Source organism: Salvelinus alpinus, chromosome 9 (genome assembly GCF_045679555.1).
Source record: "Salvelinus alpinus chromosome 9, SLU_Salpinus.1, whole genome shotgun sequence".
NCBI classification, from domain to species: Eukaryota; Metazoa; Chordata; class Actinopteri; order Salmoniformes; family Salmonidae; genus Salvelinus; species Salvelinus alpinus.
In genome coordinates, this window is record NC_092094.1 from 54,506,144 (window position 1) to 54,643,604 (window position 137,461).

Consider the following 137,461-nt stretch of genomic DNA (forward strand, 5'->3'; position numbering starts at 1 on the left):
TCTGGTTAGACTGTAAACTTTCCTTCCAGACTCACATCAAACATCTCCAATCCAAAATTAAATCTAGAATTGGCTTCCTATTTCGCAACAAAGCATCCTTCACTCATGCTGCCAAACATACCCTTGTAAAACTGACCATCCTACCGATCCTCGACTTCGGCGATGTCATTTACAAAATAGCCTCCAATACCCTAATCAATAAATTGGATGCAGTCTATCACAGTGCCATCCGTTTTGTCACCAAAGCCCCATATACTACCCACCACAGCGACCTGTACGCTCTCGTTGGCTGGCCCTCGCTTCATACTCGTCGCCAAACCCACTGGCTCCAGGTCATCTACAAGACCCTGCTAGGTAAAGTCCCCCCTTATCTCAGTGTAACAGTATAACTTTAGACCGTCCCCTCGCCCCGACCCGGGCGCGAACCAGGGACCCTCTGCACACATCAACAACAGTCACCCACGAAGCATCGTTACCCATCGCTCCACAAAAGCCGCGGCCCTTGCAGACCAAGGGGAACCACTACTTCAAGTCTCAGAGCAAGTGACGTCACCGACTGAAAGGCTGCTAACGCGCACCACCGCTACCTAGCTAGCCATTTCACATCGGTTACATCAGCTCGCTGGTCCCCATAGCAGCACCCACCTGTAGCACGCGCTCCAGCAGGTATATCTCTCTAGTCACCCCCAAAATCAGTTCTTCCTTTGGCCACCTCTCCTTCCAGTTCTCTGCTGCCAATGACTGGAATGAACTACAAAAATCTCTGAAACTGGAAACACTTATCTCCCTCACTAGCTTTAAGCACCAGCTGACAGAGCAGCTCACAGATTACTGCACCTGTACATAGCCCATCTATAATTTAGCCCAAACAACTACCTCTCCCCCTACTGTATTTATTTATTTTGCTCCTTTGCACCCCATTATTTCTATCTCTACTTTGCACATTCTTCCACTGCAAATCTACCATTCCAGTGTTTTACTTGCTATATTGTATTTACTTCGCCACCATGGCCTTTTTTCCTTTACCTCCCTTATCTCACCTCATTTGCTCACATTGTATATAGACTTATTTTTCTACTGTATAATTGACTGTATGTTTGTTTTACTCCATGTGTAATTCTGTGTTGTTGTATGTGTCGAACTGCTTTGCTTTATCTTGGCCAGGTCGTAATTGTAAAGGAGAACTTGTTCTCAACTTGCCTACCTGGTTAAATAAAGGTTAAATATTTTTTTATTTTTAAATAACGTTACTGTAAGACAAAAACACTACCGCATTCAATCGTGAATAATAATTCTTGAAGTTTTACCAGTGAAAAGTCCATGCAGCATCTGCATATCAACCATTTGATCTCAATCAGTTAGAAGGGGTTTCCGCTAGCTTCTTTATCCACTAAATCAGATTCCACAGTCACAAAGTCAGATTCCACAGTCACAAAGTCAGATTCCATAGTAACAAAGTCAGATTCCACAGTAACAAAGTCAGATTCCACAGTCACAAAGTCAGATTCCACAGTCACAAAGTCAAGATTGCCTACACAATTTAATTGTAGGTCAGGAAGAAGGTTTGTAAAAAGGTGTGTTTTAGGTTAGTAAAAAGGTTAGGATTAGGTTTTAAATCAAATTTGAAGAAGATACCTTTTAGAAATTGGTGGGGTTTATGACTTTCTGGGTATATACGCTAGTGACGACCGTTTCATGGGGATATGCATTTAGATTTTCTTGAGTTATACAGTGTTGTTTCGAAGTAGCCTACAGCGTTGTTTTGAATGATGTACAGTGAACTCTTTTTTTTGAGAAGATTGTGTTAACAAATTGTAGCATAGCCTCTGTGTATTTTTCCTGGTGACCTCCTGCGCTGTTGAATTTTGACCACATGAGAGAAAAATATGCTATTACATTCGGTTCTGTTATGTCGAACACTGTGATCATTATGTAACTCTAATAAACTAGCAACTTGACCATTCACCTGAGTAGTCTGTTGTCTACCCATAGAGAATATACACATGAGCTTGTTGGTCTTAATTTAGGTTAGGCATAATTTTGTCAGCGTGGTTAAGGTGAGATGACACAGTCCCCATCCAAAACTAAATATATTTCATTTGTAGAGACCCAACTAAGTATTTCCCATCCCACTTTAGCTGAGACAGGAAGTAAGGTTTTTTCTCTACAGTCCAATGTCTATTTCATATACTGTACAGTAAATTGCATTTGCGCTATGGAGGGAGCTGAGTAAAAAAACCATTGTTTGTGTATGACACAGTCCCCTTTCAAAACAAACTATATTTGGTTAGTAGAGACCCTACTGAGTATTTTCCACCCCAGTTTATTTGAGACGGGTAGTAAAGTTTTTTTCTCTACAGTCCAATATGTAATCCATGTGCACAAGGCTACTACTTTTGCCTTCTTGCAATGCAATACTTCAACAACTAAAAACATTTGGGCTATGGGGGGGTGGAGTAAAAAGCCAACAACACTTCCTATGGCCTAGATTTTTGTTCAAACATATCTGTTTTGTATTCCAGGGAGTCTTGAGTACACTGTACCCAAGTTTTATGGACACACATTCAATAGTTTATCCTGTATAGTGAAATATGTGTATGTGCTGTATACAGAAATGTGTTATTCTTTATTTGACCATAGAACATGTTTTAAAACCCAAATGTAATGCAAATGTTGATTAAATATTTTTCCTTTATTTAACTAGGCAAGTCAGTTTAGAATAAATTATTATTTACAATGACAGCCTAGGAACAGTGGGTTGACTGCCTTGTTCAGGGGCAGAAGGACAGATTTTTATCTTGTCAGCTCAGGGATTTGAACTAGCAACCTTGCGGTTACTGGTCCAACGCTCTAACCACTAGGCTACCTGCCGCCCCTAAATTTGAACACATATGAATTGTTGTATCATTATTAGTGTTTGGACAATAATTTTTCATATTAACAATAAATACAGGTTATAGACACTTATTTATTTATATTCTAATAATGTGGGGGACATTTATTTTTTAAATCCTTAACCCAGATCCTACTGAGTACTCCCTACCCCACTTGTACATCGGCACAAATTATTGTTTTTCCTGTACAGTGCTCTAATTGTACAATATAATGTCCAGGGAACTCATTTATAAATGTTGCATATGCACAAAATATGCCCCAAAACATATGTGTGCAAGTTTTCACGCAATAGTTGCCATTTATAAATGAGAATGTGCTTATCCTCCTGCAAACTTTAGACCATGCATATGCACAGTTTCTAGTTGTTGAAGTATTGCATTGCAAGAAGGCAAAAGTAGTAGCCTTGTGCAAATGGTGAATATACGGTATGTCACGATTATTCATAACAAAGAAAACATGTAGCCTAGCTAAATAACAACAATATGCAAACATTTTCCATTAGTGATGACCGACATTTTTTTTCTTCTTATCTTTGCATTCTAAAATAAAACATTCCTAATCTTTTCAGACTGTGATGTTTGCATAGGCTACTCGTGTTGCGAAATAGCCTATAGGCCTACAACAAGTTTGTATAGGGTACCATTTGTCCCATCTCTCATTTAATGAGAAGTATTTTGTTCTATCCAATCCGATCCAAAGCACAGATTCACGTAGAACAGACGGTTCACCTTTTCCATTGACGTTTGTAGGCTACACCTAATACTGTAATGTCCAATTTCTCGGGTAGACAATATTTCATTTCTAAACATAATACATATATCATAACCATTACTGCATCACACCCTGTTCTGTTTCACCTGTCTTTGTGCTTGTCTTCAGCCACCTCCAGATGTCGCCCATCTTCCCCATTTAAATTTTATTTAACGTTTATTTAACTAGGCAAGTCAGTTAAGAACAAATTCTTATTTACAGTGACGGCCTACTCCGGCCAAACCCAGACAACGTTGGGCCAATTGTGCGCCGCCCTATGGGACTCCCAATCACGGCCTGATGTGATACAGCCTGGATTCAAACCAGGTACTATACTGACGCCTCTTGCACTGGGATGCAGTGCCTTAGACCGCTGCACCACTTGGTAGCCCATTATCCCCTGTGCATTTATACCTGTGTTCTCTGTTTGTCTGTTGCTAGTTCGTCTTGTCTCGTCAAGTCTACTAGCGTGTTTTCGTACTCCTGTTTTCTTGAGCCCCTGTTTTCTAGTTATCCCGGTTTTGATCATTCTGCCTGCCCTGACCCTGAGCCTGCCTACCGCTCTGTACATTTTGCCACTGCCCTGGATTACTGACCTCTGCCTACCCTGAGCCTGCCTGCCATTCGGTACCTTACGGACTCTGCTCTGGACTACCGACCTATGCCTGCCCTTGATCTGTCGTTTGCCTGCCCCCTGTTTTATAATAAACTTCTGTTATTCAAACTGTCTGCATCTGGGTCTTATCCTGAGTCGTGATAAACAGAATAAATTCTTCACCTTTTCTAGCCATGTTGAGACAGTTTAGTTCATATTCCTGAAGTAACCATACAAAACAAAAAACCATGTGCATCTCTCATTTAATTGGGCCTATGAGATAGACTATTATAATTTAAAGTTCTTGCTCTATGTATCTGACAGGAAGCACGGTTTTCTAACATACAGTAGAATTTAACAGGTGAACAGACAGTTGCTCTTTTGTATTGAATTGTGTAGGCTACCACTCTAAGTAGGCCTACTTGTAGTTTTCTTATTTTTATTAGTAGACAATGTTTCAGATTTCAGCATATTTAGGTTTGGGGAAAAGTGAATGCAAGACTATTGCATTCAAAAGATCCACAACAATTAGCAATTGTTTTTCTATTTCAGAAATGGACAGATATAGCAAATGTCACTGCAAAAGAAAACATTCTGAGAACACAAAGACATTTGATCAAGTTCGCAATGCATTGTTATTTCCTTTAGATGCTGTCTTGTCTAATTCCAGTACTTTCAAAGTATACAGCAAATAAGGGCGTTATAGTCACCATAAAAGGTGAATGATGGGCGTTTTTCAGGTGGAGTTATATAATGTTCGAACACACACGCATAGTTTTACGGCAGATCTGATTTATAATTTATAAGGGGAAACATTTGTATGTATGCCATGTGCCAAGTTTATAAATCTCAACATTTTGGTGGGTGCGCAGTCTTTTCAGAAATGGTGTAGACATCTATTTAGTGTTACATTTACCCAACGGTTATAAATGAGGCCCCAGGCACCCCATTTTAAGCGGTTTTGCCACAGTAAAAGGCCAGCAACACTCCATATTATTCAGAGCCCCATGAAATGACACCATATAGGCTATATATTCTACAGACCCTACTGAGTACTCCCCACCCCACCTTTACATCGCCCTTAAACTATATTTTTCCTTATAAGCCAATGTATTGTGTGATTTGCATTAGGAATTTATATGACATTGTAACATGTTTTAAAAACCGAATGAAATAGAAATGTTACTTAAATATGTACAAATATGAATCACTGTTAAAGTTTAGACAATTATTTCTCATTCATCATGAATAAATACTGGTTATTTTCACTTGTCTTCTATTACGTGGGGACTTTTATTTAGAACGTTTCCGAAATTCCGTGACCCGGAAGTACTTCTTTTTTTAGTGTTGCTGACGAGACGTTGATAGCCTTGCTCTGTTATCAAAACATTTACATTTGTTGGATAATATAGCCGACTACATTCTTCTTTGACCTTGCCTGCTTTAACGTGTTTAAAGAGGAGTACTGTAATTCAAGAGAAGCGAGATTTAACAGCACGAAGTTCTGATACTTGCACGGTTTTGAATGTGAGCTTGCTAGCTATCTTCAGATGATGCATTAGCTAGCAAGCTCGGTGCCACCGAAATTGGGGACAACAAAGTTGATAATCGAATCCAGAAGTTAGCCCAAACAAACAACACGAATTAGTTTGGATGCAGCTTGTTTTGTGCTTTGAAATAATGGGTTTCAGTCAAACGAATTACTGTATCAACCAAGCTCGATTGAGTTTTTCATGTGAGCACTGAATAACCTTGTTTCGGTATTTTAATGGGAGGCGGGCTGCGTTGGAGTAGTACATCTAGTGGGCGACACTTGCGAAGAAGGCGAAGGTGCCGGCGACGTGCTGGGCTTGGATGGACTCGCTTGCCGGGTACGTATACAAAGCGGCTGCTGAGGGCCGAGTCCTGACGTTGGCCGCCCTGCTCCTCAACCACTCCGAGGCCGAGACACGATATTTACTGAGTTACGTGACCCACCTCGCTGGCCAACGGTCAACTCCTCTCATCATTGCATCTCGAAACGGACACGACAAAGTTGTGAGGCTGCTGCTGGATCACTACAGGGTGGATACTGAACAGACTGGCACAGTCAGATTTGACGGGTTAGTATTCATTAATGTAATCATTGGTCATTCAATTGTGTGTGATTGCACTTTATTTCTGCTGGCAATGGTGGGAAAATTAAGCACCGTAATTGACTTTTATGTCAAATGCATTATTTGCTGGAATTATTTGCTGGTTAATTCATTTTACCCACCTCTTCTCCCTTCTTCTTCAGGTATGTCATTGATGGGGCCACCGCCTTGTGGTGTTCGGCTGGCGCAGGACACTTTGAGGTGGTCCGCCAGTTGGTGTGCCACCAGGCGAATGTCAACCACACCACTGTCACCAACTCCACCCCCCTGAGAGCGGCCTGCTTTGACGGTCGCCTGGACATTGTGAAATACCTGGTGGAACACCAGGCCAACATCGGCATCGCCAACAAGTATGACAACACCTGTCTGATGATCGCCGCCTACAAGGGCCACACGGACGTGGTGGGCTTTCTGCTGGAGCATGGCGCTGACCCCAATGCCAAGGCCCACTGCGGGGCCACCGCCCTGCACTTTGCTGCTGAGGCAGGCCACCTGGACATTGTGAAGGAGCTGGTGCGTTGCCAGGCAGCCATGGTGGTGAACGGCCATGGCATGACGCCGCTCAAAGTGGCGGCGGAGAGCTGCAAGGCGGACGTGGTGGAGCTGCTGCTGTTGCACGCCGAGTGTGACCCACACAGCCGCATCGAGGCTCTGGAGCTGCTGGGTGCCTCGTTCGCCAACGACCGGGAGAACTATGACATCCTCAAGACTTACCACTACCTCTACCTGGCCATGCTGGAGCGCCACCGCGATCTCGGCGCGCTCATCGCCAAGGAGCTGCTGCCACCCATCGAGGCCTATGGCGGTAGGGGCGAGTGCCGCACCCCGCAGGAGCTGGAGGCCATCCGGGCGGATCGCAATGCGCTGCACATGGAGGGCCTGATGGTGCGCGAGCGCATCCTGGGCTCGGACAACATCGACGTGTCACACCCCATCATCTACCGGGGTGCCGTGTATGCCGACAACATGGAGTTCGATCAGTGCATCAAGCTGTGGCTGCACGCGCTGCTCCTGCGCCAGAAGGGCAACCGCAACACTCACAAGGACCTGCTGCGCTTTGCCCAGGTTTTCTCCCAGATGGTGCACCTGAAGGAGCCGGTGGGGGCGGAGCCAGTGAAGCAGGTGCTGCACTGCAGCGTGCTGGAGATCCAGAGGAGCATGGCCAGGGTGGAAGCAGCGCCTGAGGCCGAGCTTCACACGGCCATGGACAACTACGAATCTAACGTGTTCACCTTCCTTTACCTGGTGTGCATCAGCACCAAGACAGTGTGTGGTGAGGAGGAGCGCGCCCGCATCAACAAGCAGATCTACAACCTGATCCAGCTGGACCCGCGCTCGCGGGAGGGCTCGTCCCTCTTGCACCTGGCCATCAGCTCCAGCACTCCAGTGGATGACTTCCACACCAACGATGTGTGCACCTTTCCCAACGCGCAGGTAACCAAGCTGCTGCTGGACTGCGGCGCGCAAGTGAACGCGGTGGACCACGAGGGCAACAGTCCGTTGCACATCATTGTGCAGTACAACCGGCCCATCAGCGACTTCCTGACGCTGCACGCCATCATCATCAGCCTGGTGGAAGCGGGCGCCCACACTGACATGACCAACAAGCAAAAGAAGACGCCACTGGACAAGAGCACCACGGGAGTGTCGGAGATCCTGCTCAAGACCCAGATGAAGATGAGCCTCAAGTGCCTGGCGTCGCGGGCCGTGCGCCAGCACCAAATCACATACCGCAACCAGATCCCTAAGACTCTGGAGGAGTTTGTGGAGTTCCACTGATCCACCTGGCCATGGAGACCTTTTAAACAATTAGAATCTCTTGTTCTTTTTTTGTTTTGTTATAATCTTCTAACAAATCAGAACGGTGCTGTCTGGGGATGATTATGAACAGTTTGACACATTGTGGTTTTTAAACAATGGTTCCTTTTTTTCTATTATAAGTATGAATTGCGAGTACCAGCAGCGGCGCCCATGTTCTCATTCTCCAGATCTCTTACTGAAGTGTGTTACTGTCTGTGGCTGTCATTCTGACTACTGGGTGTCACTAGCAGAATGAGGAAATTGACAGCCTGCTTTTGTGCTTTCACTTTCCCAGAGTGTTCCAAAGAGAATACTTGGCACAGCCAAGCATCCACACAATGGTGACAACAGCAGGACCATTTGACAGCTTGTACTGCATGGATCCAATTGTCCCAGACTTCCAGCTGGGTTCGCAACCATGAAAAGTAACATTACACTCTTGATACTTTTTGCCTTATCATGTTGCCTGTTGCAGGGATGTTGTGTGCTATGTTGCATTGATTATGGAGGTCAGTGGTTTGTTAGTGTGTGTTTGAGGGAGCGAATGCGTGTCAGTCAGAGAAAGGCTGGGAGGTGAGACGGTAGTAGTTAGTCTTGGCAATAGAGAATAAGCAGGAAAAGCACTGATTTGCCAAGCAGCCAGTCAAACTTGTGTGTTAGACAGTGACGCAAAGTCTTGTGGGACTTTCTTTTATTTCAGTCACCCATTGCTCTTTAAAGTTGTCACAGTTCCACTGATGTCTATAGTTTGACATTGTTTTGCCTTCTGATTCTCATTTCTAGTTGGATTGTCTGCCTATTTTTGGTTCCAAACTCATGACTGGTGATTGAGTATTGCATTATAATAACAGATAGTTTCAGATTTCTCTGTAGAAGAACAGCGAGCCAACCCACACAGTAGAGAGAGAGAGAGAACTGCTGGACAGCACTTTATACTTATAATAGGAGTATTTTATTTTTATTTCATAACTGATATTTTTAAAAGAAATTAAAAAAGTTTTATTTAAGAGGGTATGTTTGAAGATATATTTTTATGGAAAAAAACATCTGTGGAAGTAGATGTAAAAGGAGCTTTCTTTTACACAAACACTGACTGGTAAAGATGTGCCTGTGATTCTATTTAGATTTTCTCTATCGGAGTAAGTAGGCCTAGATGTCCCCTTTTAACCAAGTCACCAACGCATGTGCGTTGTTGGCCATCCTGATGAGCTTTGCTACAGTGTGAGGGAACGAGCTTGGCGGCTGTCTGTGGAGACTCCATGGCTTTATTACCACACACTGGCCTTTAAATGGATGCTGCTGGTATTGATGTTTGAGCATGTCTTCCATTCTACGTCTCTTGGATTTGTGTGTGGGTGCGCATGCTGAGATCGAGGGAAGGACTGTGGAATGTTCCTGGCGGGGTTGAATGTAGGCCTATAGTCTTTTCCCTCATGCTTGCAACATGTCGTTTGTCCATATAATAACCAACGATTGTACAGTCCGTCCTTGTTCTGTTTCCTAATCGGATGGTCAGAGATTAAAGCTGAGAATGAAAGGTTATTTCTGCCGATTTGTCTTTGATTGTCATCTAAGCGATACTGTGACCATAGCGTGCCGTTAATTGTGCTTTTTACTTTAAAAGGGCGTGCGTGTTAAGACTTTAAATGCTCTCGCTATTGATTTGATCTGATTTGGCTTTTACTGTATGACACTGTTTAAAAGAAATTCTGGAGTGGAAAATGTATGTACATTACCAGTCAAAGGTTTGGACACACCTACTCATTCAAGGGTTTTTCTTTATTTTTACATTTTTCTACATCGTAGAATAATAGTGAAAACAAACTATGAAATAACACATGGAATTATGTAGTAACCCAAGAAAGTGTATTGCTATTTTATTTTACCTTTAACTAGGCAAGTCAGTTAAGAACAAATTCTTATTTACAATGACGGCCTACCCCGGGCAAACCCTAACCTGGACGACACTGGGCCAATTGTGTGCCGCCCTATGGGACTCCCAATCACGGCCGGTTGTGATACAGCCTGGAATTGAACCAGGGTCTGTAGTGATGCCTCTCGCACTGAGATACACTGCTGCGCCACTCTGGAGCCCTAAACAAATCCAAATATATTTGAGGTTCTTCAAAGTAGCCACCCTTTGACTTGATAACAGCTTTGCACACTCTTGGCATTCTCTCAACCAGCTTCACCTGGAATGCTTTTCCAACAGTCTTGAAGGAGTTCCCACATATGCTGAGCACTTCTTGGCTGCTTTCTCCCTTCACTGAGTTGCGGTCCAACTCATCCCAAACCATCTCAGTTTGGTTGAGTTCGGGTGATTGTGGAGGCCAGGTCATCTGATGCAGCACTCTATCACTCTCCTTGGTGAAATAGCCCGTACACAGCCTGGAGGTGTGTTGGGTCATTGTCCTGTTAAAAAAATAACTGATTGTTCCACTAAGCGCAAATCAGATGGGATGGTGTATCGCTGCAGAATGCTGTGGTAGCCATGCTGGTTAAGTGTGCCTTGAATTCTAAATATATCACTGACAGTGTCACTAGCAAAGCACCCCCACACCATCACCACCTTCATGCTTCACGGTGGGAACCACACATGCGGAGATCATCTGTTCGCCTACTCTGCATCTCACAAAGACACGGCGGTTGGAACCAAAAATCTCAAATTTGGACTGGTTAGACCAAAGGACAGATTTCCACCTGTCTAATGTCCATTGCTCATGGTTCTTGCCCCAAGCAAGTCTCTTCTTATTGGTGTCCTTTATTAGTGGTTTCTTTGCAGCAATTTGACCATGAAGGCCTGATTTCACGTAGTCTCCTCTGAACAGTTGATGTTGAGATGTGCCTGTTACTTGAACTATTTCTGAGAAGGGTAACTCTAATGAACTTATACTCTGCAGCAGAGGTAACTGGGTTTTCCTTTCCTGTGGTGGTCCTCATGAGAGCCAGTTTAATCATAACGCTTGATGGTTTTTGCGACTACACTTGAAACTTTCAGAGTTCTTGACATTTTCCAGATTGACTCACCTTCATGTCTTAAAGTAATGATGGACTGTCATTTCTCTGCTTATTCGAGCTGTTCTTGCCATAATATGGACTTGGTCTTTTACCAGATAGGGCTATCTTCTGTATACACCCCCCCCCACCTTGTCACAACACAACTGATTGGCTCAAATGCATTAAGAAGGAAATAAATTCACTTTGAACAAGGCACACCTGTTAATTGAAATGCATTCCAGATGTCTACCTCATGAAGCATGGTTGAGAGAATGCCAAGAGTGCAAAGCTGTCATCAAGGCAAAGGGTGGCTACTTTATAAAATATATTTTGATTTCTATAGCACTTTACTACATGATTCAATATGTTATTTCATAGTTTTGTTGTCTTCACTATTATTCTACAGTGTAGAAAATAGTAAAAATAAAGAAAACCCATGAATGAGTTGGGTTGTGTCCAAACTTTTGACTGGTACTGTATATCAGGTATTTCTATTTTAATATTTTGTATTTGGGGTGAGTATTGGACTAATGGATGCAAATGAACCCAAATACAGTTTAACCCAGTGTTTTTTTTTTCCCTCAGCAGTTGACATGTTTTTTGGAAAGACTAATGCGTTGGAAGACACGAAAGATATTGCATATGTACAAAGCTGGTGTCATATTAAAGCTCAGTGTTTCCCATTAGCTCATTGGTTTTGTCATTCCCCTTTCAAGCTAATGCAATTTATTTAATCAAAGAAAGCTATCAAAGTTGAAGTGAAACTATTTCTGTCAGAAGTTGTGGGACTATAGAACGATTTCTACATCACTCAATGTGTAAAGTGATACGTTTTTTGCCTTGATATTAATATTTCTTATACTTTCCTACTTGCAATGAATATTTCTTCAGGTATACTTATCAAAGGTGTAGTATCTCCCTTTTAATATGACACCAAAACTGCTTAGAAGTGAGTACACAACCAAATGTATTGACATTGGACCTCCAGTCTCCATAGGGAAAATTTAATGTGGCAATTTTGTCTGAAATCCAAGAGGATAGTGCCAAAATTTGTCCAATGTCACATGCAATGACCCGCGTACCAGATGGCCTCTGGATTGAGTCAGAGCAACTGTGGGCTTAAATCTTCTCTTAAAACAGATGATTCCACCGATATACCACACATGTTTCATTGCATGTGGAAGCTGACCAATTCACTCTGTGGTTACAGATATTGCTCTATCGTTAGGGTTTTAAAATTTCACGTGAAAATGATTTTGTGATATCACTGGTAAATATATTTTCTAATGGATGTCAAGGTGCCCTTTTCTGTGTCTTTTTAGTTGCTCTGGTATTGACCAGGGAGGGTAGATGACAGAAATATAATGACATTTAATTACACATAGAAAACTCATGAACTTATAAACCACTTGGCATGCTTTAATGATTTCAACATGGCCATCATTGCATCTTCCTTGAGATCCTGTCTAGCACCCCAGGTCATCTGTGTTCATATATAAATCCACAGGTTGTACGCCACGGTGCAAAGCAGCCTCATATTGGTGTACATACATCTGACAACGTTGTTGCACAATAGCCTTAAGTTAATATTATGTAGTTATATAGTAATGCCACTTTAACAGTCATGAAGGCACAGTTGGATATGTACACAATTCAAGTTTATCGTTATACGACAAAAGTGCATCAGCTATAGAATATGGCATTTGCAAATACAATATACAATATAATATTTAAGTTGCGTCATGTTCTCTTCCAAAATAAATGAGTAGGTCGTTGCTGTTGCATATTTGAGAAACGCCATAGCAAAAGCCAAAAAATCATCAGACATTATAGGTAATCTTGTGTTCTGAACAGGCTGCCTGGTTTTCTTTGGCCTTGTGCTGTGTATTAATGATGGGCTTATTCCATTCACTCTATTATATTCAGACACTTTCTTAGAAAAATATTCTGTGGTCATTGGTCTGGTGAAAGATTGTCATTTGGCTTTGTGGTGATGATGATGATGATAGGTCATAAAGGCTGACTGATAACCAGGACCTCTGTCAGTCTTGTCCAGATGGTGTCAGTCTGCTGAAGTTTCTCAGTCATAAGAGAGACACAGGTGGGCTGGGAGCTTCTGTCGGGTTCTAAGACAGCGAGTAAGAAGGCTCGGCAGTGCAAGACGGGTGCTGTTCAGCCAAGGGGAATACGGACACCGAGGTCACGCCCACAGTCTTGTCTGGGGTGTGCTGGGGGTCCCTGAGTGATGGGGCTGATGCGGGTCTGCACTGTTGCCGTGGTTACCGCTCCTCTGGCATCTTCCCGTTGGCTACTTGCTCCTCCTCTTCCTCCCTCTGTTTCTGCCTGTTGAAGAAGCCCAGCTGGGAAGGCAGATACAGAGAGGGGAAAGAGTGAAACCAAAACCCTTCACCGGGTGTCTACAGGGACCAACATACAGGTAGAAAGGCTGAGTTATCATTGATTATACACCAGGTCATTGATTATAAACCATGTAGTTTGGCACCTGGATGCTGATTGGCTGAAAGCCATGGTATGTCAGATCGTATACCACGGGTATGACCCCACAAATATTTTTACTGTTCTACGTTGGTTACCAGTTTATAATAGCAATAAGGCACCCCAGGGGTTTGTGGTATATGGCCACTATACCACTGTTAAGGGCTGTATCCAGGCACTCTGTGTTATGTTGTGCATAAGAACAGCCCTTAGCCGGTTTATTGGTCATATACCACACCCCCTCGTGACTTATTGCTTTATTATAATGAAGATTTATGCAGGATGACATTGATTCATTCCTACCTTCCATAGAGCCAGGATGAGCAAGGCTAGCAGCAGCAGACCGCCCAGCGTGCTCCCTACTATAATCCAGATGGGAATTTTGTAATCTTCCTCCCTTCTCATCTCCAGGATTATCTAGAGGGGAAATTACACTGGACTCAGGCATGTATGGGGGATCTGGTTTGGCTGGACTTTGCGGCGAGTAAACGGTCAACAAACTTACATTTAATACTGTCTGAAATGTTTTTCATTCTCTATGACTGGTGGTCTAAAATGTGGATTTACATGTACATATAATGTGTTTAGGTCATACCAGCACACTCCATCACCAATCTCCCTGACCAGCTCCCTCGGGTCAATTCCTAAACTTTTTGAACATCTCATGACCGTCGCGCCATCATTTGGAGGATGCACTCAAAGAATTGGCCTAGCTAGGCTACTCAGTACTCATGATATATTGCTTGTTCGTTTCTTGTTTTTTAAGCACTTTTAGGTTAAGGCCACGATTCAACCAGTCACATTGTGCTGTCGGCCATTACCTTTAAATGGCGCATAGCCGACAAAGCGCAATTGGATCGAATCTGGGCCTTATTTCTGTTATTCAAAGCGCTGTAGAAGTTTAATAAATGTATTATTATTTGGTGTGTTTAGCATCTAATAAAAATAACAAATTGACCAGAAACCGAGTGATTGAAATAAACCTTGGAAATGACTGTGCCTGTGAACTACCTGTTCAAGTTATCAAGTTGAACCTGTGGTTTGAAGTGTAGTGAAACTGTAACATAACAAATGAAAGGCATCTACAACAGCAAAGTAATCAGTATTACTTTCTGCCAGAAGGTGGAACCATAACCACATATATCTGAGCAACTATCACCACATTCTCCTGGTCCTCCTAGGCCTAACTGCACTGGCAAGCCAACAGCGGGACTAAGTACACTTCATTAAGCACACTCAAACTAGCCCATTCCTTCAGGCTGTTATGAAGTGTTACGAAGTGTTATGAAGCATATGAAGTGTGAGTTGGACGCTGCTGGGGTCTTACGTGTCGTGTTGGCCTCTCCTCATGCAGAAACACGGGACCGGACGGACTCAGTTCTATGGAGGCTGCTGTCACCAACTCCAGAGTTTTAAACTTCACCTATCAGGAAAGGGTTTAACAAGAAAATAACTATAATTGCAATGAACAAATAACTTAGTCATCAACAAGGGACATTAAAGAACAATAAGGAATTGAAAGTTCTTTACATTAAAGGGGCTATTCAAAACTTTTTCCTCGGGACCAGATCAGGACTTAAAATGGTCCACACACACACACACACACAGTTGTGAAGAAGGCGAAACACCCGAACGCTAAGCGGTACTGGAGCAACAAGTCTGACACCTAAATTGCTCCTGAACAGCTTCTATCCCCAAGCCATAAGACTGCTAAATAGCTAACAAAATGGCTACACGGACTATCTGAGTTGACCCTTGTATTTATAATTTTTTTTGTACTGTCTATGCACACTCACAGGACTCTACACACTCACGCACACTGACACTCCTACACACACATAACATGCATGCCCATTTATACTGACTATACACAAGCACACACACAATCTTAATTTACACTGTTGCTACTCTGTTTATCATACATCCTGGTGCCTAGTCACCTTACCCCTATACATACAGTTGAAGTCGGAAGTTTACATACACCTTAGCCAAATACATTTAAACTAAATTTTTCACAATTCCTGACATTTAATCCAAGTAAAAATTCCCTGTCTTAGGTCAGTTAGGATCACCACTTTATTTTTAGAATGAGAAATGTCAGAATAATAGTAGAGAGAATGATTTATTTAAGTTTTATTTTCTTTCATCACATTCCCAGTCGGTCAGAAGTTTACATACACTCAATTAGTATTTGGTAGCATTGCCTTTAAATTGTTTAACTTGAGTCAAAGGTTTCGGGAAGCCTTCCACAAGCTTCCCATAATAAATTGGGTGAATTTTGGCCCATTCCTCCTGACAGAGCTGACACCAACCTGAGTCAGGTTTGTAGGCCTCCTTGCTCGCACATGCTTTTTCAGTTCTGCCAACAAATTTTCTATAGGATTGAAGTCAGGGCTTTGTGATGGCCACTCCAATACCTTGACTTTGTTGTCCTTAAGCCATTTTGCCACGACTTTGGAAGCATGCTTGGGGTCAGTGTACATTTGGAAGACCCATTTGCGACCAAGCTTTAACTTCCTGACTGATGTCTTGAGATATTGCTTCAATATATCCACATACTTTTCCTGCCTCATGATGCCATCTATTTTGTGAAGTGCACCAGTCCCTCCTGCAGCAAAGCACCCCCACAACATGATGCTGCCACCCCCGTGCTTCACGGTTGGGATGGTGTTCTTCGACTTGCAAGCCACCCCCTTTTTCCTCCAAACATAACAATGGTCATTTTTGTTTCATCAGACCAGAGGACATTTCTCCAAAAAGTACAATCTTTGTCACCATGTGCAGTTGCAAACCGTAGTGTGGCTTTTTTTATGGCGGTTATGGAGCAGTGGCTTCTTCCTTGCTGAGCGGCCTTTCAGGTTATGTCGATATAGGACTCGTTTTACTCTGGATATAGAAACTTTTGTACCGGTTTCCTCCAGCATCTTCACAAGCTCCTTTGCTGTTGTTCTGGGATTGATTTGCACTTTTCGCACCAAAGTACGTTCATCTCTAGGAGACAGAACGGGTCTCCTTCCTGAGCGGTATGACGACTGTGTGGTCCCATTGTGTTTATACTTGCATACTGTTGTTTGTACAGATGAAGGTGGTACCTTCAGGCATTTGGAAATTGCTCCCAAGGATGAACCAGACTTTCTGAGGTCTTGGCTGACTTATTTTGATTTCCCCATGATGTCAAGCAAAGAGGCACTGAGTTTGAAGGTAGCCCTTGAAATACATTCACAGGTACACCTCCAATTGACTCAAATGATGTCAATTAGCCTATCAGAAGCTTCTAAAGCCATGACATAATTTTCTGGAATTTTCCAAGCTGTTTAAAGGCACAGTTAACTTAGTGTATGTAAACTTCTGACACACTGGAATTGTGATACAGAGAATTAATTATATGTGAAATAACTGTAAACAATTGTTGGGAAAATTACTTGTGTCATGCACAAAGTAGATGTCCTAACCGACTTGCCAAACTATAGTTTGTTAACAAGAAATTTGTGGAGTGGTAGAAAAACGAGTTTTAATGACTCCAACCTAAGTGCATGTAAACATCCAACTTCAACTGTATCTGCCTCTGTCACGTCTTGACCATAGAGAGCATTTATTTTCTATGGTAGAGTACGTCAGGGCGTGACTAGGGGTTGTTCTAGTTTATATTTTCTATGTGGGGTTCTAGGTTTATTTTCTATGTTGGTGATTTGTATGATTCCCAATTAGAGGCAGCTGGTAATCGTTGTCTCTAATTGAGGATCATATTGAAGTAGCATTTTTTCCACCTGTGGGTTATGGGATATTGTTCATGTTACTGTGTTTGGAGTTAGTGCACGTAGCATATTGTTAGTCACGGTTCGTTGTTTCTTTATTTGTCTTGTTCTGTATTGTTTTTGGTGAGTTTCATTTATTAAACACGTGGAACTCTACGCACGCTGCTCCTTGGTCCGACCATTATTACAACGAACGTGACAGCCTCTATCACTCCAGTATCTCTGCACAATGTAAATATGCTAATGGAATTGACCCTGTAAATAGATTCTTACTTCTCGTGTTCTTCTTAGTTGTGTGTTTCTTGTGTTATTTTTATTTCTGGTTTTTGTTCTGCCTCATGTTATTTTTATTACTATATTGATGATTACATTGTACATTAGAATGTGCAAAAAAGGCATTTCACTGTACTTGTGCACGTGACATTAAAACTTGGAGCTTGGATGCTATTGAGCCAACAAACATCCTGTAAATGGTCAAAGTTTGAAAGAGTTATCGAGAATGAGTGGAATAGGGGTACTGAATGTCAGCGGAGTGCAGAAGTAATGTCAAACTCACAGCAAAGAGAGCTTGGAGGTGCAGCCGCCCCCTGACTGTCACTCTGACCTCCCTGTACGCAGGCAGGTTGAGTCTGCACTGCATTGGCAACGTCATGCTGTTGGAGTGATTCTGCACAACACATAACAAGGATTCTCATCAACATGATACTGTCCTAATAGCCCATATGTTGCATACTCCATAACCAGTTGCAAAACTGGTTGAAATGACATCATAGTAATGTTATTCCAACCAGTTTCTGGTCGAAATGATATCATAGTAATGTTATTCCAACCAGTTTCTGGTTGAAATGACGGCACCAGTTTTGCCATCTGGGTAGTACTTCAGTACATACACAACCACACTAGACACATAACGAATACTTACCAGCTGTGGGACGTGTGAGAGATCTTCAGGGAAAACATGGCTTGGAGTCATGTGATGTGGGAGGACACAGTTAGAGCTAATCGTCTGGTGAGGGGAGAGCGAGAGAGAGTTTTAATCTGTCATCCTGTAGCTACACACAGACACAGGGAGTAATACATCCGGTATAGTCAGAAGAGGACTGGCCACCCCTCAGAGCCTGATTCCTCTAGGGTTCTTCCTAGGTTCCTGCTTTCTATGGAGTTTTGGCAACACTATATTTGGATAGTCCCAAGTAGATGGTTTGTGGATGTTCAATAACGGTCAACAACATTTAAACTAACTATCCCCTAACCTTAGCCCTGACATTAACTCTTATCCTAACCCTAAACTTAAACCAAGCCCTAATCTTAACCCTTACCCTAATTCTAAACCTAACCCTAACCTTAGCAAGCGGTTGCTTATCAACATATATACAAAAGTATGTGGACACCCCTTCAAATGAGTGGATTCGGCTATTTCAGCCACACCCGTTGCTGACAGGTGTAGAAAGTCGAGCCCACATCCATGCAATCTCCATAGACAAACATTAGCAGTAGAATGGCCTTACTGAAAAGCTCAGTGACTTTCAATGTGGCACTGTCATAGGATGCCACCTTTTCAACAAGTCAGTTCATAACATTTCTACCCTGCTACAGCTGCTCCGGTCAATTGTAAGTGCTGTTATTGTGAAGTGGAAACATCTAGGAGCAACAACGGCTCAGCTGCGAAGTGGTAGGCCACACAAGCTCACAGAACGGGATAGCCGAGTGCTAAAGCGCGTAAAAGTTGTCTGTCCTCTGTTGCAACACTCACTCCCGAGTTCTAAACTGCCTTTGGAAGCCGCACACCAGCCTAATATCACTATGCGCAATGCCAAGCGTCAGCTAGAGTGGTGTAAAGCTTGCCGCCATTGAACTCTGGAGCAGTGAAAACGTGTTCTCTGGAGTGGTGACTCAAGCTTCACCATCTGCCAGTCTGACGGACGGATCTGGGTTTGGTAGATGCCAGGAGGACGCTACCTGCTCCAATGCATAGTGACAACTGTAAAGTTTGGTGGAGGAGGAATAATGGTCTGGGGCTGTTTTTTATGGTGAAATACAGCCCCAGTGAAGGGTAATCTTAACACTACAGCATACAATGACATTCTAGATAATTCTGTGCTTCCAACTTTGTGGCAACAGTTTGGGGAAGGCCCTTTCCTGTTCAGCATGACAATGGCCCTGTGCACAAAGCGAGGTCCATACAGAAATAGTTTGTCGAGATCGGTGTGGAAGAACTTTGCGATGAATTGGAATTGCCAAACATAGCGCTGCTAAAACACTCGACCACTGCTACTCCAACTTCCGGGATGCGTACAAGGCCCTCCGCCGCCCTCCTGTCTAAAAAATCTGACCACGACTCCATTTTGGAGTCCGCCCTCTTTTCTAAAAAATCTGACCACGACTCCATTTTTCTCCTCCCTTCGTACAGGCACAAACTAAATATACATATTTTTAATTTAACTAGGCAAGTCACTTCAATTTCCTATTTACAATGACGGCCTACCAGGGAACAGTGAGTTAACTGTCTTGTTCAGGGGCAGAACGACAGATTGCAGTGTATGGGAATTCGATCCAGCAACCTTTCGTTACTAGCCCAACGCACTGACCACTAGGCTACCTGCCACCCCAAAAGGAAGTACCCATGCTAGGGACTATTCAACACTGGTCTGACCAATTGGAATCCCCGCTTCAAGATTGTTTTGATCACGTGGACTGGGATTTGTTCTGGGTAGCTTCAGAGAATAACATTGACGTATATACTGATACGGTGAGTGAGTTTATCAGGAAGTGTATAGGAGATGTTGTACCTACTGTGACTATTAAAACCTACCCTAACCAGAAACCGTTGATAGATGGCAGCATTCATGCAAACTGAAAGCGCGAACCACCACATTTAACCATGGCAAGGTGACTGGGAATGTGGCAGAATACAAAGAGTGTAGTTTTTTCCTCTGCAAGGCAATCAAACAGGCAAAACGTCAGTATAGAGACAAAATGGAGTCACAATTCAAAGTGGAGTCACAATTCAATGGCTCAGACACGAGACGTATGTGGCACGGTCTACAGACAATCACGGACTACAAAAGGAAAACCAGTCACCTACGTCTTGCTTCTGGACAAGCTAAACAACTTCTTTGCCCGCTTTGAGGATAACAGTGCCACTGACGCGGCCCACTACCAATGACTGTGGGCTCTCTTTCTCCATGGCCGATGTGAATAAGACATTTAAGTGTGTTAACCCTCGCAAAGCTGCCTGCCCAAACGGTATCCCTAGCCGCGTCCTCAGAGTATGCACAGACCAGCTGGCTGGTGTGTTTACGGACATATTCAATCTCTCCCTATCCCAGTCTGCTGCCCCCACATGCTTCAAGATGACCACCATTGTTCCTGTACCCAAGAATCCAAAGGTAACTGAACTAAATGACTATCGCCCCGTAGCACTCACTTCTGTCATCATGAAGTGCTTTAAGAGAATAGTCAAGGATCATATCACCTCTACCTTACCTGTCACCCTAGACCCACTTCAATTTGCTTACCGCCCCAACAGATCCACAGACGATGCAATCGCCATCACACTGCACACTTCCCTATCACATCTGGACATTAGGAATACCTATGTAAGAATGCTGTTCATTGACTATAGCTCAGCATTCAACACCATAGTACCCTCCAAGCTCATCATGAAGCTTGAGGCCCTGCAACTGGGTCCTGGACTTCTTGACGGGCCGCCCCCAGGTGGTGAAGGTAGAAAACAACACCTCCACTCCGCTGATTCTCAACACTGGGGCCCCACAAGGGTGCGTGCTCAGCCCCCTCCTGTACTCCCTGTTAACCCATGACTGCGTGGCAAAGCATGCCTCCAACTCAATCATCAAGTTTGCAGACGACACAACAGTAGTGGGCTTGATTACCAACATTGACGAGACAGCCTACAGGGAGTAGGTGAGGGCTCTGGGAGTGTGGTGCCGGAAAATAACCTCTCACTCAACATCAACAAAACAAAGGAGATGATCGTGGACTTCAGGAAACAACAGAGGGAGCACCCCCTATACACATCGATGGGACCGCAGTGGAGAAGGTAGAAAGCTTAAAGTTCCTCGGCATACACATCGCTGACAAACTGAAATGATCCACCCACACAGATAGTGTGGTGATGGAGGTGCAATCATGCCTATTCAACCTCAGGAGGCTGAAGGAATTTGGCTTGGCACCTAAAACCCTCACAAACTTTAAACAGATGCACAATTGAGAGCACCCTGTCGGGCTGTATCACTGCCTGGTATGGCAACTGCATGCCCGCAACCATAGGGCTCTCCAGAGGGTGGTGCGGTCTGCCCAATGCATCACCGGGCGCAAACTACCTGCCCTCCAGGACACCTACTGCCCCCGATGTCACAGGAAGGATAGATCATCAAGGACAACAACCATCCAAGCCACTGCCTGTGTATGCTGGCAGTGGATGCTGTTCTAGCACTAAAGGAGGGACCAACTCCATATTAATGCCCATGATTTTGGAATGTGATGTTCGACGAGCAGGTGTCCACATACCTTTGGTCATGTCGTTTAGTTTGTTGATAGTATGACCATCTGTAGATAATCTATTTTGGATTATCCAAATAGTGTGACTAGAGTTTTTCCTAGCCACTGTGATTCTGCCTCTGCATTCCTTCGGGTTTTAGGCTGGGTAAAGCACTGTGTGACCACTGCTGATGTAAAACGTTTTTTTAAATTGTATTTATTGATTTAAATTTGAGTAGTCAAACAGTCCAGTGTTTTTTCTAGAACCATTCCAGGGTGCTATTTTTTATGTGTGTCTGTGGTTATTTTCTTGAATGCTTAATTTGGTCATTGGTAAACATAGGAAGACCCCACTATTTTAGGAAACACAAGAAGCCCTGAATAAACTTCTCATGAACCCACATAAATAAGCCTACATCCTGGTGAAAATGTCCTGTGGACCAATGAAACAAAATGAGAGCCCTTTGGCAATACAAATCAGCTCTGTGTTTCCTGACGACCAAATGAAGATCACAATGAAAATAGCACCCTCCTTACAATCAAAGATAAAGGTTTGATAATGCTGTGCGGTTGCTTTGCTGCCTCTGGTACTGAGGGCCTTCAAAGTGTGGAAGGAGTCCAATGTTCAACCCAGTGTCCAAAAACTGGGTCTCCATTGAAGGTTGCGCATCTTCCAGTAGGTCAACGACCCCAAACACACATCAAAAAGCACACCGGAATGGTTCACGAAGAGCTGCTGGACTGTTCTGGAGTGGCCAGCGAAGAGTCCAGATCTGAATCCCATCCAAACCCTATGGCGAGAGCTGAAAACAGCAGTTGGCTCGAGGGCACCCATCAAAGATTGAAGAATTCGAGCAGTTTGCTGCTAAAAAGTGGGCCAAATAGCCAGTAGAAAGGTGTAGCAAACTCATTGATGGCTACAAGAAGCGTTTGTCTGCAGGTATCTTGGCCAAAGGCTGTGCAACCAAGTGGTGACCACAATTTTGTTTGAAATGTCAACTTATTTGAGAAGAAATAGGGAATATCTACGAAAGGTGCAAGGGTGCCAATATATTTGGCTGCAACTGTATACAGTAGATTAATGTATATTGACAATGCAACATTATAACATTGAATAATAACTGATCCTCTCACCTGGTCAATGTCGATATTGGCAATCTGGAAGAGATGGTTACCACTCTTTGTAACAGCAAACATGTCAACAGCGAACTGCAAGTCTGTCACTGGGAAGAAGCCCAGATTCTGGATCTGTACATTGAGAAGAGAATAAATATAAAGATACTGAAGAGAATTATAGTCAGTATTTAGTATTTATACTATAATGTGGATTGGCCATATGTATAACTTGGACAAAAGGTTGCAGGTCGGGTCTTGTTAAGGTAGGATTGAGAGAAACTCACGTGATAAGTAAGGTTAAACATTGGACCACTGCTGCTGGGTTTGTTCCGGTAGTGGTCTGAGTTGATCTCAAAACGAGGTGGCTTGGAGTCCCTGAGGTGGAGAGAAAAGGGATGGGTGATACAAAATATCCCCCCCCCACACACTTTAAATTACTCCTTATGTGTGGAATCATCTGAATTCAGCAGCTCATAGAAACCCACCTTGTGAACAGGAGGTCTGCCTCGTACTTCAGAGGATGAAATATGTTGTTGATGTTGTCCTCTGGGCTCATCTCCTCCCCATCGCTGTAGAGCACAAATCAACATGAAATAATTGACCTGCACCCTGTTTGTGTTTGACACCAGGGTTAGGGTCAAGTTAATTTATTTCAGTTTACTTCCTGAATTGACTGGATTGAAATGGAATTGACCTCAACCCTGTTGGGTACTGTACATACATGAATTGTTTAGGAGGAGGTGATTGTGGAAACATAGCAGATCCGGTTCCATTAGTCCGTAACGGATGGTTACCTGGTGGTAATAGCTACCCAATGGGCAAAAAATGGCTGAATCAACGTTGTTTCCACGACATTCAAAAAATGTCTATGTGATGACATTGAATCAACGTGGGAAATTGATTGGATTTGAAAAAATCATCAACGTAAGGGAATTTCATCATTTATTCATCCAACTTTTAAGCTAAATCAAATAACATGGTGACAATTTTTGTTGATTTCACGTTGAATTCACAACTCAACCAAATGTACATCAAAACTAGATGTTGAAATGATGTCTCTGCCTAGTGGGTAGGGGCTGAAATGGTATGTGGTGATTGGCAGGACAAGTTGAAAATTGTGGTATCTGAGCATACAAGGCCCTCACCAATGGTTAATATGAACATATACAGGTGACTGCCAACATGAAGGAAACACTTGCGTAAATGAGAGATACAAAGTATATTGAAAGCAGGTGCTTCCACACAGGTGTGGTTCCTGAGTTAATTAAGCAATTAACATCCCATCATGCTTAGTGTCATATAAAAATGCAGTTGCCATTATTTTGGCTACCATGGCTTGAAGAAGACTTTGAAAGAGGGGTCTCAAAGCAAAGGAGCATAGGGGAGTTTAACGTGTGTGTGTGTCACCAGATCTCAACCCAATTGAACACTTATGGGAGATTCTGGAGTGGCGTCTGAGACAGCGTTTTCCACCACCATCAACAAAACACCAAATTATGGAATTTCTCATGGAAGAATGGTGTCGTATCCCTCCAATAGAGTTCCAGACACTTGTATAATCTATGCCAAGGTGCATTGATGCTGTTCTGGCAGCTTGTGGTGGCCCAACGCCCTACTAAGACTCTTTATGTTGGTGTTTCCTTTATTTTGGCAGTTACCTGTATGTCTATGAATATATTCATATATGCACTGTATGTCTATCACCTGGCAGCCTGCAGGACAACCCTCACATGGTCCAGGAAGACAGAGTGACTCAACTCAAACTCCAGCCGGAAAGACACCTGGGACATGGGCAGAAAAGACATATACTATGAGTTACATACCATCCACATGCAAAAGATTTTATGTTGGAAACTTAGGAACTGAGAGACTTACAGAGGCTCATATAGGCTAAGAAATGTTAAGGTATCTGGCAACAAGCTGTGTTTTACATTTAGTTTTTACTTCCAGTCAAATTATACCTGATATGGTACGGAGGTTTTCCAAAGGAGAGCCAGTAGAAATCTGCACCATTGTATTTCAGACATCCGTCTCTGAAGCGGTGCCTCAAGGTCAGGGCCTATACTGGGGCCACCACAGTCTCTACTGCTTTACTGTGGGGTTTAATATATAATCTTATTAAGAGTTTAGAAAAATGTTTTTTCCTAGTCCAATGTAATCTAATCTAAATAAATGAACTGAAAATGAACAAAAACAAGATTTATTTAAGACACTGCAGGACCTGCCCACCTATTAGTATAATAAGGTTTTGGGTATGTTACTATCAAAAATATTCCTTTGCAAAAGAGCTATAACGATCAATATTACACCATAAACACTAAGTCTGTTATCACCTGAAGCATCTGCCCTGTGATAGACAACATCTGTCAATTCATTGTCCTTCTACAAAAACATTTCTTCCTTCATTACTCATAACTTCTGCACGCTATTTTTTTTCCCGTCCTGATTCATCTGACCACCTCAGTTACGACTGACAACATATTCCGTTTAGCCCTGGTGCAGTAGGACATTCTGAGGTCTTGAGCCAAGGAGATGAGCAGAGCATTAAGGGTTTCTATTAAGGGAAGGAAAACCCTGCAGTACATAGGGAGTGTGGTTTCTGCTCACAGCCAGAACACATAATGGACCTGTAACTCACTGACTGACCATGGTATATCAGGACAATACAACCAGGGACAGACAGAGGAATCTCCAAAATGGCGCTCGGTGGTCTTTAAGGCACCGGGTGACTGCATTTCTCTGACTACAAAACTATATGACCACGTGTTGAGTGGAGAATGCAAGCTTTCGTACAGCTTCTTTTTGCAGGTTTAGGTTTCGGTTTATTACCCTCACCTGGTAAGCTGTACATACTGAATTTATGTCTTTGGTCATGTTAAAGGGACAGTTCACGCAAATTACAAAATTGCATATTGGTTTCCATACACTGCAAGCAGTTTTTGGACAAGATATGACAGCAATCCATGCTTTGGTTTAGTTTCCCTGGCACTGTTTCCAAATGCTAACGTTTTAGCATTTGTGGCACAAATCCCATATTCTGACAACTCACACTAAATTCTTCCGCTGCTGTTGTTCGCTGCATACTTTAGTCTGAGACTGCCATCATTGAAATCGTTTGTGGTGACGAGGGAGCATCAATCAGAGCATCAAAGCCAATTACAGATTTTCAAACAGCCGATTTACCCACGTGTGTTCTGGATCTGGCCCAACCCATCGGTTTCTGGACCAATCAGACAGATGAATGTGTTCACATTCGATGAAGGGTCGGGGAGGTACTCAGATCCAGACTCATTGCGGAGAAGAAACTGATGTCTGTGGGCGTGACATAGCGTTTGGCCGGAGCATGGAGTCTGGGTTGCCAGGCAACAAATCCCATTCAAGTCAAGGGACCGATATTAGCCTTTTTCACACATAATGTTCAAATCTTTCAAAAGTATCTAAAACGGATTGTGAAGTTCAACAAAGGCACTTATAGATGATTTGAACATGTTGTGCGAAAAATGCTAATATCGGTCCCATGACTTGAATGGGCTTCGTGCCACAAATGCTCAAAACGTTAGCATTTGGAAACAGTGCCAGTCACTGCCAGGGAAACTCAATCAAAGCATGGATTGCTGTTACACCTTGTACATAGACTGCTTACAGAGTAAGCAAACTAATGTGTAATTTTGTAATTTGGGTGAACTATCCCTTTAAGGGCCAGGAGTTCTTCCAAACCTTGTGGCCTGACAAGGCAAAAATCTAGTAAGTCCCTCAGTTTTTCCTGGTCAGATGCTTTGGTAAGCAAAAATGCTGGCCCTAGTAATGTTAACTAAATGTGTCCAATTGAAAATCTGTAGTATTGGCAAGGTGATGTAGTGAGGGAGATGTAGTGAGGGTGATGATCTGACGAGGCAGGAGCCAGCAACAGCGCTGATCAGATAGAGTACCTGGGTCAGTGACCTCATAAAGGGTGAGCTGACATTGCAGGTCCTATCGTTCCTCTCCCTGTCCTCAGCACGACATTCAATCTGGATGTCTGAGTGGTCCTGCAGGGTGACAGAGATACACTGAGTCAAGTGCTGAATAAGACCTAATGTATTAATTTGATCACAAACAGTCATAGGTTATTTATGCTGTAATCTTAACATAGTAAGAGATGTCATGATGTGGTCTATCTAACTCATGTCTGAGAAACATTTAAGGGTTAGTCTATGACCTCTCCCCTCACTGATATGATGTGAACTTACTATGCAGCGACAGTTTACACAACCATACCATGGTTATCCTCCGTTTTCTCCTACCTTGACTATGAGACTGGAGAAGAGCAGGTTGTGGGAGTGGGAGATGTTGAGCGTGGTGCCATAGGCGTTCTCTCCTTGGTTCTCCAGACGAGCTTCTACCACCAGCCTCCTGCGTGACGCCTCCACCACTCGCTCCAAGCCCACCGAGGCCCCCTGGTGGTGACACAGCGCCCATGCGGCCCGCTCCCTTGGCCTACAGAACTGCCTTTGGCCATAGACAGACATGAACATTAGCGTCACGTTTTTACCCCTTTTTCTCCCCAATTTCGTGGTATCAAATTGGTAGTTACAGTCTCTGGAGAGGCGTACGGACTCAGGAGAGGCGAAGGTCGAGAGCCGCGCGTCCTCCAAAACACAACCCAGTCAAGCCGCACTGCTTCTTGACACAATGCCCGCTTAACCCGGAAGCCAGCTACACCAATGTGTCGGAGGAAACACCGTACACCTGGCGACCGTGTCATTGTGCATAGCGCCCGGCCTGCCACAGGAGTCGCTAATGCGCGATGGGACAAGAACATCCCTGCCGGCCAAACCCTCCCCTAACCCAGACGACGCTAGGCCAATTGTGTGCCGCCCCATTGGTCTCCCAGTTGCGGCCGGCTGCAATAGAGCCTGGACTTTAACCAGGATCTCTAGTGGCATGGCTAGCACTACGCCAACCCTTTTTAAGGTGAATTCAATGATTCAATGATTGGTGGGTTCCCAGAGGAACTTTTTCTATTTCCAGATGGGTGGAAACAGTATAGGGGAAACTCCACCTTGTCTATTAGAGTGAATTGTAAAGGGGAGTTGCTAAAGGGATGACTTGGGATTGGACATACAGACACCATCTCAGAAAAGTGTGCGTGTATTGTGTGTGTTTCTGAGGGCTAAAAAGTCACCTGCGGTCTAGAAGGTCTGTGTGACTGTGCAGGATGAGGTCAGGGACACAGCTGTCATCCCCCTCGCAGCCATTCCAGAAGGGGATCTACAGAGAGATATCAAATCAAAAAATCAAATCAAAATGTTTTGGGCACATGCTAATAAACAACTGGTGTGGACTAACAGTGAAATGCTTACTTATGGTCCCTTCCCAACAATGCAGAGAGAAACAAAATAGAGAATTAATAGAAAAGTAAAACATGTAATAATAAAAGTAAAAATTGATACACAATGAGTAACAATAACTTGGCTATATTACAAGGGTACCAGTACTGAGTCGATGTGCAGGGGTACGAGGTAATTGAGGTAGATATGTACATATAACTAAACTCAGCAACAACAAAAAAAAATCCCTTTTTCAGGACCCTGTCTTTCAAAGATAATTCATAAAAATCCAAATCACTTTACAGATCTTCATTGTAAAGGGTTTAAAAACTTCTTAGGGATAGAGTCTAGTTTCCTGAATTTCTGTCTGACTGACGTGCCCATTATTTTGATACGGCAGGCGAAAATCCGAAGAAAAACCAACCAAAATGTTTCTTTATGAGGTCCCAGGCTCTTATAATGGAAACCTATTGTTCCTATGTAATTCTGTCTCCCAGATTGCAATTCATATGGCTTCCACTAGATGTTAACAGTCTTTATTCAAGGTTTCAGGCTTGTTTTTTGAAAAACAAGCAAGAATTTTGAGTTTTGGTAAGGAGAGCACCGGAACAATATCCGTCTTTCGGCAAACGAGGGAGAGGGCGCGGGCATACTAATTTTGCTTTCCTATTGAACATACTACTTTCCGTATGAAATATTATAGTTTATTTACATTTTAGAGTACCTGGAGATTAAATAGAAACGTTGTTTGACTTGTTTGGATGAAGTTTAGCGGTAACTTTTTAGACTCCTTAGTCTGCATGTTGAACGAGTGGATTACTGAAATCAATGGTGCCAGCTAAACAGACTTTTTGGGATATATGTAACGGAATTCGTCCTCCTCATCTGACGAGGAGTAAGAAAGGTCGGACCAATGCGCAGCGTGGTAAGTGTCCATTATATTTAATAATACTGAACACGACAACAGTTCCGTGTGGAACACACAAACACAGAAGACAACCACACACAAAACACAACAGAAAACAGACTACCTAAATATGGTTCCCAATCAGAGACAATGACTAACACCTGCCTCTGATTGAGAACCATATCAGGCCAAACGAAAAACACAACATAGAAACACAAAACATAGATAACCCACCCAACTCACGCCCTGACCATACTAAAACAAAGAAAATACAAAATAATTAAGGTCAGAACGTGACAATATAAAGAAGGATTTTATCTAACAAAACAACCATTCATGTTGTAGCTGGGACCCTTGGGATTGCAAACAGAGGAAGATATTCAAAAGTAAGTGATTTACTTAATCGCTATTTGTGATTTTATGAAGCCTGTGCTGGTTGAAAAATATATTGATTGGGGGCGCCGTCCTCAGATCGGATGGTATGCTTTCCCCGTAAAGCCTATTGTAAATCGGACAACGCAGTTAGATTAACAATAATTTAAGCTTTTAAATGATATAAGATACTTGTATGTTCATGAATGTTTAATATTACAATTATTTATTTGAATTGCGCGCCCTCCAATTTCACCGGATGTTGCCGGCTGGTGTCCCGCGAGCAGGAAGCTTATCCCTAAGAAGTTTCCCATGCTTGTTCAATGAACCATAAACAATTAATGAACATGCACATATGGAACGGTCGTTAAGACACTAACAGCTTACAGACGGTAGGCAATTAAGGTCACAGTTATGAAAACTTAGGACACTAAAGAGGCCTTTCTACTGACTCTGAAAAACACCAAAAGAAAGATTCCCAGGGTCCCTGCTCATCTGCGTGAACGTGCCTTAGGCATGCTGCAAGGAGGCATGAGGACTGCAGATGTGACCAGGGCAATAAATTGCAATGTCCGTACTTTGAGATGCCTAAGACAGTGCTACAGGGATACAGGACGGACAGCTGATTGTCCTCGCAGTGGCAGACCACGTGTAACAACACTTGCACAGGATCTGTACATCCGAACATCACAACTGCAGGACAGGTACAGGATGGCAACAACAACTGCCCGAGTTACACCAGGAACGCACAATCCCTCCATCAGTGTTCAGACTGTCCACAATAGGCTGAGAGAGGCTGAACTGAGGGCTTGTAGGCCTGTTGTAAGGCAGGTCCTCATGAGACATCACCTGCAACATTGCAATGGGCACAAACCCACCGTCGCTGGACCAGACAGGACTGGCAAAAAGTGCTCTTCACTGACAAGTCGCGGTTTTGTCTCACCAGGGGTGATGGTCAGATTTGTGTTTATCATCGAAGGAATGAGCGTTACACTGAGGCCTGTACTCTGGAGCGGGATCGATTTGGAGGTGGAAGGTCCGTCATGGTCTGGGGCAGTGTGTCACAGCATCATCGGACTCGGCTTGTTGTCATTGCAGACAATCTCAACGCTGTGCGTTACAGGGAAGACATCCTCCTCCCTTATGTGTTACCCTTCCTGCAGGCTCATCCTGACATGACCCTCCAGCATGACAATGCCACCAGCCATACTGCTCATTCTGTGCGTGATTTCCTGCAAGACAGGAATTTCAGTGTTCTGCCATGGCCAGCGAAGAGCCCGGATCTCAATCCCATTGAGCATGTCTGGGACCTGTTGGATCGGAGGGTGAGGGCTGGTGGAAGGTGCAGTCCATCTGGTGCAGTCCATGAGGAGGAGATGCACTGCAGTACTTAATGCAGCTGGTGGCCACACCAGATACTGACTGTTACTTTTAATTTTGATCCCCCCTTTGTTCAGGGACACATTATTCACATGTCTGTGGAACTTGTTCAGTTTATGTCTCAGTTGTTGAATCTTGTTATGTTCATACAAATATGTACACATGTTAAGTTTGCTGAAAATAAACGTAGTTGACAGTGAGAGGATGTTTCTTTTTTTGCTGAGTTTAGGAATAAAGTGACAGATGGTTAACAGTAGCAGCAGCATAAGTGATGAGTCAAAAGGTTTGTGCAAAAAGGGTCAAGCGTCAATAGCCCGAGTAGCTATTTGGTTAAATATTTAACTAACTATTTAGCAGTCTTATGGCTTGGGTGTAGAAGCTGTTCAGGGTCCTGCATAGATAGTAGGAAATATAGTGTAATAAATTGGTGTAAAGCCAGGTCCCCTCTTCAGCAAAAGTATGTATCAGAACCAGTACACAGGTACAAAGGTTACAACGGTGCCGACAGAGAGGGCTGCATTGCTTCTAGTCCTTAGGAAACTTTGCAGTATTTTCTTTTCACAATCAAATGCCGATCGTATTGTCTCCCAAGAGAAATCTCTTCGGTTATTGTCACAGCCATGTATATCCCCCCTCAAGCCTATACCACGACGGCCCTTCACTGAACTTCACTGGACTTTATGTAAACTGAAAACCATGTATCCTGAGGCATTATTTATTGTAGCTGGGGATTTTAACAAAGCACATTTGAGAAAAAGACTACCTAAATTCTATCAGCATATCGACTGTAGCACTCGCGCTGGAAAAACACTGGACCATTGTTACTCTAACCTCCATGATGCATACACGGCCCTCCCCCGCCCTCCTTTCGGCAAATCTGACCACGACTCCATTTTGCTATAGGCAGAAACTCAATCAGGAAGTACCTGTGCTGAGGACTATTCAACGCTGGTCTGACCAATCGGAATCCACGCTTCAAGATTGTCTTGATCACATGGACTGGGATATGTTCCGGGTAGCCTCAGAGAATAATATTGACGTATACGCCGATTCGGTGAGTGAGTTTATAAGGAAGTGTATAGGAGACCCACTGGGACTATTAAAACCTACGTATGTGGCAGGGTCTACAGACAATCACGGACTACAAAAGGAAAACCAGCCACGTCGCGGACACCAACGTCTTGCTTCCAGACAAACTAAACACTTTCTTTGCCCACTTCGAGGATAATACAGTGCCACCGATGCGGCCCGCTACCAAGGACTGTGGGCTCTCCTTCTCCGTGGCCGACGTGAGTAAGACATTTAAACATGTTAACCCTTGCAAGGCTGCCGGCCCAGACGGCATACCTAGCCGCGTCTTCAGAGCATGCGCAGACCAGCTGGCTGGTGTGTTTACGGACATATTCAATCTTTCCCTATCCCAGTCTGCTGTCCCAGCATGCTTCAAGATGGCCATGATTGTTCCTGTACCCAAGAATGCAAAGGTAACTAAACTAAATTACTCACCTCAGTCCTATAGGTAGTGGGCCAGCCGTGGTCCAGCACCGGGCCTTGGTCTGGACTCTGCAGACCTGTCTTCACCACAAACACTATGGGATGGCCGTAGTCTGCAGTTTCCTGTTGGAGCAAGGTGGAAAGTCAACTATAGAAATGTAATTACCCATTGCCTTAGTTTGAGGGTTCTTTTTCCATTCTAGAATTTCTATTTCTAGAATGGAAAAAGTCTACTCCCTGCCACAACTAGTTTCAATACAGAACATGTATGTACAATAAAATGTATACAGTAATAATGAAGATTATGCAGAATTAAAACATGAACTGCTTTTACTTGCAGGTGCTTAGCCTGAGACTGTGCTCACTCACCTGAACATAGAAATGGACATGTTCACAGGACTCCTCCCCGTTTTGTAGTGTCAGATTTCTTGACAGCTGCTGTCTGTCATTGTCGTCCAGCGATGCTCTGGGAGGGTGCCTCCTCTCGTCTATCAGCACCCTGTACCACACACCTAACCACACGCAGAGAGAGAGAGCGAGAGCGAGAGCGAGAGCGAGAGCGAGAGCGAGAGATAAAGAGTGTGTGTGAGTGTAACAGTGGTGTAACAGTGGTGGTTCTGTCACTTCGATGACCACACTCACGTGTAGAGAAACCTTGTCTGAGACGTCAACAGTTTTATTGGCTCCTCAGCCTGAGCCAATGCTTTGGCTTAGCGGGCTAATATGATGTTCTGCACACAGAAGACCCAGGTTCAAATGCCGTCAGTCACACGAGAAGACAACTGTCTAATGTTCATGTCCACTAAACTGTGTTGACAGGCATTAAATGTTGGCACCTGCTGCTTTTAGATGACTTTAGGCTTGAATTATATGTCAGTGAGGGCTAGCTGTATGTAGCAGGCAATAAATATTTCCTCTCCATCTGTCCAACTGTGGGCATGAACGAGATGAGGACACAGACTAGACTTTTTCATATTTTTCATTCCGGCTTCTCCTCTCGCCATGGGCGGTCGTGGTAACAGGAGAATGCTGAGTGGGAAAAGTGGAAGCACAGTATGTTGTGTCTGTCAGGTTCTGCTTTCATCTTAAAGTGGGTTTGAAAGTAGGCAACTCTATAACCCTGAGGTGAATCAGGAGATACGCTGCTCCACTTCTATGCGTGTAGAGATAGTGTGTGTCTGTGTGTGTGTGTGTGTGTGTGTATGCCTGCGTGCATCCACACTTCTGTCTGATATAAACCAGACTAGGGGAAGGAGGGGAAAGGGAGGGAGGACTGAAAGGGAAGACAGAGACCGACACACTTTAAGCCCCTCTCCGTGGCTCTGAGTGACGCACTTTAAAGAGTTCCCCCGAGCCCCTGGGCTTAGGACATTAGGAAAAAAGTTTTCATGATAAAACGGACTGACCCCAGCCACACATCTGACAGGAATTACACACAGACACAACAACGACCACTAACCCTGGGGAGGTAAAAAAAAAAAATGTCACATGACCCTCCCTTTGTACTGTAAAAAAATGTGCACACCCTCCCCCTCATAAAATTCACTCGAAAATAATGATTACCACCACAAATAAAAATAACTGTAGTGACCCTGTGTTTATAAACATGGATATCGACTTGACCACTTCAGCATTGTTTAATGGCACAGTCGATCCCACGCAGGTCTACGGGCCAGAAGGTTAATGGTTTTCCGACCTCCACTGACAAGCGCACTCTCCCTGCCTGTCTCATTACACTAAGATCAGAGCCGGCTGCAGACAATGATCGGCTGGGGGAAATCAGATTTTTAAAAATATTTATGCTATATTTATAACTATAAACTAGGTGGTTCGAGCCCTGAATGCTGATTGGCTGACAGCAGTGGTATGCCACGGGTATGACAAAACATGTATTTTTAGTGTTCTAGTTACATTTGTAACCAGTTTATAATAGCAATAAGGCACATCAGGGGTTTGTGGTATATGGCCAATATACCACGGCTGAGGGCTGTATCCAGGCACTCCGCATTGTGTCGTGCGAGGAACAGCCTTTAGCCGTGGTATATTGGCCATATACCACACCCGTTCGAGCATTATTGCTTAATTATATACAATATTGGCAACAAAGTTTCCAGGAACAGGATTCTGTGCCAATGCACCAAAAAACAACAAATAAGCAATGCAAAACTGCATACCGATTACTGACTGAGTGCTTCACCATGGTTTGGGTTTTCACAATCAAGTGGAATATGTCAATCTCGACAAACAGAAAATACACCCCTCCCTACTCAGTATTTTATGCCACACATAAAAGGTAATACATTTAAAAAGTTAAATGACAAACATTTTGGCTATATTGAAGCTTTAGGTTTGATGTCAAGGTTTGCGTCACTGAAGTTTACAGCCTAGAGTAGAATTGTACTCAATTGTACTCACTTGAAAACAATAATGCAAATATTCATTGCATTGTGGTGTTGTAGGCTAGTCTAGATAGCATAACTGTATTGTCCCCAAGGCCATACAAATTTTATGAACTGTATATTGGAGGATATTTTTTTTAAGTGAGGCGAGCCAGCGATAAAACATATCATAAGAAAAATAGAAAAAAAAGTTGTACCCCTTGTAATAACACTAAACAACTTTTGTACAACACCTAACAACCTCACCAAGAGATTTTAGCCTTTTGGTATTCCCACTTTTGACACCAGCGTAACAAACAGCAGGACAAGGAAGTGGAAACGGGTCACTGGCGTGAAAGGCAAACACCCTATGCATCGTGCCAATAGGGTTAACCCATTAGATAGGAATTGTATCATGGCTCATATTGCGAGGATTGTGACAGTTTAATGGTTTTGGAATGACAGTCACAGGGACCAGGGTTTGAATCCAAGTCAGGGTACCCCACTTCACTATATTGGTGTCAGGTGTTGGAGAGCACCATTGAAAGCATGTCCCAGCTAAGTTTTAGTCACAGTACATTTGTGATGGCAGAGTACAGAGGCGTCATGCCCATAGGGGGCACAGATTTGTCCATTTCTTTATTTTATTATTTCTTTATTTCTTTACATTTTGTTGTTGTTTTTCCTCTGTAATTCTACTAGTCACCTAGGAATTTTATGAAGTTGGCCTTAGCCAATTTGAGGTTCCCAATCTCATAACTCATAACTAGCTACCAAGAAGCAATTGCAGGCTATCAATAACGTTAGAGTAGCTAGCTTGTTTATCTTAGCTGGCATGCTTGCTGGCAGGGTTAGTAGACTTTAGAAAAGAAAGCAATACTTTTATGTGTGGTATGATTGCTAGTTAACCTATTGCAGACAGCTCAAGAGATATGCTTGGATATGCAAAAAAATATACTTATTTTACATAGAATCAACTATCATTATGACTCTAAATTCCAGGAAAAACCTGTTTCAGGGGTTTGAAAATGCAAAGATTCCCTCTAGACCACCCCGCAAACATTCTCACATACTTTATGTCCCTTCAGATTTTTGTGGTGAATGACGGAGTATGCAAAACATACTCCGTCATACCACCCCTGACAGAGTATGAAAAACAAAGGTGCACCCGATTGATAACAATCCTCATGATATCATTCTGCCAGGTAGGCCTATTTTGCATTCAACATTTAATTGGGGAAGGTTTTTGGGAAAAAACATTGAAAATGACTGTTTCAATATGCATCGCAGATTTTATAGAGCCAATAGGCTATAGGGGAGCTTTTTGAGCTGCGTGTCTCATGTCTTGACTGTTATTTCATGTGCAATGAGACACCTGGCCTCTCCGCTGCCTATCAGCTATTACTCTATGTTCTTGTGGATTTATATAGAGAATTGGTGCAGCTTTGAATGATTTTTATGTGTGCTATGATTGCTAGTTAACCTATTGCAGATCTGGACAAACGATCCACCTACCATTATTGTCACTATGGGTAGAGGGCAAGATAGATTTGACTATATAGTAAGTGCGCAGAAAGCGTAGTGCAAAAGGGAACTACCAAAACACCTTGATAGGGAAGTCGCATGCAAGCAGGAATGTAGGTCCTATTTTGGAGCCACACATTGGTGGGACATTGGGGTGAGTTTTGCACGTACAACGTAAACGTGAAAAGTGCTGCACTGTATACATGCAAATCGCATTGTTGTTTTTGTGGTTACTCAGCTGAGTGATTAAAGTTTCACTAGTACCCATTCTTTCACAAATTCACATGTTTAAGGACTCTTGGAAGATTAGTCCAAGAGGACTAAAAGAGATCCAAATCAAATCAAATCACATAAAAAAATCCCCTAGTGTAATGGAGAGAGAACAAGGGGATTTTTATGTAAACAGCTCTGCTCTGTGGTACATGAGGTTTTGTTGGTCTCATTGTGCACCCAAATCGTTACTGCAATAAGCAGTCAGAATCTAGCCAGAAAGCTCAATGAACCAAGAGTTAGGAGTCCCAACCAAGATCTACATGAAACCACATGCACGCACTAACACGCCACGCACACGCTCATTCCAACACTTTTAATTGAGTAATAATGCCCAAATAGACCAAACACACCCACTCCATGGCTCTGCATCTGAGTCCTGGCATCCAGACTGATACACACGATGGCAGACATGCAGGTGACGTCCTTGCCTCCCCTGCGGCAGTCCTTGTTGAATGTGTTGATCTTTTCCGGTTCAAAAGTGACTTTGACTTGGATGCGCACCACACTGCGAGACCTGAGGGAAGAGAAGGGGCATAAGGGCCATCATTAGTGTGTCTGTGTGTGAACGGTGGGACTGCAATGGAATGGGAGTGTGTTGGGGTGAGTGTGTGTCACTAACCAGATCAGTACTACTGCACCCAACGCGCCCACTGCCAAGTCCACCAGCCCGTCTTCATTGACATCCATCATCCCATGAACACTGCGGCCAAAATACTGCAGACCAGCAGAGAAGCCTGCTGCTCCAATTCTCTGAGAGAGAGGGGAGGGAGGGAGGGAGGGAGGGAGGGAGGGAGGGAGGGAGGGAGGGAGGGAGGGAGGGAGAAAAAGCCAGTTAGTGAGACAGCAAAAAATACTTTTAGTATTGGTTCTGAATAATCCACTGCATGACTAGGGGTTGTGTGCCACTGAGCTCACCTGTCTGTACTTGTGTTGTATGCCACTGAGCTGGCCGTAGAACAGGTAGATGGCCCCCTGGTGGTCGTCCTCTAGAGGAGCTCCCACCACTACCTCACTGTACGAGTCACCATTCATATCAGGGATAGGGGCCATCGCTCCACCAAAACGAGAGTTCTGGGACTGGTCGGAGACCTCAAGTGTCCCTTCCAAAAGGAAATGGCTCTGTAGATAGAGAAAGAGAGAAATCTCGACAAACCATTTCTGTATGCACCTTGCTTTGTGCACGGGGGCATTGTCATGCTGAAACAGGAATGGGCCTTCCCCAAACTGTTGACACAAAGTTGGAAGCACAGAATCGTCTAGAATGTCATTGTAAGCTGTAGCGTTAAGATTTCCCTTCACTGGAACTAAGAGGCCTAGCCCGAACCGTGAAAAACGTCCTCTTCCACCAAACTTTACAGGTGGCATTATGCATTGGGCAGGTAGCGTTCTCCTGGCATCGCCAAATCCAGATTCGTCCGTCGGACTGCCAGATGGTGAATTGTGATTCATCACTCCAGAGAACACATTTCCACTGCTCCAAAGTCCAATGGCAGCGAGCTTTACATTACTACAGCCGACGCTTGGCATTGCGCATGGTGATCTTAGGCTTGTGTTCGGCTGCTCGGCCATGAAGCTCCCAATGAACAATTACTGTGCTGACGTTGCTTCCAGAGGCAGTTTGGAACTCGGTAGTGAGTGTCGCAACCGAGTACAGGAAAATTTTACTTACCACGCTCTTCAGCACTCAGTGGTCCCATTCTGTGAGCTTGTGTGGCCTACCACTTCGCGACTGAGTTGTTGTTGCTCCTAGACATTCCACTTCGCAATAAAAGCACTTGCAGTTGACCAGGGCAGCTCTAGCAGGGCATAAATTTGACGAACTGACTTGCTGGAAAGGCGGCATCCTATGATGGTGCCATGCTGAAAGTCACTGAGCTCTTTAGTCAGGCCATTCTACTGACAATGTTTGTCTATAGCGATTGAATGGCTGTGTGCTCGATTTTATACACCTGTATGCAACAGGTGTGGCTGAAATAGCTAAATCCACTAATTTGAAGGGGTGTCCACATACTTTTGCATATATAGTGTTCACGTACACTCCGATTCACTTCTCCTCGTTCTCACCTGCTGAGTCACCCTGTAGATGTAGACCTTGCCCCTCTCCCAGCCCTTACTGAAGAACATGGGCGCTGCCACCAGGAGGAAGTCTGTCACACCGTCCCCATCGATGTCCAGAGGAGCTAGCTCACTCCCGTAGTATGACCCAATCTACAGACACACCATTTGACAAAGAGTCAAGCCATATATACTCTTCTAAAATGTGCAGAACAGTGATTCATTTATATCTATGCACATTCAACCCGAACCATATCACAATTTGAAAAGTGTTAAATTAACACAGTACAATTACCGCCCATAGCATCCAGTGAGGGGAAAACCCCATTCATATCAAGTCCATTTAATTGTCCTAATCGTATTTTTAGCCCACATACCCCACAAGCAAGGAAGGAGTGTAAGAGGGAAGGGGAGGCATCTGAGACAGGATGCACCACCTAACACATCCCAGCCGCACTAGCTTACTGTAAATCTTGCCCCAGTGGCCTCAGGCTACCTCAGAAAACACCACAGCAGCCGTAATTAATCCTAGAGGCGTACTGCTTTTCTAATGTCCCCTCAGGAATGCGCAGCACTGACTCTAGGACTCTACTCCTCTCCCTCCCTCCCTCTCCCAAACAACAGTCTGGTCTGACACAGTGGTTAGCCCTTATTTACAGGGAGCCTGTTGCCCGGGGCGATGCGTCTGTGCTCAGTAGAAAACCCTGTTTTGATTGGCTGCATACAGATGAGAAGCACATGGGCCGATGAGACAAAGGCCATCTGGACCGGGCAGCCGAGTCTAGACCATAATGTAACGAAGACTCCAATGTGTCACACGTGTGCACACACAAGCTTGACACGTAGAGCCTGTGTGTGTGTGTGTGTGTGTGTGTGTGTGTGTGTGTGTGTGTGTGTGTGTGTGTGTGTGTGTGTGTGTGTGTGTGTGTGTGTGTGTGTGTGTGTGTGTGTGTGTGTGTGTGTGTGTGTGTGTGTGTGTGTGTGTGTGTGTGTGTGTGTGTGTGTGTGTGGGTGTCACTGTCAGTGTCGGTGTGTCGTGTTGGTGTGTGTTTGTTTGTTTAAGCAAATCAACTCAAGCACCTGCCTGTAATGGTGTCCCCCAAGGTTCAGTCCTTGGCCCCCTTGTATTAATAATTTATATCTCTTGGTGTGTCTCACCTGCTGGCCCTTGAGTGAGTGTAGGATGGTGAGGTTGCCATTGTTTCTCAGGGTAAAGATGATGACTTTGCCTGTGTGGTTGAAGCGAGGGGCTCCAGCAACATAGAGCTGCCTGCCTTTGGCCGACACCACTGAATTTACTGTGTAACCTGGGAGATTGGACACAAGGACACACTTTCTGAAGGCACTGTCCAAAAGTTATGGGAGAGGGTGCAGTTATGGGTGTGCAGTGAGATAACCAATCGGTTGAACTGTATTTTCCTTGTCAATCATTTTGAGAAAACATTTTCTTAAAAACTGGAAATCAAGATGACCCGCCATCGGGTGAATCAAATGCATTATTATCTAAATATAGAAAAAATTTGTGCTCCAGAGTGAAACAAAATAGTACAATTTGAAGCCATATGGCATAAAGTATTACAAGCACTGGAGATATTCAAAGGATGAGAAATTAGAGAAAATGAGACGGACAGAATAGGTAAAGAACTTGTGGGTCTGAGCGTATGTGATGTCATTAATGTCTGTTGAAATGTATGTGTGTAAATGTTAAGTTGTCTATTGTTTTTATATTGTCAAAAAAGGAAAATAAAACACACTATAGTATAGTACTGCATGCAATGTTAGACAGACTATTCATCCATCCATCTATTTATTCATCTATCCATCTGTCCTTCCATCCACCCACCCATCCATTCATCCATCCATCTACACAATTCTACCTGCCCATCCAGTTCACTCACCCAAGTAGGCCCCATGGTTCTTCAGTTCTTCTGGGAACTCTTCCAGATAGGAGGACTTGGGTGGGACTACCTTCCCATGACGTGTCTCTTTCAGAACAGCCCCGTTCCAATCATAGGCCCCCACGGCCCCTACCAATATGCCATCCTACAGGAACAAGCATTTTCACATCACTCGCCAAATACACATCTCTCATTCGGTCAATGTACCTCTTTCGCCACTGTACAAAGAGGTACCAAAGCAGAGAGTGATGATAGTGGACAGATATGTCTTTTATGCAAAATAATGGGTTGAACATTTTGTCTTTTCAGTAAGTCCAATCCTTTCAGTGAGTTGATTTATTCTTTGGTAATTTTCCACTCCCTATCCTGTTTTTCTCTAATGGATTTTACAACCCTAGTACAAGAGCACCGGGCAATAAGGAAACAAACGTTTTGGTTACATTTTCCAAAATGAATGCATCACCATCATTGCTAAACTTTCACAATAAAAACATGTGAGTACATTTCACAAACACACATACACACACAGGTGGTGTTGAATGAACTATACACACACTGTCACACACAGATGTGAACGCACTGTACAGTATGTCATGTCCAGAGGTGAAAGTCATTCAACCGTGAGTTACACACACAGAAAAACAGGGATCATGGTCAACAACCAAATCCCCAGCAGTGTGTGCAATGCTCCATTAGGCTGCATGATGCATGGGAATGTTCATTGAGCCCTGTCAAACTCTCATACTGTTTTGTATTATTGTTTTAGATACCGGTGAAGTTATCACCACTGTCACCATACTTCAAGTTTGCCTGATCCCAGATCTGTTTGTGGCGTCTTGCTGTCTCCAATGGTCACGTGGCTTGAAAATGACCATAGGTGTTGGCAAGAAAGCACAACCAGATCTGGGACCAGGTTAGCATTGACCACCAAACTATACTCAGCAGACTGCATGTACGGTACTATAGCAACGTGTTCTGATTCAGTAGCTAAGCAACCAGAAGAACCAACACAAACTGAATACACACAACTGATTCAGAGCTGACCTCAGATGTCATCTTCTAGTCAACGCCGCTTTCTTAATAACCCCAATCAGTTAAAACAATTTGTCCTATTGGGACAAATCGACAGCTAATCCTTCAACTTTGGAAGAGAGAAAGAAGGTGTTCAAGAGAAACAGGGTTGTATAGTGCTACATACACAGCCCATGTGAATTTACTAATAAAAGTTCAAATACTGACACCATGCCAGCGGACAGATTTCAGCCAACGCTATAGTCATGGCTAAATCAAGACAGCAGCGGGGCTGTTGTGAAGATACGCCATGGCCAAGTATTCCCTCACTCATAGTTATAGGCTGTCGACGTGGACAGTTTGACTGGCTGCCATGGCAACTGTTGCGGAGTAAAGTAAGTCTCCCATTGGGATGGATACAGTATTATCCATGACTTATGATTTTAAGGATTTGGGTATTAGCTAATAGTTTATTCGCTAATTTGCATGTACAGACAGACAGAGAGTAAGTTTAATGGCCCGTCTGTGATATCCTTTAAGGGTGTTTTCACATACAGTCCTCTTTAAAAGAGCCGATCTCAGTCCTCTTTAAAGTGAACTCTGGGGTAAAAAAAAGCTAAATAACTCAGGTCTCTTTGTATTCACACTGCCCTTGCCTTTGAATGAGGACTCAACTCTTTTGTCAGGTCACTTCACATATTTTGTGGTCTGAGTCCTCGTTGCGTTCACATTGTTATGTTTAAAAAGGAACCAAGATCTTGTTCCAACATTCACTCAATGCACTCTGGGCTGTGCAGGACAAGCCATTCCATCAGAATGTGTTATTGGACAGCTATACAGTGCCTTCGGAAAGTATTCAGTCCCCTTAACTTTTTCCACATTTTGTTAGGTTACAGCCTTATTATTAAATTGAAAGCCCCATAATGCTAAAGTAAAAACAGGATTTTAGTAATTTTTGCTAATTTATGAAAAAGAACTAACAGAAATATCACATTTACATAAGTATTCAGAACCTTTACTCAGTACTTTGTTGAAGCACCTTTGGCAGCGATTACAGCCTCAAGTCTTCATGAGTATGATGCTACAAGCTCGGCACACCTGTATTTGAGGAGTTTCTCCCATTATTCAATGCAGATCCCCTCAAGCTCTGTCAGGTTGAATGGGGAGTATTGCTGCATATCTATTTTAAGGTCTCTCTAGAGATGTTCGATCGGGTCCGGGCTCTGGCTGGGCCATGCAAAGACATTCAGAGACTTGTCCGAAGCCACTCCGTTGTCTTGGCTGTGTGCTTAGGGTTGTTGTCCTGTTGGAAGGTAAACCTTTGCCCCAGTCTGAGGTCCTTAGCGCTTTGGAGACGGTTTTCATCAAGGATCTCTCTGTACTTTGCTCCATTCATCTTTGCCTCGATCCTGACTAGTCTCCCAGTCCCTCCGCTGAAAGAAATCCCCACCACCATGCTTCAACGTATGGATGGTGCCAGGTTTCTTCCAGACGTGATGCTTGGCATTCAGGCCAAAGAGTTCAATCTTGGTTTCATCAGACCAGAGAATCTTGTTTCTCATGGTCTGAGAGTCTTTTAGTGCCTTTTGGCAAACTCCAAGCGGGCTGTCATGTGCCTTTCACTGAGGAGTGGCTTCTGTCTGGCCACTCTACCATGAAGGCCTGATTGGTGAGGTGTTGTAGAGATTGTTGTCCTTCTGGAAAGTTCTCCCATCTCCACAGAGGAACTCTAGAGCTCTATCAGGGTGATCATCGGGTTCTTGGTCACCTTCCTGACCAAGGCCCTTCTCCCCCGATTGCTCAGTTTGGCCGGGTGGCCAGCTCAAGGAACAGTCTTGGTGGTTCCAAACTTGTTCCATTTAAGAATGATGGAGACCACTGTGTTCTTGAGGATCTTCAATGCTGCAGACCTTCTTTTTTCTTTTTCTTTTTTTTACCTTTCTCCAGATCTGTCCAATCAATTGAATTTACCACAGGTGAACAATCAATTTGTAGAAACATCTCAAGGATGATCAATGGAAACAGGATGACCCTGATCTCAATTTTGAGTCTCATAGGAAAGCGTTTGAATACTTATAAGGTATTTCTGTCTTTAATAAATTTGCCAAAATTTAAGGGGTCTGAATACTTTCCGAAGGCACTGTTTATACATTTTACATTTTGGAAGCTAATAGATTACATTTAGTTAAAAGATGAGACATAAACATTGTAATCAGAAGATAATATTAACATGCAAATATTATTTGTAACAGAATAAATAGCAGAAGAATAGCTGCCGATTAAATAATGCTTTAATTGAAAATTGTACACCCAATGTAGGCTACTGCCCCTTTAAGAGCTAGAATTGATTTTGTACCCTATGTTGGGATTCTCATCAAATATGTTGTTGTCTTCTCACACCATTCAAACCCCACAAGCGAATAAACAGCTTATGGAGCTCTCTTTATAGATCACATATTGCAAACAAATAATCTGAACTAAAAACTCCACACATATTTTGGCATTTCTGTGCATCATTGACAATTGCTAATCAATATCCAAGAACAGCACACATTTTTGTCTGCGAACCTGCGCATCATCTTCCCTCTTTTGTGGCACCAATGTGAGGGGTTATGGCAGGTGAAATGGTGTTGCAGTATTCTAGTGTGTGGTGAGGGAATAATGACAAGTGAACCTGGGAGCTTAGTGTTCACGTTGCCCTAAAAAAAGGGAACCGGACCAAGGAATTCAAGGGAACCGAACTCAGACCACCTCTCAGTCCTCTTCGCTTCGGGGGCTCTTTTGAGGGAATAGAGTTCCTTTGGAGTGTTCACACTGGACACAATATTAAGCGAACTGCACTGAGTTAACAAAAATTGTCTGAAAGGGACCAAGTGTGAAAAAACCTGAGTGTTGGCCATACCAGTGTGGAAAAGTGGTTGGAGGACGTAGCCATATGAGGTTCAAGGTGGGTTGCAGGCGACTGTTTTTTAAAAGGTTACATCCTTATTTCATCCGTTCTTGTTTCCTCATGTCTTCTCAAAGCGCATTGAAGGAGAGAATCCAAGGTACCTCCCTCAGATATCCTTTTCCAATGAGCTTTGAGAAAGACTGAGGAAACAAGGATGACGGAGGAAGAAAGGATTTGACAGTGTTACGTTCCCTAGCAAGAAAACCAAAAATGACGCTCAAACAGAAGGGGATCTAACAAAGAGTCACTGACAACAAACAAAATGAAACAGGTAGGGTAATGTTTTCAGACACTGCCCCAAGTTGCGATATGGACAGTATGCTTCCCCACCCTGATATGAGGGAACAGCATTCAAATGGCCAATGTAGAGACAAATGAGGATTGAGGAGACAAACAAAAGTGAGATGATACATAAAACCGATACCTGGAGAGATCCCTGAAGACTGGGGTTTGGTATGCAAGAGGTAAAACCCAATATTACTCATGTCAGTAGTGAGGCAATGTCAGCCAACACAATAAACAATGACCTGAACAAATCTTTCCATATTATTTTGACTTGTACTATATTAAATGAATTCAGCTAATAATCCCCTAAAGATATTAGGATTTCAAACTATGAGCAAATAAATTCCATCACAATAGGACAATCTCAAAATATTTGGTGTGTCTGTGTTGTGTGAGCTTGTTGATCAGTGTGTATCTGTGTGTGTGTGTGTGTGTTAATGTGTATGATGTGTGTGTTAATGTCTGTGTGTCTGTTTCCGTGTGTGTGTGTGTGTGTGTGTGTGTGTGTGTGTGTGTGTGTGTGTGTGTGTGTGTGTGTGTGTGTGTGTGTGTGTGTGTGTGTGTGTGTGTGTGTGTGTGTGTGTGTGTGTGTGTGTGTGTGTGTGTGTGTGTGTGTGTGTGTGTTTGTGTGTGTGTGTGTGCGTGCGTGCGCATGCATGTGTTTAGCTGGCAAGCTCTGCATTCAACTAAACCATCTGTACTCTCTTGCCTGTTTTCCTCTTAAAGTCCCCCCCACCCCTCCCTCCGCCAACAAAAAATACTTTCCACAACGTTATCATCATCTCATTCTCAAATTGCCCCTGTGCCTAGAATCCAACAATGCGTTGTATGAATATATAATTTTTTCCCAGAGACGGTTAATGCTTTCTCCAGTATCCACAGTGCAGTGGTCCATGCTAATATGAACAATAATGTGAGCTCCTTAGAGGTAGCTCACATTCATCATCTACCACCCGTCATCCATCACCAACGTATAGCTCCCAACTGGGTAATGTAGTCTTCCCAAGAGATCTTTAAAGCTGTGTATAAATACAACAGATTCGATTCCGTTCAGCCCCGGACACAACTTCATTGGAATGCAACCTCCCCATGGCCCTACTTGCAATTCATACCTGGGCCATGTTTAGTCCATAAACGTTCTTGAACGTTGCAGATAGAAATACCAAAAATAGAGCTGACGTGATTCCTTATTCTACATGTCAGAGACACATGTTTGTTCTACATAGCATATTTCTATCTGAACGTTCCAAAATGTTGCTTCCTGCTAAAGGCACCCCAGTCCAATGGTGGTCCCCACAGTGGGCAAAAAAAGGGACATTTCAACCTCATTTTCATTATCTCCAGCACAATACCAGTGTCAACTAGGGATGGGCATTTGAAATAATTTCACTATTAGAATAATATCATGACATTTTTGGGATATCCGGATAGTCCATATACATGTAAAAAATGTAAAAACTTGGAACTAGATTTCTGCACAGACTGCGTGATTTTGGTGCCGCTAGCTTGCAACAGTAGTATGGGCAGGGGCCGGTGAGTGAGGGAGGGAGAGAGAGAGAGAGACCAGCCACATAGACTCACACTAGTTAGACAAAGTTGTAGATTCCACATCTGGAAGTACACATGACTGACTGCAACATATCGATGTAAAGAAGCTAGCTAAGATAGCCAGCTATGCTAGCCAGCGAGCTAGCTAGCTAGTTACCTAGACTAGGGCTATTTTGCTCAGCTTCCCATTCTTGTCTACAACAATTCCATGCAGATTAAAGAATAGCCTAATTGATGGTTGCTCGTCATTGTAACCAACTCCTTCTCATTTAATTAACTCATCATTTTCATTACATTTTGCACTGATTAGAGATCTCCCACATTGCTTGCTACACATGGAGGCACTGACTGTAGACAGTGCCACTTTCATTGGCCGACAATAACAACTAAAATGCATGAAACCCGTGTGGGCTAATAAAGAATGTATTTTTATGTTGTGCAAGTCAGAAAACTACATTTAAAAGGTTTTTTTTTTTTTTTGTGAAGAATTTCAAATGTCATGGTATATATATCCTTATGTGTAGCAATGTCACTTAGATCATTTAATATAATTTAGACAAAACCTTTCATTGTTAAAATAGGCCTATGATAAAGGTTTTCCAAAAATTAATACTCTTGCAAATATTCGAATACTAACGTCTGTTCGGATATTTGAACATCCGTGCCCATCCCTAGTGTTAACATATATGAAAGCGGCGCATTCCTACGTTTTAGTAGAAAAAAATATAAAGTTATACCCAATGACATCATCAAAAGTTACAACATTGTAAAAACAGTGATTTTCAAACACTTGATATTCGCGGTGACGTTGGGAGCAAGAAATTAACCTCCCTTTAGCTAGAAACTCTTTGCAGGTTTTGAAAATCTCTGTTTTGTACTTTTAATCCTACCCTGTGATGTCACAGAGAAGCATTTTTCAGGGCCTTTCTTATCTTTTTAACCACAGATCATAGAAAAGTGCTGTTTTTATACATGTAGACACTGGTTTGGTGCTGAGTTTAGGAATTTGAGGTTGAAAAGTGGCGGAATTGCCCTTTAAAGTTTGATTCTGTCAACATACATGTTCAGCTCAAATGGTCACAACAGCGAAGAGAAAGGCCAGTTGTGAACAGCACATCGCCACTTCGCGATCTGACAGCATTTTGAAACCATAAATTGCTTGAAATCTGGACGTTTTACTTCGTATAGTCCTAATGATGCATTTCTTATACTGCTTCAAAGTAGCCTAGCCAAAATCCAACCATAGAAACGTTGATGGAATTATTTTATGAACACTTCCTTATAGCCTTATGCCATTGAAACCAACATTTCTCTTCTGTTCTCTTGGTTTTCAAAACAACTTTCTTTCAGCAGCCAAAGGCACAATCCTAGTCATATTAGCAACCTATATATTTTTGCATCTTTAGATCTCCCCTTTCAACATTTTTTATGGATATTTACTTCCATCTCTGCCATTGGCATGTCTGATGAGCAACAGTGTTTTTCCTGCTACTTGCATTTTAGAAAATGTGAGCTTATTGTTGTGTGCACATTGCTGCTTATAATGTGAAGAAATAAATAATAGTTTACCAACATTTTAAGCTAAACTTTCTAATCTGTTCTATCAGTTTCGTTGTGTTTCAAAATTTGTGGATTTACAGTGAATGTAGGAACTTTGGATCTAGCATACCAGAACTGTCCCAGAGTCTGTTTTGAACCGTCACAGACTTATAAAAAAAATAAAAAAAAATAAGATAAGCCCTTCATTTCGAGCCCTGGCTACTTGTCATTAATGCAACTGCAATGTTGCATATGTCAGAACAGCAGAACACTTATACAAGGTGAAAATAGAATGGATGTTGTTGGCGTATTCAAATAATTTTAAATACTGTAGCTTAAATGATGCAGTGCAACATGGATATGGCATGAATATCTGTCAGGTAGGCTACAACAGTCAGCTCCCAACCAGAGGTGTCATGCCAATAGGGGGCACAGGGGCACAGATTCATTTTATTGTTGTTGTCGTTTCTCTGTATACTACTAGCCAACTAGCAATTTTATGAAGTTGGCTTTAGCTAGCCAGATAGGTTTCCAAACTCCCAACTTCATAACTAGCTGTCAATAAGCCATTTCAGGCTATTGAGCAAGTTCGAGGAGCTAGCTTGTCTAACTATCTTAGCTGGCATGACTGCCTGCAAGGTTGGTAGACTTTAGAAAAGCAAGCAATAACTAAATGTACTGAATAAGAGTCACATTCATTTCAATATATTACCCATATATTCATTAAAAAAGGGGGTATGCTTACATATGCAGAACAATTTACATATTTTTTTACATAGAGTGCCTTCAGAAAGTATTCATACCGCTTGAATTATTCCACATATTGTTGTTACACTCTGAATTCAAAATGGATACAAAACACATTCTCACCCATCCACACACAATACCCCATAATGACAAAGTGAAAACATGTTTTTAGACATTTTTGCTAATTTATTAAAAATTAAATAAAGAAATATTTAATTTACATAAGTATTTAAGTCATAAGTCATTACTTTGTAGAAGCACCTTTGGCAGCGATTACAGCTGTGAGTCTTTCTGGATTAGTCTCTAAGAGCTTTCCACATCTGGATTGTGCAACATTTGCCCATTATTCTTTTAAAAATTCTTCAAGCTTTGTCAAATTGGTTGTTGATCATTGTTAGACAACCATTTTAAAGTCTTTCTATACATTTCCAAGTAGATTTAAGGCAAAACTGTAACCCCGTAACTCAGGAACATTCACTGTCTTCTTGGTAAGCAACTCCAGTGTAGATTTGGCCTTGTGTTTTAGGTAATTGTTCTGCTGCAAGGTGAATTCATTTCCCAGTGTCTGGTGGAACGCAGACAACCAGGTTTTCATCTGTGCTTAGCTTCATTCCATTTCTTTTTTATCCTGAAAAACTCCCCAGTCCCAAACAATTACAAGCATATCCATTACATGATGCAGCCACGACTATGCTTCAAAATATGTAGAGTGGTACTCAGTAATATGTGACTGACCGGCTTGATTCGGTCTTATGTAGCAAATTTTGAAATTGTGCTTTTTACATTGGATAAAAGTATAGACTCAGAGCTAGAACATGGTATATCGTACACTACAGTTGAGGAACAATGGGAAAGTAATTCTGCTTTGTAAGTTGATAACCTCACTTTTGAGAAAATTGTCCTTGAATATTTGGTAAACCTACTGGAGAGCTCTTCTTTGTCTACACCCACTCAGCATCATTCACACCCTCTTAAGCCTTAGCCCCACCAATCTCTTTAAGGATTCACATGTGAGGCCATGTACTAAACAACCAAAGATTTCACGACAAAAGCCTGGTTTATACTAGGGGTGTGTTTGTAAATTCAATCTGAAGTGCCAGTGTGCCCAGAATGCGCACTGGGCGTTTGTAAACTCAGAACGTTTTCAGATTGTCAGTTTGTAAATTCAGAGCGTTTCACTCTCGGAGCGTTCAGAGAGCATACTGGACTCTCTGGCCGAGGATCTAACAACAGCAGTCAAACACCCAACCTAACTGGCTAACGTTGGCAAGTTTACGAGCTACTTCCGGACACAAATGAAAGAACAGCTCACTCTGACCATATTACTAGCCCTAGCAGAGCTGGTTATGCTGTTTTTATATTATCGAGAGCATTGGTGACCATAACTGTGCTGTTGGCAATAATTGAATTACTCTTTTTTGCCAACGTTCACTGACACCGGCAACATTCAACAGGTGTTGAGCATTCAGAAATGTGTCACTTATTCTGCGCTCTGACACACTCAGACAAGAGTGCTCTGAAATCGGAGTACGTAGATAGAGCGAATTTACCAGCTACGTCTATCGACAGTTGTCGCAGTGACATCATAAACATTCTATTGAAATGGTTACTTGCATAGTGGAGTCTTTTGTTTAGACATGTAGCTAAATAGCTAGCTAAACAATGAACCATAATCCCAACTCATAACGTTACTACCCTGCATGAATCTGTAGGTAGCTAACCAACCAAGTTCAATGTTAGCTAGCTATCTAACATTAGGCTATAACTAGCAATGCAAATGGCTCTGAGATAGGAATAATATTACTACACAGATCATACATGTAATGTTAGCTAGCTAGCTTTAACTTGAAATGAAAACGACTTTCTGACAAAATTAGAAACGTGTAATATCTGAAGATGTAGCTAGCTAGACTCTCTTAACCTATACATGGATGGACGCTTCTCCCTCTCTGTTAAGGATGCCATGGTTGCCCTTAGTTTGAATATGTAATCCGGAGACAGGTGTTTTATACAAAAGCCTTTTGTGTGTTCTATTTTAGACTCCCTCTGCATACTTGTAATCAAATGGCAGAATTTTTGAACATCTCCTTAGCTATCATACTCTAATTCCACCGGGCATTCCACTGATTTCAAAACTCGGTCCTCCAGAAGCTGGAGAGCAACACTTTTGCACTTTTACATGATATATATTTTTTTTAAAGCTGCGTTAGGAAGGATTACCTACACAATCTGACCAGCTCAAGTTATAGACAGAAGTGTTTTACTTGGCAGACCAATCCGAACTCATCGCTCGGCAAGTCCAGCCCATCCATTATCTCAGCTAATCATGGCTAGCGGGAAGGTTCCTGACTTTTTCAGTTCTTTTTCTTTTTTTTACCCATCTACCAATAGGTGCCCTTCTTTGTGAGGCATTGGAAAACATCATTGGTCTTTGTGGTTGAATCTGTGTTTTAAATTCACTGCTCAACTGAGAGACCTTACAGATAATTGGAGTACAGAGATGAGGTGAGATAAGATGATAGTCATTCAAAAATCATGTTGAACACTATTATTGCACACAGAGTGAGTCCATGCAACTTATTATGTGACTTGTTAAGCAAATGTTTACACCTGAACTTATATAGGCTTGCCATAACAAAGGAGTTGAATACTTATTGATTCGAGACATTTGAACTTTTAATCTTTAATTCATTTGTAAAAATACAAAACAACATAATTCCACATTGACGTTATTGGGTATTGTGTGTAGGCCAGTGTTGTGTTCAAGACCAATACCGGAGCAAATCGAGTCCGAGTCAAGACCAAGACCGGAGGGGCAGCGAGAGACCGCCAGGCCAAACATATACACTCCTTTCTTGAAACATTAATACAGTATCTTAACAGCCTTTATATCTATTATAGACATGTTTGCACAGTGGCAAACCTATAGGCCTTCAGTGTGTGACAGGTGTGTGATTCTGAAAGGACAGCAACTGTATTAACAGCGCACTCTTGTAGGAGAGTTAGAGTATACCCACTTCTCCAGGCACCACTGCATAGGGCCGAAGGAAAGACAGCAGTCACACACATCATGATGTTAAAGGATAAGCAGTTCATAAACTCGGACATAATAAGCCAGTAGGTCCCAATCATAAAAATACAAAAACATTACAATTAAGCATTTCACAAACAAAATGTACAGCTATTACTTCCCATTGCAAAAAACATTTCACAAGTCGCATACAAAGTAACGGGTGACCTAAAGTTTAAAGTGAAACTGACAGCGTTTTGACTACTTTGCAGATATGAAACAAACAGACAATCATAATATCAGTCAAATCCAAGAAGGAGAGTGATGGAGTGCTGCATCAGATGACCTGGCCTCCACAATCACCCGACCTCAACCCAATTTTGACCCGATTCAGGAAACTAGGCGTATGTCGCAAGTCACGACAGGGGAGCTGTTTGAATGTAAAAAATATTTTTTTATCAAAATGATTTTTTTTTGCAGAAATGCCTTCTCAGACATGTCAAATTTCATGTGCCTTAATATCAAACTTGTATGCCATCTGTAAATACGAATACAATTGTTAAATTACGAGCTTAGTTTGGTTTAGCCACAGAAAAAGGGGGCAACCTTCCCGCTAGCCATGACTGGTTGAGATAATGAGTGGGCTGAACATGCAGAGAGATAAGTTTGGATTGGTCTGCCATATAGCACGTGTCTGTCTATTGAAGCTGGTCAGTATGTCTAGGTAATCGTGTCAAACGCAGCTTTCATTTTTTTTTATTGTGTAGTAAAACTGCATAAACCAAATGTCAAGTTAAAGTGTACTTTTAGCTAGCTAACATTAGCTGCCTGGCTAATAGCTAATGTTATGTGTATGCTCTCCACTTTCTGGAGGACTGAGTTTTCAAATCAGTGGAATTCGAGTATGATAGCTAAGGAGATGGAGAAAACACCAGTCTGGATTACATCGTGCATGGCATCAGACAGTCAGGAAACGCGTCCAACCATGATGTATACTGGTGAGAAAGCTAGACTATCTCCATTTTCAGATATTACACGTTTCTAATTTTGACAGAAAGTGGTTTCATTTCAAGTGTACTGTTAGCTAGCTAATGTTAGCTGGCTGGGTCGCTAGCTAACGTTATGTGTATGATTTTATTCTTCATATCTCAGACACATTTGCTTGACTAGTTATAGCCATAGAACCTGGTTGGTTAGCTACCTGCAGATTTATGCAGGGTAGTAATGCCATGAGTTGTGATTATGGTCCATTGTTTAGCTAGCTAGCTAGCTACATGTCTTAACAATAGACTCCACTCTAATTTTGACCAAGTATTTTCATTTCAAATTAGTGTACCGTTAGCTAGTGAGCTAACATTAGCTGGCTAGCTCGCTAACTAATGTCACGTCATACGTTGGGATTCATTGTTTACCTACCATTTCTTAACAAATGTAACTCTCTGTCACGATCGTCATAAGGAGTGGACCAAGATGCAGCGTGGTATGTTTCCATCATTTATTTTGGAATAGAAAAACTCAAAGGGGGAAAAAATTAAGCGAACAAACGAAACGTGAAGCTCAAAATAGTGCACACAGGCAACTGTACCTAGACAAGATCCCACAAAGCACAATGGGGAAAATGGCTACCTAAATATGATCCCCAATCAGAGACAACGATAAACAACTGCCTCTGATTGGGAACCATACCAGGCCAACATAGACATATAATTCCCCTAGATAACCTATCCTTAATCACACACCGACCTAACCAACAGAGAGAATAAAAAGCTCTCTATGGTCAGGGCGTGACACTCTCGTCTTAGTGTGCCAGAGCGCAGAATAACTGATGAATTTTTGAATGCTCAACACCCGTTGAATATGTTTGGTGTCCGTAAATGTCAGCAACAAAGCCTAATTCAATTGTTGGCAGCAGCACGGTTACAGTCACCAACGCTCTGGATAACTGGGGGAGTAAAATGGTCAGAGTAGGGTGTTCTCTCATTATGTGTCTGTAAGTAGCTAGCCAATGTTAGCCAGTTAGCGTGGGTGCTTGACTGTCGTTGTGAGGTCAGAGCTTTCGGAACAACCCTACTTATTGGCCAGAGCGTCCAGTGTGCGCTCTGAATGCGAAACGCTCTGAATTTACTAACGGACAATCTGACAGCACAGTTGCAGTCACCAACGCTCTGGATAACATACTGTAACAGTCTAATCAGCTCTGCTAGGGCGAATAATGTTTAGTGAGCTGTTCTCTCTCTTTAGATGTCTGGAAGTAGCTGGCAAGTTAGTACAGAACACATGGATCAACACTTAAAGAGATGGGTGGGGCAATGGCTTAAGAGGGTGTGAACAATGTTGAATCGGTGTAGACAAAGAAGGGCTCTCCGATAGTAGTACCAAAACATTAAAAGACGGTTTTCTCAAAAGTGAGTTTACAAGTTGATCAACTTTCAAAGCAGAATTACTTTCCCATTATTTCGTCAAACGCAGTGTATGATATACCATTTTGTAGCTCCGAGTCTACTTTTATCCAATGTAAAAAACAAAAATTCTAATGTTGCTAAATAAGACCGAATCCAGGTGGTGAGTCACAATTGAGATGGTTTGGGATGAGTTGGACCGGAGAGCGAAGGAAAAGCAACCAACAAGTGCTCAGCATATGTGGGATATCCTTCAAGAAAAGCATTCCTCATGAAGCTGGTTGAGAGAATGCCAAGAGTGTGCAAAGCTGTCATCAAGCCAAAGGGTGGCTACTTTGAAGAATCTCAAATATAAAATACATTTTGATTTGCTTAACACTTTTTTTGGTTACTGCATGATTCCATATGTGTTATTTTATGGTTAATATTCTACAATGTAGAAAATAGTCAAAATAAAGAAAATCCCTTGAATGAGTAGGTGTGTCCAAACTGGCTGGTATTGTATGTACAGTATGCACGGTTTATAAATTAGGCTCCTGGACAACAAGCTCACAGTGGTAAGGCGCCGGGGTTCCCCATGGGGCTCAAAGAAAGTAATTGAAATGTGGAATCACATTATTGCGGTATTGTGTTGGGAAGAAAAGTGCAATCATCACCTTGAAAATGAAGAATAGGGGCTCATTTCAATCAAACACGCATTGCAGTATTTACACAGTAGTTCCAATGGTCAAATTAACTCACCGATTGGTCTAGGGTACTGTATACAAACCTACAACTACTACCAGGGTGACACACTCTGACAGGTATAATTTCACTTTTCAGAATTAGAAGTGTGTTGGCATGGGATGAATATTGTAAATAAAGGATTTAAAAAATGAAAATGATCCATGTGGGATTAGAAATCATAACTATTGAACTATGAGCCAAATGTCTTAAATGACTGCACCACCAATCGGTCATAGTGGTCTTGGAAAAAACACAACCACGATTGTCATCTATTTCGTGTTTCGATGGCTGTAACTACGAATATGAATGTACAGTATAATCCTCATAGCCTACATGATTTTATTCATCGTGAAAGTACATACAGTGGGGCAAAAAAGTATTTAGTCAGCCACCAATTGTGCAAGTTCTCCCACTTAAAAAGATGAGAGAGGCCTGTAATTTTCATCATAGGTACACTTCAACTATGACAGACGAAATGAGAAGAAAAAAAAATCCAGAAAATCACATTGTAGGATTTTAAATGAATTTATTTGCAAATTATGGTGGAAAATAAGTATTTGGTCACCTACAAACAAGCAAGATTTCTTGCTCTCACAGACCTGTAACTTCTTCTTTAAGAGGCTCCTCTGTCCTCCACTCGTTATCTGTATTAATGGCACCTGTTTGAATTTGTTATCAGTATAAAAGACACCTGTCCACAACCTCAAACAGTCACACTCCAAACTCCACTATGGCCAAGACCAAAGAGCTGTCAAAGGACACCAGAAACAAAATTGTAGACCTGCACCAGGCTGGGAAGACTGAATCTGCAATAGGTAAGCAGCTTGGTTTGAAGAAATCAACTGTGGGAGCAATTATTAGGAAATGGAAGACATACAAGACCACTGATAATCTCCCTCGATCTGGGGCTCCACGCAAGATCTCACCCCGTGGGGTCAAAATGATCACAAGAACGGTGAGCAAAAATCCCAGAACCACACGGGGGGACCTAGTGAATGACCTGCAGAGAGCTGGGACCAAAGTAACAAAGCCTACCATCAGTAACACACTACGCCGCCAGGGACTCAAATCCTGCAGTGCCAGACGTGTCCCCCTGCTTAAGCCAGTACATGTCCAGGCCCGTCTGAAGTTTGCTAGAGAGCATTTGGATGATCCAGAAGAAGATTGGGAGAATGTCATATGGTCAGATGAAACCAAAATATAACTTTTTGGTAAAAACTCAACTCGTCGTGTTTGTAGGACAAAGAATGCTGAGTTGCATCCAAAGAACACCATACCTACTGTGAAGCATGGGGGTGGAAACATCATGCTTTGGGGCTGTTTTTCTGCAAAGGGGCCAGGACGACTGATCCGTGTAAAGGAAAGAATGAATGGGGCCATGTATCGTGAGATTTTGAGTGAAAACCTCCTTCCATCAGCAAGGGCATTGAAGATGAAAGGTGGCTGGGTCTTTCAGCATGACAATGATCCCAAACACACCGCCCGGGCAACGAAGGAGTGGCTTCGTAAGAAGCATTTCAAGGTCCTGGAGTGGCCTAGCCAGTCTCCAGATCTCAACCCCATAGAAAATCTTTGGAGGGAGTTGAAAGTCCGTGTTGCCCAGCAACAGCCCCAAAACATCACTGCTCTAGAGGAGATCTGCATGGAGGAATGGGCCAAAATACCAGCAACAGTGTGTGAAAACCTGGGTGAAGACTTACAGAAAACGTTTGACCTCTGTCATTGCCAACAAAGGGTATATAACAAAGTATTGAGATAAACTTTTGTTATTGACCAAATACTTATTTTCCACCATAATTTGCAAATAAATTCATAAAAAATCCTACAATGTGATTTTCTGGATTTTTTTTCTTCTCATTTCGTCTGTCATAGTTGAAGTGTACCTATGATGAAAATTACAGGCCTCTCTCATCTTTTTAAGTGGGAGAACTTGCACAATTGGTGGCTGACTAAATACTGTTTTGCCCCACTGTAGATGTGTATGAAACGGTAAGCAAAAACGATTGGTCATATGTGGAAATGTGCTTTTTGAATTCTGTGTAACGCCAGTAGTCTGTCTCGGAAGCATCATGCAAAATATATTGGCACACTCCACTTACCAAGACCATTGTAAAATAAGGCCTGCTGTCACCTGATTTTATACTAAGCCTTGAGGTGGTACCACAGAGTTTCTAAACCCAGAGGTGCAACATCGCGAGACTTCCGGGAACGCTTGCGAAACAGACCAAACAGACTAGTCCGGAGTTTGGGGTTTGACAAGTCAATGAGGGAAATGAAAGATTCTTCCTTAGCTGTTCATTTTCTCGAAATCTAAAGGCAAAACCTTGATTCCAGCCACATGTTATTACTGCAACCTTGTGAAAGTGACAAACTGACACGTGCCTTTGATGTGACGGCCTGCACATGCGCAGTTTGGCGCGAGATGATCGTTAGACCAGATGACTTGTTTCTACACATGAGCTTAGCTAGCGAATGTCGCCATGACATTGCCTACAAGTGTGATATGGGATTTCTATTGGAGAAGCAGTTTTAGCCTATCTTCATACTGTACTGTCTTTGGTGGTACCACTCAGCACATCTAGGAGTGTATTTTATACCGAACCCCTCCCTTGAGATGATGTAGAGGCACACATCACGATTTCAATGACATGGTTGCAAACCACTAGAGGCAAGACGAGCAAGATTGACTAAAATATCTAAATATATCACTTTTGCAACAAACGGTCAAAATGAAGACCAGAATTGACGTGTTTCACTATAACTAAGTCTAAAACACCTGGTTTTCCACAAACATTTTTCTTCTCATGAAAGTTACTCTTTAAATGTGCTGAGAATGTTCCAAAGCCAAGCAACTATGCTGCTCCATTCCCAGAAAGTTGTGGTTAGGCTGTATGCAAAATAACCACAGGACAACCACGCTCTCACCAAGCTCTAAGAAACATATGGTCAGTGGTGTGAAGTACTTAAGTAAAAAATATTTTCAAGTACTACTTAAGTTGTTTGTTTTGGTATCTGTACTTTACATTACTATTTTTATTTTGGACAACTTTTACTTTACTACATTCCTAAAGAAAATAATGTACTTTTAACTCCATACATTTTCCCTGACACCCAAAAGTACATTTTGAATGATTAGCAGGACATGAAAATGGTCCAATTCACACACTTAACAAGAGAACATCCCTGGTCATCCTACTGCATCTTATCTGGCAGACTCAGGAAACACAATTGCTTCATGTCCACATTCTTTTGTATATACAGTGCATTTGGAAAGTATTCAGACCTCTTCACTTTTTCCACATTTTGTTACGTTACAGTCTTATTCTAAAATGGATTCATAAAAATAAATCCTCATCAATCTACACATAATACCCCATAAAGACAAAGCAAAAACAAAGTTTTCTTTTGCAAATGTATAAAAAAAAGGAAATATATATTTACATAAGTATTCAGACCTTTTACTCAGTACTTTGTTGAAGCACCTTTGTCAATGATTACAGCCTTGAGTCTTATTGGATATGACGCTACAAGCTTCCACACCTGTATTTTGGGAGTTTCTCCCATTCTTCTCTGAACCTTCGCCCCAGTATGAGCGCTTTGGAGCAGGTTTTCATCAAGGATCAATCTTGGTTTCATCAGACCAGAGAATCTTGTTTCTCATGGTCTGAGAGTCTTTAGGTGGCTTTTGGCAAATGCCAAGCTGGCTGTCATGTGCCTTTTACTGAGGAGTGGTGTCTGTCTTGCCACTCTACCATAAAGGCCTGATTGGTGGAGTGCTGCAGAGATGTTTGTTCTTCTGGAAGTTTCTCCCATCTGCACAGAGGAACTCTGGAGCTCTGTCAGAGTGACCCGAGTTTTCCCCCGATTGCTCAGTTTGGCCAGCTCTAGGTCTTCATGGTTGCAAACTTCTTCATATTTAAGAATGATGAGATGTTTCTACAACTTGATTGGAGTCTACTTGTTGTAAATTCAATGAATTTGACATTATTTGGAAAGGCACACACCTTTCTATATAAGGTACCACAGTTCACAGTGCGTGTCAGAGCAAAAACCAAGCCATGACGTCGAAGGAATTGTCCATAGAGCTCCAAGACAGGATTGTATCGAGGGACAGATCTGGGTACCAAAACATTTCTGCATTATTGAAGGTCCCCAAGAACACAGTGGCCTCCATTATTCTTAAATGGAACAAGTTTGGAACCAGCAAGACTTTCCTAGAGCTGGCCGCCCGGCCAAACTGAGCAATCGGGGGAGAAGCGCCTTGGTCAGGGTGGTCATGACAGAGCTCCAGAGTTCCTCTGTGGAGATAGGAGAACCTTCCAGAAGGACAACCATCTCTGCAGCACTCCACCAATCAGGCTTTTATGGTAGAGTGTCAAGACGGAAGCCACTCCTCAGTAAAAGGCACATGACAGCCCGTTTGGAGTTTGCCAAAAGGCACGTAAAGGACTCTCAGATCATGAGAAACAAGATTCTCTGGTCTGATGAAACCAAGGTTCAACTCTTTGGCCTGAATGACAAGCGTCACATCTAGAGGAAACCTTGCACTATACCTATGGTGAAGTGTGGTGGTGGCAGCATCATGCTGTGAGAATGTTTTTGAATGGCAGGGACTGGGAGACTAGTCGGGATCGAGGAAAATATTAAAGGAGCAAAGTACAGAGAGATCCTTGATGAAAACCTGATCCAGAGCGCTCAGGTCTTCAGACTTGGGCAAAGGTTTACCTTCCAACAGGACAATGACCCTGGCCTAGCAAGAGCCCAGACTTGAACCCGATCTAACATCTCTGGTTAGACCTGAAAATATCTGTGCAGCGACGCTCCCCATCCAACCTGACAAAGCTTGAGAGGATCTATAGAGAAGAATGGGAGAAACTCCCCCAATACAGGTGTGCCAAGCTTGTAGCTTCATACCCATGTCAAGACGTCACTTCCTCTTGAACTTGCAGACGTGTTGCTGTGCGTTTTGTTGCCAACCTTACTTTGCTAGCTGACAACTTTACGTTTTTTTCTTTTTACTTTTTAATTACCGTTTATATTTTTAGTTTTTCCCTCACAACTTTTTTCCCTCATTCAACTTTTTCACTCCGGACGCTTTATCTGGACATGGTTCGTCAGCACCTTCAACAGCCGAAGCTAAGTAGTAACATTAACATGATGTCTTCTAATTGCAGTCGCTGTACTCATATTATACAGGAGAACGATCGCCTTACGGCGAGGATAGCTGTGCTGCAAGCCCAGCTTCAGACGCAATCGTTAGGCAAGGGTAATTTCAGTGTAGGAAAGGATGAAACAGCGTTTGTGCCACCAGTAAGTACAGATAGTAACGTTAGTATAAATCCCCCCGCACAGTCCCCGCAGCCGGACAACTTTCTCATGGCTTCTGGAGGGAAATGCTGTAGGAATGCTCAACTGGTGTCGCTCATTCAGCCGACAGAAACTTTCAACCGGTTTTCCCCATTAAGTAGCGAGTCGGAGTCTGAGGCCGAGTCTTCTCTTGTCTCTACTCCTCCCGTTACGGGGTCTGAGACGCCGAAGGCTCCCACCATTAGCTCTGACAAATTGAAAACCGTAGTCATTGGCGACTCCATTACCCGCAGTATTAGACTTAAAACGAATCACCCAGCGATCATACACTGTTTACCAGGGGGCAGGGCTACCGACGTTAAGGCTAATCTGAAGATGGTGCTGGCTAAAGCTAAAACTGGCGAGTGTAGAGAGTATAGAGATATTGTTATCCACGTCGGCACCAACGATGTTAGGATGAAACAGTCAGAGGTCACCAAGCGCAACATAGCTTCAGCGTGTAAATCAGCTAGAAAGATGTGTCGGCATCGAGTAATTGTCTCTGGCCCCCTCCCAGTTAGGGGGAGTGATGAGCTCTACAGCAGAGTCTCACAACTCAATCGCTGGTTGAAAACTGTTTTCTGCCCCTCCCAAAAGATAGAATTTGTAGATAATTGGCCCTCTTTCTGGGACTCACCCACAAACAGGACCAAGCCTGGCCTGTTGAGTGACGGACTCCATCCTAGGGGGTGCTCTCATCTTATCTACGAACATAGACAGGGCTCTAACTCCCCTAGCTCCACAATGAGATAGGGTGCAGGCCAGGCAGCAGGCTGTTAGTCAGCCTGCCAGCTTAGTGGAGTCTGTTACTAGCACAGTCAGTGTAGTCAGCTCAGCTATCCACATTGAGACGTGTCTGTGCCTCGACCTAGGTTGGGCAAAACTAAACATGGCGGTGTTCGCCTTAGCAATCTCACTGGAATAAAGACCTCCTCCATTCCTGCCATTATTGTAAGAGATCGTGATACCTCACATCTCAAAATAGGGCTACTTAATGTTAGATCCCTCACTTCCAAGGCAGTTATAGTCAATGAACTAATCACTGATCATAATCTTGATGTGATTGGCCTGACTGAAACATGGCTTAAGCCTGATGAATTTACTGTGTTAAATGAGGCCTCACCTCCTGGTTACACTAGTGACCATATCCCCCGTGCATCCCGCAAAGGCGGAGGTGTTGCTAACATTTAAGATAGCAAATTTCAATTTACAAAAAAAAAAATGACGTTTTCGTCTTTTGAGCTTCTAGTCATGAAATCTATGCAGCCTACTCAATCACTTTTTATAGCTACTGTTTACAGGCCTCCTGGGCCATATACAGCATTCTTAACTGAGTTCCCTGAATTCCTATCGGACCTTGTAGTCATAGCAGATAATATTCTAATTTTTGGTGATTTTAATATTCATATGGAAAAGTCCACAGACCCACTCCAAAAGGTTTTCGGAGCCATCATCGACTCATTGGGTTTTGTCCAACATGTCTCTGGACCTACTCACTGCCACAGTCATACTCTGGACCTAGTTTTGTCCCATGGAATAAATGTTGTAGATCTTAATGTTTTTCCTCATAATCCTGGACTATCGGACCACCATTTTATTACGTTTGCAATCGCAACAAATAATCTGCTCAGACCCCAACCAAGGAGCATCAAAAGTCGTGCTATAAATTCTTAGACAACACAAAAATTCCTTGATGCCCTTCCAGACTCCTTCTGCCTACCCAAGGACGTCAGAGGACAGAAATCAGTTAACCACCTAACTGAGGAACTCAATTTAACCTTGCGCAATACCCTAGATGCAGTTGCACCCCTAAAAACGAAAAACATTTGTCATAAGAAACTAGCTCCCTGGTATACAGACTTATCTCTTCAGTAGGTCATATGATTGAGTGTAGTCTGGCCCAGGAGTGTGAAGGTGAACGGAAAGGCTCTGGAGCAACGAACCGCCCTTGCTGTCTCTGCCTGGCCGGTTCCCTTCTCTCCACTGGGATTCTCTGCCTCTAACCCTATTACAGGGGCTGAGTCACTGACTTACTGGTGCTCTTTCATGCCGTCCCTAGGAGGGGTGCGTCACTTGAGTGGGTTGAGTTACTGACGTGATCTTCCTGTCTGGGTTGGCGCCCCCCCTTGGTTTGTGCTGTGGTGGAGATCTTTGTGGGCTATACTCGGCCTTGTCTCAGGATTGTAAGTTGGTGGTTGAAGATATCCCTCTAGTGGTACGGGGGCTGTGCTTTGGCAAAGTGGGTGGGGTTATATCCTTCCTGTTTGGCCCTGTCCGGGGGTATCATCGGATGGGGCCACAGTGTCTCCTGACCCCTCCTGTCTCAGCCTCCAGTATTTATGCTGCAGTAGTTTATGTGTCGGGGGGCTAGGGTCAGTTGGTTATATCTGGAGTACTTCTCCTGTCTTATCCAGTGTCCTGTGTGAATTTAAGTATGCTCTCTCTAATTCTCTCCTTCTCTCTTTCTTTCTCTCTCTCGGAGGACCTGAGCCCTAGGACCATGCGTCAGGACGACCGGGCATGATGACTCCTTGCTGTCCCCAGTCCACCTGGCCTTGCTGCTGTACCAGTTTCAACTGTTCTGCCTGCGGTTATGGAACCCTGACCTGTCCACCGGACGTGCTACCTGTCCCAGACCTGCTTTTTTCAACTCTTAATGATCGGCTATGAAAAGCCAACTGACATTTATTCCTGATTATTATTTGACCATGCTGGTCATTTATGAACATTTTGAACATCTTGGCCATGTTCTGTTATAATCTCCACCCGGCACAGCCAGAAGAGGACTGGCCACCACTCATAGCCTGGTTCCTCTCTAGGTTTCTTCCTAGGTTTTGGCCTTTCTAGGGAGTTTTTCCCAGCCACCGTGCTTCTACACCTGCATTGCTTGCTGTTTGGGGTTTTAGGCTGGGTTTCTGTACAGCACTTCGAGATATTAGCTGATGTACGAAGGGCTATATAAAATCAACTTGATTTGATTTGATTTGAAGAAGGCTCAAGGCTGTAATCACTACCAAAGGTGCTTGTTTTTTTGTTGTTGTTTTGTTGTTGTGTATTTTACCCCCCTTTTCTCCCAAATTTCAATCTTGTCTCATCGCTGTAACTCCCCAACGGGCTCGGGAGGCGAAGGTCGAGTCATGCTCGGAGTTGGGGCGGCAGGTAGCCTAGTGGTTAGAGTGTTGGACAGGTAACCGAAAGATTGCAAGATCGAATCCCTGAGCTGACAAGGTAAAACAAAATCTGTCATTCTGCCCCTGAACAAGGCAGTTAATCCACTGTTCCTAGGCTGTCATTGAAAATAAGAATTTGTTCTTTACTGACTTACCTAGTTTAATAAAGTTAAAATTAAATGCAAAAAAATGCGTCCCCCGAAACATGACCTGCCTAACTGCACTTCTTAACACCTGCCGACCTAACCTGGAAGCCAGCCGCACCATTGTGTCAGAGGAAACACTGTTCAACTGATGACAAAGGTCAGCCTGCAGGCGCCTGTCCCGCCACAAGGAGTCACTAGAGCGTGATGAGCCAAGTAAAGAGCCCCTGGCCAAACCCTCCCCTAACCCAGACCCCGCTGGTCCAATTGTGCGCCGCCCTATTAGACTCCCAATCACGACCGGTTGTGATACAGCCCCGGGATCAAACCCGGGTCTGTAGTGATGTTTCTAGCACTGCAATGCGGTGCCTTAGACCGCTGCGCCACTCGGGAACCCCCTGCCAAATGTTCTTCAACAAAGTACTGACTAAAGGGTAGGAATACTTATGTAAATGTGATATTTCTGTTTTGCAAAACTTTCTTAAAACAGTTTTTGCTTTGTCATTATGGGGTATTGTGTGTAGTTTCATGAGGGGAAAAAAACAATTTAATCACTTTTAGAATAAGGCTGTAACGTAAACGAAATTTGGAAAAAGTCAAGAGGTCTGAATACTTCCCGAATGCACTGTAAAGTGTATATCAGGTCCGGGTGGGAAGCCCTGGGTCCATTTCTTAACGGGACCTCTAACTCCCATCACAATTTATCCTCATCATTCAGATCAGGTTTCTACATTTTCAAATCGCAGATCCTCCAAAAATCTGTGTTTTAATAGATTTCAGCTGCGTTCTAACTAAACAAATTGACATTTAAATCCTGAGTCCACTCAGTGCTAAAGAAAGCAGGAAAATATGCATCAGTTCAAGGGGGTGCTATGGTAGATGTAGTTTTTTTTACCCTATGTCATTATACATCACATTAAATAATTATCATATTAATCTGAACGATATTATAGACTTAATATGCATGTACTGGACAGTGTTGATGAAATACGAATGCTATAAATGTGTTGGAAAAATGACCTGCTCCCAACATGCATCATTAATTCATTATGAATAAGATTTATTTCATTTTATTCTTCATTAATGGAACCACAATGTTCAGTTGAAATGACATATGCACTCGTATTTGCACGCACCAACAGAAGGGACATCTTATTGGTAAAATATATAAAATATGTATTTTGGGCTAACTCACCATCTCAGTAAGTGGAAACTCAAAATGCATTACTTAGATCGCTAAATATACAGTATGCTGCTAGTTTGCTGTGTAATTGATGACTCAACAGTCACGTGGAATTTGACTGCGGACCGCAGGTGTGGTGTTCATACCGTCACTGTAACAGCCCTTTACCCACCTTGAAAATAAACACTCCACCTTTTTGGAATGAAGAACCTGTAAAAACCCCTTGCCTATTCCAATAAAGTGTGAGAGGGAGAGTCAGTTAGTGAGTATAAAACCAGATCCCAGGTTAGACTCATGTGGTGACTTATTTCAGAGACTCACCTCCACTATGTGTGAGGAGAAGCCTGCCTGAGACATCTGCAGACCGAACCCCGTCCCGTTAGGGTTCACTCCTGTGGAGAACAGTGAAGTGACAGCTAGTCTACGCACTTCATTATAATAATCATCGCAGTCTGCTACAGAATTGTTCTATATTGCCACCATTATAAACTTCACAATTCCATTAATCTCTAGAGACAGATCTGTTGCAGAATGTTAAACGTTGTTCAAATTCAGACCTCCAGAAGTAAATGTAGCTAGCTAGATGTATTTCTGGGTGTTTCTGAGATTCCAATCCCTTGAACACTTGATCAGTGAAACCAAAGGGTCATTAAAGGAAAATACCCTCTAGACTGAAGATCCTCTCTCCCAGGGCGTCCACTATGTCCTTTAGCGCCGACTCATCAGTCACGTTGAAGAAGTGTTTGTCGTCAGGATCGCTGGCGATATACTTGATCTCTTTCAAGAAGGCCTCTGGGTTTATCCCACGCCGATTGTAGTAGCCCAATACCTGGTGGTACATAACATTAGATGTCAATACCAAACAGAGGATCTGGAAATACCATAGAACGTCAAAAGAATACTAGGCTCATGATCTGGAAATGCTATAGAACATTGATAGAATAGTAGGCAGATGCTCGAAAAATATAGAGAATATCAATTCAAGCACAGGATATGGAAACGGTATAACATGTAAGGGATAGACCAAGACGTGGCAGAAGGAACAGAGAATGGGACTACAGTGTTCCAGGGGAATATAAAAAGGGACAGACTGACTCACAGCGATGGCATACATGGTGATGTTGTCCGCCTCACTGTCCTCCATGACCTTCTGCAGGTCAGGGCTGTCGTGGGATTCACCATCCGTGATCACGAGCATCACCTTCTTAGCCCCTTTCCGACCTCCCCGTTTAAATCCCTCCGTCCTTTGAGCGAATACAGGTTTTTTTTCTCAGTCAACTCATTAACCGTTATGAGTAACTATCGGTTAGTTCGCCATTCAATCATTATGGATAAACAGTATTTGCAACTTTACCTCAACACACTGCACAACCAATTCAGCAACAATTCAGCAACAAAGTGCTTTATTTTGCTCCCTGCTTCGAAAGGCACTACTATGGAAAATGATACTGAGAAATTTTGGATTAGGATGAAAGTTATGACCAGTGTTGAGCAGCTCTCCATACCGTGCCACATTGATGCCCAGGGCCGTGCGTGTCTCCTCCCCTCCCCGTTGGTTGATGGTCTTGGCTGCTTCTACCACCTCCTCCACAGAGCGAAAGTCATTCAGGGTGAACTCATGGACCACCCTCGACCCATACTGCACCACTCCAACCTGTAGAGATAGGAGTATGATTCACTTGCCCCTGTTCGGAGACTAAGATGGCCATTGCAAATATTTAGATTTTGTGGTCAATTAACTATTTCTTTATGGATTTTGATGTGTGCTTGGGGTTATTGTCTTGCTGGAAGGTACAGCATAATTTTGGACCTGACTGTATACACTCACTGGCCACCGCATGTACCATAGAATAATTCACATTCAGGTACACATACTGTCTATCAGAATCAGATCAGAATCTCAGATAACACACCTGGATCTGACCTGGCCCAATGTAGAACTTCTGCAGAATGTTGATGAGGAAGTCCTGCACCTCGTACCAGGGGTAAATGGAGTTGGACCCATCCAGAACAATCATTATGTCCATGTAGGTCTCGCACCCTGGAAGAAGCAATTAAAAACAATTGTAACAGTGAGTAACTCTGGGAAGCCGTGGTCGTATGAGGTGTATGTGAGTGAATGTTTGTCAGAGTAGATTTTTTTTTACTCTGAAAGGCCGGCGAGATGGTTTTGGAGAACTTGAAGCTTTCGTTAACCCTGGAGCAGATGCCGGTGCTGTAGTAGGAGCTCCCACATTCGTACGACCACAGAGGACCACAGGTCTGGAACACAAAGCCATTGATGAACCACCTTCAATTGGGTTTAACACAGACCACAGTACATTTCAATGTAATATTTTCAACAGTCAACATCAATTGACACCCACCACAAAGCTGTTGTCCTTAGGGTTAGAGGTCAGTGTCATGCCCAGCCTCATTTTGTCCTTGCGCTCTGACACATTGTTCAGGGATACCTTTCCTTGAAGGAATTAATGAAAGCAGACAAAGAAACAACATTTAAAGAATTGCATTGAATGAACCACAACATTAGACAAATTCAACAACATCAATGAAATCACAGTCAAGCTGATGCTATGATACTATGTTTAATGCATCATCGAGACGCCTATATGGGTAATTCATACTGGAACTGTCCATCATGCATATCTCCCACTGGGCATAACAGGGTGTAGAGTTTCCTCTGCATGAGTTGGACTTGAGTCAACAATGTGAGATCTCAATCTACACCACACAGTGCTGCCAGGTGTTTCTAATCCAACTGAACACCTGGTCGGAGAGCCAGCTTCTGGAGGGAATCGTATTCGCTAAAGTATGCGAAGGTGTGCTGTGATTTGGAGGGAGAACAGTTCAGTATGGAATCTATCTATCTCATTCAGTCATACCTAGGTTGAGTCTGGTGCAGTTGGTGTTGGGACTGGTGTCCATCGGGCATTTGTATATATCGCCTGTCTGGTGTTGGCCACTGGTTTCAAAGGGAGCTCCAACTAGTAGCCTGTAATGACAAAAACATCAACGGATAAGGACTGATCTTTATTTCTATGTCAAAAAGAGAGAACACCCTGCAGAAAAAAACAGCATAGACCATCATAAATTTCAAGATGGTCCATGCTGGTATTTGCTGGTCCTTACTGGTCTATGCTGGTCAGTTCAGGATGGATGCTGATAAAGCTGGTCTGATCAGTTTTGTCAAGCTGGTCGAGCTGCTCTGACCAGCATGGTCTAGCTGGTTATGCTGGTTTTTCTGGTGACCAGCCCTCGCTGTGTTTTGGGCACTGGTGACCAGCCTTCGCAGTGTTTTGAACACTAGTGACCCGCCTTCGCTGTGTTTAGGACACTGGTGACCGCCCTTCACTGTGTTTTGGATACATACCAGCTTATGCTGGTGATGCTGGTATACTGGTGACCAAGCTGGTCCATCATGGTCTAGCTGGTCATGCTTTGGTCTAGCTGGTCATGCTTTATCATCAATTCTAAGATGGCTCATTAGAATGTAATGTGACACCATGTACTGGAATGTGCTGGTACAAAAACAGACCATACAGTTTGAAGAGCTGATTGGCGTAGGAGCTAGCCTAGCTGCTAACTAGCTACCAAGCTAGCAAGGTTTCCTTGACAGGTTGAACACAGCCTGGAAAGTGGTTAGCCCTTGTGGCTGAGACCGTGAATTGTCCTAGGCTTGTGGCTGTTTAAATCTGCCCTGCGACCTGCCCTGTCTGGAACTGCGTGGAGTACCAAATGTTAGCCAACTTTGCTACCATGGCATCTAAAGCCAAAAGACAGTGTTTCTCTATCACAGGTGAAGGATCTTTTAAACGAACAAAAGGGGTTCTACAAGCAGTTGTTACAACAATAGCAAAATTGCTTCAAGAGCTTTGTCCAAATACTGATGGACTCAACTTCCTTCTCCCAGGAAGAAGTGGATGTCCTTAAAGAGACTTGCAGCAAGATGACAAGTCCTCTTGAGATGACATCAGCACTGTCTGTGAATAATTATAAAAAATGTCTGAGAAAAAAGACTAGGAGGGACAATCCAGGAGGAATAACATTGTTGTGGATGGCATACCAGAGTCTTCACATGAGAACTGGGCCGAGTTTGAGGCGCAAGTAAGAAAAATGATTACTGAAAAGCTGCAGATGGATCAAGCGAAGATTGAGGTGGAAAATGTAACCAGCCTAGGTGACAGACCCAGGTCGATAGTGGTCAAGTTCCTGAGGTTTAAGGACAAGATTTCTTTGATGATACAGCAGTAGCAAGACAGGGATTTAACATATACAGAAAAGACAGGAATGCCTATGGGGGAGGTGTTGCTGTATACAGTAGGTTCAGAGCCATATTCCTGTAAAGCTTAGAGAGGATTTCATGTCAAATGTGGTTGAGGTGTTGTGGTTGCAAGTTCAGCTGCCTCATCTAAATCTTCTTCTCTTGGGGTGCTGCTACAGGCCACCAAGTGCTAACAGTCAGTATTTGGATAATAGGTGTGTAATGCTTTATAATGTATGTGATGTTAACAGAGAACTCTATTTTCTGAGTGACCTGAATATTGACTGTTTAGCTATCTGTCCTCTCATGAGGAAGTTTCTAACTGTGACTAATGCCTGTTATATTTCCAAGGTTATAACTCAACCAACTAGAGTGTAAACCAATAGTGTTGGACCTGTGACATCCACTTGTATTGATCATATCTTCACTAATGCTGCAGAGCTTTGCTGCGAAGCAATATCAGTTTCCATTGGCTGTAGTGATCATAATATTGTGCCAATATCAAGGAAAGCAGAAGTGCCAAAGGTTGGGCCTAAAGTAATTTATAAGAGATCATGCAAAATGTTTTTTTCTCAGGATTATTTTGTTGATGATGTAAAAAATGTATGTAGGTCTGATGTGTATGAGGAAGTGAATCCAGATACAGCACTGGAAGTATTTGTAAAATTATTCATGCCGATTGTTGAAAAGCATGCACTTGTTAATAAACGAACTGTGAGAACTGTTGGAACCCCTGGATTGATAAGGAATTGAAACATTTTATAGTTCAAAGAAATTATGCAAAAGAGGTGGCAAACAAGTCAGGCTGCTCAGCTGACTGGTTGACACGTTGTAAGTTGAGAAATGTTGTGACTTAACTTATCGAAAGAAGAAGAAATTATACTACCAAACAAAGAGAAATGACATAAAACACAATAGAAAAATACTTTGGAGTACCTTAAATGATATCGTGAGCACAGAAAACTCAATTCATCTCCATCGTTCATTGAAGTTGGTGGGTCATTTATAACAAAACCTTTTGATATTGCCAATCATTTCAATGACTATTTCAATAGTAAAATGGAATAACTCAGAATCTAAATGACAACACTGAACGGTGAATCATCATATTTTTGCATAAAATGTATAATAATGAAAGAGAAGGATTGCTGTTTTGAAATTAATCAAGTTAGTGTGAATTTGGTCAAGTTAGTTAATGATAAGTCACTGTGTACTGTATATCTTGATGGGAAACACCATTATCCCAGAAACCCTAGACCCACTCCAATTTGCATACCTCCCCAACAGATCCACAGATGATGCAATCTCTATTCCACTCCACACTGTCCTTTCCCACCTGGACAAAAGGAACAGCTATGTGAGAATGCTATTCATTGACTACAGCTCAGCGTTCAACACCACAGTGCCCTCAAAGCTCATCAATAAGCTAAGGACCCTGGGACTAAACACCTCCCTCTGCAACTGGATCCTGGAGTTCCTGACGGGCCGCCCCAAGGTGGTAAGGGTAGGTAACAACACATCCGCCCAGCTGATCCTCAACCCTTAGGGATGCGTGCTCAGTCCCCTCCTGTACTCCCTGTTCACTCATGACTGCACGGCCAGGCACGACTCCAACACCATCATTAAGTTTCCTGACGACACAACAGTGGTAGGCCTGATCACCGACAACGACGAGACAGCCTATAGGGAGGAGGTCAGAGACCTGGCTGGGTGGTGCCAGAATAATAACCTATCCCTCAACGTAACCAAGACTAAGGAGATGATTGTGGACTACAGGAAAAGGAGGACCGAGCACCCATTCTCATCGACGGGGCTGTAGTGGAGCAGGTTGAGAGCTTCAAGTTCCTTGGTGTCCACATCAACAACAAACTAGAATGGTCCAAACATACCAAGACAGTCGTGAAGAGGGCACAACAAAGCCTATTTCCCCTCAGGAAACTAAAAAGATTTGTCATGGGTCCTGAGATCCTCAAAAGGTTCTACAGCTGCAACATCGAGAGCATCCTGACTGGTTGCATCACTGCCTGGTACGGCAATTGCTCGGCCTCTGACCGCAAGGCACTACAGAGGGCAGTGCGTACGGCCCAGTACATCACTGGGGCTAAGCTGCTTGCCATCCAGGACCTCTACACCAGGCGGTGTCAGAGGAAGGCCCTAAGAATTGTCAAAGACCCCAGCCACCCCAGTCATAGACTGTTCTCTCTACTACCGCATGGCAAGCGGTACCGGAGTGCCAAGTCTAGGACATAAAGGCTTCTCAACAGTTTTTACTCCCAAGACATAAGACTCCTGAACAGGTAATCAAATGGCTACCTGGTCTATTTGAATTGTGTGCCCCCCCCCCCCCCCAACCCTTCTTTTTACGCTGCTGCTACTCTGTTTATCATATATGCATAGTCACTTTAACTATACATTCATGTACATACTACCGCAATTGGGCCGACCAACCAGTGCTCCCACACATTGGCTAACCACGCTATCTGCATTGTGTCCCGCCACCCACCACCCGCCAACCCCTCTTTTACGCTACTACTACTCTCTGTTCATCATATATGCATAGTCACTTTAACCATATCTACATGTACATACTACTGTCTGTATGTAGCCTCGCTACGTTTATAGCCTCGCTACTGTATATAGCCTGTCTTTTTACTGTTGTTTTATTTCTTTACTTACCTATTGTTCACCTAATAGCTTTTTTGCACTATTGGTTAGAGCCTGTAAGTAAGCATTTCACTGTAAAGTCTACACCTGTTGTATTCGGCGCACGTGACAAATGAACTTTGATTTGATTTTAATCACCACGAAAACACACCGAAGTCACCACGAAAACACAGCGAAGGCTGGTCACCAGCAAAACCAGCACCTATGCTGGCCCAGCCTATGCTGGTCTATGCTGTTTTTCTTCAGCAGATTAGACAGAGTGTGGGGGTGTCCGAGACTCTTTCTCAATTAATCTTTCCTTAATTCCTCACATCCTCTCTCCTCACCTTCTTCTTAAAGGGCTCCTGAGTGGCGCAGCGGTGTAAGGCATTGCATCTCAGTGTAAGAGGCGTCACTACAGTCCCAGGTAAAAAACCAGGCTGAATCACATCAGGCTGTGATTGGGAGTCCCATAGGGTGGCACATGATTGGCCCAGCACCATCTGGGGTAGGCCGTCATTGTAAATAAGAATTTGTTCTTAACTGGCTTTCCTAGTTACATTTTTTTTATTAGACTTTGAACTGACGCAAGGAGATAGGATGCAAGGAATCAAGGAAAGACAAATTGAAATAGAGCCTGGAATGACTAAAACAGCAAAGGATGAAGGCAAATATTTTCTATGTCAACAAGAGAGAATAGACAGCGGACAGTGTGGTGAAGTACTAATTCAGTGAGAGGCGTGGAGGCCATTTGCCCTGTCAACCTCAGGCTTTTACTATAAATATTACCGTTATTACAAACATAAGATGGAGTCTCCTGGAGTCCACACTTCAGTGGTATTTAAACCTACAGTATGACAGCCAGAGACAAGAAGGCCTTATCTACTGGTATTCCAGCCAATTTCCAGAGGAGCTGCTAAAACGATCAGCGGTGAGCCTGTTATTAAAGTTAGAACCGAGCTATTAGTGTCAAAAGGAGAGGGTAATAGTGCTAAATGGGGCCTTGGGCAAAATGGTGCTGGGGAAATGCCTGAATCACGTTGGAGTTTGATGCCATACCAAAGAAGACCTAACCAGCAATCTGCTCATTTATTTAACATTCAGATCAAATGGGCCGGGGAGTGATGGGAAACTACATCCAAATCCTCAGCCTGCATAATGGATCTGTGTGTTTGTATACAGTAATGAATCCACATTCCCCCCATACGTTCCGCTCATATAGTGTGAGTAGTTCACAGCTCTGTGGTATTAATATGTTTTTTGAACACTATAATTTATTTACAAGCATGATAGCTGTACTTTTAGTTGCTGTTTTACTCAGGTTGTTGGCCATTAGCTAATCGGCGTTTCTCGATGAGTTCAAAGCACGTGAATGCATCCAACTGGTATTTAAGACTTCACAACTAGTAAATTCCCAGCTCCTGCTTTTCCCTAGTCTCTCCCTAGTCTCTCTTTTTCTCACCCTCCTGGTTTTGACCCTTGCCTGTCCTGACTCTGTGCCCACCTGCCTGACCCTGAGCCTGCCTGCCATCCTGTACCTTTGCCCCTACTCTTGGTTACCGACCTCTGCCTGACGTGACCCTGAGCCTGCCTGCCGTCCTGTACCTTTGCCCCTACTCTTGGTTACCGACCTCTGCCTGACGTGACCCTGAGCCTGCCTGCAGTCCTGTACCTTTGCCTCACTACTCTGGATTATCGAACCCTGTCTGCCTTGACCTGTCGTTTGCCTGCCCCTGTTGCTGTAATAAACATTGTTACTTCAACACAGTCTGCATTTGGGTCTTACCTGAAACCTGATATTCTAATTATGTTGTCATTTCAGATCAAGTGTTTGAACGAACTATAATTCTACATACAGTTAAAGTTGGAAGTTTACATACACTTAGGTTGGAGTCATTAAAACTAGTTTTTCAACCACTCCACAAATTTCTTGTTAAAAAACTATAGTTTTGGCAAGTCGGTTAGTGCATGACACAAGTCATTTTTACAACAATTGCTTACAGACAGATTATTTCACTTATAATTCACTGTATCACAATTCCAGTGGGTCAGAAGTTTACATACACTAAGTTGACTGTGCCTTTAAACAGTTTGGAAAATGATGTGATGGCTTTAGAAGCTTCTGATCATCATTTGACATCATTTGAGTCAATTGGAGGTGTACCTGTGGATGTATTTCAAGGCCTACCTTCAAACTCAGTGCCTCTTTGCTTGACATCATGGGGAAAATCTAAATAAATCAGCCAAGACTTCAGAAAAAAATTGTAGACCTCCACAAGTCTAGTTCATCCTTGGGAGCACGTTCATCTGTACAAACAATAGTACGCAAGTATAAACACCAAATACCACGCAGCCGTCATACCGCTCAGGAAGGAGATGCGTTCTGTCTCCTAGAGATGAACGTACTTTGGTGCAAAAAGTGCAAATCAATCCCAGAACAACAGCAAAGGACCTTGTGAATATGCTGGAGGAAACAGGTACAAAAGTATCTATATCCACAGTAAAACAAGTCCTATATCAACAAAACCTGATAGGCCGCTCAGCAAGGAAGATGCCACTGCGCCTAAACCACCATTAAAAAAGGCAGACTACAGTTTGCAGCCGCACATGGGGACAAAGATTGTACTTTTTGAAGAAATGTCCTCTGGTCTGATGAAACAAAAATAGAACTGTTTGGCCATAATGACCATTGTTATGTTCAGAGGAAAAAGGGGGAGGCTTGCAAGCCGAAGAACACCATCCCAACCGTGAAGCACGGGGGTGGCAGCATCATGTTGTGGGGGTGTTTTGCTGCAGGAGGGACTGGTGCGCGTCACAAAATAAATGGACACATGAGGAAGGAAAAGTATGTGGATATATTGAAGCAACATCTCAAGACATCAGTCAGGAAGTTAAAGCTTGATCGCAAATGGGTCTTCCAAATGGACAATGACCCCAAGCATACTTCCAAAGTTGTGGCAAAATGGCTTAAGGACAACAAAGTCAAGGTATTGGAGTGGCCATCACAAAGACCTGACCACAATCCTATAGAAAATGTGTGGGCAGAACTGAAAAAGCGTGTTCGAGCAAGGAGGCCTACAAACCTGACTCAATTACACCAGCTCTGTCAGGAGGAATGGGCCAAAATGTACCCAACTTATTGTGGGAAGCTTGTGGAAGGCTACCCGAAACGTTTGACCCAAGTTAAACAATTTAAAGGCAATGCTACCAAATACTAATTGAGTGTATGTAAACTTCTGACCCACTGGGAATGTGATGAAAGAAAATAAAGCTGAAATAAATTATTCTCTCTACTATTATTCTGACATTTCATATTCTTAAAATAAAGTGGTGATCCTAACTGACCTAAGACAGGGAATCTTTACTAGGATTAAATGTCAGGAATTGTGAAAAGCTGAGTTTAAATGTATTTGGTTAAGGTGTATGTAAACTTCCGACTTCAACTGTACATACGAGATGAGTAATGCAAGATACGTAAACATTATTAAAGTGACAAAAAGTATTTCAGATTGATTAGCAGTCTTTTTTTTATGTTCCTGATAAGTCGATATTTCATTTGAGGCGGGAGTAGAGAACATACACGCAGCTGTCTGGTGTCAGACTCATTTGACACAATAACAACATGAGCTCAACTGATGGGTATGCTACAAAGTAGGATCAATGAGTTAGCAAGCTAACTTTTACAAAAAAACAGAAATAACAGTTGATTTTCTGGTTTGGTTCATTAAGAAAGCTAAATATAGATACAGTGCATTCGGAAAGTATGAGGACCCCTTGACTTTTTCCACATTTTGTAACGGTACAGCCTTATTCTCATCAATCTACACACATCACCCCATAATGTCAAAGCAAAAAAAAAATGAAATGTAACAATTACATAAGTTTTCAGACCCTTTACTCAGTACTTTTTTGAAGCACATTTGGGGGTGATTACAGCCTTGAGTCTTCTTGGGTATGACGATACAAGCTTGGCACACCTGTATTCGAGGTGTTTCTCCCATTCTTCTCTGCAGATCCACACAAGCTCTGTCAGGTTGGATGGGGAGCGTCTCTGCACAGCTATGTTCAGGTCTATCCAGACATGTTCAATTGGGTTCATGTCTGGACTCTGGCTGGGCCTTTCAAGGACATTCAGAGACTTGTCCCGAAGCCACTCCTGCATTGTCTTGGCCCTGTGCTTAGAGTCGTTGTCCTGCTTCACAGTAGGGATGGTGCCAGGTTTCCTCCAGACGTGACGCTTGGCAATCAGGCCAAAGAGTTCAATCTTGGTTTCATCAGACTAGAGAATCTTGTGTCTAATGGTCTGAGACTCCTTAGGTACCTTTTGGCAAACTCCAAGCAGGCTGCCATCTGCCCTTTATTGAGGAGTGGCTTCCATCTGGTCACTCTACCATAAAGGCCTGATTGGTGGCGTGCTGCAGAGATGGTTGTCCTTCTGGAAGGTTCTCCCATCTCCACAGAGGAACTCTGGAGCTCTGTCAGAGTGACCATCGGGTTCTTGGTCACCTCCCTGATGAAGGCCCTTCTCCCCCGACTGCTCAGTTCGGCCGGGCAGCCAGCTCTAGGAAGAGTCTTGGTGGTTCCAAACTTCTTCCATTTAAGAATGATGTTGGCCACTGTGTTCTTGGGAACCTTCAATGCTGCAGACATTTTTTGGCACCCTTCCCCAGATCTGTGACTCGAACACAATCCTGTATCAGAGCTCTACGGACAATTCCTTTGACCTCATGGCTTGGTTTTTGCTCTGTCATGCACTGTCAACTGTGGGACCTTATATATACAGGTGTGTGCCTTTCCAGATCAAGTCATATCAATTGAAATACCACAGGTGGACTCCAATCAAGTTGTAGAAACATCAAGGATGATCAATGGAAACAAGATAAACATGAGGTCAATTTCGAGTCTCATAGCAAAGGGTCTGAATAATTATGTAAATAAGTTCCGCTTCGTCATTAGGGGGTATTGTGTGTAGATTAATGAGGGAAAACATGTATTTTGTCCAGTTTAGAATAAGGCTGTAATGTAACAAAATGTGGAAAAGTTAATCTTTCTAAAAGCTTATCTTTTTTTAAATGTTAAAGTTATTTCAGAATATTCATGCAAGTTAGTTGGCTAACTCCTTGATCTTGCTTTGAAGTTTACCCCTCTTGCTGGTTTATTCTTGTGAGGTTTTAGTTGCAAGCAAGTTTGTCTTAACACGCAGGTGCAGGCAATCTCCCATTGGCACAGTTTTAAGAAATCCTTTGCTAACGCGTAGCTACGCGTTAAGTTCTGCCCGTAGTTTGCAGTCCACCCGCTAAGTCACAGACCAAAATCAAACACAGAGATCAAAGGAACAAACAGACTAAACAAACAGGTTCACGCAGCGCTGCAAACATCTGCCACCTCTCAGCATGATCTTCCCTTTGACTCAAAGGTCAAAGGCGTCTGACCCCATCACGCAACGCTCTGATGCCTTTGGCTTCTCATCTGCGGTAGCAGAGAATGTGGGAGATGACAGCCCAAATGTCAGTCAGCTGGATAGCAGATGACTAGGAGAGCGTAAATGGCCAATGGTATTTGGCTGTGATATTCAACACTCACATTTGAATGGCAACTATTCATATATAAAAGCCAGAGGCCATGCTTGGTGTAAATTCACCAGAGGTAAATATCAAGGAAACAAGTTTGCATATGTTACTCTGGGCTGTTTATTAAGGGCAAACTACATTTCAAAGTATTAAACATTGTTTTTTTTACCTTTACTTAACTAGGCAAGTCAGTTATGATCAAATTCTTATATTCAATGAGAGCCTAGGAACAGTGGGTTAACTGCCTTGTTCAGGGGCAGAACAACAGTTTTTTACCTTGTCAGCTCGGGGATTCGATCTTGCAACCTTTCAGTTACTAGTCCAACGCTCTAACCATTAGGCTACCTGCCACCCCGTAACGTAATGTCTGCCTAAAAGAATATGCGCCAGTTGACTCCACATACTTTTTGCATGTCACGCCTATACCAAGGTCCCCAGGCTCAAGTTGAAAACTATGGATGTATTCATTAGTCAGATTCAGTTGCAAAACATTTAGTTTGTTGCAAACCGTTTACTGCTTGCCGTTTACTGTTTACTGCTCAGTGATACGGGAAGGAATGGGTTGTTACTTCACAAGCAGAGCCGGGGGTGTATTCATTAGTTTTTCTTTTGGAGTAAATGATTTCCGTTGCAAAACGTTTTGCAACAGACAAAACATTTTGCAACGGAATCCGACTAATGAATACACCCCAGGCTCTGCTTGTGAAGTAACAACCCCTTCCTGTATCACTGAGTAGTTTGTTTTTCTCCCCCTACTAATCGGCCAGTGATGGGATGCACAGAAGGGGGCTTGGGAATAAACGACCACAACACATACTTTCCAGAGTCATCAAAAGCCTCTGGGATGCTTGCGAACAGGTTGCTAGACAAAGACAAATAGTTTCCACTTATTTACCTGTGACTTCATAGGGCAAAATATTTTGCAATCCTGGAAGAACCGCAAGATATTCCTCATGGCTGAAAGACTTCCAGTCTGAAAACAGTAAGAATACCTGGAACGTTACTCAATCTCGGCCGTCTTGACGATCAAACCTTCTCATCCAAGACCCCTGACTAAAAGTTAAGTTAGCAGCTTTTAAACTGTGAGGTTTACAAATTATAATTGATCACAATAATAGTTGAACAAAAACAACCAGCTGGAGACAGATTTAAATCATGCTCCTTTCCACAAGCTCACTTCGGTAAAGGACATAAAGTCCATTCCTGTGCAGAGTAGCAGCAGTTGAGAGCCATAAAGATGAGGGATGTGATATTCTGTCAGGCTAGACTCATACCTCACTGACAGCAGACATTAAGAGGAAAGGAAATTCAGCCTGGCATCAAAGAGTTAACATATACTGAACAAAAATAGAAACACAACATGTAAAGTGTTGGTCCCATATTTCATGAGCTGAAATAAAAAATCCCAGAAATGTCCCATACACACAAAAAGCTTATTTATCTCATTTTGAGGACAAAATTGTTTACATCCCTGTTAGTGAGCATTTTTCATTTGCTAAGATCATCCATCCACCTGACAGGTGTGGCATATCGAGAAGCTGATTAAACAGCATGATCATTATACAGGTGCACCTTGTGCTGGGGACAAAAAAAGGCCACACTAAAATGTGCAGTTTTGTCACACAACACAATGCCACAGATGACTCAAGTTTTGAGGGAGCGTGCAATTGGCATGCTGACTGCAGAAATGTCCATCAGAGCTGTTGCCAGAGAATTGAATGTTAATTTCTCTATCATAAGCCGCCTCCAACGTCAAAATGTGCATGTGTCTGCTCAAACGGTAAGAAACAGATTCCTTGAGGGTGGTATGAGGGCCCGACATCCACAGGTGGGGGTTGTGCTTACAGCCCAACACCGTGCAGGACATTTGGCATTTGCCAGAGAACACCAAGATTGGCAAATTCGCCACTGGCGCCCTGTGCTCTTCACAGATGAAAGCAGGTTCACACTGAGCACATGAGCACATGTGACAGACGTGACAGAGTCTGGAGACGCCGTGGAGAACGTTCTGCTGCCTGCAACATCCTCCAGCATGACCGGTTTGGCGGTGGGTCAGTCATGGTGTGGGGTGGCATTTCTTTGTGGGGCCGCACAGCCCTCCATGTGCTCGCCAGAGGTAGTCTGACAGCCATTAGGTACCGAGATGAGATCCTCAGACCCCTTGTGAGACCATATGCTGACACATGCACATTTGTGGCCTGCTGGAGGTCATTTTGCAGGGCTCTGGCAGTGCTCCTCCTTGCACAAAGGCGGAGGTAGCGGTCCTGCTGCTGGGTTGTTGCCCTCCTACGGCCTCCTCCACATCTCCTGATGTACTGGCCTGTCTCCTGGTAGCGCCTCCATGCTCTGGACACTACGATGACAGACACAGCAAACCTTCTTGCCACAACTCGCATTGATGTGCCATCCTGGATGAGCTGCACTACCTGAGCCACTTGTGTGGGTTGTAGACTCCGTCTCATGCTACCACTAGAGTGAAAGCACCGCCAGCATTCAAAAGTGACCAAAACATCAGCCAGGAAGCATAGGAACTGAGAAGTGGTCTGTGGTCACCACCTGCAGAACCACTCCTTTATTGGGGGTGTCTTGCTAATTGCCTATAATTTCCACCTTTTGTCTATTCCATTTGCACAACAGCATGTGAAATTTATTGTCAATCAGTGTTGCTTCCTAAGTGGACAGTTTGATTTCACAGAAGTGTGATTGACTTGGAGTTACATTGTGTTGTTTAAGTGTTCCCTTTATTTTTTTGAGCAGTGTATTTAAATTGACTGATTCCTTATATGAACTGTATCTCCGTAAAATCGTTGAAATTATTGTGTGTTACGTTTATAATTTTGTTCAGTTTAACATAAATCTTTGAGACACAAATTAGTATGATATGTTACATTTGGAAAGACGGTTACTTAAAACCTCATAAATGTAATCTCCATAATCCCAAAAAATAACCATTTATCAGGAGGGCCATTAACAATAACTAGTAACACTGCATACTCCAAGAAAGTAAAAAATCTCACCTTTCTGGTACAAACAGTTAAAAATTGCTGAGGTATAGTCACTTGAGGACACAAACTCAAGTACACAGTACAAATATGATGAAAATATGATGGAAAGTATAGTATAATCAATTTATAATTTATACGTTTTCACCTTCCTTACAACTGTAAAATGCATATTTGTATATTTAGTGTCACAGAAAATGTGCATCTTTTCTAACTGTCTCTCTTGATCAGAATGTCTGCCCCAATTGCTGTGAACATCTCACAGAGCTCTAGCTTGGCTTCCTGAACTCGTTAGGAACTCGCCTTTCCCTCATCAATCTACACACAATACCCCATAATGATAAAGAAAAAAACGTTTTTTAGAAACGGAAGTATGACATTTACATAAGTATTCAGGCCCTTTACTCAGTACTTTCTTGAAGCACCTTTGGCAGCGATTACAGGCTTGAGTCTTTTTGGATATGACGCTACACGCTTGGCACACCTGTATTTGAGGTGCTTTTCCCATTCTTCTCTGCAGATCCTCTCAATCTCTGTCAGGTTGGATGGGGAGCGTTGCTGCACAGCTATTTTCAGGTTTCTCCAGAGATGTTCGATGGGGTTCAAGTCCAGGCTCTGGCTGGGCCACTCAAGGACATTCAGAGACTTGTTCCGAAGCAATTCCTGAATTTTCTTGGCTTTGTGCTTAGTCGTTGTCCAGTTTGAAGGTGAACCTTCACCCCAGTCTGAGGTCCTGAGCGCTTTGGATCATGTTTTCATCAAGGATCTCTCTGTACGTTGCACAGTTCATCTTTCCCTCAATTCTGACTAGCCTCCCAGTCCCTGCCACTGCACAACATCCCCACAGCATGATGCTGCCACCACTATGCTTCACCGTAGCGATGGTGCCAGGTCTCCTCCAGACGTGACGCTTGGCATTCAGGCCAAAGAGTTCAATCTTGGTTTCATCAGACCAGAGAATCTTGTTTCTCATGGTCTGAGAGTCCTTTAGGTACCTTTTGTCAAACTCCAAGCGGGCTGTCATGTGCCTTTACCGAGGAGTGGCATTCGTCCGGTCACTCTACCGTAAAGACCTGATTGGTGGAGTGCTGCAGAGATGGTTGTCCTACTGGAAAGCTCTCCCATCTCCACAGAGGAACTCTGGGGCTCTGTCAGAGTGACCCTCGGGTTCTTGGTCACCTCCCTGAACAAGGCCCTTCTCCCCTGATTGCTCAGTTTGGCCATGTGGCCAGCTCTGGGAAGAGTCTTGGTGGTTCCAAACTTCTTCAATTTAAGAATGATGTTGGCCACTGTTCTTGGGGACCTTCAATGCTGCTGACATTTTTTGGTACCCTTCCCCAGATCTGTGCCTCGACACAATCCTGTCTCGGAACTCTATGGACAATTCCTTCGACCTCATGGCTTGATTTTGCTCTGACATGCACTGTCAACTGTGGGACCTTATATAGACAAGTGTGGGCCTTTCCAAATCATGTCAAATCAATTGAATTTACCACAGGTGGACTCCAATCAAGTTGTAGAAACTTCTCATGGATCAAATCAAATCAAATTGTATTAGTCACATACACGTGTTTAGCAGATGTTATTATAGGTGTTGTGAAATGCTTGTGCTTCTAGCTTCGGCAGTGCAGTAATATCTGACAAGTAATATCTAACAATGTCACAACATATACACAATACACACAAATCGAATTAAGGAATGGAATTAAGAATATATACATATATGAACGAGCGATGTCAGAGCAGCATGACCTAAGATACAGTAGAATAATATAGATTACAGTATATACATATGAGATGAGTAACACAAGATGTTTAAACATTATTAAAGTGAATAAGATACAGTAGAATATTATAGAATACAGTATATAAATATGATATGAGTAATGCAAGATATGTAAACATTATCAAAGTGACTAGTGTTCCATTACTTAAAGTGGCCAGTGATTTCTAGTCTATGTCTATAGGCAGCAGCATGTAATGTGCTAGTGGTGGCTGTTTAACAGTCTGATTGCCTTGAGATAGAAGCTGTTTTTCAATCTCTCATTGCCAGCTTTGAAGCACCTGTACCGACCTCGCCTTCTGGATGATAGCGGGGTGAACAGGCAGTGGCTCGGGTGGTTGATGTCCTTGATGATCTTTAAGGCCTTCCTGTGACATCGGGTGCTGTAGGTGTCCTGGAGGGCGAGTAGTTAGCCCCCGGTAATGCGTTGGGCAGACCGCATCACCCTCTGGAGAGTATTGCGGTTGCGGGCGGTGCAGTTGCCATATCAGGCGGTGATACAGCCCGACAGGATGCTCTCAATTGTGCATGTGTAAAAGTTTGTGAAGGTTTTAGGTGCCAAGACAAATTTCTTCAGCCTCCTGAGGTTAAAGAGGCTCTGTTGCACCTTCTTCACCATGCTGTCTGTGTAGATCGTCCATTTCAGTTTGTCAGTGATGTGTACACCAAAGAACATGAAGCTTTTCCCTTCTCCACTGTGGTCCCGTCGATATGGATAGGGTGGTGCACTCTCTGCTGTTTCCTGAAGTTCACATTCATCTCCTTTGTTTTATTGACGTTGAGTGATAGGTTATTTTCCTGGCACAACACTCCCAGAGCACCCACCTCCTCCCTGTTGGCAGAAGTGAGTTCTACAGGGCGATAGTCATTTAGTTCAGTTACCTTTGCTTTCTTGGGTACAGGAACAATGGTGGCCATCTTGAAGCATGTGGGGATAGCAGACTGGGATAGGGAGAGATTGAATATGCTCGTAAACTCACCAGCCAGCTGGTCCGGTAATGCTCTGAGGATGGGGCTAGGGGATGCTGCCGTCTGAGCCGGCAGCCTTGCGAGGGTTAACACACTTAAATGTTTTACTCACGTCGGCCACGGAGAGGGAGAGCCCACAGTCCTTGGTAACTGGCCGCGTCGGTGGCACTTATCCTCAAAGTGGGCGAAGAAGGTGTTTAGCTTGTCCGGGAGCAAGACGTCGGTGTCGGCGATGTGGCTGGTTTTCCCTTTGTAGTCCGTGATTGTCTGTAGACCCTGTCACATATGTCTCATGTACGAGCCGTTGAATTGTGACTCCCCTTTGTTTCTATACTGACGGTTTGCCTGTTTGATTGCCTTGCGGAGAGAATAACTACACTGTTTGTATTCTCCCATATTCCCAGTAACCTTGCCAGGGTTAAATGCGATGGTTCGCGCTATCAGTTTCGTGCGATTGCTGCCATCTATCCACAGTTTCTGGTTTGTGTAGGTTTTAATAGTCTATACACTATAAACTTCCTGATAAACTCAGTCACCCTTTCAGTGTGTTTCTCTAAATTATTTTTGCAAGCTACCCGGAACATATCCTAGTCCACGTGATCAAAACAATCCTGAAGCGTGGATTCTGCTTTTGAATAGTCCTTAGCACTGGTACTGAGTTTCTGCCTATATGAAGGGAGGAGCAAAATGGAGTCTTGGTCAGATTTCCCGAAAGGAGGGCGGGGGAGGGCCTTGTAAGCATCCTGGAAGTTTTAATAGCAGTGGTCGAGTGTTTTACCCGCTCGAGTACAACAGTCAATATGTTGATAGAACTTCGGCAGCCTTGTCCTCAAATTTGCTTTGTTAAAATCCCCAGCTACGATAAATGCAGCTTCAGGATATGTGGATTCCAGTTTTCATAAAGTGGGGTGGAGTTCTTTGAGGGCCGTCGTGGTATCGGCTTGAGGGGGGATATACACGGCCATGGCTATGACCAAGGAGAATTCTCTTGGGAGATAATACGGTCGACATTTGATTGTGAGGTATTCTAGGTTGGGTGAACAAAAGGACTTGAGTTCCTCTATGTTACTACAATTAGTAGGTAATCATGAAACACGCACCTCCGCACTTCTGCTTCCCGGAGAGATATTTATTCCTGTCTGCACGATGAACTGATAATCCCTCTGGCTGGACCAATTTCGACAGAATATCCCCAGAGAGCCTTGTTTCCGTGAAACAAAGTGTGTTACAGGCCCTGATGTCTCTCTGGAAAGAAATCCTTGCCCTGAGCTCGTCAACTTTGTCATCCAAAGACTGAACATTAGCGAGTAATATACTCGGAAGCAGTGGGTGGTGTGCGAGCCTCCTAAATCGAACCAGCAGGCCGCTCCGAGTGCCTCTCTTCTGCCAGCGATGTTTTGGGTCGGCCTCTGGAATCAGTTCAATTGCCCTGGGGAGAGCGAACAAAGGATCTGCTTTCGGGGAAGTCATATTTCTGGTCGTAATGCTGGTTGTTCTGGTAAGTTTCCGCAACTCTAATATCTAATAGTTCTTCCCTGCTGTATGTAATGACCCAAAACATTTCCTGAGCTAATAATGTAAAAAATAATACATTCAAAAATAAAATACCGCAAAGTTTCCTCAGAGCTAGTCGCGAGGATGATCGATGGAAACAGGATGCACCTGAGCTCTGATAGCAAAGGGTCTGAATACTTATGTACATTTCTGTTTCTGTTTCTTACTTTCTATACATTTGAAAAAATTTATAAAAACCTGTTTGTTTTCGCTTTGTCATTATGAGGTATTGTGTGTCGATTGATGAGGAAAATGTTTTATTTAATCCTTTTTAGAATAAGCCTGTCACGTAACAAAATGTAGAAAATGTCAAGGGGTCTGAATACTTTCCAAACGTACTGTACTCCTGTGTCCGTAAGAATCAGGGCTACCGCTCAATGGAAGTCATTTCGATCTATTGTTTCCACATATCGATTTCTAAGTGAAAGTACCAGAACCACACAGGTCCACAAAACAGGGGACTTTACATATAATTAAGCCAAAAATTAAAGGAGAGATTGGTCGTGACTCGAATGTCTAAGCAACTACTTAGCATGTTAGCTAACCCCTTTCCCTTACCTTAACCACTAACCCCAACTCCTAACTCTAACCCCTAACCTTAACCTCTAACCCCTAGCCTAGCTAACGTTAGCCACAACAATGTGGAGTTCATAACATATTGTACGAATTTGCAATTTATAACATATCATACTAAATGGATGATGGACATCCACACTTGAATATATACCATACAAAATGTAACGTATCATACTAAATAGAGGGAGACAGATTTACGTTAACTATGTGACACCTATCCCTGTGTCCAGGTTGGCAAAAAACCCAGTGCCATAGAGACCCATTGGTGCTGTGTGTGGGTGGATGTGTGTGTGCGTGTGTGTGCGCCTGCATGTATGCATGTACACGTGCACATTGTGTATGATGAAGCAGGGAAAAGCTAGCTAGAGGCATATAGATTTCACATTTCCACTTTTACAATATTAAAACAGAATTTCAACGAAAGATGACCATAATTAATCTCCAATGTACGAGAGAGATGTTACACTTATTTTTTAAAATATTTTTATTTCTTCACTTTATTTATTCAGGGTAGCTCAATTGAGACCAGGGTTTCATACACAAGGATCCCCTGAGTACAAACATTTTCTAACAAACAGGGAGAAAACATTTACATTACAAATAAAACAGCAAGAAAAAAAAAAAACTCAACACCACAATTTCAACAAATTAACCACTACAATCAATCGAAACAACTGCCATCCTCAAAAAATGTATTCAACACCAGAGTCCTAAACTGCCCTAGCGACACAAGGGAATCAAGATGCAAGGGATTTTGTAGGTTATTCCAACAATGGGGGGCACTAAAACTAAAGGAGCATTTCCCTAAATTGGTCGGTAGCTCATTCTTTTATACGTTAGCAACGAAGTTAGGTCAGTTGGAAGTTTGTGTAGTAGAGCTTTGTAAACAAAAAGGCAATAATGAAGTGATCTACGGGACTTTAACAAGGACCAGCCAACCTTTTGATACAAGATGCAGTATTAAACTCACCTGTGATAAAGAGAAGGTAGCTATGGTAGAAGGCATTCAAAGGTTTAAGAGTAGAGGCTGCTACAATATGGTGTCACCATAGTCAAGAACTGGCAGGAAATTTGACTGTACAATCTGCTTCCTGATATTTAGGCAGAGGAAAGATCTATTTCAAAAAAAGTATCCCACTTTAAATCGTAGCTTTTTAACTAGCTCATCCATATGTTTTTTAAACATGAAGTCTTTGTCAATCCAAATGCCCAGATATTTATAGGCGTGAACCCGATCGATGGGAGAAACATCCAATTAATAAATATGTAGTTCATCTGAAAATGTTTTGCGAGAATTAGAGAACGACATATATTTAGTCTTGCCCTCATTAAGTACAGGTTAAAAAAACAAACAGGGCAACAAAGTCACATTGCAACTCTAGCATAGCCTTTAACAGATAGACCAATATTATTTGTATAAGTAGTAAAGAGAACCGGTCCCAGTGCCGACCCCTGCGGTACACCTTTGGTAATATCCAGGAAACTAGACTTGACGCCATCAAAAATCATTATTTGAGTCTTATCTGACAGATAATTCTCAAACCACAGGCAAGACGCCTGATGCAGGCCTATTTCAGCCAACCTTTATGAGGTAGTGGGAAACATCTCAGCTCCAGGCAACATCTCAGCTCCTGTTCTGATGTGTGTGACTGTATGGAGTCTGTTGGGAGGAACAAAATCCTACTGATATCCAGGGGTACTCTTCTTTCATCCAAATACAGTGCTTTCAGAAAGTATTCACATCCCTTGACTTTTTCCACATTTTGTGTTACAGCCTGAATTTTAAATGGATTAAATTGAGATTTTGTTTCACTGGCCTACACAAAATACCACATTATGTCAAAGTGGAATTATGTTTTAGACATTTTTTTTATAAATAAAAAATGAAAAGTATTCTACCCCTATTGTTATGGCAAATTTGCTTAACAAGTCACATAATACGTAGCATGGACTCACTCTGTGTACAATAATAGAGTTTAACATGATTTTTGAATGAATAACTCATTGTCACGGCCGTCGTTGAAGGAAGTGGACCAAAGTGCAGCGTTGTGAGCGTACATATTCCTTTTATTATAGAAAATGACGCCAACAAAACAGCAAACGAAGAAAAACAACCGTGAAGCTTACAGGGCTAAGTGCCACTAACAAAGTCAACTACCCACAACGAAAGGAGGGAAAAAGGGCTACCTAAGTATGGTTCCCAATCAGAGACAACGATAGACAGCTGTCCCTGATTGAGAACCATACCCGGCCAAAACATAGAAACACAAAATCATAGAAAACAAAACATAGAATGCCCACCCCAAATCACACCCTGACCAAACCAAATAGAGACATAAAAAGGCTCTCTAAGGTCAGGGCGTGACACTCATCTCGTTACCCCACACATACAATTATCTGTAAGGTCCCTCAGTCGAGCAGTGAATTTCAAACACAGATTCAACCACAAACACCAGGGAGGCTTGCCAATGCCTCGCAAAGGAGGGCACCTATTGGTAGATGAGTAAAAAAAAGAAAACAGACATAGAATATCCATTTCATCATGGTGAAGTTATTAATTACACTTTGTATCAATACACCCAGTCACTACAAAGAAACAGGCGTCCTTCCTATCTCAGTTGCCGGAGAGGAAGTAAACCGCTAAGGGATTTCACCATGAGGCCAATGGTGACTTTAAAACAGTTAGAGTTTAATGGATGTGGAGAAAACTGAGGATTGTACAACATTGTAGTTACTCCACAATACTAACCTATATGACCGAGTATATGACAGGAAGCCTGTACAATAAGAAACTAAAGTAAAACTGCAAAAAATGTGGCAAAGAAAGGAGTGTGATGTCCTGAATACAAAGTGTTGTGTTTGGGGCAAATCCAACACATCACATCACTGAGTAATACCCTTCATATTGTCAAGCATAGTGGTGGCTACATCATGTTAGGGTATACTTGTCATCGGCAAGGACTAAGGAGTTTTTTAGGATAAAAAGAAACGGAATAGAGCTAAGCACAGGCAAAATCCTAGAGGAAAACCTGGTTCAGTCTGCTTTCCAACAGACAATGAGGGACAAATTCACCTTTCAGCAGGACAATAACCTAAAACACTAGCCCAAATATTGACTGGAGTTGCTTACCAAGACAACATTGAATGTTTCTGAGTGGCCTAGTTACAGTTTTGTGCAAATATTGTACAATCCAGTGTGTGCAGAAATCACTGCCAAAGGTGATTCTAACATGTATTGACTCACGGTTGTGAATACTTATCTAAATCAGATTATCTGTATTTCCTATTAAAAAATAAATACATTAAAAAATAAATGCATGTTTTTACATTGTCATTATGGGGTACTGTAGATTGGTGAGAGAAAAACATATTTCATCCATTTTTATTTCAGGCTGTAACACAACAAAATGTGGAATAAGTCAAGGGGTATGAATACTTTCTGATACATTGACACGCAATGAGAGGACAGCACTATGTTTTCTGGAAGAGGTACAAACCCACTAAGCAAGGACAGACTTTTTTTGGTGCAGTCTGGACCGGCCTTGATTTCAACATCTATGTTTGGTTCAGATTTGGTCCTTTGTTTTGGCGCAAACATAGATGTCTATGATAGGTTCAGATTTGGTCCGGTCCTGAACAAATCTGAACCAAGCATAGACGTCTATGTTTCACAAGTTTGAACAGCACAGTACAGTACTGTGGAGGACAGCAGAGTACAGGACATTACAATAAAGAAAAGTAAAGTATAGTTTACTCTAATGTAGTCTACTCTACTGAATGAAGCTGTACTGGACTGAATTAAACTACTGTACTTTTCTCTTCTGAATTAAACTTTACTGTATTGTACCGTACTCCACTGTACTCAAATGTACTCTACTGAATAAAACTCTGTCCTGTACCATACTATACTGTACTCCACTGTGCTGAACTGAACTATGCCGTACTGTGCTGAAGATTTGGTCTGGTCCGGACCGACCACATTTTTTCTTGTTTTGGGCGGACCTCAAAATACGTATTTTAAACATCAGGAAAACACGTATTTTCACCTTTCATTCAGAACCTAAAATGAACTTAACTTCAACGCCTGGAAAATACATCTTGTAGACATCCTTTCAACTTCACTTTGCTTGCTGGGAAGAGTAATAACGTTGTCGAAAGCCTTTCTGAAATGCTTTCCGACCTTGTCCAAAGCTTTGGGTGAGATGAAATCAACGTTTTCTTTTCATTTTACAGTGATTGGAAGACTGAGTGGGGAGGAAGTGATAGTGATTTTGAGTGGAAATGTGAGAGAGAGAAACTAGAAAGAGTGTGTCTTACCACTTCTGTCCTCCTGCCTCATGCTGCTGCACTGTGTACCCGAACTGGGCCTCTTTGGAGCCTTCGATGATCTTGTACTTCTTTGTGTCAAAATTGAAGCAGTGCCGAAGGCCTAGGAACACACACAAAACATTGTATAAGCATTTAAAAGATGACGTACACTGAATGAATGTAATTGCACCACTATTGCGTTGCATCTCACACTCAACGGGCTTACCAACCACTTGCACAGTGAGAGGAGCAAACTTACCAGTAACACTTTACAATAAGTTGCTCCTATTAATATGTAACTACCCAGTAATAACTGTAGTAATAATAGTAGTTACATAGATGTTACTAAGTAATTACATGGTAATAAGGTTGTGTAGCTATGAAGTATTACACATTTGGAACACGAAATGTGTAATTACACATTCACTTGCTGAAGGTTAGTCCACATGTGTAACTACTGATGTTATGAAACATTTTCTTGTTCCACTACGTAACTAATGTTTTGTAATTACACGCATGAAATCAAAAAGAAGTAACAAAGACAAATGGAAACAAATTTGTGTTGATTTGGTACTCAAGCGTCAATACATTACCCATCTCCCAACACTGTCAACCAAGAGTCAAGACTAAACCAATTCACCTTGGTGGTGTGCAGACTGGTTTAATATTATTCTTAATTATTTCGCACAAACCAGAAAAAAATGCCACAATATGTCTGTGAAACTATATATTCACAGTATTATGAAAGAATTATGGTTTATTTGGTAGCATTTCGCAGTGTGGCTGATTTTACTAATTGCATTAGTACTGTACAAAGTTAGAGGTGCGATATTTGATAGATTCCCCCGCTCCCCCTACCTCGGGCTTCCAGTGGGGAGACCTGAGGTCAACCTACCCCCGCTCCCCTCCCCATCTCGTACTTCTGAGTGGGAGACCTTCCCAGGCAGTAGCCTGCCTAGCTTACAAACTAGAGCCAGGGCGCCTACTCCGACATAGTTAATTGACCCACAGTCCCACACCGTGACATGATATCATTGATGTGACGTGCAAATGAGCGATAGAAAACTGATCGCGGCAATGTCACCATTCCAAAAAATGTTGGTGCGTTGCTCCGTGCCGCGCCCGGCAAGATGCCGCCTTAGGCGGCTGCCCATATCGCCTATACTTAAATTCGCCACTGACTCCAACCAAAATCTGACCTTGTTACACATAACTACAAGGTCCCACTACTATCGAATCCACATATAATACCAGGATTGATAAATAGGCTAGGAGCTTATTTTCAATTAGTTTATTTCTATATTATGACCTGGCTCAAAAGCTATGGAGTTTTTAAAAATGTTACCTTTATGTAACTAGGCAAGTCAGTTAAGAAGAAATTCTTATTTTCAATGACAGCCTAGGACAGTGGTCGCTCAGGGGGAGAACGACAGATTTTTTACCATGTCAGCTTGGGGATTTGATCTTGCAACCTTTCAGTTCCTAGTCCAACACTCTAACCACTAGGCTACTTGCCAGATAAACTTACATAGTATATACTTGTAATTATCATGTACCTACCCAGTAGTAGGAAACTTAATGTAAAGTGAAACCCAGTTGGGTATAACCTTTATAATTACTATGTAGTTTAAATGTAACAACCTTTGCAGACAATAGGCTAACCAGGCAAACATTAGGTATAACCCATTTAGTTACATTGTGCTTACAATGTAGCAAATCTTTAACAAGCAACTTACTTGTAATTACAATGTTGGTACAAGGGATATACATATATTTACAATGTACTTGCCCAGGAGAAGCAACTTAATGTAAAGTGAAGTGACATTTTTAATGACTTTGTAGTTACAATGTAACAACCTTTGCAGACAGTAGGCTAACCAGGAGAAATAAGGAGACAAAATAAAATCCTTCAGTTTGACTTTTCTTTAATGGATTTGACAAAGATTCATATTCAAACTAGGGCTGTCAAACGATTAAAATAATTAAAGAGTTAATGGCTTTAGTTAATCACGATTTAAGAATTTGTTCAAATTTGGCCCTAGATTTAAAAAAAAAAATCTGTTTAAAAAGCAGTGTACTGAGTTATAGCAATATTATGTTTTGATTGTCAGGGGGAAAAACACAAAATAATCTGTATCGGAATGTTTTTAATGGCATCTTCACCATAAACAACACAAAAGTCACTAACATACAGCTATTATGTTCTTGAAGTTGAACACGCGCGTGCATAAACACACAGACATACACAAGTACTGTTAAATCTTCAGGCATTCTAAATTAGTGTTCTCCCAATTTATGATTGGAGGGTTGACTATAGGAAAAATAAGTGGCTCTATGGATACAAAGAACAAAGAGCTTTAAACTTGTCCAACAATGTTCTGAATTCCACAGAAGACAATAACAGATCAGCCAGGTCTGAGTTTATGTAAAATATAATATCACTGTTAGATCTAGCCTAGGCTACTTATCCATGTACTTCAACATTAACTAGTCACAAGCTGCTACTACTACAATTGGGATCATTTGCTTAAATCTTTTGACCCGAGAAGTACAACAAAAACAGTAGTTGGCTAAATGCAATGATTTTAATCATGTTCTGATTAAAATTGTTGTGGGAAGTTAGTTGAATCAAGAGGTATTCAGCCATGGTACTGTAGACATTCTTCTGGTTAGCTAGCTAACGTTAGCATAACTAGCTACTTCTGAACAAATTATGTTTTTGAGGTCAACAGTTTAAGACAATGCGTCACTGTTTGAAAATAAACAAATTCATGCAGAGCCGCAGAAAAACATGAGGCGAGACAGCATTTGCCCCCGTACTTTTCGATCTTTCAAAGCAGCCACACTGAACGGGTTTACCAGACATATTCATAAGTTATTGTCATAGAAAAACTCGAAACATGTTTTGCAACGTTAAAAAAGCAGGCCTCTGTTATTGGAAAAGTTGACATAGTATTTCACCCAATTTCAGCCCGTTTGCCTTTGTTTTGTCTAGTGGCATTTCACGGTGGATTCCCTTGTCAGTCACAGTGGTCTCCCAGCTACAGTCTACAGACCCTCATCAACCACGCCTCTCAACAACTACGTGTGGTTGCACCAGCACATCTTTGTTTGATTCTGCACGTGGTTTCTTTATTCACTCATCCTCCTCTCCTGCCTACCTGGTTGCTTGCCTCACAAGAGAGCGAACACACATTTTAATGGAAACAAAGTATGTGTCAGTAAAAGAAAGCAATTGAATAAAAGCAGTTTAGTCGTCCTCTAAAACTAGGTAGATTAATAAACGCTGTAAAGAGGTCAATGGAACACTGACTGGGGGGATAGACGAAGGATGCCTGATCAAATCACATTTTATTTGTCACATGCTCCGAATACAACAGATCTTACAGTGAAATGCTTACTTACAAGCCCTTAACCAACAATGCAGTAAAGAAAATACCAACAAAAAAGAGAACAAAAAAGTAAGAGAGAAGAAAAACAAATAGTTAAAGAGCAGCAGTAAATAACAATAGAGGGCTACATACCGGTGTACCAGTTCAGAGTCAAAGTGTCAATGTGCGGGGGCATCGGTGTCGAGGTAGTTGAGGTAATTATGTACATGCAGGGGGGTTATTAAAGGGATGAGAGTAGAAGCCTCTTGGACCTAGATTTAGCGCTCCAGTGCCGCTTGCTGTGCGGTAGCAGAGAGAACAGTCTATGACTAGGGTGGCTGGAGTCTTTGACAATTTTTAGGGCCTTCCTCTGACACCGCCTGGTATAGAAGTCTTGGCTGGCAGGAAGCTTGGCCCCGGTGATGTACTGTGCCGTACGCACTACCCTCTGTAGTATCGGAGGCAGAGCAGTTGCCAGACCAGGCAGTGATGCAACCCGTCAGGATGCTCTCGATGGTGCAGCTGTAAAACCTTTTCAGGATCTTAGGACCCATGCCAAATCTTTTCAGTCTCCTGAGGGGGAATAGGTTTTGTCGTGCCCTCTTCACGACTGTCTTGGTGACACGTCGATGAGAATGGGGTTGTGCTCAGTCCTCCTTTTCCTGTAATACACAATCATCTCCTTTGTTTTGATCACGTTGAGGGAGAGGTTGTTGTCCTTGCACCACACGGTCAGGTCTCTGACCTCCTCCCTATAGGCTGTCTCGTCGTTGTCGGTGATCAGGCCTACCACTGTTTTGTCATCAGCAACTTAATGATGGTTTTGGAGTGGTACAGTCATGAGTGAACAGGGAGTACAGGAGGGGACTGAGCACGCATCCCTGAGGGGCCCCCGTGTTGAGGATCAGCGTGGCGGATGTGTTGTTACCCACCCTTACCACCTGGGGGTGGCCCGTCAGGAAGTCTAGGATCCAGTTGCAGAGGGAGGTGTTTAGTCCCAGGGTCCTTAGCTTAGTGATGAGCTTTGAGGGCACTATGGTGTTGAACGCTGAGCTGTAGTCAATGAATAGCATTCTCACATAGCTGTTCCTATTGTCCAGGTGGGAAAGGGCAGTGTGGAGTGCAATAGAGATTGCGTCATATGTGGATCTGTTGGTGCAGTATGCAAATTGGAGTGGGTCTAGGGTTTCTGGGATAATGGTGTTGATGTGAGCCATGACCAGCCTTTCATGGCTACAGACGTGAGTGCTACGGGTCGGTAGTCATTTATGCAGGTTACCTTCGTGTTCTTGGGCACAGGGACTTTGATGGTCTGCTTGAAACATGTTGGTATTACAGACAGGGAGAGGTTGAAAATGTCAGTGAAGACACTTGCCAGTTGGTCAGTGCATGCTCGGAGTGCACGTCCTGGTAATCTATCTGGCCCATCGGCCTTGTGAATGTTTACCTGTTTAAAGGTCTTACTCACATAGGCTGCTGAGAGCGTGATCACACAGTCGTCCGGAACAGCTGATGCTCTCATGCATGTTTCAGTGTTACTTGCCTCGAATGCAGCATAGAAGTTATTTAGTTTTATCTGGTAGGCTTGTGTCACTGGGCAGCTATTGGCTGTGCTTCCTTTTGTAGTCTGTAACAGTTTGCAAGCCCTGCCACATCTGACGAGTGTCGAAGCCGGTGTAGTACGATTTGATTTTAGTCCTGTATTGACGCTTTGCCTGTTTGATGGTTCGTTGGAGGGCATAGCGGGATTTCTTATAAGCGGCATTTCTTTCCCGCTCATTGAAAGCGGCAGCTCTACCCTTTAGCTCAGTGCGAATGTTGCCTGTAATCCATGGCTTCTGGTTGGGGTATGTACGTACGGTCAATTATTGATAAAGCCAGTGACTGAGGTGGTATACTCCTCAATGCCATCGGAAGAATCCCGGAACATATTCCAGCCTGTGCTAGTAAAACAGTCCTGTAGTTTAGCATCTGCTTCATCTGACCACTGTTTTATAGACCGAGTCACTGGTGCTTCCTGCTTCAATTGTTGCTTGTAAGCAGGAATCAGGAGGATAGAGTTATGGTCAGAATTGCCAAATGGAGGGCGAGGGAGAGCTGTGTACGCGATCTGTGTGTGGAGTAAAGGTGGTCTCGAGTTTTTTCCCCCTCTGGTTGCACATTTAACATGCGGATAGAAATTCGGTAAAACTGATTTAAATTTTCCTGCATTAAAGTCTCCGGCCACTAGGAGCGCCGTCTCTGGATGAGCGTTTTCCTGTTTGCTTATGGCGGAATACAGCTCATTGAGTGCGGTTTTAGTGCCAACCTCGCTCTGTGGTGGTGTGTAGGGAGCTACGAAAAATACAGATGAAAACGCTCTAGGTAGATAGTGTGGTCTACAGCTTATCATGAGATACTTTACCTCAGGCGAGCAAAACTTGGAGACTTCCTTAGATATCGTGCACCAGCTGTTCTTTACATAAATGCATAGGCCTCCGCCTGTGTCTTACCAGAGGCTGCTGTTCTGTCTTGCCGATAGAGTGTATAACCTGCCAGCTGTATGTTAATGTCGTCGTTCAGCCACGACTCGGTGAAACATAAGATATTACAGTTTTTAATGTCCCATTGGTTGGATATACGTGCTTTCAGTTCGTCCCATTTATTTTCCAGCGATTGAACGTTAGCTAGCAGAACGGAGGGCAAGGGCAGATTAGCCACTCGTCACGTGATCCTCTGAAGGCACCCTGATCTTTTGCCTCGAAATCTCAGTTTCTTTCTCCGGTGAATCACGGGGATCAGGGCCTGGTCGGGTGTCTGCAGTATATCCCTCGCGTCTGACTCATTGAAGATTAACTCCTCATCCAATTTGAGGTGAATAATCCCAGTTGTGATGTCCAGAAGCTCTTTTCGGTTATAAGAGACGGTAGCAGCAACATTATGTACAAAACAAGTTACGAACAATGCGAAAAAACAAACAAAATAGCATGACTGGTTGAGAGCCTATAAGATGGCAGCAATACCCTCCAGCGCCATCATTTAAAGGATCGATGCACATTCAACAAATATGATCTGACAAAATGGATATTCGTCAAAACCATCATGGTTGATGTATTGTAACAGTCCCAAAATGTGGTTACTAAAGTCTGATTTGGATATATTTGTCTGTTTTCGCATATTGTGAAATACACATATAAAAAATGGCCTAAATGTAGGCAAATTTTGCGGGGGGTAATGAGACAATTCAGGATCTTTACCCCACGGCACCTTTCCCCCACGTGTTTCCAAGGCATTTCCATTGTTTTTGATGAGTTCCATTGACTTCTTTACAGCATCTATGATCCAATCTTAGCTAGCTAACGAAACTGCTAACATTAGCTTTAGTAGCCTAGCTATAAAACTAGCTAATTAACCTTAGCTAGCTAGGCTGATGTAATCATGCAGCTAACATTAATAATTTAGACTCACTAAATAAACGATCTGCTGCTACCCAAGGCCAAGGGATACTGAAGTTTCTGAAAAGGTTAGTCACCCAGTTTGTTAGTACAGTAATGTTGGCATATTATTTTATTTCCACTGCTGTTGATTATTCACAAATATTTGTGGCACAAACTTCTGTCTTTAAAGTAAAAATAATAAAAATATCCGCCACAGAGCAGTCTACACAGACAATATGAACACATTTGTCCAACCATAACAGATAGATGGCTAATGCATAAAGAGAGAATTGATGGATTCTAGCACCACCATAACTTTCACAAATACAGAGACAGGCAGTCATCATGGCATCAGGCTTTTTAGACTAGCTAGTGCATAGTGTCACCTACTGATATGAACTGGTAATGCAGATTTGTTAGCATAGAGCAGGGTTCCCCAGCTGGCCCGCGATTTTATTTGGCCCCTCAAGTTTTCTGAGCCAACATTTTTGGACATAAAAGACTGTAAAAAACAACAGCAAATCAGCTCCATGTGATTTTAACTTTGGAAATCTGTTCCAAAGTATTCCCACACATAATAAAGAGATATATGTGATCGTATACAAAATGTAAGAAAGGTTTAACATTATTATGTTTTAGTAAAATGTTATATCTGTTTGGGCTTCTTGTTGTCAGTTTTAAGTCTATCAATTTTGATGGGGGCGGCAGATAGCCTAGCGGTTAAGAGCGTTGCGCCAGTAACTGAAAAGTTGCTGATTTGAATCCCTGAGTCAACTAGGTGAAAATTCTGTCGAGGCACTTAATGCTAGTTGCTCTGGATAAGAGCATCTGCTAAATGACCAAAATGTAATTTTCAATGAAAATGTTGAAAGTAGTTGTTCTAATGATTGAATAAATGGATTTTACATGCAAAGTTCCTCTGCTCGGACATTGTTAATGCCTGCTAGATCTTACAACCCCTGGATAGGTTTTTTATGTACCAGCTGACCACATCATATGTTATAGCAATCTGTCATTTGATGACACAGTCGATGATGTGGCAGGCAACCATTGGTTGATGCATGCAACGTCTGAGCAGGGGAACACAACTTAAGACAACAGGATTTTAATATCCCATCATTCTTTGCAAACATCCCATGAGGTGGCACCACAGGTTCAGAAGTGGTGGGGCAAATTTCATGTGGCTTTTCTGGGGCCTGGAGTTTTTCCTGATCTCATGACCTGGTCAGGTAAAACTCTGGGCCCTATTCATAGGCTGTGATAAAATATGACTATAGTGCTATGACTATAGGGCTGAGGTTGTTCTTGTCGGGTCATATGGATTGGAAACACTCCTGGCCTAAGGTGGATCCAACCCTTCAAACTACCACAAACCTTGTTATTATTCATTCTGAATCTGATATCAAAAGAGCCAGAAACAACAACTTCAATGGAAAACATACTCTGTAGTTTAGTGAATTACTATAGCAGGGCTGAGTGTTACGCAAAGAATGGTTAATGTCTTTAAATATTAATTTCACTCTATACACACACAACGTTAAGCAGTGGAATTTGAAAAATAAAAAATACACGTTTCAATGGAGAAAATTATTTTAATTTTATGTCATAAAACCTATTATTTGTTCATCTGATTACAGTGATCTGCAATTATTTGTTCTGTAACCTTTATGTAATGCAGGGTTACATTTAACACTATACACAGTAGACTTTGTAACAAAGTTGTTTTTATGTGTAATTCATAAAACCACTAACCTTGTGTTGTTGTCCTGGTTTCCATCTGGCTCATCAGAGGTTGGTTCCCTGGTGCTCACTGTAGGAACTGATTGCCATATATATTCAATCATTAAAACAACTACTTTCAAGATTTTCATTAATAATAATATCCCTCTTTTCATGAAGTAGATTTGATTGAGTGTCACTCATTCTATTGCACTCTATTCTAACCAAACCTACAATACCCGTTCATATCAGTAGGTGTCACTATACACTAGCTAGTCCAAAAATACTGGTGCCATGATGACTGCCTGTCTCTGTATTTGTGATAGTTATGGTGATGCTAGAATCCATCATTTCGCTTTTTATGCATTAGCCATCCAATTGTTATGGTTGGACAAACGTGTTCATATTGTCTGTGTAAACTGCTCTGTGGTGGAATCTGTAGTTTTTTTTTACTTTAAAGACAGTGAAATTTGTGCCACAACAGTGGAAATAAAGTAATATGCCAACATTACTGGACTAACTGGCTGACTAACCTTTTCAGGAACTTTAGTATCCCTTGGCTTTGGGTAGCAGAAGCAGATCGTTTCATCTTCTTTATCCTGTGCCAAACACATTTATTTGGTGAGTCTAAATTATTAACATTATTTGTTGGCTGCATGACTGCATAAACCTGGCTAGCTAATGTTAGATAGCTATCTAGCTAGGCCAGGATTTCAAAAAACTCGGTCCTGGGTCCTGGCGGCGCCACACCAGATTGAAAAGTACTGGGGCAAATGCTGTCTCGCCACCTTTTTTTCCGGCGGCTCTGCAACCACCAACTGTTTCCTCATTACTGTTTGTCTGAGATGGCAAATACAATGCAACTAAAAAGGGTTCAACCTAAACGTCTCCTGTCTTTTAATTTCTCCTGGTTAGCCTATTGCATGCAAAGGTTGCTACATTGTGACTACATAGTAATTATAAAGGTTACACCCAACTACATTTCACTTTACATTAAGTTGCTTGCTCCTGGGTAGTTACATGATTATTACAAGTATATCCTATGTAACAATATTGTTCTTACATTACACTTGATTCGGTATAGCCTTGGAGCCAGGTCATAACATAGAAATAAACGAATTGAAAATGACTGGTAGTTAATGACAAGGGTGTGCCTTGTTACAATTGTTGTTACAAGGTCTCAGCCTATTTATCATCCCTGGTATTACATGTGGATTCGATGGTTGTGGCATCTTGTAGTACATGTAACATCTTGTATGTGATACTTTAGATTTGTGTATTTGTGACAGGATTAGACCTGACCTCTGGTAATCAGTGGACTCCCGATTAACATGTGGTAATGATCAGCCAAGAGGCACGCATACCCATAGTCATTAAAGAGAGTGGGAGAGAATACACTGGAGGAGAAAAACTCCTGTGAAAGTTGATCAAAGAACAGACCCTTCAGTGGAGAGATTGCCTCTCCTCTCCTCTCCTCTCCTCTCCTCTCCTCTCCTCTCCTCTCCTCTCCTCTCCTCTCCTCTCCTCTCCTCTCTTTACTATGTTCTCTCTCAGCTCTTGACAAGCACACGCCACACATTGGGACAGGAGCAGCTCCCTCTGGTTTCAATTTAAATGTTTATCAGGAAAGGTTACTTGAAAGACAGAAACGGGAGGGAAACTGTTTCTTGATGTAGCAAAAACACTCCTAAAAAGGAGTATTAAAATGATGTCACATGGTCTTTTAAGTTTATTTTCTTCTGCAGGAAATGGTGAACAGTAGAAATAGATGTAGCAGATGAGAAGAACGTCCTCTTGGATAAAACAGAAAGGGGGTTAGGTTGATCTGACTTCCTTTAAATCCCCCTCTCCCTCTTCACTCCTTACGTGGATCTCCTTATTGCACTTGATTTTTCAAGTCCTCTAGCATTCTCGAACGAGAATACGATGTTGAGGACTGGTCCAGTGAGACTACTTGGACCAGAGTAATTGAGTGTTGTCCTGGCGATACTTGGAAATGTATATAAAACAGAATAGGTTCTTAACGAGAGCACAAAATAAAATCTACAAACGACAGTAATTGCTGAAAAGGCACGTGGCACTGAGCTGGGCAATGTTGTCAGCTTTTTGTCTGAATTTATAGAAGGAAAAAAACGATCACTCAGGGGAATGACAGAAATTGAGGGCTGTGGGGAACTCTTAAAGGAGGGAGAGAAAGAGAGGGAGGGAGGGAGAGAGAAATAGCTTTAAATGTCATCATACTTAAATCAGACACAGAGCTCCTTTTCCTCCTCTGTCAGGAACAACACAATAATATTAGCCTGTTACTCAAGAAAAATATATTTGACACATTCAGAACTCAGGGTTTTGTCCTGAATTCATCAAGCTTAGAGGAACATATCACATCATGATAACTGGCCCACCTTTTGGCCCTCTTTGCTTCACAGTGTGACAGCTGAGTATTTCAACAACTAAAATGGGAACGTGAAGATTTCTCGGAAGTGAGCCTTTAGCACAGAAATCAAAGTTTATTAGTTGCGTACACCAGTTACAACAGTTGTAAACGATGCAATGAAATGCTTACTTAAACTAAAGCTCCCTTAATAATGCAGTCCAAATACCAAGATCAATAATAATCAAAAATCAATCAAGAATAACAAGTCATTTAAATAAAGTAGTATGCAATAACAAGCAGAATAAATTAGTATGCAGAGGGACAGATCGGAAGTTTTCCTGCCCCTGGTAAGAATGGTTGGCAGCAGAGCTGCTGTAGCCGAGTCTAGCTAGGAACTACAGTGAGGGAAAAAAGTATTTGATCCCCTGCTGATTTTGTACGTTTGCCCACTGACAAAGAAATGATCAGTCTATAATTTTAATGGTAGGTTTATTTGAACAGTGAGAGACAGAATATCAACAAAAAAATCCAGAAAAACGCATGTCAAAAATGTTATGAATTGATTTGCATTTTAATGAGGGAAATAAGTATTTGACCCCTCTGCAAAACATGACTTAGTACTTGGTGGCAAAACCCTTGTTGGCAATCACAGAGGTCAGACGTTTCTTGTAGTTGGCCACCAGGTTTGCACACATCTCAGGAGGGATTTTGTCCCACTCCTCTTTGCAGATCTTCTTCAAGTCATTAAGGTTTCGAGGCTGACGTTTGGCAACTCGAACCTTCAGCTCCCTCCACAGATTTTCTATGGGATTAAGGTCTGGAGACTGGCTAGGCCACTCCAGGACCTTAATGTGCTTCTTCTTGAGCCACTCCTTTGTTGCCTTGGCCGTGTGTTTTGGGTCATTGTCATGCTGGAATACCCATCCACGACCCATTTTCAATACCCTGGCTGAGGGAAGGAGGTTTTCACCCAAGATTTGACGGTACATGGCCCCGTCCATCGTCCCTTTGATGCGGTGAAGTTGTCCTGTCCCTTTAGCAGAAAAACACCCCCAAAGCATAATGTTTCCACCTCCATGTTTGACGGTGGGGATGGTTTCTTGGGGTCATAGGCAGCATTCCTCCTCCTCCAAACACGGCAAGTTGGGTTGATGCCAAAGAACTCCATTTTGGTCTCATCTGACCACAACACGTTCACCCAGTTGTCCTCTGAATCATTCAGATGTTCATTGGCAAACTTCAGACGGGCATGTATATGTGCTTTCTTGAGCAGGGGGACCTTGCGGGCGCTGCAGGATTTCAGTCCTTCACGGCATAGTGTGTTACCAATTGTTTTCTTGATGACTATGGTCCCAGCTGCCTTGAGATCATTGACAAGATCCTCCTGTGTAGTTCTGGGCTGATTCCTCACCGTTCTCATGATCATTGCAACTCCACGAGGTGAGATCTTGCATGGAGCCCCAGGCTGAGGGAGATTGACAGTTCTTTTGTGTTTCTTCCATTTGCGAATAATCACAGAAACTGTTGTCACCTTCTCACCAAGCTGCTTGGCGATGGTCTTGTAGCCCATTCCAGCCTTGTGTAGGTCTACAATCTTGTCCCTGACATCCTTGGAGAGCTCTTTGGTCTTGGCCATGGTGGAGAGTTTGGAATCTGATTGATTGATTGCTTCTGTGGACAGGTATCTTTTATACAGGTAAGAAACTGAGATTAGGAGCACTCCCTTTAAGAGTGTGCTCCTAATCTCCGTTCGTTACCTGTATGAAAGACACCTGGGAGCCAGAAATCTTTTTGATTGAGAAGGGGTCAAATACTTATTTCCCTCATTAAAATGCAAATCAATTTATAACATTTTTGACATGCATTTTTCTGGATATTTTTGTTGTTATTCTGTCTCTCACTGTTCAAATAAACCTACCATTAAAATTATAGACTGATAATTTCTTTGTCAGTGGGCAAACGTACAAAATCAGCAGGGGATCAAATACTTTTTTCCCTCACTGTATGTGAGCTATGAGTCCCTTAAAAGGAGAAGAGATACAGACATCTGCCCCCGATATACTATAGAGTGAGATTCCTTACTCTACCCACCCAGCTGTACAAATGACCAGTGTGTTTAAAAACACAGTGAGCTGTGAGATTGTCTTGCACGGGTGCCAACAAAGCAAGTTCTGATCAGTTTGGCTACCTGGGAAAATAAACATTGGGGAAAACAAGATGATTTGTAGTTAGTCCGTGCCCTGAGGTTGTATTGCTTTGTTAATGGCTGAGTGGAATTTGCTTCTGTTTGTGGAGGAACTGCATTTATCTGAGCTGTCTCAGGGACTTGGCACAGTGGGGAAACCTCAGTAAGATCCAGACCAGACCAGACATTGGACCTGAGAAAGTCTCAAAGTGATGGCTCGACTCCCACATAGCAAACGTTTCAATACAAGGCAGTTTTTCTACTTATTTTAACAGTCAGACACTTGGATGATCCTCTCTGGCTCTTAGAAGTGTTTATACTTTTTAAATAATTTTTCAGAGGCCATCTTTGAGATTGTCTGTCATTTTTCGTTCTTATAATTCCATACTTTTTTAGATGCTGCTTGGGTGCCACAATGTGACGCAATGATTTGAAGACATTTGAATGGTAGGTTTGCTTTGTAATAATACTTTTGTAATATAGAATATTATACAGCCCCAGGTGGAAGTAAATCATTGACTTTCAGTTGTATTTTCACAAGACACTTCCCACTTGGCAAAAACTGGTTGAATCAAAGTTGTGTCTACGTCATTTCAACCCTAAAAAAATCTATGAGATGACGTTCAATCAACTTGGAAATTAATAAATAATTTAGCCTAAATCCAATGACAAGGTGACATTTTTGGTGGATTACCTGTTGAACTCACGTTAGTTGACACCTCAACCATATATGAATCAAAACTAGACGTTGAACTGACATCTGTGCCTAGTGGGTTGGGTTTAATGTCAAATAGTATATAAATGGTTGGCAGAGAGAGAGAGAAAGAATGATGAGGCATATTCTTAATATTCCTCTCAGTAATATTGGAAGACAGACAGTGATCCCACAATCCTGCCCACATAAATAAACCCAGTCTCATTCACATCCTGGCACACAGTGGAGCTAGGACACAGACAGACAACTACTGGCACAGCATCACTCACTGCAGCTTAACATTGACAACACAGACGTATGATAACCTCACCCCTTCCCACGTGTAATGGATGTGGTTCGGTGAACCACACTTACGCGACGAGTAACCTTGCCTGACACCGGAAGAATTGTGTCGGTTCCCTGGATTAATGCCTAGGCTTTAGCTCAGCGGACTAACACAGTCTTGTTTAAACCCAGGGTTTGAATCCGGCTCGTCACAAGCAGGAGGAAAAGACAAGCACACACAAACTAATATGACCATACACTCATGTACCTTTCTAACCTGTCCTGCCACACCCTGATCAGTAGATCACGGACTGGTTATTATTACCTGCCAAGAGCATACAGAGGAGAGTAAGATATGGGCTGCCAATAAGTGTTGTCTGATCCATTTAGAAAGGCTGATCAATCCCCCTCTGAACTCACTCCTGCTAGAATGCACCTACATGACTGAAGAATACACATGTTTTAGAAACCGTTTCCAATAGTTCAGTAATAAGCTATATACAGCTATGTATAATATATAAGCAACTGAAGTTTAAGCCCAGCTACTGTACTCCCTCTACTGGTAGGAATTTGATTTTCCTTGGTCTTTAGCACAACAGTGCCCATGATTCCAAACCCTGCTTTTACTGTGCTAAGGATGCCAGATATGGGTTGTCTATCTCAAATAAATATGAAGAATAAGTAACTTCACAGAAGGGGCATAGCATGATTCAGATGAAACAACCCCCCAGACTGAGTCTCTGTCAATAGAGCTCTGAAACCCATGTGCATTCTCAGGGTCAGTGACCACCAGCCTCCTTCTCCCCCAGTAGTGAACCCCACTCAGGAGATCAGGTCCCAATTTTTTATCTGCATTAGAATGATCCGGATTCTGTTATCCTCTTTTTTACGATCCAGGATCGTCGATATGGCTGTTTGTCGGATGTCGGTATAGGTACAGAGTTTAGTCACAATTCAACGGATCAGACATGAGGCACAATGTGGCAGGTTCTAAAGGCAACTACGGACTACAAAAAGAACACCAGCCACGTCACGAACACCGACGTCTTGCTTCCAGACAAACTAAACACCTTCTTTGCACACTTTGAGGATAATACAGTGCCACTGACGTGCCACGCTACCAAGGTCTGTGGGCCCCCCCTCTCCTTCTCCGTGGCTGACGTCAATAAAACATTTAAACGCGTTAACCCTCGCAAGGCTGCTGGCCCAGACGGTATCCTTACACGCGTCCTCAGAGCATGCACAGACCAGCTGGCTAGTGTGTTTACAGACATATTCAATCACTCCCTATTCCAGTCTGCTGTCCCCACATGCTTCAAGATGGCCACCATTGTTCCTGTACCCTAGAAGGCAAAGATAACTGAACTAAATGACTATCGCCCCGTAGCACTCACTTCTGTCATCATGAAGTGCTTTGAGAGACTAGGGTCAAGGATCATATCACCTCCACCTTACCTGCCACCCTAGACCCACTTCAGTTTGCATACCGCCCCAACAGGTCCACAGACGATGCAATCGCCATCACACTGCACACTGTCTTATCCCATCTGGGCAAGAGGAATACCTATGTAAGAATGCTGTTCATTGACTACAGCTCAGCATTCAACACCATAGTACCCTCCAAGCTCATCATTAAGCTTGAGGCCCTGGGTCTGAACCCCGCCCTGTGCAAATGGGTCCTGCACTTTCTGATGGGCCGCCTCCAGGTGGTGAAGGTAGGAAACAACATCTCCTCTTCGCTGATCCTCAACACTGGGGCCCCACAAGGGTTCGTGCTCAGCCCCCTCCTGTACTCCCTGTTCACCCATGACTGCGTGGCCATGCACGCCTCCAACTCAATCATCAAGTTTGCAGACGACACAACAGTAGTGGGCTTGATTACCAACAACGACGAGACAGCAAACAGGGAGGAGGTGAGAGCACTTGGAGTGTGGTGTCAGGAAAACAACCTCTAACTCAACATCAACAAAACAAAGGAGATGATCGGGACTTCACGAAACAGCAGAGGGAGCACCCCCCTATCCACATCAACGGGACAGCAGTGGAGAAGGAGGAAATGTTTAAGTTCCTCGGTATACACATCACGGACAAACTGAAATGGTCCACCCACACAGACAGTGTGGTGAAGAAGGTGCAACAACGCCTCTTCAACCTCAGGAGGCAGAATAAATGTGTCTTGTCACCTGAAACCCTCACAAACTTTTACAGATGCACAATTGAGAGCATCCTGTCGGTGTGTACGGCAACTGCACCGCCCTCAAACGCAAGGCTCCCCAGATGGTGGTGCAGGCTGCACAATGAATCACCGGGGGCAAACTACCTGCCCTCCAGGACACCTACAGCACCCGATGTCACAGGAAGGCCAAAAAGATCATCAAGGACAACAACCATCCGAGCCACTGCCTGTTCACCCCGCTACCATCCAAAAGGCGAGGTCAGTACATGTGCATTAAAGCTGGGACCGAAAGACTGAAAAACAGCTTCTATCTCAAGGCCATCAGACTGTTAAACAGCCATCACTAACATTGAGTGGCTGCTGCCTACGTACAGACTTGAATCATTGGCCACTTTAATAAATGGATCACTAGTCACTTTAAATAATGCCACTTTAATAATCTTTACATAACTTACATTACTCATCTCATATGTATATACTGTATTTTAAACCATCTATTGCATCTTGCCTATGCCGCTCGGTCATCGCTCCTCCATATATTTATATGTACGTGTTCTTATTCCATCCGTTTAGATTTGTGTGTATTAGGTCACTGTTGGGGAATTGTTATTTTACTTGGTAGATATTACTGCACTGTCATAACCAGAAACACAAGCATTTCGCTACACTCGCATTAACATCTGCTAACCATGTGTATGTGACCAATAAAATGTGATTTGATTTGGAGAGAAAAAAATATTGGCTGCAGGATACAAAAAAAGGCAAGCTCTCTGATCCTTGCACTTCCCCAGAGAAAAGAGACAATTACATTGCAGCTCTGCTTGTGTGGCAAAAAAGTTAAGAGAACTCTAGTCAATGGAAGATGGAATTAAAATTACAAAGTGAAAGTTAAATGAGAAGGAAAGGCTACAACGACCAAAAGCCAACCGGAAGGCTGCTATTTATAATCTGAAGGGAGTTGTTATTTGTAGGCTAACTGTAGGACGGTGAGAAGCGCAGTAGCATTATGGCTAGCCTTAATTAGCCAAGTTAGCTACACTATATATACAAAAGTATGTGGACACCCCGTCAAATTAGTGGATTCATCAATTTCAGCCACACCCGTATAAAATCCAGCACACAGCCACGCAATCTCCATAGGAAAACATTGGCAGTAGAATGGCCTTACTGAAGAGCTCAGTGACTTTCAACGTGGCACAGTCATAGGATGCCACCTTTCCAACAAGTCAGTCTGTCAAATTTCTGCCCTGCTAGAGCTGCTCTTGTCAACTGTAAGTGCTGTTATTGTAAGGTGAAAACGCCTAGTAGTAACAACGTCTCAGCCGTGAAGTGGTAGGCCACACAAGGTCACAGAACGGGACCGACGAGTGCTGAAGTGCGTAGTAGAAATTGTCTGTCCTCGGTTGCAACACTCACTACCGAGTTCCAAACTGCCTCTGGAAGCAACGTCAACACAAGAACTGTTCGTTGGAAGCTTCATGAAATGGGTTTCCATGGCTGAGCAGCCTAATATTACCATGCGCAATGCCAAGTGTCGGTTGGAGTGGTATAAAGCTGCACTGCTTGGACTCCGGAGCAGTGGAAACATGTTCTCTGGAGTGATGAATCACGCTTCACCAGTCCGACGGACAAATCTTGGTTTGGAGGATGCTAGAAGAATGCTACCTGCCCCAATGCATAGTGCCAACTGTAAAGTTTGGTGGAGGAGGAATAATGGTCTGGGTGTAACGCACTGGGTGTCGGGGGGTGTGAAGTCAGACGCAGAAACAGCAGAGCTTCAATACGGTCCTTCTTTAATGCACAACCGGCAACAAAATGTCCAACACGGACTTACTGGGTGTCATAAACAACTGTCCAAAACACGGGAGACGAAACCCAGTCCACAATACATATAACCACTCCCGAAATCCAAAACTACAAATGAACAATCCCGCACAAAGAAGCGTACGGGCTGGCTGACTAATAAAGCCACACTAATTAACAATTACCTAAACACAGGTGATACAAATCAACACATAAGGAGGGGGAGGAAAAATAGTCAGTGGCAGCTAGTAGGCCGGTGACGACGACCGCCGAGCGCCACCCGAACGGGAAGGAGAGCCTGCCTCGGTTGAAGTCGTGACACTGGGGCTGTTTTTCATGGTTCGGGCAAGGCCTCTTAGTTCCAGTGAAGGAAAATCTTAACGCTACAGCATACAATTACAATCTAGACAATTCTGTGCTTCCAACTTTGTGGCAATAGTTGGGGAAGGCCCTTCCTGTTTCAGCATGAAAATGCCCCCGTGCACAAAGCGAGGTCCATACAGAAATTGTTTATCGAGATTGGTGTGGAAGAAGTTGACTGCCCTACTCAGAGCCCTGACCTCAACCACATTGAACACCTTTGGGATGAATTGGAATGCCAACTGCGAGCCAGGCCTAATCGGCCAACATTAGTGCCCGACTTCACTAATGCTCTTGTGGCTGAATTGAAGCAAGTCCCCGCAGCAATGTAAAGTGGAGGAATCAAAATGTTCAATTTTGAAAAACGCAATGCTAACACAATCCTATACGATTGCCAAAATATGATCAGATAACTTTTGCAAAAGGAGACCAGCGTCTAAAGAATTCCTTTGTGCAGTCTGTCCATCTTCTGCCCGGATGGTGAGGACCATAACTCATCGCCTAACTAGAGTTGGTTTACCAGTTGTTGGAATGAGTGGTTTTAGGGCACCCCTGTCTCCGAGAACACATGCAGGAAAATCTATCCTGAATGGGAGGAAAGGAACATTATTCTGGACGAAGCAGTGCTGACACCTTTTGGAGTGTCTTTCAAATAAAATCACATTTTATTTGACAAATGCGCCGAATACAACAACTGTAGACCTTACGGTGAAATGCTTACTTGCAAGCCCCTAACCCACAATGCAGTTCAAGAAACAGAGTTCAGAAAATATTTACTAAATTAACTAAAGTAAAACATATTATAAAAAGTAACAACAATAAAATTACATAAAAAGAACGAGGCTATATACATGGGGTACTGGGACCCGAGTCAATGTGCGGGGGTACAGGTTAGTCGAGGTAATTTGTACATGTAGGTACGGGTAAAGTGACTATGCATAGATAACAAACAGCGAGGAGCAGCAGTGTAAAAACAAAGGGGGGGAGGGTCAATGTAAATAGTCTGCGTGGCTATTTGATTAGCTGTTCAGCAGTCTTATAGCTTGGGGGTAGAAGCTGTTAAGGAGCCTTTTGGACCTAGAATTGGTGCTACGGTACTGCTTGCTGTCCGGTAGCAGAGAGAACAGTCTATGACTTGGGTGACTGGAGGTAATTTTTTTACCCCTTTTTCTCCCCAATTTCGTGGTATCCAATTGGTAGTTACAGTCTTGTCTCATCGCTGCAACTCCGGACTCGGGAGAGGTGAATGTCGAGAGCGGTGCGTCCTCCGAAACACAACCCAGCCAAACCGCACTGCTTCTTGGCACAATGTCCGCTTAACCCACACCAACGTGTCGGAGGAAACACTGTACACCTGGCGACCGTGTCAGAGTGCACTGCGCCCGGCCCGCCACAGGAGTCGCTAGTGCGCGATGGGACAAGGACATCCCTGCCGGCCAAACCCTCCCCTAACCCGGACGACGCTGGGCCAATTGTGCGCCGCCCAATGGGTCTCCCGGTCGCGGCCAGCTGTGACAGAGCCTGGACTCAAATCCAGAATCTGTAGTGGCGCATCTAGCACTGTGATGCAGTGCCTTAGTCCACTGCGCCACTCGGGAAGCCTGGTGAGTCTTTGACATTTTTTGGGGCCTTCCTCTGACACCATCTAGTATACAGGTCCTGGATGGCAGGAAGCTTGGCCCCAGTGATGTATTGGGCGGTGCCTGACATCTGATTTACACCAAAATGGTTGAAATGACTAAATTAGTGCAAGGGTAGGCAACAACACGTCTACACTCTGTAGCGCCTTACAGTCGTATCCCGAGCAGTCATACCAGGCGGTGATGCAACCGGTCAGGATGCTCTTGATAGTGCTGCTGTAGAACTTTTTGAGAATCTGGGGACCCATGCAAAATCTTTTCAGTCTCCTGAGGGGGAAAAGCTGTTGTCGTGCCCGCTTCACGACTGTCTTGGTGTGTTTGAACCATGATAGTTTGTTGGTGATGTTGACACCAAGGAACTAGAAGCTCTGAACCCGCTCCACTACAGCCCTGTTGATGTTAATGGGGGCCTGTTCGGCCCTCCTTTTCCTGTAATCCACAATCATCTCTTTTGTCTTGCTCACATTGAGGGAGAGGTTGTTGTCCTGGCACCCCGCTGCCAGATCTCTGACATCCTCCCTATAAGCTGTCACATCGTTGTCGGTGATCAAACCTACCACTGTTGTGTCATCAGCAAATGTAATGATGGTGTTGGAGTCGTGCTTGGCGACGCAGTCATGTGTGAACATGGAGTACAGGAGGGGATTAAGCACGCACCCCTGAGGGGCCCCGGTGTTGAGGAACAGCGTTGCAGATGTGTTGTTGCCTACCCTTGCACTAATTTAGTAATTTCAACCATTTTGGTGTAAATCAGATGTCAGGCATCAACCTTAGCCTCCTTCAACACAGTAGAACCTGCATGTGACTAAATAAAAATCGACTCAATGTATTACTGACAAATATAAACTGTGTGGTTCGAGCCCTGAATGCTGATTGGCTGACAGCCTTGGTATATCCGACCACGGGTATGACAAAATATTCATTTTTACTCCTCTAATTACCCTTGACTTTTTTCACATTTTGTTGCGTTACAACCTTATTCTAAAATGAATTTTAAAAAATGATCCTCAGAAATCTACACACCATTCCCCATAATGACAAAGTGAAAACAGGTTTTTAGACAGTTTTGCAAATGTATTAAAATTAGAAACAGAAATACCTTATTTAGATAAGTATTCAGACCCTTTGCTATGAGACTTGAAATTGAGCTCAGGTGTATTCAGTTTCCATTGATCATCCTTGAGATGTTTCTACAACTTGATTGGAGTCCACCTGTGGTAAATGCAACTGATATGACATGATTTGGAAAGGCACACCTGTCTATATAAGGTCCCACAGTTGACAGTGCATGTCAGAGCAAAAACCAAGCTAGGAGGTCGAAGGAATTGTCCGTAGTGCTCCAAGACAGGATTTTGTCAAGGCACAGATCTGGGGAAGGGTACTAAAAAAATGTCTGCAGCATTGAAGATCCCCAAAAACACAGTGCCTGACATCATTCTTAAATGGAAGATGTTTGGAACCACCAAGACTCTTCCTAGAGCTGGACGCCCGGCCGAACTGAGCAGGTGAACTGAGGTGACCAAGAACCTGATTGTCACTCTGACAGAGCTCTAGGGTTTCTTTTTGGAGATGGGAGAACTTTCCAGAAGGACAGCCATCTCTGCAGCACTCCACCAATCAGGCCTTTATGGTGGAGTAGCTAGAAGAAAGCCACACCTGAGTAAAAGCCAAATGACAGCCCACTTGGAGATTGCCAAAAGGAACCTAAAGACTCTTAGACCATGAGAAACAAGGAACTCCGGTCTGATGAAAACAAGATTGAACCCTGGAGGCCTGAATGCCAAGCATCACATCTGGAGGCATCCCTACGGTGAAGCATGGTGGTGGCAGCATCATGCTGTGGGGATGTTTTTCAGAGGCAGGGACTGGGAGACTTGTCAGGATTGAGGGCAAGATGAACGGAGCAAAGTACAGAGAGATTCTTGATGAAAACCTGCTCCAGAGCACTCAGGACCTCAGACTGTGGCTTAGATTCAGCTTTCAACAGGACAATGACCCTAAGCACACACCCAAGACAGGGGTGGCTTCGGGACAAAACTCGGAATGTCCTTGAGTGGCCCAGCCAGAGCCCGGACTTGAACCCGATCAAACATCTCTGGAGAGACCTGAAAATAGCTGTGCAGCAACGCTCTCCATCCAACCTGACAGAGCTTGAGAGGATCTGTAGAAAAGAATGGGAGAAACTCCTCAAATAAAGGTGTGCCAAGCCTCATACGCAAGAAGACTCAATGCTGTAATCGCTGCCAAATTTGCTTCAACACATTACTGAGTAAAGGGTCTGAATACTTATGTAAATGTGATATTTCAGTTTTTATTTGTAATAAATTATCAAAAATGTAAAAAAAAAAAAAAAACTGTTTTTGCTTTGTTATTATGGGGTATTGTGTGTATATTGATGAGAGAGAAAAAGAATGTAATCAATTTTAGAACAAGGCTGTAACGTACCAAAATGTGGAAAAAGTCAAAGGGTCTGAATACTTTTCGAAGGCACTATATGTTGGTAAATTAGCTTAAAGCTTAAAGAAATTGTGAAAGAGATTGGTATGTTTCCAATTCGTTACAAATTTGTTGTGCTTAAGATCCTGGAGTGCATCTTTAAGATGGATCATTTAGCCTATGATTTAGAGTTTTAGGACCCCTGTAGGCATAAAAAAAATAATTAAAAACCTGATTTGATGAAATATGGATTTTGGCCTTTACTGCTATAGCCCATAGAAACCTGTTAAATAACACATTTGTAGATAAGAATAACGTTTTGAAGAGTGTCCTATGTCTGAAAGATATAAGAAAATGTAAAAGCACTTTTTACCGCTATGCACATTATGACATTTTTACAGCCTAGTACTGGGTTACCTTCAGATGACCCCCCCTGACAGTTGTGTGCGTCGTTGAGCAAAACAACCAGCACTGTGTTGCTGAGAGTCTCCCCTTTCGATGTTGGTGATCCGCTTTCGAAATTATACCTTTGTAGCTCCAAGGGTTCGGTCTGGACAGTCGGTTTTGTGAGAAGACCTCTTCGTAAGTAGGGCATCCGTGACAGAGCGTTCCGATGACTGACGTAAAACTGGTGGATGTCATAGAGCAAAATAAAAAGACACTGTCATGTTCGTGAGAGTCTCATCTTTCTTCTACTTCTAGGTTTATTGGCAGACTACATCCGATAATTGCCGCCATCTCCTATACTGGATTGTTTGATCAATCACGATTTTATGTTGGTATATCAACCTGCATATACTACAATACCCATCCCTATCCCACTACCCATAAGATCCATATTAGTCACTCTTCGGCCCACGGGCCTGAGAGGGCAACACTTCTTCCAACATTTCCTGTAGATCCTCTGCAGATATTTCCCAGAAAACGTTCAGCCGTTACACAACAATGCACATTTTCTGTGATCTGTGTTCTACTTGGCTAGCACAATTCACCACCATCGTGATGAAGGCCAAGAATCAGGATTTTTCAACACGCGGTTTCTGGGGTCCACATGCTGAAATGGGAACATTCACTGTTGCCGTTGGCCCTTCTCTACCCTCAACCCTTCTCACTGCCTCTGCATACGTAACACCCTGTCCTACTCTGACTTTAGCCATCTCTATCTGGTTCACTTTTACCAGACGAGTCTCATATTGACAATTTTCTTGTCCAGATCCTCTCGTGCAGAAAACCACTGCTTTCACAAGCCCCATGTTATGGAATAAACACAAGCTTTATATCAGTGGAAAGAGGGTATTGAGGAAGAAGCGATAAGTCTTTAACATTTGTACATTTTATGTGGACACCAAGAAGAGTAGATGCTACAACCTAATGGGGATCCTAATAAACTTAACGAATCATGGGGACATATTCAATGTTCAAAATGACGTCACTGTGTGACGTGCATGTGCGTCCAAGGTGAGACAATCACATACCATAGTCAAAAATACAGGATCCGAAAATCTGAGAACAGTCATATTTTACACACACATGAAGGGACCCATAAGCAATCATAAGCAATCAAAAAACATAAATGTTTTGGAAATGTAAAGGCTCATTTATGACTGAAATGTAGCCTGGGTTGAGCTGCAGTTGAGCTACAGCACCGACTGATCCCGAATCAGGCTAATGGCCAGATCTTTGCAATGAGTGGAAACTCTGAGAGCTGCACTGAGAGCAGATAGCATCATTCCTCCTTGCATCATTCCAGAGGGAGGCTTAAAGAGGAGGCCGACAGACAGAGGGTCTCAGAAGAGCAATAGTTCTGACAAGGTATGAGGCCATGCCAGATTCGTGCATCATGCTGTTGGCTCATCTCACACACTCTGTGCCTCTAGAGACGAGGAACAGGTGGACACACCTCCTCACACGCTCTTCTTTATTGCCTCTATCTGTACCAGTCGTTAACTTTCCAAATGGATACCTGGCCTAAAAGCAATAGCACAAAATAATGAGAAACTCATGCCAACTCTGCTCGTCTGTCTAACAAAAGGAATGACCTGACTTAAACTGGTCCAGAGACATTCATCTCACCTTCGCTCACTGAGATACAAAAACACATTGCACACACACACACACACACACACCTCTTCCACATGGTCCCCTCTCTTATCCTGACTCCAGAGGTCACACACACTCTTATAAACATGCTCAAACTCTTACAGTCCCAATTAAATGACATACGAACTCTCTCACTTGTTGTCATTCTGTAACACTCTGTAACACATACAAACTTTCCATCGATCCCTTATTTTCACCTTTCACTCACTCACACACACTCACCCACACTCACACACAGTCACTCACACTTACACTCACACACTCACCTGGCAGGAGGGCACAGGTCCACAGCAGCAGGCTGCAGTAGTATTCCATTTGTGTGAAAGAGTGTGTATGTTTGGGGGGCTGATCCCGTGCTCTCGTTTCAAGGCTTCTGCTCTTATTGACTCCACTGCTATTCCACAGCCTCACTATATCTGAGGGAAGTAGGAGGGGGCTGGCTCTGTTTGACTGAGGCACAGCTGAGAGGTGTACATACAGTGCATATACAGCCAGGACTTGATGCTTCCTCACCAATCAATGTGGACTTTTTTACATGCATGCACGAACGCACACACCCACACATTCACTCTCAGATACATACAGACTCATTCACACTCTTACTGTATACAAACATCAAATCCTATTTTATTAGTCACATGTGCCGAATACAACAGATGTAGACCTTGCAGTGAAATGCTTACTTACAAGCTCCTAACCAACAATGCAGTTTAAAAAATACGAACAAGAATCAAAAATAAAAGGAACAAGTAACTAAAGAGCAACAGTAAAATAACAATAGCGACTATATATAGGTGGTACCGGTACAGAGTCAATGTGCGGGGCACCGGTTGGTCGAGGTAATTGAGGTAATATGTACATGTAGGTCGAGTTATTAAAGTGACTATGCATAGATAATAACAGAGAGTAGCAGCGGCATAAAAGAGAGAGGGGGGCAATGCAAATAGTCTGGGTAGCCATTTGATTAGATGTTCAGGAGTCTTATGGCTTGTGGGTAGAACCTCTTGGACCTAGACTTGGTGCTCCGGTACCGCTTGCCGTGCGGTAGCAGAGAGAAGAGTCTATGACTAGGGTGGCTGGAGTCCCTGACAATTTTTAGGGCATACGTTACACTGATTGGGACACAGGTCACTTAAACCAAAAAAATATGCACAGAGACACACACACACACTACATGTGTACACGTTGCACGACACCATCCTTTAAAAATAAAATAGCTCAGACAATAGTTGTCAAAACCTTTGTTCTTTTACAACCTTTAATGCGGCTGCACCGTCATAGGGTTGGTCCTGGTGTGAATTCCTCCCTCTGTTTCCGTGACCTCACACTGGACTGAATTAAATGGCGGTAAATACAGTCCAGATGTGGGGGGAAGTAGCACTCTACTGTCCAATGCTCTGAAGTTCAGGTATTTACGATACAGCACCATCCAGGAAAGAAGTATGGAAGCTACCGCTGTTGTCTGCCAGAGGGACAACAGCACTGATAAAAGCAAGATTTTTCTAAAATGTTGGTCTGTCTTACCAGCATAAATAACGAGACCTTCAAGGGCTATTGGAAAAAAAATCACATTCAATACAAAAGCTCTCCAAAATCCACAGTGGAAATGGATACCAACAGAAACTGTGAGACTTTGTGGACTAGAATTCATTGAAATTTAGGCTAGTAAAGGGGACCAGTTACATAAATGATGGCAAAATCTAGATGTTTATGGTTCATTGGTGTAAACAACTAGACTGGCAATATGTTGTGACAAAGCTGTAAATACGAGCCACACTGACTGAAAGATATTCTGCTAAGTATTCTTCTCTGATTTGTTGGATTCATAGATGTCTCGTCTCAAAATATGACTTCAAAACACCAACCCACATTACCAAAACATGAACTGACATCGCTCATCACAAACAGACCTATTACCGCCAATGCAGAGTGTATCTGGCTTCAAACTGCTTGGAAAACAAAAGAGCACAATTTCTCCTAGAGGCAGGAGGAGGTTTGATGACTGTTATCGCACTACACACTGGAGCTGTGTGGAGCTAGTTTGAGACAAGAAAACATGGAGACACAAACAGTAAATCAAAGAAAGTTTGATGATTTACCCAGGGCTTGGATCCTCTGTGTGATGGCAGAGGGCCGGGGCCATGTTGGGAGAGGGGGGAACCTTAGAAATAGAATGACTCAATTATATTTCTATGGCCCAGGCCCACCAATCACAGAATGTTGACTTGGATGGAAATGTCTGTTCTAGTAATTGTATTTCTATGGGAGAGAGAACGTCACGCTTATACAGAACACAGTCTTTAGAGATGCTTTTTTTAGATAGGCCTACTGACCTGCTTGTCAGACATGACATCTCTAGTTGTCACTGGGCATATTTTGGGGGGGAAGCCGTATAGTGTAAATCGATTGGTCTCGAACACAGCACAACTCAAATGATTGTCACTTTTCATTCTGACTGACTTTCAGAACAAAGATTCTTGGGAACACATAATCTGCTCCTTCTTGAAAAACAGATCTAAATACGAAATGTACACTATTAGCTAATAGACAAGTCATATATTCTACTTCATGGACAAATGGGGAATTAGTATGTTAGTAATATTCAATATGCTCGGAGTGTTGTCCTAGCTAACCTGAATGTTGAAAGCAGGCCAGCAAAACTGAACTGGTTTTACAGATAGAAACCAGAGCTAGCTCATGCCTGATTTGTGATGATTTCATTTGAGTGCTATCATCAACATCTACAAATGATGACAACATGATCTGGCTTTAAATCATCTTACTGCTCAGACAAAGGGTCAATTTCACAATTCGTCTGATTTAGAAAATGAATGGAAAACAGTGGAAATGGTGTCTTTCTTTTGGAAAAACCAGTGGAAATGCAACTCCACATGCCAAATGGGAGTGGAGCATAGCACAAAATAATATTAAACTGAAACATTTGGACTATGACAGACAATAACAGTCTTTAAATCGACCGAAAGGTAAAACTCATCACGGTACACTCATCTTGAAACGATATTAACGTAACTTAACTCTGTCTCTCTAGAATTACCTTAGTAGTTGGGACATATCTAGCTGAAAACTATCTATCTATCTATCTATCTACAGAGCATTTTGAAAGGATTCAGACCCGTTGACTTTTTCCACATAATTATTCACACCCATTACTCAGTACTTTGTTGAAGCACCTTTAACAGCAATTACAGCCTTGAGTCTTCTTGGGCATGACACTACAAGCTTGGCACACCTTTATTTGGGGAGTTTCTCCCATTCTTCTCTGCAGATCCTCTCAAGCTCTGTCAGGTTGGATGGGGAGCGTCGCTGCACAGCTATTTTCAGGTCTCTCCAGAGATGTTCGATCGTGTTCAAGTCCGGGCTCTGGTTGGGCCACTCAAGGACAGTCAGAGACCTGTCCCGAAGCTACTCTTGCGTTGTCTTGGCTGTGTGCTTAGGGTCGTTGTTCTGTTGGAAGGTGATCCATCGCCCCAGTCTGAGGTCCTGAGTGCTCTGGAGCAGGATTTCTATCAATGATCTCTCTGTACTTTGCTTCGTTCATCTTTCCCTCGATCGTGACTATTCTCCCAGTCCCTGCAGCTGAAAAACATCCCCACAGCATGATTCTGCCACCAGCATCCTTCACCGTAGGGATCGTGCCAGGTATCCTCTAGATGTGACGCTTGGCATTCAGGCCAAAGAGTTCAATCCTGGTTTCATCAGACCAGAGAATCTTGTTTCTCTTTGTCTGAGAGTCCTTTAGGTGCCTTTTGGCAAACTCCAAGCGGGCTGTCATGTTCCTTTTTACTGAGGAGGGGCTTCCGTCTGGCCACTCTACCATAAAGGCCTGATTATTGGAGTGCTGAAGAGATGGTTGTCCTTCTGGAAGGTTCTCCTATCTCCACAGAGGAACTCTGAAGCTCTGTCAGAGTGACCATAAGTGTAATGGCTTTCGTCGGTAGAAGGAGAGGAGGACCAAAGCGCAGCGTGGTATGTATCCATATTTATTAGAATACTTCTTCAATACGAACAAAACAATAAACAAACGAAAACCAACGAAGCTACAGACCTGAACGAGAGAACATAAAACACATGAACGCACGAACAGGAACAATCACCCACAAACAAACAGTGAAAACAGGCTACCTTAATATGGTTCCCAATCAGAGACAATGACAAACACCTGCCTCTGATTGAGAACCATATTAGGCCAAACAACAAACCCAACAAATGCCCACCCAGCTCACGTCCTGACCAACTAACCAAAGACTAAACAAAGGAAATAAGGTCAGGAACGTAACAATAAGGTTCTTGATCACCTTCCTGAACAAGGCCCTTCTCCCCCGATTGCTCAGTTTGGCCAGGCGGCCAGCTCTAGGAAGAGTCTTGGTGGTTCCAAACTTCTTCCATTTAAGAATAATGGAGGCCACTGCCACCTTTGATGCTGCAAAAAAATGTTGTACCCCCAGATCTGTGCTTCGACACAATCCTGTCTTAGAGCTCTACAGACAATTCCTTCGACCTCATGGCTTGCTTTTTGCTCTGGCATGCACTGTCAAATGTGGGACCTTATATAGACAGATACAGTTGAAGTCGGAAGTTTACATACACTTAGGTTGGAGTCATTAAAACTCGTTTTTCAACCACTCCACAAATTTCTTGTTTACAAACTATAGTTTTGGCAAGTCGGTTAGGACATCTACTTGTGCATGACACAAGTCATTTTTCCAACAATTGTTTACAAACATTATTTCACTTATAACTCACCGTATCACAATTCCAGTGGGTCAGAAGTTTACATACACTAAGTTGACTCTGCCTTTAAACAGCTTGGAAAATTGCAGAAAATTATCTAATGGCTTTAGAAGCTTCTGATAGGCTAATTGACATCATTTGAGTCAATGGAGGTGTACCTGTGGATGTATTTCAAGGCCTACATTCAAACTCAGTGCATCTTTGCTTGACATCATGGGGAAAATCTAAATAAATCAGCCAAGACCTTATAAAAAAAATTGTAGACCTCCACAAGTCTGGTTCATCCTTGGGAGCAATTTCCAAACACCTGAAGGTACCACGTACAAACAATAGTATGCTAGTGTAAACACCATGGGACCACACGGCCGTCATACCGATCAGGAAGGAGACGCATTCTGTCTCCTGGAGATGAACGCACTTTGGTGCGAAAAGTGCAAATCAATCCCAGAACAACATCAAAGGACCTTGTGAAGATGCTGGAGGAAACAGGTACAAAAGTATCTATATCCACAGTAAAACAAGTCCCATATCGACCAAACCTGAAAGGCCGCTCAGCTAGAAAGAAGCCACTGCGCCTAAACCGCCATTAAAAAAGCCAGACACCAGTTTGCAGCCACACATGGGGACAATGATTGTACTTTTTGGAGAAATGTCCTCTGGTCTGATGAAACAAAAATAGAACTGTTTAGCCATAATGACCATCGTTATGTTTGGAGGAAAAAGGGGGAGGCTTGCAAGCCGAAGAACACCATCCCAATCGTGAAGCACGGGGGTGGCATCAACATGTTGTGGGGGTGCTTTGCTGCAGGAGGGACTGGTGCACTTCGCAAAATAGATGGCATCATGAGGCAGGACAATTATGTGGATACATTGAAGCAACATCTCAAGACAATAGTCAGGAAGTTAAAGCTTGGTCGCAAATGGGTCTTCCAAATGAACAATGACCACAAGCATACTTTCAAAGTTGTGGCAAAATGGCTTAAGGACAATAAAATCAAGGTATTGGATTGGCCATCACAAAGCCCTGATCTCAATCCTATAGAACAGTTGTGGGCAAAACTGAAAAAGTGTGTGCGAGCAAGGAAGCCTGCAAACCTGACTCAGTTACACCAGCTCTGTCAGGAGGAATTAGCGTAGTGTTAGCTAGTTGTCTTTGCTGTCCTTGTATCCATGATAATTGTGTAGTTTAGAGAAATTTAGAGAAATTGTCGAGGTCACCTAGCCAGCTTCACTTTCAACAACGCAGCCACTGCTAGCCAGGCTACTTCACCAGCCAGCAGTACTATATCATTTTAGTCAATTAGATCTTTTATTTTATTTATTTATTTATTTATTTTTTTATTTTTTTATTTTTTTATTTTTTTTTATTTTTTTTGCAACGTAAGCTTAACTTTCTGAACATTCGAGTCGTGTAGCCCACTTGTCATTCTAATCTCCTTTGCTTTAGCGTAGCCTCTTCTGTAGCCTGTCAACTATGTGTCTGTCTATCCCTGTTCTCTCCTCTCTGCACAGACCATACAAACGCTTCACACCGCGTGGCCGCGCCCACCCTAACCTGGTGGTCCCAGCCCGCACGACCCACGTGGAGTTCCAGGTCTCCGGTAGCCTCTGGAACTGCCGATCCGCGGCCAACAAGGCAGAGCTCATCTCAGCCTATGCGTCCCTCCAGTCCCTCGACTTCTTGGCACTGACGGAAACATGGCTCACCACAGATAACACTGCTACTCCTACTGCTCTCTCTTCGTCTGCCCACGTGTTCTCGCACACCCCGAGAGCTTCTGGTCAGCGGGGTGGTGGCACCGGGATCCTCATCTCTCCCAAGTGGTCATTCTCTCTTTCTCCCCTTACCCATCTGTCTATCGCCTCCTTTGAATTCCATGCTGTCACAGTTACCAGCCCTTTCAAGCTTAACATCCTTATCATTTATCGCCCTCCAGGTTCCCTTGGAGAGTTCATCAATGAGCTTGATGCCTTGATAAGCTCCTTTCCTGAGGACGGCTCACCTCTCACAGTTCTGGGTGACTTTAACCTCCCCATGTCTACCTTTGACTCATTCCTCTCTGCCTCCTTCTTTCCACTCCTCTCCTCTTTTGACCTCACCCTCTCACCTTCCCCCCCTACTCACAAGGCAGGCAATACGCTTGACCTCATCTTTACTAGATGCTGTTCTTCCACTAACCTCATTGCAACTCCCCTCCAAGTCTCCGACCACTACCTTGTATCCTTTTCCCTCTCGCTCTCATCCAACACTTCCCACACTGCCCCTACTCGGATGGTATCGCGCCGTCCCAACCTTCGCTCTCTCTCCCCCGCTACTCTCTCCTCTTCCATCCTATCATCTCTTCCCTCTGCCCAAACCTTCTCCAACCTATCTCCTGATTCTGCCTCCTCAACCCTCCTCTCCTCCCTTTCTGCATCCTTTGACTCTCTATGTCCCCTATCCTCCAGGCCGGCTCGGTCCTCCCCTCCCGCTCCGTGGCTCGACGACTCATTGCGAGCCCACAGAACAGGGCTCCGGGCAGCCGAGCGGAAATGGAGGAAAACTCGCCTCCCTGCGGACCTGGCATCCTTTCACTCCCTCCTCTCTACATTCTCCTCTTCTGTCTCTGCTGCTAAAGCCACTTTCTACCACTCTAAATTCCAAGCATCTGCCTCTAACCCTAGGAAGCTCTTTGCCACCTTCTCCTCCCTCCTGAATCCTCCTCCCCCCCCCCCCCCTCCTCCCTCTCTGCAGACGACTTCGTCAACCATTTTGAAAAGAAGGTCGACGACATCCGATCCTCGTTTGCTAAGTCAAACGACACCGCTGGTTCTGCTCACACTGCCCTACCCTGTGCTTTGACCTCTTTCTCCCCTCTCTCTCCAGATGAAATCTCGCGTCTTGTGACGGCCGGCCGCCCAACAACCTGCCCGCTTGACCCTATCCCCTCCTCTCTTCTCCAGACCATTTCCGGAGACCTTCTCCCTTACCTCACCTCGCTCATCAACTCATCCTTGACCGCTGGCTACGTCCCTTCCGTCTTCAAGAGAGCGAGAGTTGCACCCCTTCTGAAAAAACCTACACTCGATCCCTCCGATGTCAACAACTACAGACCAGTATCCCTTCTTTCTTTTCTCTCCAAAACTCTTGAACGTGCCGTCCTTGGCCAGCTCTCCTGCTATCTCTCTCAGAATGACCTTCTTGATCCAAATCAGTCAGGTTTCAAGACTAGTCACTCAACTGAGACTGCTCTTCTCTGTATCACGGAGGCGCTCCGCACTGCTAAAGCTAACTCTCTCTCCTCTGCTCTCATCCTTCTAGACCTATCGGCTGCCTTCGATACTGTGAACCATCAGATCCTCCTCTCCACCCTCTCCGAGTTGGGCATCTCCGGCGCGGCCCACGCTTGGATTGCGTCCTACCTGACAGGTCGCTCCTACCAGGTGGCGTGGCGAGAATCTGTCTCCTCACCACGCGCTCTCACCACTGGTGTCCCCCAGGGCTCTGTTCTAGGCCCTCTCCTATTCTCGCTATACACCAAGTCACTTGGCTCTGTCATAACCTCACATGGTCTCTCCTATCACTGCTATGCAGACGACACACAATTAATCTTCTCCTTTCCCCCTTCTGATGACCAGGTGGCGAATCGCATCTCTGCATGTCTGGCAGACATATCAGTGTGGATGACGGATCACCACCTCAAGCTGAACCTCGGCAAGACGGAGCTGCTCTTCCTCCCGGGGAAGGACTGCCCGTTCCATGATCTCGCCATCACGGTTGACAACTCCATTGTGTCCTCCTCCCAGAGCGCTAAGAACCTTGGCGTGATCCTGGACAACACCCTGTCGTTCTCAACTAACATCAAGGCGGTGGCCCGTTCCTGTAGGTTCATGCTCTACAACATCCGCAGAGTACGACCCTGCCTCACACAGGAAGCGGCGCAGGTCCTAATCCAGGCACTTGTCATCTCCCGTCTGGATTACTGCAACTCGCTGTTGGCTGGGCTCCCTGCCTGTGCCATCAAACCCCTGCAACTCATCCAGAACGCCGCAGCCCGTCTGGTGTTCAACCTTCCCAAGTTCTCTCACGTCACCCCGCTCCTCCGCTCTCTCCACTGGCTTCCAGTTGAAGCTCGCATCCGCTACAAGACCATGGTGCTTGCCTACGGAGCTGTGAGGGGAACGGCACCTCAGTACCTTCAGGCTCTGATCAGGCCCTACACCCAAACAAGGGCTCTGCGTTCATCCACCTCTGGCCTGCTCGCCTCCCTACCACTGAGGAAGTACAGTTCCCGCTCAGCCCAGTCAAAACTGTTCGCTGCTCTGGCACCCCAATGGTGGAACAAACTCCCTCACGACGCCAGGACAGCGGAGTCAATCACCACCTTCCGGAGACACCTGAAACCCCACCTCTTCAAGGAATACCTAGGATAAAGCAATCCTTCTGCCCCCCCCCCCCCCCCTTAAAAGATTTAGATGCACTATTGTAAAGTGGCTGTTCCACTGGATGTCATTAGGTGAATGCACCAATTTGTAAGTCGCTCTGGATAAGAGCGTCTGCTAAATGACTTAAATGTAAATGTAAATGTAAAGGAATGGGCCAAAATTCACCCAACTTATTGTGGGAAGCTTGTGGAAGGCTACCTGAAACGTTTGACCCAAGTTAAACAATTTAAAGGCAATGCTACCAAATACTAATTGAGTGTATGTAAACTTCTGACCCACTGGGATTGTGATGAAAGAAATCAAAGCTGAAATAAATCATTCTCTCTACTATTATTCTGACATTTCACTTTCTTAAAATAAAGTGGTGATCCTTACTGACCTAAGACAGGACATTTTTACTAGGATTAAAAGTCAGGAATTGTGAAAAACTGAGTTTAAATGTATTTGGCTAAGGTGTATGTAAACTTCCGACTTCAACTGTATGTGCCTTTCCAAATCATGTCCAATCACCACAGGTGGACTACAGTCAAGTTGTAGAAATATCTCAAGGATGATCAATGGAAATAGGATGAACCTGAGCTCAATTTCAAGTCTCATAGCAAAGGGTCTGAATACTTACGTAAATAAGTTTTTTATTTTTAATAAATGTGCAAACATTTTCAATAAACTGTTTTTGCTTTGTCATTATGGGGTATTGTGTGTAGATTGATGAGGTAAGTCTGTATCGTACCAAAAAGTGTAAAAGGTCAAGGGGTCGGAATACCTCCCAAATGCACTGTATCTATCTATCTATCCATCCATCCGTCCAAATTGTCTGTATACCCCCCCCCCCCCACCCCCCCATAGAGTTCTATGGTATTCTGCAGCAAACTATAGTATACTGTAGAATACTATACTACACACTGTAGTGTTCCTCGATCGTGTAGTGTGAACTACAGAAGGTTGCAGTGTACTGTAGAATACTATACACCACACTAGGGGTGTCCCGAGTGCTCAGACAAAACGAGTATCGTAACAATATAGAGAATTTAAAAAAATTATTACCAGGTAAGTTGACTGAGAACACATTCTCATTTACAGCAACGACCCGGGGAATAGTTACAGGGGAGATGAATGAGCCAATTGTAAGCTGGGGATGATTAGGTGACCGTGATGGTATGAGGGCCAGATTGGGAATTTAGCCAGGACACTGTGGTTAACACCCCTACTCTTACAATAAGTGACATGGGATCTTAAGTGACCACAGAGAGTCAGGACACCCGTTTAACGTCCCATCCGAAAGACGGCACCCTACACAGGGCAAAGTCCCCAATCAATGCCCTGGGGCATTGGGGTATATATTTTCTTTAGACCAGAGGAAAGGGTGCCTTCTACTGGCCCTCCAACACCACTTCCAGCAGCATCTGGTCTCCCATCCAGGACCAACTCTGCTTAGCTTCAGAAGCAAGCCAGCTGTGGGATGCAGGGTGGTATCCTGCTGGCTAATATGATTATACCACAAGTATTTTTTGTAATTATCCATGATCGAAGAAAAAAAACAGTTGCCAGCACGCATCTCTTTTAATCAAACAGTGTGAAGCGCTGTGTGCTCTGAACAACTATTGGCTAATTCTTCTGTCTGTAAAGGAACGGTTGAGCCTGCTGCAACAATTATGGATTAGAACAAGCCACTCTCCCTATACTCTCATTTCCCCAGACAGACACATGCGTGGCTCTGTTTCACTCACTGGAAATAACTACATTGAACAACAATGACTGGCTAGTCTCCCCTTCTCCAAACATTGTGTTTGAATCAGAATCCGTACAGATGTAGGATCTTAATTTGATCACTATTGTGTTGCTGAGAATGTTCCTGCACGGCAGGAAATGCAAACTTATAATGTATTGAGGGTTTAGAAAAGCTTCTAAAGTTTGTAATTTTTACTTTAAAATATCTACTTGGCGTTGTTTAGTAGGCTACTTTGTCTGTCCATATAATTATTCCTTTGCAGACTGTCGTTAGATCGTGATCCAATCCCATGCTTGCTAGCTATTATTATTTATTCTTGCCCAGGGATGGTTACCGAGCAACAGATAATCTGAAAATAAAATTACAAATATAGATCATTTATTTTGATTGTACAAATGTTGTGGCATAAGTGTCGGGAGAGAATTTTTGCTCCTCTCCAAAGTGAAACAAAATATGGGGAACGCAAATTTGCCAACCTTCATCTAAATCTATGTCTAGAATAAATGCAGGCAGTAGTAACCAACCATGCATTAGACTACTTAGCCTATTTCGTTGATAATTGTATAGGACTAAGTAAGTTAATCATGTGCATTTTCATCTGTCAGAGGTCATTTACATTTGAACAATGTGTGTGAATGAGTGAGGGAATATGACAATGCACTCTGAGATGCGCTCTGAGTGATAGAGGCTTTACCAGCATTTAATGCACACTTCTGGGTTTTTCCGATCACAAGTATATTCGATTACAAGTATCATGTTTGATAAAACGGATACTAATAGGACGAGATTGACACACCTCTACTAGACACTAGTATTCTATGCTTGTGTAGTGTTTACTCTAGAATGTTGTAGTATATTGTAGAATACTATACTCCACACTGTAGTATCCCTCGATCGTGTAATGATTACTATAGAAATTTGTAGTATACTGTAGAAAATTATACTATACACAGTAGTATCCCTCGATCATGTGGTTCTGACTATAGAATTTCATAGAATACTGTTTACTATAATACTAATTTCAACAGTACCTTTCAGCACTACCAGCAGTACGACCAGGAATACAACTTTCCCGAAGCGGATCCTTTGTTCGCACCCCCCAGGGCAATTGAACTGATTCCAGAGGCCGACCCAAAACAGTGCCGGCGGAGGAGAGGTACTCTGAGTGGTCTTCAAGTCCGACTTAGGAGGCATGCATACCACCCACCCCTTCCGAGTATATTACTTGCTAATGTTCAGTCTCTGGAAAATAAAGTTGACGAGCTCAGGGCGAGGGTTTCTTTCCAGAGAGACATCAGGGATTTTAACATACTCTGTCACGACTTCCGCCGAAGTCGATCCCTCTCCTTGTTCGAGTGGCGTTCAGCGGTCGACGTCACCGGCCTTCTAGCCATCGCCGATCCGCTTTTCATTTTCCATTTGTTTTGTCCTTGTCTTACACACCTGGTTTCATTCCCCCCAATTACTTGGTCATTATTTAACCCTCTGTTCCCCCATGTTTGTTTGTGAGTGATTGTTAGTATGTAATACAGTCCGTTATTGTGGGCTAGATTATTGCGTTGTATTATTGATTCTTTGAGTAAATTACGTTTATTACTCATATCTGCTGTCCTGCACCTGACTCCTCTACACCAGCTACACACAGGCTTATTACACTGTTTCACAGAAACATGGCTCTCTCTGGATATACTGTCTGAGTCGGTACAGCCAGTTGGGTTCTCAGTACATCGCGCAGACAGGAATAAATATCTCTCCGGGAAGAAAAAGAAGGGCGGGGATGTATGTTTCATGATTAACGACTCATGGTGTAATTGTGATAACATACAGGAACTCAAGTTATTTTGTTCATCCGACCTAGAATACCTCACAATCAAATGTCTACCGTATTATCTCCCAAGAGATGTTTATTCGGTTGTAGTCTTGGCCGTGTATATCCCCCTCAAGCCGATACCATGACGGCCCTCAAAGAACTTCACTGGAGTTAATGCAAACTGAAAATCACATATCCTGAGGCTGCATTTATTGTGGCTGGGGATTTTAACAAAACAAAATTGAGGACTAGGCTGCCGAAGTTCTATCAACATATTGACTGTTGTACTCGAGCGGGTAAAACACTTGACCACTGCTATTCAAACTTCCAGGATGCTTACAAGGCTCTCCCCCGCCCTCCTTTCGGGAAATCTGACCAAGACTCCATTTTGCTCCTCCATTTTGCTAAGGACTATTCAACGATGGTCTGACCAATCGGAATCCACGCTTCAGCATTGTTTTGATCACGTGGACTGGGATATGTTCCAGGTAGCTTGCGAAAATCATTTAGATGAACACACTGAAATGGTGACTGAGTCTATCAGGAAGTGTATAGGAGATGTCTATTAAAACCTACCCTAACCAGAAACCGTGGATAGATGGCAGCAATCACGCAAAACGGAAAGTGCGAACCACCGAATTTATCCATGGCAAGATTACTGGGAAAATGGCGGAATACAAACAGTGTAGTTATTCCTTCCGCAAACATGCAAAACGTCAGTATTGAGACAAAGTGGAGTCGCAATTCAACGGCTCAGACACGAGACGTATGTGGCAGGGTCTACAGACTACAAAAGGAAAACCAGCCACGTCGTGGACACCAACGTCTTGCTTCCGGACAAGCTAAACACCTTCTTTGCCCGTCTTTGAGGATAATACAGTGCCACCGATGTGGCCCGCTACAAAGGACTGTGGGCTCTCTTTCTCCGTGGCCGATGTGAGTAAGACATTTAAGCGTGTTAACCCTCGCAAGGCTGCCGGTCCAGCCTAGCCGCGTCCTCAGAGCATGCGCAGACCATGGCCACATTTATGGCCATATTCAATCTCTCCCTATCCCAGTCTGCTATCCCCACATGCTTCAAGATGGCCACCATTGTTCCTGTAACCAAGAAAGTAAAGATAACTGAACAAAACCACTCACTTCTGTCATCATGAAGTGCTTTGAGAGACTAGTCAAGGATCATATCACCTATACCTTAACTGTCATCCTAGAGAAGACCTGGGCAATTCCAGTCCTCGGAGGTATGATTGGTGTCACACTTTTCCCCCATCTCTAGCAAATACACCTGATTTAAGCTAATTGCATTTTTAACTGAAGATCATGAATAGTTGATTATTGGAGTCAGGTGTGTTAGCTGGGGCTGGGGCAAAAGTGACACCAATCAGATCCACAGACAATGTAATCGCCATCACACTGCACACTGCCCTATCCCATCTGCACAAGAGGAATACCTATGTAAGATTGCTGTTCATTGACTACAGCTCAGCATTCAAAACCATAGTACCCTCCAAGCTCATCATTAAGCTTGAGTCCCTGGGTCTGAACCCCACCCTGTGCAACTGGGTCCTGGACTTCCTGGCGGGTTGCCCCCAGGTGGTGAAGGCAGGAAACAACACCTCCACTTCACTGATCCTCAACACTGGGGCCCCACAAGGGTGTGTGCTCAGCCCCCTCCTGTACTCCCTGTTCACCCATGACTGCGTGGCATTGCACGCCTCCAACTCAATCATCACGTTTGCAGACGACACAACATTAGTAGGCTTGATTACCAACAATGATGAAACAGCCTACAGGGAGGAGGTGAGGGCTCAGGGAATGTGGTGCCAGGAAAATATCCTCTCACTTAACGTCAACAAAACAAAAGGGATGATCGTGGACAGCAGAGGGAGCACCCCTCTATCCACATCGACGGGATCGCAGTGGAGAAGGTGGAAAGCTCCTTGGCGTACACATCACTGACAAACTGAAATGGATGACCCACACAGACGGTGTGTTAAAGAAGGGGCAACAGCCTCTCCTTGAGAGCATCCTGTCGGGCTGTATCACCGCTTGTTACGGCAACTGCACTGCCCACAACCGCAGGGCTCTCCAGAGGGTGGTGTGGTCTGCCTAACGCATCACCAGGGACAAACTACCCGCCCTCCAGGACACCTACCACACCCGATGTCACAGGAAGGCCAAAAAGATCATCAAGGACAACAACCACACGAGCCACTGCCTACTCACTACGCTATCATCCAGAAGGCGAGGTCATTACAGGTACATCAAAGCTGGGACCGAGATAATTAATTACAGCTTCTATCTCAAGGCCATCAGACTGTTAAATAGCCATCACTAGCACACAGAGGCTGCTGCCTACATACATAAACTTGAAATCACTGGCCACTTAAATAATGGAACACTAGTCACTTTAATAATGTTTACATATCTTGCATTACTCATCTCGTATGTACAGTTGAAGTCGGAAGTTTACATACACCTTAGCCAAATACATTTAAACTCGTTTTTTCCCAATTCCTGACTTAGTACAAATTCCTAGACCTAGTACAAATTCCCTGTCGTAGGTCAGTTAGAATCACCACTATTTTAATAGTAGAGAGAATTATTTATTTCAGCTTTGATTTCTTTCATCACATTCCCAGTGGGTCAGAAGTTTTCATACACTCAATTAGTATTTGGTAGCATTGCCTTTCAATTGTTTAACTTTGGTCACATGTTTCGGGTAGCCTTCCACAAGCTTCCCACAATAAGTTGGGTGAATTTTGGCCCATTCCTCCTGACAGAGCTAGTGCAACTGAGTCAGGTTTGTAGGCCTCCTTGCTCGCACACGCTTTTTCAGTTCTGCCCACAAATCTTCAAAAGGATTGAGGTCAGGGCTTTGTGATGGCCACTCCAATACCTTGACTTTGTTGTTCTTAAGCCACTTTGCCACAGCTTTGGAAGTTTGCTTGGGGTCATTGTTCATTTGGAAGACCCATTTGGGACCAAGCTTTAACTTCCTGACTGATGTCTTGAGATGTTGCTTCAATATATCCACATAATTGTCCTGCCTCATGATGCCATCTATTTTGTGAAGTGCACCAGTCCCTCCTGCAGCAAAGCACCGCCACAACATGATGCTGCCACCACCGTGCTTCATGGTTGGGATGGTGTTCTTTGGCTTGCAAGCCTCCCCCTTTTCCCTCCAAACATAACGATGGTCATTATGACCAAACAGTTCTATTTTTGTTTCACCAGACCAGAGGACATTTCTCCAAAAAGTACGAGCTTTGTCCCCATGTGCAGTTGCTAACCAGTCTGTCTTTTTTTATGGCGGTTAAGGAGCAGTGGCTTCCTTGCTGAGCAGCCTTTCAGGTTATGTTGATATAGGACTCGTTTTACTGTGGATATACAGTAGATACTTTCGTCACTGTTTCCTCCAGCATCTTCACAAGGTCCTTTGATGTTGTTCTGGGATTGATTTGCACTTTTCGCACCAAAGTACGTTCATCTCTAGGAGACAGAATGCGTCTCCTTCCTGAGCGGTACGATGTCTGCGTGGTCCCATGGTGTTTAAACTTGCGTACTATTGTTTGTACAGATGAACGTGGTACCTTCAGGCATTTGGAAATTGCTCCCAAGGATGAACCTGACTTAAGGAGGTCTACAATTTTTTTCTGAGGTCTTGGCTGATTTATTTAGATTTTGCCATGATGTCAAGCAAAGAGGCACTGAGTTTGAAGGTAGGCCTTGAAATACATCCACAGGTACACCTCCAATTGACTCATATGATGTCAATTAGCCTATCAGAAGCTTCTAAAGCCATGACATAATGTTCTGGAATTTTCCAAGCTGTTTAAAGGCACAGTCAACTTAGTGTATGTTAACTTTTGACCCTCTGGAACTGTGATAAAGTGAGTTATAAGTGAAATAATCTGTCTGTAAACAATTGTACCTGTTAACAAGAAATTTGTAGAGTGGTGGAAAAATAAGTTTTAATGACTCCAACCTAAGTGTATGTAAACTTCCAACTTCAACTGTGTATATACTGTATTCCATACTAATCTGCTGTGTCGTAGTCTATGCCGCTCTGACATTGCTCGTATTTATATATTCTTACTTCCATTCCTTTTTCATAGATTTGTGTGTATTGGGTATACGTTGTGAAATTGTTAGATATTACTGCACTGTCGGAGCTAGAAACACAAGCATTTCCCTACTCCCGCACTAACATCTGCCTAACACGTGTATGTGACCAATACAATTGTATTTGATTTGCATACTATGGTTGGCCTACAAATAAATGTAACTTTGTAAATAATAGCATGTATTTATTCATATTACTTTACTGTGCAATGACAATCATGTACAATGTGTTGTATTGTAAATATGCAGCCATTTAAAAAAGCTGAGGTATCAAGGTGGAAAGGTGAAACTCATTCCCATGAATGCGATCATTTTATTTATGGAAATAAATCATATCCACATTAAATAATGCTATAGTTTACTACAGAATGATGTACTACACTGAAGTATATTGTAGTATACTATACTACACACTGTATTGATATGCTAATATTTAATCTGCATATACCCACCCATTCCCCACCCCCATAACACAATTTTCTGCCACCCATCAGTGAGAAGCTTACATGCCAAGTATAGACTATATATTGTCTTCCCTAGAAGGTATAGAAAACCACATAAGAACTGAATTTATCTACTCAGTCCCCAGTCCTACCTACCTACCTACCTACCTACCTACCTACTTACCTACTTACAGGTTATGGAAAAATATTGCTTTCAGTATTCGTTCAGTAGTTTTCCTCAATACAATGTACAAATTACCTCTGTGCATTTCAAATCTGTACTTGAAAAGAATATCTTGGAATAAAAAATGTATACTTACAATGCGGATCCCTTCACCTCCAGTGTCCATTTTCAGACTCACAACTTGACAGTTACCCTATGGATAATGCAGAGACGGAGTCAGTATAAACATTCCACACAGCATGAAGATGTGACCCTTCGCTAAGCCCTGCCCTCCTTGGTTACTGTTGCAACCTTGGACAGCATTTTCAAGGGAAGCCCAAAGCCCACACTTCTATGTTTTTGCACAAAAACACTACATTTTAGTCATTTAGCTCTTATCCAAAGCAACTTACAGGAGCAATTAGGATAAAGTGCATAGCTCAAAGGCATCGACGGACTTTCCACCTAGTTGGCTCAGGGATTCGAACCAACAACCTTTCAGTTACTGGCCCAAAACTTTTAACCAGTAGGCTATGTGCCACACAGTAAAGTCTGCAGAAACACTACAGTGAACCCATACAGAGAAATAGTATATTGCCATATATTGTAACATGTATGTACATGTATTTACATACTGTATGTAAATAACAGATATCTAAATATACAGTATGTTTAAGCCTTATATGAACATATGGTGAGCTTTGGATTTGAAATAACACTATGAGGTTAAAGTGCGGACTGTCAGCTTTAATTTTAGAGTATTTCCAGTTTTTGTACATAGTCCCCACATGTTAAGGGACCAAAGGTATTGGGACAAATTCACTTATATGTGTATTAAAGTAGTAAAAAGTTAAGTATTTGGTCCCATATTCCTAGCACACAATGACTACATCAAACGTGTGGCTCTACAAATGTGTTGGATGCATTTGCTGTTTCTTTTGGTTCTGTTTCAGATGATTTTGTGCCAAATACAAATGAATGGTGAATAACGTATTGTCATTTTGGAGTCACTTTTACTGTAAATAAGAATAGAATGTTTCTAAACACTTCTACATTATTGTGGATGCTACCATGATTACGTATAATCCTGAATTAATTGTGATAATGATAAGTGAGAAAGTTACAGAGACATAAATATCATACCCTCCAGAAAATGCTATAACCTCCCCTGTTATTGTAATGGTGAGAGGTTAGCATTTTGGGGGGTATGATATTTGTGCGTCTGTAACTTTCTCACAACAGTATTTATACCGTAGTAAACTATAGTATTTTTCCATGTATAACAAATTATTATATGAAATATCCCTGACCCATGATGGAGTAGGTCAAGCCTAACTATGAATGGAATTTCATAAGGATCATCAAGTGATAAATGTTCAACTTCTTATTTTTTGGGGGATGCCAATTGGTCATGCGTAATGCCTTGCCAAAAGCCCGGGGAGGAAGTGAGAGTTAGTATTGGAAGAATGGAGGAATGAGCTCAGTCTGAACACACACAGAGTTATGTCTTCCTTCACAGACACCTGGCTCTGGTGCCAGAGAGAGTGAGATAAAGCAATATCCATGTGGATGAGGCTGAATCCTGACTAACTGCCACTAAATGACTAAACACCTGCATTTCATATGGTAAATCAAACATGTGCATACAAACTTCTGAAAAGCAGTGCCCTTAAAAAGGGACAGTTGACAAGATGGTGAAATACTAGAAATAGGATGCCTTGTCATGGAAAAATGGGGTCCTTTACTCCAACCATTGGATTTCGTAACACACACACCCACACTGATGCATTTGCCTGTCACTGTTTTTGGACCTACTGTACATCAAGCTGTAACTTAAAAGTCAGAGAAGACACTTACTAGCTTTTGCACCTTGTAGTTTGAGGAAAACATAACAGCCAAGACAAAAAACAACCAAAGCATTGGACAGTAACATCTAACTAATTGGGCTGAGGTCATAATAATACCCACCTCAACATTACAAATATTCCAAGTATAAACTATAAATACATTTAATGACCATCACAGCCGTCCAAATAAGGCATTATCCATTATCCCCTCTGAAAAACAAAGTCCCAGGATAGAGAAAAGCCAGGGTAACCTGAACCAAATGCTCTGAAATAGGACACATTTAGTAATGCTGGCTAGCTCGGTTTCCTGCCCTGCCAAACAGCTGGCGTCCTGGCCTGGGTACGTTTAGCCAGGAAAGCCTGATCACTCCTGAAGCTCCATGATTTAAGAGTGGGGAGATATGCTGGCCTAGTGATGGGCTAGGTTGGTAGGCGAGTCCCTAGCCTTAGAGTGGATTGGAATCTGACTGCAAAAGTGCCACCTCAACCTGTAGAAGAACCCAAAGACTTGGGGAAAGATCTAAGTCCAGAAAAAAATCTGTGTATTGGTTTATAGGCTATTGATGGTCTGATTGTAGCAAGGCTGGATTTGATCACACCCCATTTAACTGCATCGCTAAGGAACCAGATTGCAGCTGTTCTTGGCTAAGGGTGGGTGGAGATTGAACAGAGCAGCAGAGTCAGCAGGTTTCCTCCTCATCTCAACCCATTACACGCCTGAAAGAGCTAATTTTCTCACAACAGACCTCATATACATAACACTTCCAGAGACGCACAACAAGAGCATTTGAGAGTTTAAGAAACTAACTCCCAGAGCATGGGACATTTCATTTCAACTCAGTCCATTCAGCAAGTAAATTTTTTTCTTCCTCTCATAAATCGAAACATCCTCAGAAATGAATGGGAAATGTTCTATTAATGAGTTGAATTTTAAGAATTTTCATAAAATTGCTGAATTAAAATTAAACTGACTCCAACCCTATGTCCTACTCATTTACATCGACACATAACGCAGATGTATAACGCTAAAAGTAATATAGGAATCCAGACACACCGGATAGTCATTAATCCTGGCATAAGGACTTGGAATCGGTCTGCAGTGTGAGTAACCTAAATACAAAAATCCTTCCATCACAGCTGCTTCTGATAAGAACTTCCTCTAGAAGTGTGACTACCTCAGATGCCAGACCTGATGTGTATGAGTAACATTCTCCATTCTGGTGTGGACCAAAGTCTTCCTTTACATTACATAATATAAAGGACTTGGTCTGAACTGAACTGGGCTGGGCTAAGCTCAAGTAGAATGTTATAATGGAGGATGGTGTTCCTGGTTCACACATGCATACGGAAGATCACTATCAAATCAAATCAAACTGTATTTGTCACATGCGCTGAATACAACAAGTGGAGACCTTACTGTGAAATGCTTACTTACAAGCCCTTAAACAACAGTGTAGTTCAAGAAGAGTTAAGAAAATATTTACCAAATAAACTCAAGAAAAAAATATAAAAAGTAACACTATAAAATATCAATAATGAGGCTATATACAGGGGGTACTGGTACCGAGTCAATGTGTGGGGGTACAGGTTAGTCAAGGTCTTTTGCAAATGTAGGTAGGGGTGAAGTGACTATGCATCGATAATAAACAGCGAGTAGCAGCAGTGTACAAAACAAATGGAGGGGGGGTGTCAATGTAAATAGTCCGAAGGCCATTTGATTAATTATGAGGATTCCCTGGGGGTCAGGGTTGGCAAGTCCAGGATCCAGTTGCAGAGGGAGGTTTTTAGTCGTCTTTGATTAGTGATGAGTTTTGTGGACGCTGTGGTGTTGAACGCTGAGCTGTAGTCAATTAACAGCCTTCTCACACAGGTGTTCCTTTTGTCCAGGTGAGAAAGGGCAGTGTGGAGTGCGATTGAGATTACGTAATCTGTGGAACTGTTGGGGCGGTATGCGAATTGGAGTGGGTCTAGGGTATCCGGGAGGATGCTGTTGATGTGAGCCATGACCAGCCTTTCAAAGCACTTCATGGCTACCGATGTGAGTGCTACGGGTCGGTAATCATTTAGGCAGGTTACCTTCGCTTCCTTGGGCACAGGGACTATGGTGGTCTGCTTGAAACATGTAGGTATTACAGACTCAGTCAGGGAGAGGTTGAAAATGTCAGTGAAGACACTTGCCAGTTGGTCTGCGCATGCTTTGAGTAGATGTCTTGGTAATCCATCTGGCCCCGCGGCTTTGTGAATGTTAACCTGTTTACCGAGAGCGTTATCACACAGTCATCCAGAACAGCTGGTGCTCTCGAGGCATTTAGCTCGTCTGGTAGGCTTTGCGTCACTGGGCAGCTCGCTTCTGGGTTTCCCTTTATAGTCCGTAATAGTTTTCAAGCCCTGCCACATCCGACGAGCGTCAGAGACGGTGTAGTAGGATTCAATCTTAATCCTGTATTGACGCTTTGCTTGTTTGATGGTTCGTCTGAGGGCATAGCGGGATTTCTTATAAGCGTCCGGATTAGTGTCCCGCTCCTTGAAAGTGGCAGGTCTAGCCTTTAGCTCGATGCGGATGTTACCTGCAATCCATGGCTTCTGGTTGGGATATGTATGTACGGTCACTGTGAGGACGACGTCATCGATGCTCTTATTGATGAAGACGATGACTGAGGTGGTATACTCCTCAATGTCATTGGATGAATCCCGGAACATATTCCAGTCTGTGCTAGCATAACAGTCCTTTAGCATAGCATCCGCTTCATCTGACCACTTCCGTATTGAGCGAGTCACTGGTACTTCCTGCTTTAGTTTTTGCTTGTAAGCAGGAATCAGGAGGATATAATTATGGTCAGATTTGCCAAATGGAGGGCGGGCGAGAACTTTGTATGCATCACTGTGTGTGGAGTAAATGTGGTCTAGAGTTTATTTTCCTCTGGTTGCACATGTGACATGCTGGTAGAAATGAGGTAAAACCGATTTAAGTTTGCCTGCATTAAAGTCCCCGGCCACTAGGAGTGCCGCTTCTGGATGAGCATTTTCTTGTTTGCTTATGGCCTTATAGAGTTGGTTGATTATGGTCTTAGTGCCAGCATCGGTCTGTGGTGGTAAATAGACAGCTACGAATAATATAGATGAGAACTTTCTTGGTAGATAGTGTGGTCTACAGCTTATCATAAGGTACTCTACCTCAGGCAAGCGATACCTCGAGACTTCATTAATATTAGTCATTGTGCACCAGCTGTTATTGACAAATAGACACATACCCCCACCCCTCGTCTTACCAGACGTAGCTTCTCTGTTCTGCCGGTGCATGGAAAATCCTGCCAGCTCTATATTATCCGAGGTTTACATGTGTATGTGTGGGAGGGGAACAACTGATAGGAATATAAAATACACTAATCATGTTTAAATCCTCACTATGATAGATCTGAATATTGCTACATTAAGAATGATCATAATTCCGTTTTTATAGCAAGAGCTTAAAATGTATGCCTATTTTTAGTTGTTGTCTGGAAAGCCAGTTTGGACCACACCTATTGTGGCTCTATTTCCTGGATCAATTTTCAGTGGGCTCAGTGAATCTCCAGGGCTTCTTCACAATAAGCCTTTGCATGCCACCAAGGAGGCCTAGTGTCTGAGCCTGAGGATGTTGCGTGAGGTATGCAGATATATCAGGCCCAAGGCAGGAGAGACGTTGATATGTAGATGTTGGCTTAACTGATGTTGTGCTCAACAGTCAATCGGCAATGGCACATGCTGGAAATACTTTCCTTTCGAGAGTCAATCCGCGAAAATCAATAGAATATGAGTATTTTAATCTGTATCAATAATATAGATGTGTTCTGAGTTTAATGAATACCTGCAGAACAATGGCTGGTAAAAAATGATCTATGGTTTTGGCTTTTTATAAATGCCGATATATTTATGCCTAGAGGAAAAGGAATAGCTCTTGAAAAAATGTTACTGATATGTTTTTGTGGGAGAAGCCAGAACCAAAGGCAATATCCAGATACATTGGAGTTTTTTTCTTTGATTTCACATTAACAAGAGATGATTCCTAACTGCTAACACATGTGCAAGACTGTGCTGCACTTTATCCCAGAGACTGGGGCTTTTTCCAGGTTAGCAGAGTAAAAGTGACAGTGAGGAGGAAATAAAGAGTGAGAGAGGGAGAAAGAGAGAGAGAGAGAGAGAGAGAGAAAGAGAGAGAGAGAGAGAGGCCCACATAAAAAATGACTACAGTTTACTATAGAATACTATACTACTTC

At 43.1% G+C, this 137,461-nt stretch overlaps 2 protein-coding genes across 2 annotated transcripts; one reads left to right on the forward strand and one right to left on the reverse strand.

The window, feature by feature from the left end:
- Nucleotides 1-5,568: 5,568 nt before the first annotated feature.
- Nucleotides 5,569-11,858, forward strand: fem1b (fem-1 homolog b). Its single transcript, XM_071326714.1, has 2 exons — nucleotides 5,569-6,342; nucleotides 6,519-11,858. Exons 1-2 carry the CDS (start codon nucleotides 6,095-6,097, stop codon nucleotides 8,152-8,154), a joined length of 1,884 nt encoding a protein of 627 aa, XP_071182815.1. The 5' UTR covers nucleotides 5,569-6,094; the 3' UTR covers nucleotides 8,155-11,858.
- Nucleotides 11,859-12,581: 723 nt separating this feature from the next.
- On the reverse strand, nucleotides 12,582-114,279 carry itga11b (integrin, alpha 11b). Its single transcript, XM_071326713.1, has 30 exons — nucleotides 114,178-114,279; nucleotides 89,362-89,473; nucleotides 67,569-67,678; nucleotides 67,053-67,144; nucleotides 66,834-66,948; nucleotides 66,600-66,727; nucleotides 66,192-66,340; nucleotides 65,786-65,930; nucleotides 65,350-65,515; nucleotides 65,008-65,078; nucleotides 40,630-40,774; nucleotides 39,890-40,038; nucleotides 38,741-38,884; nucleotides 37,592-37,795; nucleotides 37,296-37,426; nucleotides 37,027-37,190; nucleotides 32,871-33,013; nucleotides 32,514-32,624; nucleotides 28,204-28,289; nucleotides 27,323-27,527; nucleotides 26,969-27,067; nucleotides 24,744-24,820; nucleotides 23,525-23,608; nucleotides 23,324-23,414; nucleotides 23,058-23,171; nucleotides 18,346-18,429; nucleotides 17,980-18,090; nucleotides 14,996-15,091; nucleotides 13,972-14,085; nucleotides 12,582-13,532 (listed from the first exon to the last, which is right to left on the reverse strand). Exons 1-30 carry the CDS (start codon nucleotides 114,224-114,226, stop codon nucleotides 13,452-13,454), a joined length of 3,570 nt encoding a protein of 1,189 aa, XP_071182814.1. The 5' UTR covers nucleotides 114,227-114,279; the 3' UTR covers nucleotides 12,582-13,451.
- Nucleotides 114,280-137,461: the final 23,182 nt, after the last annotated feature.

What these genes read in the sequence shown, in the direction of transcription:
- itga11b (XM_071326713.1), bottom strand. Translation starts at nt 114,226, where the DNA reads ATGGAATACTACTGCAGCCTGCTGCTGTGGACCTGTGCCCTCCTGCCA. An exon ending in TCTACAGGGTGACTCAGCAG is followed by an intron (nt 37,796 to 38,740) that starts GTGAGAACGAGG and finishes CTCTATCTACAG; the next exon opens with AGCCATTTCCTTTTGGAAGG. An exon ending in TGTTTAACCTTACTTATCAC is followed by an intron (nt 23,172 to 23,323) that starts GTGAGTTTCTCT and finishes CTCAATGTACAG; the next exon opens with ATCCAGAATCTGGGCTTCTT.
- fem1b (XM_071326714.1), top strand. Translation starts at nt 6,095, where the DNA reads ATGGACTCGCTTGCCGGGTACGTATACAAAGCGGCTGCTGAGGGCCGA. An exon ending in GGCACAGTCAGATTTGACGG is followed by an intron (nt 6,343 to 6,518) that starts GTTAGTATTCAT and finishes CTTCTTCTTCAG; the next exon opens with GTATGTCATTGATGGGGCCA.